At 37.9% G+C, this 121896-nt stretch overlaps 1 protein-coding gene and 1 long non-coding RNA gene across 4 annotated transcripts; one reads left to right on the forward strand and one right to left on the reverse strand.

Moving 5' to 3' along the window:
- Positions 1-11029: 11029 nt before the first annotated feature.
- Positions 11030-121440, forward strand: ADGRG6 (adhesion G protein-coupled receptor G6). Of its 3 annotated transcripts, XM_014263578.2 has the most exons (26): positions 11030-11181; positions 16771-16871; positions 53161-53502; positions 59161-59781; positions 64460-64528; positions 67628-67711; positions 74855-74940; positions 76434-76486; positions 76567-76620; positions 85462-85604; positions 86284-86398; positions 89376-89437; positions 90210-90417; positions 90888-91053; positions 94250-94390; positions 97471-97587; positions 98690-98735; positions 100400-100506; positions 103278-103405; positions 104705-104973; positions 106576-106690; positions 107715-107998; positions 111939-112040; positions 114160-114312; positions 116485-116531; positions 118624-118759. In XM_014263578.2, coding segments are annotated over exons 1-25 (3582 nt in total). In that variant the 5' UTR covers positions 11030-11179; the 3' UTR covers positions 116499-116531; positions 118624-118759. The 3 variants fall into 3 exon arrangements, with proteins under 3 accessions (XP_014119053.1, XP_005518502.1, XP_014119054.1); XM_005518445.3 differs by lacking the exon at positions 116485-116531 and having other exon boundaries at positions 118624-121440; XM_014263579.2 differs by lacking the exons at positions 116485-116531; positions 118624-118759 and adding an exon at positions 114582-115130.
- LOC148184648 (uncharacterized) lies at positions 97841-104573 on the reverse strand. Its single transcript, XR_015772160.1, has 5 exons — positions 104513-104573; positions 104123-104239; positions 103344-103444; positions 100137-100328; positions 97841-98353 (listed from the first exon to the last, which is right to left on the reverse strand). It is a non-coding gene; the product is annotated as an uncharacterized LOC148184648 (long non-coding RNA).
- Positions 121441-121896: the final 456 nt, after the last annotated feature.

A 121896-nucleotide genomic window follows, 5' to 3' on the forward strand; every position in this document is an offset into this window, starting at 1 on the left:
AGTGGGCATTATCTCTACACTCACACATTCTCACATAATATGTATGATACCGAAGAACAGAGGTCTGAAGAGGGCATTTACAGTTAAATTGTTAAAATATTTCCAAAAATACTTGCTTGCAGTATATGAACTCCAGGATCAAGTTTTTGCAAATCCTTTTCACACCCATTTTATTTTGATCTCATAATTTTAATTTTAGTAAACTTAATGCTTATTTCATATTTTTCAAGTTTTTCTGATTTTCCAGTTTAATTTATTACTTTCCTTCTGTACCTCCTTCAATCATCTTCATTCTCTTCTCATTGCAATGTCCCTTGCCTTTTTTATGCTGTAGCTGTATTTCCATTTATTGTCTCTCCATGATGTGGCCCTGCCTGTGCTTCTTCTGTACCTATTTGGTTTATCCATCCAGTCTTCTTCCACCACTTCATTTTCTTCTACCATTTCCCCTGCATCTTCCTTCTGAAATTCCTACCTCCTGAGAATTTCTTTATCTTCCTAGTCACCCTTAGATGTTTGTCTTGTGCCACCTCATACACTCACCCTTTTTCCTCAGTCGTGGTTAGGGGTTTGCACTCCTTTGTTTACATCTGCCTTAATTGCTTAGATGCTGTGGGAAATTCCACTGCAGGGTGGAACCAGCTTCCCATTATTGAGCAAGGAGAAGGTGGAGGTGGAATGCTGCATGCTTAGGGGCTAGAAGGATGATTAGGAAGCCCCTGAGGGGTCTATGGAGACAGTGCCACTTCCTTTTTCATCCTCCAAAAAGGCATGAGGCAGGGCAGAGAGGGGACAGGGAGGAAGCATGTTTCAGAAGAAGAGAGGAAGGATGGCACCCAGAGGAACACCCACTCTCAATATCTAAATGTAGTCTTCTATGGTAGGATCATGTAGTGATACACAGAATAACTCTTCTAATGCATTAATATTTCTAACACACTACATTAAATCTTAAGTCCTAACGCAGTAATTTGAAAGTGGGATTGCAGCACTGTAGACCTTTTCAAAGAAAGGGTTTGGGGCAGACACTGGTGCCTTCCCAGGCCATAGAGCTGTCTTGTCCCTAAGGTGAGTGGTATGTGCTTCCCACAGAAAAGAGGTTGGCTTTCTGCAGTCCCCTTCACCTCTCTGCTGAGACTTTTAAATAGAGACCCCAAGGCAGATGTTTGGAGCTATGACGTGATGATGGTAAAACCAAGTCATTGAGAGCTGGACTCCAACAACTTAGGACATAAAAGAACCTGTATATGAGATCATTGCTTTAGGGACATATTTGAGCTGCTGAGTCATTAACTCAAACTGGTTCGCCAAATACCTCTAGTTTAATAAATTACTGTCTATACTAGTGTTGTGAAATTAATAAGCAGCACTAACATTCAACTGCCTGAATTTCCTTTTCAATTTGAAAAAATAAATAAGTATGTTCAGGATAGATTAGACAAAGGTTAGCTGCAGGAAGACATTTCAACATCATAATGAAAATGGTGAACTTCAAAAGAATTACTGTATGTTTTTTAATTTATCTTTGTGACTTATCCAAAAAAGGTTATTAAACTAAGTTCAGATAGTTTCATACAAGGCACTTCTTTTGAATTTGTTCTTTAACCCTCTGCATTCTCATGATTGCCTACTTCTAATGAAAATAATTTAAAATAGCAAAATAAGAAAGTCAAATGGGAATGATGTTCAAGCATCTTAATCTTTGTGAATCTTGAATATTTATACTTGTACCTAAATTTACATTATTTGTAGTGGTTTCTCTCTGTCACTGTTACTTGTAACAGATTTCAGAGATTAAGAGTGTATATAAGTAGTCAGTAATTAATATTATTAAGAGAGATTTTGCTCATTTCTTTTTATCTTAGAAGTACAGTAACCCTAACAAGTGCTATAATGTAAGATTTAGAGCCTGTAACAAATAGCGGCTCTCATGATTAGCTGGACCTTACATCTGAAATACAGAGCAAGCCACAGGAGTACTGAAGCATCCCCAGTTCCTGTGCTGTGGGATCTGTCCTGTCCTCCGGTGTCCTGGTCTGTGGGCAGCGCTTGCTCCTCACTTCAGTAAGTGATGATTTCTTGCCACAGGCTGGAATTTGCTTGGGGTGAAGCCACCATCTCCTGCTGCAGTTGTTTCACTGGTGAGGGCTGTCCCCCGCCTTTTTAACCTCAGTGCTGATGAGAGGGAAGTGGTGTGGGGAGGATTACTCTGCCAGATACACCTGCACTTAAGCTCCTACTGGAAGTCAGGGATACAGCCAGCTGGATTATTTTGTATCTCCATATGATCCCTAATACTGCTGTATATCCCAAATGTTTGGGGAAGTGAACAGTCCCCAGGTGCCAGGAGAAGAGTACAGGAGACATGTCTGCTGAGGCTAAGACTGGTCTATATTTCCCAAACAAAGGAAAAACAGCATTTTAAAAATCAGAAAAAGTTAGAGGTAAGGGGTTTTTTTCTTCTTTATTTTTATTTTTTTTTCACACAGAGGCTTTGACTGACTGTTCTGGAATACAGTTTGTTCTTTCTATGATGTTTGTAAAGTTTCAGTACAATTCAGGGAAATGACTGAATATGCCTAGGTAATACAAGCTTGGAGTTCGTGTTTTCAAGTTTTTTTTTTCCTCAAACTTATATTAATCTTACGATTTTTCAAAACACATGCAAAACACAGATTTTTGATACTTTAAAAGTTATGTCATATTTTTTATTTAAGTAGGTCTTAATATAAAGTGAAGTCAAATGACTTTTATTTTGGGATCTCTAATTAAAGACGAACTATTTGTAGAGGGAAGGTGCAGGGAGAAAGGGCAGGGAAATGGGGGGAAACAGGGTGGAAAATAAAGAAGGGGGAAAGAGGATTTGAAAAAAATGTATAACTGTAAGAATAAAACACCAAAATTTCACACAGGATTAAGTGGAAAATATGTTCTTTTCTCTCTGCATATTTTCCTGTGACTTGTCAAGCTCTAATTCTGAGTTAGGGAAGTAGACATTATTTCTTTCCCCTTCCCCAGGAAAGAAATTTTCCAGGATTTACCTATTCCTCATGAAAAAATACATCCTCAACTCTTTTTCTCATGCACTCTCTCTTAAATTAGGGAAAAAAGTATTGATAGAACCGTCCAACACATGCCCCATAAAAACAACACTATAATATTATATTAATTCAGGTCCTGAGACTATACTATATGATGTTTTACAATGTCTTACTATACAGTAAAAATAGAAGAAAATGCATAAAATTTCACACAGGATTTAAAATATCTCAAAAAGAAAATTAAACGTGACTTGGGTCATGACAGGTAAAAATACCAGCCTACAAACATAGTCTTAATTACCCCTCCCTAAAAAACGGAAAATTCAGGGGACTGAACATTGGCATTGCAGTGCAAATAGATGAAGTCTTGTTTCTGAGATGAGAAAGCAGTGTTTCAAAATAAATAAATCAAAACCATGCATCTAGCTCAGCTTTCACAATGAACTGAACATCTTCAAATGCTGGACTGGGTCTTCCATGACAATTCTGAATTAAAGCTGTCCATAAAGCTTTTGTGTCTGTTTTTCCACTGCTGACTTCCTTTCTCTGTTTTGCAGCTGGTCTGTGGAAGCTCTCATCCCCCAAAATCACAAACACATACTCCTGTTACAGTAGCACTCTCTTAATGAGGTTGTGCCTTTACTTTTCAGGGCTTTTTCACTGACTTTTACCTTTGTTTCCAATTATATTCTGCCTGTGAAAGGAGAAGAGAAGACACAAACAAGAAATACCCAGGAAGTCAACAGAGGTGTGGATTCCTACATCACCATATGGAAAAGTTCAGGTTTGGGTGAGACAAATACACATTAGCCTAGTGATTCTGAGCTCATTTTGGCTCATCTCAGTGACATTCCTTTGAGTAAATAAATTATAACCTGTTTCAGATTAGCTGCTTTCCCTCACAGCTTTTTCTTCTTTAGTTGCAGGATGTTGTATTTGTGTCAGGTCAACTTGGAGTAAGACATGGTGCCTTAACTGGAGGTTCTGGAGGTGTGTGATCCAGTTTCAAGTGGAGCTCAGTGAGCTGCACGTGGTTAAGCTGCCATATAACAATACATGTGTGATATAACTTTTCAGTTCTCACCACACCCTCCTCCAGGTTCCAGCTGTGTTCACTGATAGGAGTCTGTACATGCACCTGCAAGAATCACAATTATTTTTAGGATTTGAGATGCCTCTTCATTGTGTGCAATACCTGCAACCAGTGACAAAAGGAGACTAACACATGGGAAAGGAGCTGAAGGCAGGCAAAAACCATTTTAAGGAAGATATGAAGAACTTGTTCCTACTGCTGCCGTGGCATTTTAGATTGAAAAAAAAATCATTACATATGCACTTCCACTTCCCTATTAATTTCTACTATGAGGAAAGGTTGAGCTCTACAGGACTGCATTTTCAAAAACCCAGAAATGTTATAAATATAGCACAAAATTCACAAGGGAAAATAATACCCTAAGTCTTTTAGTCTGGACACTTATTATGGGGGTACTTTTCTGTAATTTTGCCCTTAATCTCTCTGTCAGGTCCCTTTTTGGAACATTACAGTAGATCCATTCCCTCAAGGGTACTGTGTAATCAACCATTCACATAAAATGGTGAGAGTAATTCAAAATGTACATTGAAAAGTTCAGGGTTTGGACTGTTTTTCTCAGATAATTCTTTTAATAGAAAGCACTTTTTAATTTCAATTAACTGTTCTCATACTGACTGGGGCCTGTGAGTCCAAAGCATGGATTTAATTGCTACTCTGAATTCACACTGGAGTCTGTCCTACTTGATTCAACTTTAAAAGAATTCCTAATCATTCAGCTTGAGGAGCTGAAGTCTGTCAGACAAAGTGTTACCTGCATCACTCCATCATGTTCTTCAGGCTCAAGAAACTGTCTCATTTCTTCCTCATCTTGTGGAACAGATAGTATATGCTTCTGTTATTTATCATACTGCATATGCACAGGAAATGGAATTTAAATTCTGAAGGCAGGTCAGATTTTAACATGCTTCTGAAAAAACATTGGGTAGTTTTGCTTGGTTGGATTTTCTGTATAATTTATTGAAAACTGGAATTGCAAGGACTTTTACTCATATCTCAAAAAAAATTACTTTGCAGTAATGTTTTAAAACACTGGTGTGAAATTCCTGTGGTTTCAGCCTGAACACAGTGAAAAGTTTCAAAAGAGCTGTGGATAGCTTGTTAATCACAAACAGTACTAGCTCGTTTTTTCTTTCATTTTCTTAAAAGTTATAAAGGGTTTATATATTTGTATGTTTACCGCTTTCACCCTACAACTCAGCTCTTTGAACCTTCTTTTAATTTAGTGTTGTGCTTCTGTTTAGCATCTAATTTCCATTCTCCATGGAATTACACTATTTTTTATGACATGGGAAATAATTGCTTGTGATTAACATGCAATTGTTTCAATTTCTATGTGATCTTATGGTTTTTTACCACTTGTCCTATTATTATAAAGAGTGATGAATGAACTTTTTGCAGTTCCCTCTGGCTTCAGTTCCGGTAAGCATCCAAATATTTTGATAGTTACTCAAAACTTATCCAAAATGTCTTAAGCTCTTGAGTCTGCAAAACGAGCCTGAACACTTAAAGAAGGGCTTTCCTCATGAGGCTTCCAGTTGTTCCACTAGTGGAACCTGATGGAAATACCATGAGGTCAACTTTTCTTCCAGTTGTTCCAAATATTTAACATCTGGACAGAAAACGGAAGTGAGAAATCCTGCCCAGGAGTCATATTAAAGGAAAAGTTGGGTTCTTAAAATAGGTGAAGAATGACTGTTTTTTAAACTCCTCCAAACTGGCCAATACATGACTGAAAAAAAGATCAAGACTCCAGAATTAGAGATGAATCAAGTTAACTGGTACCATAAAAATATACCCTGCTCAGCTGAAGCCTGTTTCTCCTTAGAATCTGGTTTTTTGTGAGGTAACATACATGGAGAAAAATTAAAATTGGTGCCATTTTAGAATTCTTCAGGGATGAGTATTTTTTCCAGTCAAGTATTTGTTCATTCATGAGTAGGTTGTGTACAGATCTGGGTGGGAAAATGGTCTTCTACAAAATTATCAGTTTTTTTCCAGTACTGACATTGTGGGAGAGACCCTAGTTATCAGTGTTACCTTCTCTAAATAGCTCTAATTTCAGGGTTAATCTACGGAGGATATGGGGCAGTTTAGGTGGTGATGAACTCAGCATTGAAATTACTTGTTGCCACAGAGGCACATTTTTAGACAAAAGAATTGGATAGATAAATTATTTTAGCCTGTTGGTATCTATTAAGTTCAAAGTGTACTTGGCAGAGATTAATTATCTCTTGTTGAAGCCCCTCTTTTCACTACTGGGCCTCTATCCCCTGTGCTTTGTATCACACCACAAATGACTGATCCTCTCTGCATATCCTCTGATTTTACAAGCTCTTTCTTACCACATTTGTCTTCCTGTTTGAACACCAGACACCAACTCAGATCCAGGCTGCAGATTCCTCTTTACTGGTAACATCCTCCTACAGTGCTCTTTAGAGTTAGAGTGCATCACCATGCAAAGTGAGCACCACTCCCAAGTTCATTCATCTGAAGCTAGAAAAAAATTATGAGGTTCCTCTTCCCCTTTATAGAAATGAAAGTTCAGGAAGCAGGGACCTCCAGCATCCTCCCACCCCCACAGATCAGAAATGTGTGGAAAAACACCAGTGGCAGCATGCCCCAGCAGGCTGAGGTTCAGGACCCCTGGAGTGCTCAATCAACAGTAAGGAGTTGAAATGGGCTCAGAAAACAAGACACTGATCAAAGACATGAAATGGTTCATAAAAACTATCCAAATTAATTTTCTGCCTGATCCGTCTCTTGCTTTGTTTGAGGTCACAGACTTTACAGAATTTTATGGAAGGCAGCATGTGCAGACACTGTATATGCCATGGTGTCAGCACTTCATCAAAGACATGTTATCTGGCACAAAGCACAGCGTTCTAGCTGGTGGTAACCTCCCTGACAGGAAATATTTCATAGCCCAAGTTTAATGCACATGAAAGCACATACAGGAAGTACTATGTGAGATAAACATATGAGTGTATGTTAGCCCCTGAATTCCTGCATGTGCATTGTAGAAATACATTACATTTACAATTCACTTTATGCTTGTTTTCAGGAGACAAAAACTTAAATTCAAGAACACATGGGTCAGTGCAATAATTTATAGGCAGTTTCACCACTTACAAACATTAATTGATAAGGTCCTCAAAATTCCCTTGCCTCCCAAGCTCTTGGAAAACCGTGCTAGCTTGGTACTTGGTTAAGCATAGAAACTGTGTTCCATTTCCCCCTATCTACTGGGTTAGCAGCCTCTAAAACATGCACCCAGCCATCCCTGCCCAGCACTTAGGTGACACCACTGCATTAAGGCCCACAGTGAAAACTGACTGACTTGACACCTCTTCAGCATCTTACTAATGGGAACGATGCCCTGTCTGGATGGCACTTGAAATCTGAAGGGAAAACATATGTCCAGAAAAAAAAGGAGAAAAAATAACTAAATAAAGAAAAAGACACTTCTGATCCTGTTTGTGCTGCATTTACACATGAAACAGAAAGGTAAGACCCTTACTCTCTCAGATACTCAGCTCTCAAATGTGATTTGCTTAGAGACGTTCTGAAAGTAGAAAAGCCAGGAGCTTTGATCATATTGTCTTCTGGGCTGTGAAAAATGGTTTCAGCTGTGACCCAGGGAGGGACAAATAAGGCTGATTGGTGCTGGGAAATCTGGGAGCTAGTTAAGCTGTCTTTAGATGGACAAAAGATTCTCAAAAAGAAAAAGCTACAAGAGAGATTACTTTAGGTAATTTATTATATCAGTTTATGTAAAAGCATCATGAAACAGAGCTATGTATCAAAAGTCTGAAGCAATTCTTGAGTTGATTGAATCCTCTAATTCACATCACTTCTGCTACTTCACCTTTTAGACTGATGCCCAAACCTCTATCCTCAAAACCAGCATTTGGGAGCTCACCTTTGAACTTTCAGACTCAGCTGTGCGTATGTAACATGTTTGCTTCAAGATATGAGAATGACCAGACAGAAAGCCAGGAATAGTTCTAGAATACAAAGCAAATTATTTTTTTCTTTTGGAATTTTTGAGAATGCATAAGATCTTGAATTTTCTTGGTGAGCTTATAGCAATTAATGCACTAATATTTTCAGCTTCCTTTTTATTGTTTCTCTTTAATTGTTTTCTCTTTTACACTGTTGTGAGTAATAAAGTTTCAGTATTTGCACTTCTCTAGAAAACTAACACAGATTTTCCTAGACTCAATTGATATAATATAGAAGGGACTTTCAAAACAAAAGTTCATTGAGAAATCGTGTGTCTTAAATATTAAAATGAAGTACCCAGACATGAAATATGGTATTTCATACTATTATTTCTTGAAGCATTCTTGAACATTCTTATAAGACATTTAAAGGAGTCGAAGCAAACTTGCACAAAATATAAGGAAATCACCCTAGCCATAAGTTTACAGAAATATGTGAACAAAGCCATAAAAATCGGGGCCTATAAACTAATGCAAAATATTTCACCAATCATCTCAGAATATTCATGAAACACTCTGCAATATTTGAAGCATATGCTACCCCTGTACCTAAGAATATTCAGACTGCTTGAGGTGTAATAAAAATAAATGTAAGGCAACATTGTGACAACAGATGTGGTAAGAAAAGACTAAAAAGAGCTGCTTGACTTTCTGTGGGTGTCGCTCACTAGATGTCAATATAAGGAATCTTTCTGGTTATAGCACTGCTTCTCAGACTTCTGTAATTTTTTTCCTCTTAATCACATTATGCAAAAGACAGCCTGCAATGTTAACCTGAGTTGGGTGTTGTAATGTAGCCTGCGGTTTCTCATGCTGAGACAGAGATCTTAAAATCACTGTGATCTACACAGAAACTCTCACTCTTGCTAAGCAGCAGCCAGAAACGCAGCCCTCTCCAACTACCCACACCATGCCAAGTTGTTTCACTATTGACTAAAGGCAGATGTGGCACAGTGAGCTCCTGCCAGATAATGATCGGCATTTTCTCATTAGTGATTGGGTTCCCTTCCCCTGCTGCTCTGCAGCTCTGAGATTGTCTTCAGAAACACTCTTCTTCATTGTCCAGAAAATCTGCACTGCACGTGATCCCCACTGGACAGCACAGACGTTTCTTGCTGGGTAGTGCTCAGTTTTGGATCCAGAAGCAGCAGTGCTCCTGCTGTGGAGGGGAAGCAGATTGATGTTTGCAGAAGTGCATGTCAGCAAAGTCAGAACAGGAGAATTAACCAAGAAATAGCTGAACAAAAACATGACAGGGGGAAAATCCCATTATTTCCTATTTTTCTTCTGGGTTTTTTGGGTTTTTTTTTTTAGCTTGACCACCAGGTTCTGGAATTGCAGTCACTTCTAATGTCTTCCAAGTAGGGAAGATGTAAGTTTCCAACGCAGCCACCAGATAAACACTACACGTGTACCACTAATCTGGGCATGAATGGCAGATTGATTTCTTCCAGATGCTCTTGATTTACTGTGTACATCTCATACCAGGTGGGTTCAATACGCCCAAGAGATACTGAGCTCATGTACAGTGAGTCCAGTGCTTTCTAGAAGCACAGACTTGGCTGTGCATGTGAGGAAAATGCAATAATCTGCAGGTGTACAATAAACCCAGTGGCAGGAACTTGTAGGCTGGTGTTGTCCCAGCCTGCACCATTGTCCATGTGGATTTGGCTAACCAGAAGTTCTTGCGCCCATGTTTAGTGCCAGCAATTTACAATGAAAGCAAGCCTATAGATTTATTGGTTTTAAGGACAGAGAATAAAAATTGACCAGAATAAGTGAATATTAATGTTTAGTATAAAGTTCATGAAAAATGTATTGATTTTTTTTTTTTTTTTTTTTTTAATGGGAACAGTTTGCTTTTAACCGCCATTTTATGCTGATAACTTCATTGAATGATTCACTGTGCCAGGTCTTATATTTCCCCATCCTTCCTAATCCTGCCTGTTCAGATCCATGGAGTGCTCTGAGAATTCTGGATTTCTCTGATGATCTTTTGTTTTTCCCTTTCTACCATTTCAATGCTTTCCTACCTACCTGTAGTGCAGTCCCATGTCCTACAGATTTTAACTGAGCAAAGCAGCTCAGGATCATTAGCAAATGGTGCAAACTACCATTCTCCAAGAAGGCTACCCAGGAGTGAGGTGTGGGCCAGCATTCTGTGGGAGCAGCACACCGCCTTGCACGCTTAAAAGCGGGTCAGAGCCGCGTCACCTCCACCCACCTGTCTCGTGTCCCCAGTGTGTTCTGTGCTTCAAAGGCACCTGGCACACGTAAAGTGCCTTGGAGTCTGTGCCAGCAGCTCTGGGACTCGGTGGGACAGTTTGTTTTCTTGAGGCGAGCGGGTGGGTTTATGTGCGCTCCCCTTTGCATTCTGCAGGCTGTGCTTGTCCCCTGCTGCCACTGCGATGCTGCGAGGTGCTACACGCTCAGGGGACCGCCAAGGGCAGTGTCCCCACCACGGAATCGTCTCAGAGGCGGCCCGTGTCCTTGCGGGTGGCTTTGGGCCTGCGGCTGTCATCTCCTGAGGGGTACTTGGGGACTGCACACCCCTGGCCCAGCCCCTAACCAGCGAGCCGGGTCGCTGCACCGCCGTGGCAGCCTGGAAGGTGCCGCCCGGGGAGCGCCTTTCCGGGGATGGGCACCCCTCCTCCCGGAGCGTCGGTGCCGTGGAGCAGCTCCTGGGAGCGGTGCTTGGGGCTCCGTCCTGTCCCCCGAGCGCTGGGCCGGGCCGGGGCCGCCACCTGACTGCGGGGAGCGGGGAGAGGGGAGCGGGGAGAGGGGAGCGGGGAGAGGGCGGGGCGGCTCCCCTGCACTGCCGAGTTTCCCCGAGTTGAGCAAAGAGAGAGGCAGGTCCCGGCGCGGGGTGGGAGAAGCGGATCGCGGCGGAGGAGGAGCGGATCGGCGCGGGCGTGGAAGAGAGGTGGGCAAGGAGCGATGACCTTAGCGGGGAGCCGGCGAGGGAGCGGGCCAGAGGCAGAGCGAGCGGCAGCGCGGGAGGATGGTTGCTGAGAGCCGGAGGAGAGCCGCCCCGTAATGTCACCATGTAAGTGTCCCTTCCCCGGGCTCTGGGGCTCGGGCTGCGGCTGCCGCCCGGGGCGCTGGGGGACAGCCCCGATGAGAGGCACCCCGGGCGGATCGGCAGGGCTTCCCCACCACCCACGGCGGGTGGTGAGTAATGTCAGGGCAGAGCCGTGCAGGTAGGTAGGGCTGAAGGAATGGGGAAACCGGGAAGTTTCAGGCCGGGAGCTCGGAGGGCAGGGCTGGCAGGGCTCTGCCCCGTCCGGGCTCCGTGTCCGTCGGCGGCTGCCCTGCCGGCTCCCTGCCTTTCCAGGGCACCCTAACCCCGTCCTTAGGGCCGCTCTGGTGGATTTCCCCGTGCTTGCGGACAAGCAGCGAAGCGCTTGGCCCCGCTGGCCGCCTGCCCTGAGCGGCGGTGCCCCCTCATCCGCCCGGCCCCGGCCTCTCGGCCGCTCCCGTCGAGGAGCCCTGGCACCGCAGGCAGCCTTCCAGGTGAGGTGCCAGCACCAGCAGGGAAGAAGTAGGGGAAGGGAAAGGCAAAGGGAGGGCAGAGCGGGCTTCACAAGGCGTTGGCAGCCCCGCCGCGGCTCTCGGCAGCGCCCGGAGCGGGGGCAGCGCGGGGCTCCGGCACCCGAGGGGCGGCCCGGGGGCTCTCCCTCCTGCCCGACCCCAGCAGCCCCGGGCCGGACACTGCCCCGGCCGCCTTCCCGGGGTATTTCTCCTTTACCGACTGTCCCTCGCCGGAGGTAGGGCGAGCTACTGAGGGTTAGGCGTTCCGCCGGTGCGCTCACAGCCAGGAGCGAGAAGCTGGGGATGCGCCCGAGGAAATCGGCACAAGTGCAAAGGGCAGGGGGTTCTCCCACCGCGCCGGCAAGCTACGGCAGAAAGCAGGAGTTTCTAAAGATTTAGTGTTGCGGTGCTGCCGGGCTGGAAAGAGCCAGCAGAGTTGTTGCCTGCAACTGGGACTAGTTCCCTTTGAAAGGAAAGCCAAGGGACTTAGATGGATCTGATAGGGATGATACTGTTTAAATTAAAAGGCAGTGTCCTTTTTTTTTTTTTTTTTTTTTTTAAATCCCTTGATGAGTATGAGGGTGTTTTCAAAGGTGGCTGTAAGAATAATTAGGAACAAGCAGTGCTTAACAAAATGAAAGTTTTAAGGGGTATTGTGTAATTAATCTTTCAAGACATTCATGTACTACAGTTTAAAGCAACTATTTCAAAGTTAAAATCAACTTCTCTATTAATCTTGGGGAGCTGAACTATGAGTTGCAATCATCTTTCACTTGCAGCTCCACTTGGGAGTGATTAAGCTTAAAATATTTTTGTTTACAATCTATGTGAGGGAAAAAATAGTGAAATTGATGTTATCTTTCTTTTAGTTTTAAAGTGTTAGCATTATATTTTCTTAATAGCTTTAGACATGTCAAAGACCAAAGAAAGTCAAGTCAGTGCGCCTGAGGCAGAATTCACATCCTCCAGGGAACTTTTGACAAAGTTTTGAACACAGAAGATGGTGTGTTCAAATTTGTATTGCATGTTTTGGGATGGTACAGTCTACAAATGAAATGCTCCAGTATTATTCACATTTTGTGTATGTTGTCCTGCAGGGCTGTATATTCCCTAAAAGGTGATGCTGGTTTGTCTGCTAGCTGGCTGCTGGCAGAGCAAAAGATTTAGTGGTTGGATGTAGCAAAACTCAAAACTCACAGTAATACCATCTTGAACTGGGTCAAGTTACTATCCATTTATGGTTTAGATAATTTACATGTCTATTTTGCTCTTCTGGAATGAATTGTGAATAAGTTCATTGTCTTCCTATGTTATAGGAAATGAAAGTAGCTGTGGACTAGGCTGGACTGAATTGGTAGCTAGAGTGCATAGCTGGTCATGTCACACAGTGTCTACATTGGGAAATGCAAGTCCATAGAAAAATTAGCACTTCAGACAAATCAGACTCCACAGAAGGCCAAAACCTTCCAAAAACCCCAAAAAACTTAAGAGGGACTGCTGTTTTCAGACTATATCCATCTGTAGTAGATGTATTCCTACCATAGGGATCCTAATAATTCCCAAAAATATTGGGTAAAAGGTTTTGGTTCTGTGACAGTCTAGAGTGTTTTGTTCAGAGCTGCTTGTGTGTTACCAGTTGGGGATAGAGCAGGGCTTTTTCATTTAATCTGATACAAAATAGAGAAGAAAACTCACTATGAACAGTGTTCAACAATTTTTGAGTAACCAAAGACTGGAATAATTTGTATAACTTCTGAGATCTTTGTTACAGATCCATCCCTTTGTTACAGGGTCCATCCCTTTGCTTACTTAAACTCATGATGTTTTAAATTTTTTTAGCAGATTGCTGTTCTGATATCCATTCCCTGTGCTGTTAATTAATATTAAATGACAGAACACATCTTTTTAAAGCTATTTAAAATAGAAACATGAGACCAAAGGAGTCTCTTGGGCCATCAAATCAGTGCTGTCAGGGGACCATATAATTCCTTGATAAGCTATAAACAAGCCCAGAATTGTTTGCTGATTTTTCTATTGAATTATTCATGTGCTGTCTGTATTCACTTCTAGATGTTAACACGAGTAACCAAGAAAAAGATCCTTAAAATAAATATGGTGGCTACTAAGAGGTGAATAATATCTGCAACTGAGTTGTGTCTTTTTAAAGCCTGGGAAGTATTTATCAGTTATTGTGACACCTTATCATAATTGCCTGAAATGTCAAATAATAAAAATATCAGGGATAGATTTTGTTGCAGAAGAAGCCTTTTTGTGGCAATGTGTTTTCTGACTTCCATCTCTGACAACTTCTTGTGTGGACAGGAGTGTTACACATCTCAGTGAGATGTCAGCTTTCTGAATTTTGACTTTTTGTACCTGAAAGATCCTAGGAACATATAAATAACTGATTTCCTCATTAATTTATAGCATTCAGCTAGTATTTATGCTCTGTAAAACAGTTCTTCAACAATCCTCTCCAAAAGAAACAGATCTGACTCATGGTGCCCACATTAGTGGAGTGTTTTTGTAGCATGCGCTTCTGTGTTCATTCTTGTCAGAGTTTGATAAACCTTTTTTTTGTAAACTGAGACAATGTGGTGTAAAGAGAATTGTTTTGTCCTTCAACAGTGGAGAAATTAAATGGAGAAGACAGTTTGCTATTTTTTATATATTTGTTTTGTTTATTTATTTTGGTGGAGAGTTGTGTATTTTTTAATAGCAATTATGTAATTATCTAGCCTTTTACTCTAGGGAAAAGTCTTTATAGCTACTCTTTTCTGCCTTATTGTTTGCACTTATTTATTCTCTGCTCTGTTGTTGCTTATCCATGTTCTTGAAATCTTTCTTGCCTAGCACTTTTTACATGGGAGAGAATGAGGAAACAGACTATAAACTATCACCCTGGAGTACTGGCTTGTAAGCACTACCACAATGCAAGTAAACAGTAGCAAATTGAAATTGGCTAAATTAAATACCTCTTTCAGAGGCAGAATTTCATGTTCTTTCAAAAAGGCACTAGAGGAAATGTGACTGGATACATTTTTACCAGACCAAAGCAGCAGAAGCTTGTCATGTTATTTTTCCTTCATTTTATTTATCTCAAATGTGGTGTCTTGGATTCTCCAGTTATTAAATGAGCAAAAACTTTGTCTGAGCTCACAGAGATATCAAAAGTGACAATACAATTTACCAGTTTGATGAAAATCAACACAGATCTATTCTGAATTAATAAACAATTGATTGTTTCCTAGTCTGGTAACTGTTAACTGTGCTTGTTCAAAACAAACCAGCAGCAAAAATCAGTAATACAACTGCTTCTACAGGTTTGCATAGGAAGATTAAGCAGCAGGATGCCATGTACCTGCAAACTCTTCTGTAGGAACAGGAAAATTCTTTTGTATCTCTGGTATGCCATGCTGTTAGCCCAAACATTTCCATTTCCCCACTATGTCAGTATATATGCATGCCATATGTGCTTGCTGTTACTGTTTCCATGCCTTCAAAGGACTTCTGTTCAAATTCAGCTTTCTAAATTAATATTAAAGGTATTGTGGTTTTATGAATTATATACATTGGAAAGTAACCGTTTCAAAGGCTCAGCTTTCTGTTGTCTGAGATTTTAATAGGGATTTTTGGATCACTAAGTTGAAGGACAATAGTTCTATTGTTTGATAATCCAGTTATACTGTATGTCTGGCTTCATCAAAGAGATTCTTGTCTTTCAGAGCCCCATGTTTTCTGAGCTTGTCTTCAACACTTGTTAAGTTTGACTTTACAATATCTCAGAAAAACAAATCTGCTTCAGATTCCTAATTTGATAGAAGTACCCACAAAGAACTGAACTTCTTTTGTAATCAGATACCTGTGCTGTGTAGCTCTGCACTCAAGGGAAGCCTAACTGGTCGCAGCAGTCTGCTGAGGTGCCACTTACCTGGGCCCATTGGCAGCTAGCCCACAGGAGTGCTTTGATGAATTGCTATTTTTGAAGCTGAAATATTACTTGTTACTTTACAATGGTTTGTCTTGCTGCATTGGTTTCCACTTTGGGCATAAACAGAAGCTTACGCTTTGTGTAAAAAAAGGTTTTATAAAAAGGTTTTATATTTGCCCCCAGCTTTTTCTGGTGGGTTCACAGCAATATCTGTGGAGCAGAAGGAAGACTTTTGTCCTTATCTACCTCAGTTTAGGTAGTATTTGTTCTTCCTGAACAAAAGCCAGTTATCATCACCAAAAAGGAGAGAAAGGAGTTGGTCAAAATGATGCATGTTGTATTTCGTTATTTGTTATTTCCTTTTGCTTGCTGCTGACTTGTTGAATAAGATGAGATGTGAATGTAGTGGAGCACCATTCATTTTTTATGAATGGTTAAAGGTCTGAATAAATTTATTAAGAGTTTTGCTTCCTGTTCTGCCCACAATGGAGGAAACATTTTGGTTTAGCCGTTAAATATCCCCTAGGCTTTAAGGGAAAGGAAACTTTAACTTCAAGCTATAACTGATAGAGATTTTCTATAACTGCATTTATTTTCTTAAATAATCAGGATGTCCCTGACTTCTCTGGCAGCACAGATGAGCTCCTAGTTCTTGGCAAGGAAACTTTCAGAATTTTCATAAAAGTTGTCAGCAGAAAATATCATAGTTGTCAAAACATTAGAACTGAAAAATGGGAAGCCTTGTTAAGGGCAGGGGCAAATTATCATCTACCATCTTTATTTAGTTAATAACAAATATGTGTATATTATATATAATTAAATAGAATAAATGCTTTGATATATGTAAAATTTCATATTAAAAAAAAAAAAACCTACAACTTATCTCTTTCACACTGTGCTTCTTGTTTCTTTTACTAAAATGCCACCCATATCTATCTGCTTAGAAGGCCAGTGCTGACCAGTCTTCTATTTTGCCGTCTGCTAAGAACCAGACAATATAATTTCTGACCCTTTTTAGGAGACTTTTGTCTCCATTTAAACAATACCAGGGCCATCCATAATTTTCATTACTTTATTTACTTCAAGTTACTAGTTTGACTAACAGAGTCTTCCTCATGTTCTTGTCTTGTAAAACTCACTGAGTTCTTGGTTGCTTTTCTTTTTTCCCCACAGGATGTCTCATGTGGGTGAAATGTGGTGCTATCACTGGAAATGGAAGCTGCAGCACTGCCTCTGCATGTTAACCACATATATTATATGCATGCAGCAAGCAGGTAAGTCAGCACTTTATCTTCTTGTATAAATAAATTATCTAGGAGCCAAAGTTTTAATGACCAAGGACTATGCTTATGTATGGCTGAATTCTGAACAATATAACACTTTGATGAAAGTGATGCATCATGATCACTATTTGTGATTTTATAGCTTGGGTCCTCTGCTACTGCTGAATTTTCTTTTTTGCCATTTTTTTAAGTTTTGCTGTTATTAATTGTTACTATTTTTTTCCTTTGAATTTCTTCTCTGGATTCTTTAATTTTGTTCTTTCTTTGTGTTTATCTTGTTAATGCCTGCCTCTTTTGAACTTCTTTTTGTTGTTGAAATTCTCTGGATAATGATGTAGTTCTTCCATTTTCTAAAGTACTGTTTGTGCCTGCAGATTGTGTATTTAATAACCCTTCACTGTATTTCAAAGTTGTAAAATACCTGGAGTGTGCTCATAATTTTTAAAAGCTTTTATGACTCAAATAATAGGAACATTCCTCAGCAAAGTTATATGTAAGATATCTTACATATAACACTGTCCACTGTAAAGAACCATCAGTTTAAGCATGACATCATCTTGATCTGTGGTGACACTTCAGCAAAGCATAATGTAACATTCTGGCTGTTTTCTTTAAATATATGAATGAGAGATTTCGTTTAGTAAATGTCTTGTCCTAACCACTAGAGTGCAAAGTATTTTAGGAGATCCAGCTGCTTTGCTGGAAAAAAGATGTCTGGAGTTTATTCTGGAGCATATGAAAATTTTGGAGCAGCTTGTGGTGCCCAGCTAATTCTGTATCAGATGGGTAGTTTTGCTTTGACAGGCTTGCTATTGGAAAAAAGGATTGTTTATATATAGAAAGGGCTTCTAACTTCTTTGGTAATGTTTTTCCTTTTCTTAAAAATGCTTTTTTTAATTTTTAAAACCTACACTGTTTTGGTTTTTTTAGAGACAAAACAATGTTGTCTCTGTGCAATAGCACTTTCCATATTTATGTCACTTTAATAGGTGTTTTCCATTTCCATTAAACTGTAGCCAGAAATGCATTTAGGATCTGTCCTCACCTCTGGCTCCATTGGATGGTGGATTTTGTGTCCCCGTGTTCCTGGTCCATACTTGATCTTGGGCTATGCAGCTGCCATTCTTAGCACAAAGTAAATCAGCAAAACCTCCTCTAATTTACATCTACTATTGTAGATGACTAGAACATGTAGGTGACTAGAACATTTGGCCACCACAATTATTATCCTTTGCTAATTCCTCTGCATAACAGAGAACTGGTAAGTGAAAGTGCAGGTCCCAGCCAGTGTGCTGTGAGGGCAGAGAAAGCCAACCACAAACTCACCTGTGCATTCAGCTAATTGCAGCACACCATGGCTAGCTGAGCTGGTGCTGAACAGGTAACGTCAAAAGCCCTGTGCTAAACCCCAAGATACACTTCCATAAAATCACATATGCCCCTGGCTAACCTCGTCAGCAGTAAAATGATTGGTGCCATTGGATTGGTAAAAGCAGACAAAGTGTTCCAGTCTCAAGTGCATCCCTCTGGGGACTTTTCTTTTCTTGCCTCCAAGAATAGATTTGAAATCTTCAAAACTTTCAATAAATGGAAAAGATATTTCCCTGTCTGCCTGAATTAGTAGATAAATCAGGTACACTGGAAATGCCCAGGTTCAACAGACGGATGTTTGCTGTTCAGCAGTGGAGGAGATGATAGGTAGTCTGCTGTTAATACTTGACTGAAATGAAAATGAGACATTTACCTTTACAGGAACCTGTCATTTGGCAGTACTTGCCTGTAGACCCTCAGGGTTCATATTTCTTTTTATGTTGATGTAAAAGCATAGGTTATGCTGCAAAATGGAGCATTTTCATCTGCCTTTTCTAATAGAGCAAGACAGACAAAGCGAGAAACACTGCTGCTCCTGCATTTTTTATTCCATGTTCTTAAAAGGTATTGGTCACTTTGGCTATGGATTCATAATCTCTCTGGCAGCTTAAGCTTGACTGAATTTACAGTAGAAATCTCATAAAAACCTGACATTCATCCAGATTCTCTAGTGAGCTGTAAGCTTAGAAAGCTATTGGTGCTTATTAAGCTTTGCCCAGAGGAGGTTACATACAAGCAAGGGATTATGATCATCAGGTCCAGGTTTTATGGATTATTTAAGGGGCTATTCATAAGCATAAAGATATCAGTCATACTGTGACATGGAAAAATGCAAAAGTAATAATTTTATAGTTTAGGTTGAGGAAAACTACAGTACTGGGCCTGCTTTCAGAAACAAAGTTTAGGAGAGGGATTACACAGCAGAAAACTTCGAGCGGGAGGAAGATGGTTTGTGGAAAGAATGTTCAGCCACAAATTGGTGAGGTACTGAAAGCAGGTGCACAAGTGGAGTGCAATCCAGAAGATACCTCAAAGGCATCAATGGATGCATTGTGACACTTGAAACGAACTATGAACAGGAGAAAATTGATAAAAATATAACATGTACTTTAGTTAAAATCTCAGCAACCTTGAGGATTTGGACACACTGGCTTCAGGTCATGTGTTGTGGGTCAGGGTGAAGTTACTGCATAGCTCAGTTAGTAACAGGGTTCCATTGCTGTCTGGGGTAGATGTCCCTGGTGGTCTTATATGGGTCATTTAGCTGTGCCTCAGTTTCCCTGTGATGAGTGTACATCTTGCCTCCCTTGTAAACAGCTTGCCTATCTTCCAGGCTACATAGGAGTTGAGATATTAGAATAGGGGTGTCCCAAACAGAATTAGTTACCTCTGCTTTTACAGGAGACTCAGATACTCCTAACTTCTCATTTGTATGTACATGTCATTGGTTTCAGAAAGCCCAGAAGAGAACAACTGGAGTGAACAGAGTTCTAGAAAACATAACTAATCAAGGCAGACAGAAAGAACTCAGTTCTCTTCTACCTATAATAGGTAGAAGAGGGATTGCATGAGAACTGAGAATATTTTAGGAGGTAGGTGCAGTGGGAAGGGATAGACTGATCTTTTCAGGCAGTTGAAAGGAAAAAAAAAAAGAAAAGGGTGGGGGCTTAAATTACAGCAAGATAAATGAGGGGAAGACACCTCATCAAGAGGTTTAGATAGCAGTGAAACAGATGTCAAGAAAAAAACTGGGATATCCCAGTCCCTGGGAATGTATAGTTATATCTACCAGGAATGGTTTAAATCTACGGTTCTCTTTCCCTGGGGATGAGAAGTGTATTATATAATTTCCACATTTCTCTAATATCTATAGCTCTTTCTTAATCATTGTCCTGTAGAATCTCTTCTGGTTAAAAATCTGGGAAATGAGAAGACCCTTTGGAAATTGCACTTCTTGGAATATGACAGTGCTTTTGCTGTGCCTAAAAAATTGTCTTGGTGTTTGTTCTGTCACAATGGCTTCAATTTATCTGACACAGAGAAGCAACAGTTCAGTATGGAAAGAAAAAATCAATTGCTTCAGGTGCGTGCAACCTCACAAAAACGTTCCCTCCCATTTTAGTCCCCTCCATGGTTTTTTACTTTTCTGTTGTCATAATCAAATGTCTGTTGTTTCTGTATTGTGCTGTCTTTTGAGTTGTCTGCACTCTCTGTGGTAACTCAGGAGCAGAACAGGAGTTTCCTCAGAGACCTTAAATGCAGATTGCAGTTTACATAATTATTTTCTAGTCTAGTTTTTGAGTATCTTGTCAACACTGGACTTTCAGAGTTTTGAACTTTTGAGGAGATGGCAACATCCTCATAAGAGTTTTCACCTTCTTATGTCCTTAGTAGACTTATAACGACATAAGAGTCAATAAATATTTTAAGTTTCTACTGCTGTGCAACCATATTTAGTTTTATGCAGAATGTGGAAAATATTTATTTTAATGAAGCCATGAGGACATCTGTAATTCTTACTGCACTATTTCTGGATTATGCCCCATGCTGATGTTATCACAAAATCACTGTGACTATAGCAATGTTGAAATGAACATTTGTCCTTTTGGTCATCCATCAGTAAAGTGCACTGCTGTCTGTAGTCACTTTTCCATGTCCTCAGAGCAGTTTAATCAATTCTCAGGAGCTCCCAAAAGTGTAAATTTAAATTCTGTTACAGCCCCTGGAATCTTAATTTTAAGTGATGATTCAAAGCAAAATTTCTTGCTGTATTTAATTCATCAAGAAAAATAAAAAAATCTGAAGGCAGGTCCTTCACCCTCGTGTCTGGTGATGATCCACAATATAAGATCATCTTTGTCTGTTATGCTCCATAATTGCATCTGTGTCGATAAAGGAGGGGATGAAGTCCTCCCTTGTTTACGGGAGCATTTCAGAGTTAATCTGCGGGTTCAGAAGCGCCTCATAAGAGATGGGAAGTCAGTATGGTGGGAAGTATTTCTCATGCCACCAGCACTAGCAGCGAGAGTTAGAGACACAGTGAAAATGGACTGGGCTTTATCTGGCACAGCCAAGTCAGGAAGTGTGGCTTTTTCACCACACGTCTCAAGCCGCCTACCCCAGACGGGGCCAAAGATCCTATCACCGGGCAAATGCTGAAACGGTTGTCAGCACATTCCCTTATCTTCCTCTTTCTTACCATGTGCAGAGCAAGAACTGAAGTGCCAAGGCATTAGCCCAGCCAGTCAGTCAGCACAATCCTCACACAGAGCAGGGGGTGGTTTTATAGCCTTGTTACTGGTGCTTTGTCCAGCTCCTCTCATGGCATCCCAGGGGTGGGAGCGGGTGTGCATTTATTGCTGAGCAGGGTAAATGTGACTGATAGCTCTGTCCCTGACTCAGGCATGGAAATTCTTATTTCTGAAAGTTATGGAAAAAGTCAGGAAATTTAAAAAGTGTGGAAAAAATATTCAGTCTGGCAGTCTCTTTCCTTACAGAGGCATACATAAATCATGAGTAACTGAGAGATTAGTCAGAAGGAATCTATGTATTTAACTAATAGCTCCAAGGTTTCTTTATTCTTTCTTCTTTCTCTGTCAATTTGGGTTTGTTTTTTTTTTAATATTTTAATTTCACTTAAACAAAACATATCATAAGCTATCCCTTTTATGTTCTGTTTAATATCTAAATTTTTGCTGGCTTGAGACGTGTTTAGAATTTCTGTTCATACAAATATTGCGGAGAAAAAGTTGCTAGTTGGCTTTCTTGTATTTCCCCTAGTTGACAGATTGTTAATATAAAAGTAAATTACTGTTGAAATGAATTTCACAGGAACCTGCCTTTCATTGCCTCTGTTTACTTTTTTTAGCTATAATCTTTTGATGGTGTTGATAATTCTTTTTCCTTAAGTGTTTCAACCTCATTGCATTAACCATGCCAGTGCTGCCTTAAAAGCACAGTGATTTTTCCCCCTCCTCTGATATGCCCTCACAGCCAAACCAATATGGAATGTGCTCAGGCATTTCTAAGCTGACTACAACCTCATTGTACAGGGTCTCGGCACTCCTTTATTAGAGCAAAGGCTAAATAATGTTCCTCTCTGTGAAGAATTTACCTTCAAAGACAGAATACAGAAGGTCTAATCTTTACAACCTTCACTATTTTAGAATCTGTTTATAAATTATTTTTGCCTCATTTTCTTTGTTCACTGTTAGAAATTAAAAAACATAGCCAACAAAAGCTTGAATGTTTGTCAATACTATTGACCACAACACATAATAGAAATAGCTACCTTAGCAGTATATCCAAAAACAGGCCCAAGATGCCTTGTGGCCATCTGGGCTGTGCTTTACAAAAGGCTGCCCTGACAGAAGTTATTATGTGAAAAAAATAATTTTTTGTGATACTTGTCAGTCGCTCTCAATAAAGTGAATGAAAATTTTAGAACAAAATGTGTTTCTGTCTTATTAAAAAGCTGAAGTCTTTGCGAACGCCGCTTTATTTCTCCTGTGGATTGCTAATGTGAGAAGCATTGCATCCTGAAGTGAAGGTGTTAACTAGAAACAGAAGTTTTCCAGGTAAAAGTTCCTAACATGCTAGTAGTGTGATGTGCATTTCAATATGTATCACAATTAATACTGAGTAATTAAAATGGTTGATTTAATATCCCAATGGACCTTTTAGAAGTGAGTCATTACCACTGCAAAGTCAGCATTTCTCAATTAATCAGAAGGGCTGATCTTGCAGATTTTAGATGCCTATTTTAATGTCCATGGTTATTTTTGCTAGAACATAGTATTTGTTTACTTAGTGGGATTGCTTAAGCGTTTTGCACAAGGTGTAACATGTAATGATTGCTAGATCAAGGCCTCAGTTATCACTTGCTGATAAAGAAATGTTAAAATTTGCATTTTTACACCACCACAACACAGAGATGCCTGAGATAGCTATACAATACTAAAGTGGAGAAAACATACGTGATGTTTATTTTTCAAGAATCTGAAAAGAAGAAGTGAGGGAATTGTGGCTACAATCTAGTAAGGTACCACGATGTAAGGAAACTCACCTGGAAAGTTACATTCCTTGTTAAGACTATGTCCAAAAAACATCTGATTGAATTATTCTGAATTCCTTTCTCTCATCATGGAAGAGAAAAATACCTCTTCTGTGGCAGGAAAATAAAGTATTTTAGCTATAGACTGTCAACATTTTCTACAGAGTTAACAAAAATATTAAAGTAATAATAGTAAGTTACAATGGAGAAGTACATCCCTTGCTGCGATATGTTGAACCAAAACTACTTTTCCTGCCCTAGATATTGTAATACAAGCACAAATATCAAGGGAAGGAAGGGTTTCCAGAAACCCCTCTTGTTTTGTCTGGGTTCAGTGCCTGTTGGTCTGCTCAGTTCCTGACAGTAAATGACAGACCAAGCTCCAACTCTTGCTGCAGTACAGGAAAATTTAGTGTACAATTCAGAGTTAGAAGTGTGCCTATGTAGTCTGGCCTCCAGATATCTTTCACACAACTCCATTCTAATCGCCATCTCTGGAAAGATTAGCTACTTTCCACTCTAAACTCAACTCCAGTCCTATATTTTTGGTACCACTGTGTTCTTCTTTATGATCTTCCATGTTGTAGGTTTTGTGGAGTTTTTTGGTTTATTTTTTTCCCCTATTGTCTGGGGCTACAGCTGCTTGAATACTATGTTGACTGTTTTCAATTTGTTAGTTGGAAACAATTTTTTCTAATTGCTCTCAAGATTTCAGCTCCCAAAGATGTTTACCAGTTCCCATTCTGTGAATTTACTTTTCAGTAACTTTTGAACATCTTTTCAGTTATTTATTGGTTTGTCCAAATTCCAGTGTAGCAAATAGTCAAATTTGACAATAGAGGCTACCACAGTGGTAACTGAGATTGCATAATCCTCTAAAACTACTGCTATATTAATTAATATAGTTAATATAATATATTAATATAATATAATTAATACAGTTAATATTGCATGGAAGTGTCAGCATGGCATATTTTCGAAGAAATTAATGTTTGAAAGTTCTTGTAGACTTAAAAAGTGTGTATTGGAAAATAATTTACTCAAAAAGTGACAAAAAGTTAGTTCCTGTTTTTGAAACCATTTTTCTTCTGGATATCCCCAGAGCAGTCCAACTATCTCCCAGTACACTCTCTCCCAGTACAACTGCTTTTTCTTTTTCCAGAGCTAAATATGTGCAAGAGCTTGTAGGGTAGATCCATGAACACAGGGTAGATCCATGAAAAGATTGTCACACAGCTAATGCAATTTTTGAAAGGATACAATGCAATCAAATTTTTTTTCTAGTTCCAGCATTTTTCTGTCATGAATATGTTTCTTAATGGGTGTCAGCCAGAAAGCTGCAACTCCCTGTCTTGAACAGAGATTTTTTTGTTCAGATGCATGCTCTGGCTTCTCAGAGCTCTTTTAATTAAGAACTGTGCAGTGACAAATCCATACTATGAAACTCAAGGCATTTTTTAATCGTAACTTGCTTTCTAGGTGGAGAGAAAGACTCATGGTTGAAGTTATCACAGAGTCATTTGTACAAGTGACCCAGTCCTCTGTGACTTTTTTTAAGTGTGCAGACAACTGTTTTTTCTTGCTGTCTTGAATTTACAGGAAAACTCTATAAATGGGTTTAAAATTTGAACTTTTATTTCTTCTTCTGATTCTGTCTAACTATCTTCCATATCCAGGGTATGATAGTCACATATTATACTGCACTCAATGGAAATAGAAAGCGTACAGAGAATCCTGAAATCACTTGTCTAATGAGTCATTAAAAGTACAGAAAGGAACAGTAGTATGTCTTTTGCAATGAAATCTAAAATAACTGAAAGATTTCATTCTGGTTATGGGTTCCCACGTCTCCAGCATTTTAAATATCAAATAACCCAAATGATGTTAATTTATCTTGGGCTTTAACTTTGTTCCAAGGAGTCATTATATTTCATGTATATATGTCATTTACACACAAAAATAGAAGAACAAAATGCTGGAGTTGAAAAATTACATAATTTGTACAATAGGTTAGAAGTTGTGGGGTTTTAGAAAAATTGTTAGGCTGGTAAAGATACTTAAAGGAAGTGTAACAATAACAAAAATGGGCCTCCTCCCTCACAGGGGTACATCAGATGTGCACTAGCTGCTCTGCTTGCAGTTTATTATATAACTGGTTTATAACTGGTATTTTTTTTTTATTTGACCAGTCAGATTTTGGCAGTATACTATTTCCATGATGTCTAATATTTTGATCTTATTTTGGATTGGCTGTGCTTCTGCTAAAATCTTGCCATTGGAACTGGCGAAAGCATTGTCTATCAGAAGTGCCACCAGTCAGGCCTTCCCTCTGTCTGTCTCTGCATGTGAGGAATTGCTCTTCTGTTGGGAGATTATTTCACTAATTTACAAGTGAATTGCGTTTCTGGAAAGGTCTCTGTGGAACTCAAAAAGGCAGAAGCAGCATTGGTAGAATAACAAATTTCTCTTTCTGGTGGCACATGGCAATCAAAAGATACTACCAAGGATTAAAAAGGCAAACATCTCTATGTATACCCTGCCTCCCTCTCTTTAATGAAATATACACATATTTTTCATGTGGGTAATACCAAACAATAAATTTCTAAGTCTCTGACCAAAATCTAATAACTTAGAAGTTACCTGCAAATAATTGCTGGCATAGTTGTCCTAAGTTTTGTGTGGGTTTCTTTCCCAAATATAATTTGTAATGTTGATGTATGTGATACAAGTATTCTATTTTACACAGCTCCTGTGCTTTCTGAATCCTTTAGCTATTACCATCAACAAAAATATCTGAAGTTGTTCTTTTTTTTAGAGCTTAACAAAATTGAATTACTGGCAATTTAATTATAAAATCAATAGCTGAGCTCAAGATCTTAGGGAAAAATGCTTGGCTGCATAAATCTTTTCTGAATAGCACATCATAGCAATGGAATGTAGCAGATGCCAGAAATGTAGCTGAGAAGAGTCCAGTTTTTAAAGCTATTGTTTTCAAAACATTCATCTTGCCTTATTGTCCTAATCATTTTTCTGGTGTAATAAGTATTCTGAATCTGAAGGAGAAAATTATAACACTGATTTTAAAATTCTGCCATGTTCTCTTAAAAGCATTAATTTTCTTAAATAAACATGCTGTTCAATAAAGTAAAAGAAAATAACTTACTGATAACATGATTGAGAAAATAATGAAATAATTTCATAGAAGGTGTGTGCTTTGCTTTTTTATGCTAAGGAATGGTGAAATTGAGACAAAACTGCTTTAATCTTCAAATAGTTTTGCAAAATTTCTGGACTAAAATACAAGGAAATTCTTAAGTGGATGTTCAGCTGTGTATGTTCTGTTGGTTCCTCCATGGATTGCATAACATTCATTTTTCTGGGTCCCACCAAAGTCAGTGCAGGTTTTACTATCCTTGAGTGAGAGCAGAGTTACATCACTGTGGATATCTTTGGAAAATCCCTCCCCAAATGTCCAAATAGAAACAATTTGGAAGCTTGTGCCTTGGCCAAGCAGTGCTCCTATGTCAGAGGAAGCCAAAGTTCTGCCCCATGGCTTTAAAATATTTAACTTGCATGGTGCTGCACATATTCAGTGTCAGAAAGGAAAAAGGCTTAAAGAATGAAAGAAGAGTTGCTGTGTACACTTGGCAATGATTATATGTTGTAACTTGTGGGTTTTGTCTGCAGATTACTGTGATCTCACCCAGTGAAATGGAAGAGGTTTCTGTATTCTGTTCTTTGTCTGTGTAATCCCCATGTCATGTGAATCCTTTCTTGGTACTTAAGAATTGACTTGAGCTCCAGTGAAAAATTCAGATGCACAAACTCTTCTGGAAGGGCTGATGCTGAAAGACTTTTTGTTCCAGCACTGTTCCTGCTTTTTCTGGGACATGGTACCATTTGTGGGAGTCAGAGCACCTCAGATTCCCAAAGATTCGTTGTTAAATGAATATTCTCAGCTCTCTCAAAAACTGAGCCAGCATTTTTGCTCCATCACTCTCTTTTTCAGCTAGGTTTACTACATCTGTTTGGGGATTGTTCAGTAACTGTCAGAGTCAGTTAAAGTATCATAAGAATCCAGATATCCACTCCGGTTTTAAATCCTAATGCACAGAGCAAAGCTTTGTTTTTCCTTTTGAAGTTAACTGCTTTTGATTATAGTGGCATGATTTTTTGAGCTTTCCTCTTATTTTACTTTAGTGTGTGTGCTTCTAATGAGAATACAGCTCAGCCTGGCCCAAGTTTTAATCTTTAGGGTGAGGTCTACAATGCTTCTTATCTTAATCAGCTACTGTGTTTATTGACTTGAAATATGTAGAAATCTGAAGAAGCATCTTTTATTAGCAGGGATCAAGCCAAACTTAGAAAAATAAAAGAAAATCAGGTCTTTTAGAAATTTGTGGCGTTTCACATTAGATTTCGATTAGTTTTCCTTTGCAGAATTCAATATAAGAAATTATACAAGGACAACAGAATGGAAAAGTAGTGTTGCATACTGTAATAACAAAAAAAAAAGGTCTTAAACTAGAATCTGGTCATCAAAACGTGATGATTGTGAGTCACAAACATAAATTACTTAATAGCAGTTGATGAAACTTCTTTTTTATTTTCTTGCCAGGAAGCTCTTCTGTGGTACTTGCGATTTGTTCTTTATACTTTGTCATCATTTAATTCTCTTCATGTTTGTGGTTCAGTTTTTTATACTGGCCCTCACAAGAGTTCTCATCTACTATCTAATATCACTCCTCACAGTAATTATGGTGTCGGTGTCGGTGTGTAAACCTAGAAGTGTGTCTACAAACACTGACGGTAATAAATACGATAGTCAAACACTGTGCAAGTAGATTTTATATGGCTGAGGTGCTACATACATTCAAAAACCAGTTACTTGGCAAGAAGGGAGATATTCTGCACTACTGTCTACCACTGTTGGGCTATGTTTAACAATTTGTCAACAGTTGTGAAAAACACTGAAGACCAATATGCCCAGTCTAAACACTGATCTGGGAAACATGTTTGTTCCCTTATGCACGTTTCTTGGGGTTATGGTATGCATTATACATGTGAAGCTTTCAGTAAGATTCACCATTTGTGTGTTATGTTTTTAAAGCTATAATGCAACTCGAAGAGGATTGTCCACCTAAAGGCATAAGATAAACAATAATAACAATAATAATAATAAAAATAGTATTTTATTATTTTTCTCCATGTAACATGAGCTTTCTTAAGTAAATGAGTACTAGTAAGCATTATCACTACTGGAGATATATAGTCTGGAGGTAGGATCAACCATTACCCTGTGCTTGTGTACTGCCATAAATAAAGCTACTTGACTTGTTCTTTGATGTTACTTTAAAAAATACAATTACTATAAATTATAAATTATAGAAATTACTGATAAAAATGATCCTGAAACATTTTATGTTTATGATACAACTTAAACTTTAACAGAAGCAAATGTTGAACTAACATTTTGTGTCAGTTTAAGGACAAATATCCATACGGAAACACGGTATTGTGTTTATTTGGATTGAGCAGGTGGATCTCCTGTGTGCACTGACAGATTTATAAATCCAGCCACAGAGCACAGAGCCTTTGTCCATGCTTTAAGTAAATTATGTTCTTGAGTATAGGCTGCTTCGGTCATGGAAAAATAGATCTGAATGTGACTTGAATGAATAATGGCTTTCATTGTGAGCACCTCTTTATCAGCAGCAATAAGAGAGGTTTGAGTGAGTATCCAGGCTCCCAATTATATGTGGGTAATGCCATATCCTTGTAATCTATTTTTACTAATTATGGCACAGTATGTTTATTTCTGAAATGCCACATGCTGTTAAATGGCTATTACATGTCTGTTACTGCTTTAAAGTAACACAACCTTTTAATCACACCAATTCTGACAAAGAGTAAGACATCCAGGTATTTTTAATTTGCAGTAATTTCCTGTCTTGTGCAGAAGTGAGGAAAAGCTTGGGATTTAGCTAGTGAAATAGAAAATTATAGTCTAGAATCAGCAGTTGCTAGTTTAGTTGATACATCAGAAACCTGTGTGGTGGACCAGAGGGGAAGGTTTCCTTTGATTGTCACATAAGGGTAATTTTCAAATTTTACTTATTTTAAATAATAGAAGAAAATTTTAATAAGAAAATGTATAAAAGAAAGTGCTAAGGCTAGAAAGCTGGCAACCCAATAATTACTAAATAGCAGGTTTGAAGAATTCAGCTTGCCTGTGATTTTTCCATTTTCACATCCATGGTGATCATGCAGGGTGTATTACAAAGCCACCTGCTTTTTGTTGTTGGCCTTCAGTTTTGTACAAAGTAGACATGCCAGGAGGCTGAAAACAAACATAATTTTTAAGGTCTTTGCTTAAAGTGTGGCCAGAGGTAAAATATGTACACTGAATGAGAAGATGGATTGCAAACAGATTTCATGGCGAGGGTGGCTGAAGGCTGTGCTAGAAAACTGAATTCTGTCTCTATTTTCTGTTATGTGTGGCTCAGCAAATGAATTTCATGCCTGTTTTTCGTTTGTCTCAGTTTCTGTCACTAATTGAAACCTATAGAATGATTTGCATCTCTGATTGCAGCTGAGGTGAATAGGAACTGTCTTTGACTATATTAACCTCTATACCATGCTGCAAATCACAAGTCAGGTCTTGCATGTCTGAGACACCTAACATCAGAAGATTTTTCTGATCTTGATACTCCCCAGATCTACTTCTGTAAAATGAGTTTAAGAATACTTCTTCTGTCCCAGCTGTATTGTAGGTTTTTAAATAAAATAACTGTTGGAGAAACGTTCAGATGTTATACTAATGAACACCACAGAACAGCTCATGAGGAAGTCAGTGATAATGCCTCAGGAGAGAACTGGAATCGCTTCAAGGCTGAGGGTAACACATCGAAGAACAGAAGTAAAGCAGGATACTGCAAAGTTGCTTATTTCATGGGGTTTGTCCTTCCTGTGCACTGAATGAGATCCTGCAAAAACAGTAGTATGTGATTATGTAATTGAAGATTTTTTTTCAAGTGTCTGTGCACAAGGGCCAGAGGAAGGTTAACTTTGGCATTTCCTAACTTCAGTTGTCCTTGATTGTGCAACCCTAATGGTGTCTGACTGTTTCTGGGAGGGGTTTATATTGTTGAGATGTCTGTGTATATGTAGATAAAGCTATAATTACTCTTAAAGCTGTGTAGTTAGAATTCTAATGCATCCCATATGCAGAGCAGAAAGTCCTCTTAAAATGCAATTTACTTATTTTTCTTGTTTCATGCATTCCTGCTTAATCAAGATGTTCTCCACTGTATTTTTGAGACATTTTAAGGAAGCTAAAATTGACAGTGATTGGAGTAATCAAACTACTTCCCTGTGAAGCAATTTGCTTAAGACTAGAACTTCCTTTTTCATTTAATTATTTATTGCAGCCCTTGAATGATCCAGCAGTTAGAACAACTGCAACCTGGTTCTGTACAACCTATGTAACACCAGAACACAGTATTTTGTAATATAAAGGGAAAAAAGGAACAGAGAGATATTCTGTTGTTGTACTTCCAGCACGCTCCTAACACTTGAAAGATTTTTTTTTTTTCACTTCATTTTTCTATTCTATGTATAACTTCAGGGGAATTTCTGGTTACACATTTGAAAAATATTGTTTCTTCATCTTTGCTGGTATTTTCTCCAGGGTGATGCTTGGGTGTGGTTTGGTTTTGGTTTTGGCTTGCTTGTTTGCTTTTTTGTGTTTGTTTGTTTTTAAGGCAATGTAATTTTAGTTTATTGATGATTGATTTGTGTTGTCCTGTTGGAAATAGAAAACAAAACACTTGGCATTAGGAATAAAGGATTCAGTGTCACTCTTAGCAAAAGAGTGGCAATATCTATCCAGGGAGATGTCAAGACACTTACTTCTGGAGTGTTAGTTTCTGAAGGAGCACCTGGGGAGTGTTTTAGTCTGGATGAGCAGGTCCTGCGTGGATGGAAGTTTGAGGGAAGGTGGCATTTTTCTGGGAAGTGGGGTTCTCTGAAATGCACACAATCTGTGTGTCTGAGGTAATGGCAGGGTGCCCAGAGCTTTGTGGAGAGATTCCTACTTCTTCAGCAATAAATAAAGTAAATAAATTAATACACTTAGTAAAGGGTAGGATATCTTTGATGTCAAGATAGTCTGTTAGATGAAAGACTGGAATTGGCAGGCAGTGCCAAGCACCCCCTGCTTCCTTAGTGCCTTTGGTGCCAACATCCTCAAAAAGAACAAGGATCGTAATCCTTAAGACACCAGATTTGAAAAAGGATTTCCTTTAGAGCTGAGGTTGTTTTTCTTACTCTCCAGATTTGTAGCAAGTGGTAAGACAAATCAGTCTTCTAGAAATTATGAAATGTTTAATAACTGCTTAATTTTTCAGATTACAGGTTATATTAAATAATTTTTTTCCTGTAACTGTGGACAAAATGTTGATGCCCATCTGTCCTTGGAACAGAAGTAGGTCTGTTTCTTCTTTAAGATGGGGTCAAAACAGCCCAGTGTTCATATTTGTGCATCTGGAATAGAAGCATTAAAGCAAGGCCTGTGTACTGACACTTTACCTCAAAACTCCTAAGTCTTCAACCCTTTCCATTTTGGGCATGCAAATCTAACTGAGGCTGGTGTGGCTTGCCTGTTTAGTCTGCAATGGATTTCTGCCAGCTCGCTGCCCACTCCCTCTGAACTCACACATCCACAGTTGTCCTCATGCAGGGAGTGCCCTGTGTCCATTTCCTGCTGTATGGGGGACCACCTTGTTCTCCTTACTTTGAACCTGGCTTCTGTAGCAAAGGGTCACTAAGTGATGAAAGTGAGCAGGTACTCCTTATCTCTCTTTTCCCTGTCACCTACAGACCTTTTATAGACCTTTGTCTGTGCTCCATTACGTTGTCTCTTTCCCAGCTTGAAAGCACCTGGCTACACCCTCTTGCCCTGGCCATCCCCACATGGGACCCACACCCATGCATCCTCTTCCTGTGGCCCAACAGCTTCATTAAACCCAGGCTGGGACATCCGCAATGCCCTGGGCTGTCACCTGGCCGGGAACAGCAGGATCTGGAAGCCAGGCTGACCCCAGCACAGACAGGGTCCTGACTGGATACAGTCTCACCATGTCTGGGCTGGGTTAATAGAAAGGGTGATGTGAAGAAGCAGGTCCAGGGTGCATCCAGAAAGTCTTGTTAGGAGCAGCCAGAGACAAAGGCCAGAGACAGATACACCTACAGCATATGTCCAGCAAGAACTGAAAGCCAATTAAGGGCTTTTAGTGCACTCACGGTACTGTCATGCTTATCTATGTTGAGTTTTATTTGTTATTTTATTGCCTAGTCACTCTGTCTTAGAACAGACTCATTTTTCTGTTCTTTACAGTTTGCCTTCAAGGTATCTACTGTCTGGAGCAGCTTTCCGTCAGCAGCAAACTTAGTCTATACTCCTCTACTGCTTTCCCAGATACTTTATGGATACACTAATTTGTGTGGAACCCAGCAAAGACCCCTGTGGGACTCTGCTGGTGACTTTTTTGTGTTTTTACACCATCACATTTGCTCGAATGCCCTACTTTTTAAGCATTTACTTATCCGTGCCAAAACTTTGCTTTTTTGGCTTCTTAGTGGCCTTTAAAGCTTATGGTGAAAGTCTTTGCCAGAAACTTTCTGGGTATCCAAGTGAAATATGTCAGCTGGGTCATATTAACCCACACAGCACAACTAAAGCCTGCAGAGAACTCCAAGAAGTTTGTAAGACAACATGTCACTTAACAGAAGTCATGTTGACTCCCCAAATAGATTTTATTTATTCAGGTGTCCACTAATTCTAGCATTTCTTGTACTACAGATCCTTTGTGGTAGCCAAGGCACTGGTCTGGTCAGAGGGAAAAATTGTGGTAAACTAATTTTACTTGCTTGCCTGTTACCAGCAAACTGTACAGGTGTTAACATTATTAACAAAACTTTAGGATGTATGACTTGTAATTACACTCCTGTTCCAGTGCTCTAGACTAAGACTGCATCTGGTAAAATGGGTCTGAAAACAATAATGTGTGTTTGATCATGTTGACAAGCAGTGGAAAGGATTGAGTGGTACTTCAGGTCCTTTATTAAAATGTAATGAAAGCTTCGAGCAGCTCTCTTGAGTGGTAATTCCTCACAACTGTGAACATTAGCAGAACAACCTTTCCAGTTGGAGCAAATAGCTAGACCACCCTCTCACACCTTGGTGAAAGTGGATTAATTTCTTCTTTCTTCTGAAATGCAGAAGAGACAGAAAGAAACTGCAGTGCAGAAGGGACCTAGATAGTCTGCAGTGCACTATATATGCTATAAGTTCCTTCTCACAAATGAGGGAACAAACCTGTTATTCTGCACAGTGCAGATCTGGTAGCCATAGGACTAATGGTCCTACCTCTTCCTGGAAGGACAGAAAACTTCCCCATATCCACATATCAACTCAAATATGGTCACATAAATAGGTTATTTCTTATTGGTGGGCAGTTCAGCGATCAGCTGCTTCAGACCTCAGAGGTTTTTACACCTTTCTATTTGAAAGACCATGCAGGTGTCAGCTCTAAGCAGTAGATAACACTGTTGTGCCAGTTCTGGTTTTTTAGTAAGCCAAATGCCAAGAAACTTCTGATACTATTACTTCCTGTAAAGTAATTGCTTTCTTAGAACAGGGCAGCTTGTTGATTGTAAATGAGGTAGCAAGGTTTTCATGTGCAAGGAAAAACAAAATTGGCTTAAAGGAGACTTAACTATGAGACAAAATAATGTTAAATATTTGTACACGGTACACTGGAACTGGGATTCTTTTATTTTCATCTTTTTTCATGAAATAATAACGTTTCACATTTCATCTGTGCTAATACAGACAGATTACAACCAAAATAAGGTGATTTCCCATCAGCAGCTGCTGCTTTGGCTTTTGAAATGAAACTGGACCTTTGATTAGTATTGGGGATACAGTTCTGGGAGAAGGACTAGCTTCAGGCAGAGCAGAGAGTTGATTTTAGCAGAAGTCTGCTGTAGGTAGCAGGCCTGCTGTAGTCCTGCTGCATACTATAGGGTGGCCTTGCTGCCACTAGGGAAGGGATGTGAACGTGTGGTTCACACAATTTTATCACCTCGTAGTGATAAAAGCAGTAGGTGTTGCAAGGTTGGCTTTCCAGACCTCTCGTGATAACTCTGCATCATGCCTGTATCACTGAGCCCACCCTGTCCCCTGACACTTTGCTGAAGTGTCTTCCTCACAACCCTTTCTCTACAGACAGGCAGTGCAAGACCATTCTTACCCTGTCAATCAGGTTTGAATGTAAACATGGTGGTATTTATTTTTGTTGATTTATCCCACTTGGAAGGTTTATATGATCAGCTCTTTTAGGCTGAATTATTTATATTTTTGTCTCTGTTATTACTTTGCATTTGTTTCATCAGTTGCCTCAACGCAGCACTTGCAAAGAGTCAGGAAGCTTGAAAGAAAAGGTGCAATTCTGTCTACTTAAAAATGAACTCACTTCTGGCAAATGTTTGCAAGTCATAGTTGGTGGAGAATCTAGGAGTTGCCTGATTACTTACAAACAGCCCACTGCTATTTCCATAACTAAAAACTGCTTAAAATTGCTGCTGGCACTACACTGTAGGTCTGTTTAGAGTTCAGGCTGAGGCAGACTCACCAGACGATCTGAAAAGAGTTGTGAGCCTGTCAGCATTACTGCTCCGTAGTGCAGCGCAATGTCTTCGGTAGTGGATCAGGCGACCACGGTTTCAGAGGCATTTATATCAGGCTGGCATGGCCTTTCTGTCCCCAGGGCATGGCACACATGCAAGTGGTACCAGAGTGGTTCTGTCAGAAGGAACGCGTTCCAGCCGACCAGTGGGCACTGCTCTGCAGCTTTCATAACTGATCCAGACTGAGGAAAATATGCAAGCAGTTACCATCAGAGCTATTACAAGAAGTTTTCCTTCATGTAGCTGTTGCAGCCTGATCATAATGACTCAATTACCACATGCTACAAAATGTTGTAATTGCTGTTAGTCCTGCATACTGTCAGAGCCTGTTTTGGCTGTTCTGGCTGAATAGTTTTGAGTCTGACTACAGGAGGTGACCCGAACTGCTTGGATGGAGAAAAGCCAGCAGTCATGAGAGTCACAGGAGAGCTGTCTAGCACACCCAAAAGCTTTTCATACTACAAATGGATCTCCAGCACTCTGTCTCACCACAGAATGTGCTGCATAATAACACTTAAGAAAGCTACAAAGAGCAAGAAAATATTTTCTTCCAGAGTTACTGGAAAGCTATTTGGATGAGGAATTGAGTTGCTGTTATTAAATAAAATTGATTTTTCTCCCAAAAAATATATTTATTTTGTTGAAACTTAAAGGCGTATTAATTTTAAGGAAAAGTGACAGGATAAAAGTTCTAGCTTAAGTGTTTTAATGAGGGAGAAAAAAATTGCTCTGAAAATCAAAGCAAAATTTTAAGTAATTGTTTTGAATTTTTTTCAGTATTTAAAAAAGATTTTCTAAAAGTTTTAAAGGCAATAACAACCAAATGTTTTGACACTTACCAGAAATTACTTTGCAGATTATTTTTTGAAAGAGATTTCTTTTTCCCTTTTCTTTTTGGAAAAAAGACTTCCCATCTAATTATTCTTATACTACTTATTTTCAGAAGGCTGATTACACCTATCATTTTTAATTTTTCAGCTAATCTTTGCTGCACCAAATTAATGTCTGGATCAGCTGACCAGGTATAACGTTCATACTAGGTTTAACACTTGCAGGTATTAAAACATTTCTCTGCTTTTCCATGCAGACTGTGGGAAAACTGTACTGAAGCTATCCTGAACCATACTGAAGAGTTCCCTGTTGGTTTGCACGTACTGCTCAGCAGCTTTTGCTGAAAAACTTGCAATGATTGATGTTTGTGCCAGCCACACAGCTACTAAAATAGATTTAATAGATTTCATAAGAACTAGGAGATCTGGAATAGCCTGTCTCTTAAGGAAGTAGGTACAATAATTTTTTAACTCTAGGCCAGCAGCCGTTTTGCAGACCTTGGCACTAGGGTCAACTGGAATGATTAGAGTAAGAAGGAATACTTTCCCTAAGGATCTCTTTGTATTGACTGTAGCTTAATTGAGCTAATAGCTGAGAGTCCTTAATAGAAAAACCCTGAAGAGAACGATCACTAAGTTTTATTGACTGAACTCCTGACCAAAGTCAGATGACCTGCCTAAAAATTCTGCCATTCTTATCCATGAGAGTCTACCATAGTTCTGGGCTTAGTCACTGGCTTTTGTGGAAGAAATAATGCTATTATAGGACAATAGCAAGGTGGATTTAGATGAATGTGACTGTAGAGTAAAATGGCTATTTGGTTATGCACAAGGTAGCGTGAAAGGAATTTTTCAGTTTTTGTTATCCATAGCAATTAGACACCATGGTCAGGGTGAAATGCAAGACTTCATTTCCTGTTTATACAGGCTCTATCCTTTTTACTCTGTGCTTCTTGCTCATAGCTTTGGACTTTTTCTCCTTGTTCCTCTGTGCTTTGACAGCCTGTCCAGCTTAGTTCTTCTACAGCCATGGTGTTCGACTAATTTCTGCAGAGTTGTTATGAAATCACTCATGACTCATTCTTCTCTTGCTTCCATGAGTAAAATATGCCCTCTAAACAAATCTTATGGTATGGCAAGGAACACCTACCAACTTGTTAAGCATGCTGAGCTGTGTTTATGCAGGTCTATAAAGTGGGTTCCAGCCTACACAGTGCAGCATTAATATGCCTCTTCCTAATTCCTGTCAGGATATAATATATCACATTCAGAAGGAGACACTATTAGGAGACGGGAGTCAGATGCAGCCCTCACTTTTTTTCCTCTCTAAGCTTGTCTGGTTTTTTTATGATTTATTCTTCTGTGAATACAATGATATGATGACTTACGAAGTAAAATGGTGTTTTTCTGTGCCTTACCTTATTTTCAGTGTCTAGTTTTTCTTTTGGGACTCTGTGTTAGAGCCAAAACTCACCAAACAACAGTTACATGTTTTCAGAACACACCTTTTCTGACACTACCTCTATAGCGGTAACACATTGCCCAAAAGAGACCTTGTACTTATATTTTTCCTTCCCTCCATAAAAATACTGTGATCAGTTTCATTATCTTACAGTTTTTATTACTTCCTGCATTCAAATATATACTAGAGGGACACAGGGCAGTGTTGTTGGAAAATTTTTTCAGATTACTTCTTGTTTCTGCAGGTTTTGTCTTCATTGTGTACGCCTGGTGGGGACCACCTTGAATAATGATTCAAAACAAAACAGTGTAGATTTATCAACAAAAAAGAACTACAAAGAGCTTTCTCTGCTCTGTTGCCTGCTGTTTTCTGGTTGGATATTGTAGTCACTCGTAGGTAGTATGATTTCCATCTAAAAACTTGCCATGCTTTAGGTGTTTACCTTAAACAACTTTTATATTTCTGTTGAACTATGTGTGTGAGGATAGTGAGGTAGGTAATTTGTTTCTATAGCAGAAACTGTGCATGACCAGAACTCAGGTCACTTGATGAGGTTTTGTTATTGTCAATTATAGTTTTTTTTATGTTTGAATCTAAAGGCTGTGGTCCAAATCCTGCTGTGAGAACATTTCTATTGAGTTTTGGATGAAGCCTAAAACTAGATGGTCTGGCCAAGGATGATGAAAGGAGAAAAACATTTAGTAAGCATTAAATGGAGAACTAAAATAAAGTGAATTAGATGTATTTTATGTGTTATTTGTTTAATATGTTTAAACATACCTGCTTCTTCTAAACTTTTAAACTTACTACCCTGAATTTCTGTCTTTAAGCATTACTCTGCACTTCTGATAAAATCTCTAAAATATCTGGGTGAACAGCAGTGAATGGAGTTTGTGGTAACTTTCTGCCTGACAGTCTGATGGGATGCAGATGTGGGAGATAGCCACTGTTCCCACCAGTCTCCTCAGACTGCTTTTGAACACTTCACTGATATGCTCCAATAGCCCCTGAAGTAAATCTTCAGTGCAGGGAAATGATCACTGAGATAAACACTAAAGGAGCGGAGATAGAAGTAATTTATGGGTTCATTTATGAACTCAAGTTTACAGTTTGCAATTCAATAGTTCACACAGCAAGTGTGTACAAATTAGGCAAAAAAAAAATAAAAAATAAAAAATAAAAAAGAGAACCCCAAGAATACTGCTTTATTCTAATTTTGTAAAAGATGAGTTTAAACACTTTGCTGCTCTGCTTGGTGCATTTTGAAGAGTCATACTGGTAACAACATGGCATGTACCATAGCAGTGGGCATATGCTTTATATTTTGCTGCATTTTTATTAATTATCACACATGGCAAATTGCTTTTCTGTTAATCACTTTGTTCTGTAACACTGAGATATTTCTCTCTGATTCTCCCTCCAAACCTTGCAGTTAACTCTTCATAAACTTGGAGTCATGGGTAAAAATGTACTTACTGTTAACTATTGGCTTCTTACTTTTGTTACTGACTATTATTGCCAAGTAAATATACATTCAGGAGGCAAAATCCCCTCCCTCTTTATGGCTTATACCCTCCATGCTGTTATGTTTCTGTCTTTGGGCTTGCACCATTGTTTATTCAAATTAGCTCGAAAATTACAGTATTGCAAATGTTAAAATTTTCAGTATCTGCAGAATCAGAGTAATTGTGCTTAAAAGCTATAGTAACAGGTAAGTAATGTGAAAGCAGTGGGAATTGTAAGCTGTCTTGGAACTTGAGAGTCAGATTTTCAATATTAGAATTTGATTACTGTCTCTTCCATATTTACTCCTTTTATTAGGTCCAGTTTAGCCTCTGCCAGGCTTCATCCCTGGAAGACCCATGACTTACTACCTTGAAGGAGTCAATCTTTGTGGGTTTGAGAATTTCAGCAATAGAAAACTTGCAGTCAAAGTGGGCGTCAATTCTCAGAGGTGTCCAGATAATCTGTCTAGATACTCAAATTATTTTCATATTATTAGTTCATATCTTGGGTGCAGGGACAGAGAAAAGTGATAAAGGGACTCCAGCTCTAAGTAAGAAGGTATCTTTTTCATTGTGGCTTTGAAACAGACGTTCCTTGAGATCAGTTGCCATGTAATATTAAGTGATGTTGGAAATGGTGTTAAGACGGAGAGTGCCACGGGTCACTGGTGTATGCTGAGGTAGGTTTTGCTAAAAAGGTTAGCTGAAAAGTTGCACAGTGAGGATGTTAAGTTTTGAGATGATGGCACATGTTGGCTTGCTTGAATTTCAGAGCTTTGTTGAATACAAAACAATGGCAGAGTTTAATATTTTGGAAAAATATTTTAAAAAATAACCTCATACAGAAGGTTGTTCATACAGTACTTGGCTTTCTTTAACTGAATAGTTAAGGCAATTAATGCAGTACAGTGTGTTAAAGGTCAAGTAAAGGGACAATACTTGGTTGTAAATGTGAGTGTATAGTCGTTTTTAAGAGAGAACAGTTTGTTCACTTAGTTTTATAGAAGGATGATGCCATAAAATTTTCTCATACTCACTTCCCGTCTCATTTTAAGGAACACTGTGCACCTGTCATTATACTTCCTAATCTTTTAAAACCTCCTTAAACAGTGTCTCCAGAGCTAACAAAATACCTTTTTCCTGTCTGCTTTATATGTAAATAACAGATCCATGAAAGAGGTTTCCTTTGCTTGATTGGCTTGGTTTGGTTTCAGAAACTGCAGAGCAAGTCAATTGTAAAACTGCAGTTCCCATTAAATGGCAAGTTCTTTAGATGTTGTTTCGAAATAATGCTGATGACTGCAGAACCATCTCAGAAAATAAATTCCTTCACATGAAGTAAGTTCTTAAAAGACTAAGAAAGCACTCTTGGTCTTCTATTAAGCTGAATAACTTGCTGATTTTGATTTGGAGAAACAAGTTTCCCCAAACAAACAAGAAGTCTATTTTCAGAATTCCTCTTTCAGTTAAGAATTGTCTTCTCATGGTATTTGAGATTGAAGTTGTCTAGTATTGTGTAACTAACCGCTGTACATGTTTTTAACAGAGACCACTTTAATATTTTTGTAGACACGTTTAAAAACATCACACCAATATCTGCAAACCTGTTCTTTAAGATGTAGACAAATACTAAAATCAAGACAAAGCATTTTAAAATCTAGCAGGGAGGTTTTAAAGCCAAGCTTAGTTAAGCTTATTGTAGTTTTTCTTGCTTAAGGAGGGAATATTTTCAGGTTTTATGTGGTAAGTACTCATAGTTGAAAAAAAAGACACTGTTTATCAGTTATTTACTTCTGATCTGATCACTGTAAATTTGGGGGGGTTTCAGTAAAGAAGCAAGATGTAAAAAGGGAAATGGGGCACATAGTATCCATGCTCAAGGAATTAAATGCATTTAGTTTGATCAGAATCAAATTCCTAATTTGGAAGTCCATTCATCCATGGAATATTTTTCTTTAGGGAACTGGTAGAAAAGGGCTTTAGTGTTGGAAAAAGCACTGGAATGTGTGAGGAGAATTTTTGATTGATTGCAGTGGGGTTCAGCATCTAGAGCTGTTGCAGTACTGGTTGGAGGTTAGAAAAATAAATCACATAGCCCAGACTGATGAAAAATAAAAGGTTCAGGTATAGTTACACAAAGATCAGTCACTGTAAGCTTAATGGAAGCAATAAGGAGACACTTGGCTGTTCAGTATAAGACTTTGCAGTCTGTGTTCACAAAGTTTTCTTTTCAGCTGTTATGTGAGGAGAAATACACCAACATACCAGGGGTAGAAATTAATAATACATCAGTGAAGGAATTACTGTTTTGACTCAGGTATGCCAATCCCTTCCATCTTTACATCTGATAAAAACAATGTGATAAGAAAGCAGTTGTAGATGCTGTATAACTGACATTATTCAAAATTATAATGAATGGCTTGTTTGAGAATATAAAGCAACAAGCAGCATTAACATAAAATGTCCAAAATGCACACACTTCCCTACCACAATAGATATTAGTCTGCCATATTTTACACAGCATTATTCAGTTCTCATCAATGAAAAATACTGAGAAGTCATTTCTAATCTCACTTTTACTTGTGTAGCTGGACTACTTCCAGAAAGTCCCTAAATGAAGTAGGAAAGTTGAAATTTTGGCTTAGCAAAGAAGCTCTAACCCTTTCCAGTCTCCTCACCCCTCCATTGAAAGTGTACAAAAAAATACTTATTTATTGATATTCTTATTCTTTTCAGTTTGGTCTGGGCAGAACTAATTGAATTATATGTGTTAATACTTAATGTGTTTTTGTCTGCGGAAGGTGAAAGAATGGCTGATTTTCTATGATGGGGCCAAACAGAATATTTCTGTGTGAATAGAAAAACTCTTTACTAATTTGTAATGTAAAAATATCCCAAAGTTTTTGACTTAGATTGCTACATCTTGCAGAGCACAAGACATATGTATTACCAACAGCATATATTTTTAATAACTTGATAAAAGGACCCAGAAAACACTAAAGTGTTAGCATATAAGTAGCCCAAATAATACTGAAATACATACTTTGAAAATTCATAGAGAGGACAATTAATAAAATACTTAAAGTGTTTCATAGGCTCTGTATGAAATCAGTTTTGAGTTGGTGTTTCCCAGCATGTCTAGAATGCCTTGGTATTTTATTATAATAGTGAATTCCAGTGTAAAGTAATTTTTCATAGTTTCTGTAATTTGTTAACCACAAAACGTAGTTTCAACATCTACTGCAAGAGGTCCGTGTAATTAACAGCAGATTTTCTGGAATAGCTAAAAATTCTAAAAAAAAAAAAATCCAGACAAAAAATTTAGCCTGTAAATGGACAAAGTTTGAAGCATATAAATGATAAACCATACAGTAACTCCACTACCTTGTGTTTTCTAGAGGTCTTCATAGGACTCAAAAATTATGTGTATTCAGAATACTGATAGTAGCAGCCAGAAAAGACATTCCAGCATTGAAGCCTCAGAAAGAAAACTCTGCAATTGACCTATCCTCTTATAAACAATAAAAGATTTTGAATGCATCATGGATCAAATGGAAAATGCTTTGGGTGTGTGTTAAATTTGCTGGGTAAAGCTCCTGATGAAAATGCAATATTTTCTAATTTCACTGCACAGAATATTCTGTTACCCAAGAATTTAATCCTAACAACTTGTTTAGTCTATTTCCAATGTATATGTAGAAGAAATGCATACATCTGTAAGACTGAGGTTTACCAAGATCACCTGTGCCTAGCTGTAACATTATTTTAACCCATATCTGCACAGTTTGGAGGCAGCTCAAGTTCCTACAAACCACTCTTCCTCACTAAAGAATTGTCAGCTGTTTTCACACTCATCTTTTGAACTACTTCCCAGAGAAGATTGACATGTGTTTGCACAAGTGATAACCTGAGAACGTGTACAGCCATACAGCTCTTCAGTTTGTGCAGCCTGGTATTGAATCCAACTGCAGCCATCGATTTTCTCCAGCTGAGGATGTGTTCCTCAATGTAACAATGCAGCAGCAGAGCAGCTAGGGGCCAGCAGCCAGATCTTCTTGCTGGAGCAGAAAAAAGTACAACATTCTTGATGACCATTCCTGTTGTAAATCTTAGCACGATTCGTGATGGAGTGTGATATGTAGATCCCAGATTGAAAAACATTATGTTACATGCAGCAACCTCACAAAAAAACCCTCACCTGTTCTCACTCTATCCATTTCCTGACTTAATTTTCTTTTTACTTACATGTATGCTAGCTTACGTGCTTATTGTACTCACCTATATACTTACTAGTTAATGCCTTTTTAACCAGCATATCTAAACTGAACTGTCAATACCTTTCTTTGTCCCAAACTTCTGCTACTTTGTGGAAAAAAAAATCCAACTCAGGCCAAAACTAGCAAGTCAATTCTGTTATTTTTATAAGATTATCAGAGGAATGCCAATGAAAATATTCTTAAGTTACAATGGGTGTAACACAGGATTTTCACATTACCCCCTCCCTCTGGGGGAAATCCATAACTTTGTCTACAGTGTGAACTCCACTCATATGGGTCAGGGCTGATTTACCCAGTCAGTGTGTTTGTTTCCACTTCCATTTTCATTGGCACAAAACCAAACAACTAAGGGGAAACAGGCAGTGCAGGGCCCCCACCCTGGCTCTGAACGTATTTTCTTCTATTGTAGCTGGTTCCCTCAATTTCCCAGATCAATCAAAACCTGCTGGAGTCACTGCTGTGATAAAGTCAGCTGCTGTCAGGGAGTAGGATATCTGTGCTAGAGTGATCAAGAGGGGTCAGAGCTTTTTTGTGGCAGTGATAACCCTACAGAAATAAATACCTACTGAATTCCAGCATAAAATGGGGCCTGGGGGCAATACAGAATATCTTGAAACACACTGACTCTCTAATTGTCTCTTTTTTGTCTAATTGTGTTGTGCTGGCATCCCACTCAAGAGCATCAGCTCTTACCTTTCCAGGACTATCATAAAATTTTGGAGATCCAGCACGTAACAAATACTGATAATGTCAGTACTTGGATGACTCCTTTCAGGACTGGATAGAATGCTAGTCTTGAGAAGTCAAGGTGTCAGTTCCATGAAATATCCTGTCCAAAATGTCAACAGCCTGCATATGAATGGTAAACCTTAAACCTGTGTAAAGTTCCAGTCCATCTATGTGCCTAATAAAAAGGCTAGGAATCAAGCTGTGGTTTATATATTTATTTGTGAAAAAGTAAATAAAATAATCTTTCTTGGTGTAGGACCAAGCTACACAGTTGTGTCAAGAGGAAGTGCAAATTAGCTTCTGCTGTCCTGGTTTTAGTGAAAAACCTGCTCCTGGATTTAGTAGTAGCTGGTTACTGCCTATGTTCATGGTAAATGCTTCCTGAGTCAGTAATTTACTATTCTCATGTCTGCTTTTCTAATCTTAAACCTGATTTGAAAATTAAGCTTCGCTCTTCCTGATTTTTCTTTGTACATTATTACTGTTACCGACCTCAAGTGTATCCTGAAAGATAATTTTGATTATCATGTTAGAAACAGGATGTAATACCACCTGTTTCTCCCCGATTTCTGTGTAGTGTTTGAACACCAAAACTAATGAGAGTTGCTCAGTTGGCTCCTATGAAAGATACAGGAGACAGAGCCTCGTGTTCAGCTTCACATGGCTTCGTCTGCTTTCCCACACGTGCAGTGGCCGCTTCCACCCCGGTCAGTGGGATACAGCCAGGGCTGCTCTCTGCCTCAGAGGCTGTGAGTTCCAAGTGCACACAGCTACAAAAAAATCTAGGCTAGCTGTATCGGGGTTGTGTGCTGGGAATGGCCTCTGACCTGTGCTGGCTGTACCCAGGAAGGCTTTGGAGAAGACCTGTCTGGGGTGGCCTTGAGCTGCAGCCATATGGGCAGGAGACTGGGACTGTGTCCACGACTGAGATGGAGCTATTCATACTGTTCTGGACAGCTGGTTAAGATTAATTTTAAATGTAAGTCATGAGGTTTACAATTTCTTACCGTTATCTCTCATCAATTATTTTATGTCTGGAGGGGTTCAGAGATCCTATTAGATACTTGGGAAAACGTCTGTGCACTTTCTGAGTTTTATGTTCCCTGCTTTGATAGTTTTCAGGTCAGACTTCCACGGGCTGACATTGTTATGTAAGAGAAAATATTGTCTTTTATCAGTTTTCAATTTGCCACATATAATTTTATTAAGTGCTTTGTTCTTGTCTTACAAAAGAGAGAAGATAATCAGTTCTAATTCCATGTGATGACAAATTTAATTTGTTAATAAACTGATAAGCAATAAGGGCTAGAACAGCAGGAAGCAGGAATAATAAGTGAATTCATAGGCAACAATTACACTTTCATATAAGTCTCTATACTAGCCTGTAAGGAGATTTTTTTTCCCAAACATTTTATTATTCCTAGGTGTGCCAACTGGTTCATCTGTTTAAAGCATATGTTGCAGCACATAATGCATCAGCAAACGATGATGCAAGGCAAGCTGATAGGACTGGCCAGGGCATAGTGTGCTCTTTGTCTCCTGGCTTCAGTGGCCAAAACCCAATTGTTGAATTATTTTGTGAGAGCACAATCTTGTCTTTCATTGAATTATAAAAGACTCTGCCAGGGTTATGTGCTATTTCCAGTCAGGAATATGGAGGCTTTAAATTCTTGCTGGGTACAAGGAGTACTGTGAAGATGAGGCAATGGGAATGATGCAGAATGAGAATCTGGACTGAGTTTTTAATAGTGCTTAAAATAGTAATTCCTTACAAATCGACCAAAAGAGTCACATTTGCAAATGAATAATAACACAGACACAAAAGATGCTTGCTAACTACAGCTTTATTGTACTTGTGCTCTGGAAAACACATCTGACTATGTGTTGCAGAAGAATAATGTAAAGTTTCATTCATATAAAGCTTATAAAAATTTATTACATAAAATTTGCTGGTAATGTTACTGATGAGTCTATGCAGGTGATTTCACAGAAAAACTTGTAATATTTATCCTGTTCAGAATTCTCTGTATACTGCAGCTATTAATAATAAAAAATACTTGGAATGTTTTAGAAAATTATTTAAATTTTACTGAGTTACATTTTTTCATGATGCACTCTATACGGCCTGGGATTTTCACAGTTCAGCATTTGGAGAAATTCAGAAAACCCCAAGGGTGAATTGAAATTTATTTCTCCACACCCAAACTGTCCAGCATCAAAGCTTGCTATTGATGCCTTTGCAGAGCTGAAAGTCAGTATAACATCCTACTAATGCTAATTACTAATTACATTACTAATGTAATGGTGGTGTGATGGGTTTGAGCCCTACCCAGAGGAATAATTCTTATATTTTTAAGTGGGGAGGCCAGGGAATAAAAGGACATTTTTTGAAAGTTTAGGGCTGACTTAGAATTAAACCTAGCTTTTCCTGGTCTTTAGGCATAAAGTTATTTGGTAAAGAAATTCAAAGTCCAGAAGGAACTATTTCATTGCAGACTGGTGTAAAACACCAACCTCCCCACAAATTCAATCAATATTACTTAATTACATGGTAACCACATTTCCATATGCATCCTCTGTGTTTTGAGAGTGGATCTCTTTCCCTGAATGGGTGTTTGCCAATGTTGGTCCAGTTACTACTCCTTTCATTGGCAGGAAAAGAAAGTGGTCAGAAGTAGAGAGGATGGCAGAGCCTTCCTCACTGCTCGGGTCTGGGCAGTGCCTGCCCTGTGGTTTTCAGGCAGCAGCAGCAGCAGCTATGGAGTCATGCTCTCCCCTTCAGCCCTGAGGGGGCTGCAAGGCTGAAGAGAAGGACCGCAAAGCTTCACATACACGGCTCAAAGACACCATTGTGCAGGAAAGGACTTGAAACAGTTGCTGAATTTTAAGTCCATGCTTAAATTCAAAGCATATCTATGAGGTTATAGGATTTCCTCAAGACTTTTGTCTTGAAATTTAGAGCTGTGCACATTGTAGAAATGTTAAAGTAGATATTGTTCCATGTGATGATTGCAAATCCAGGGCTATCTGTATTTTTACACAATCAGCAGTCATAGTGGCAAGCAGTACACCTCAACCCAGTAACATTATTTGTAAAGGGACAAACTTCTGTACTCATCAGAATGAGTCTTGCTTCCTTTCTATTTATTGCAGAGATAATCCTTTATTTTTAAATCTGAATGTTTAAATAGAATTAGGATTGCCTGTTTAATTTGATAATTACACTACCTGCAAACATTAAATTAGATGTGGCGTATAGTAATTTTTATCAGCATAGTGTAGCAGAATAAAGATCTCTTTGAGAGATCATACAGCTTCTACAATTTGGAAAGTAAATAAGGAAGCAAAAATAAACCTGCCACATCTCCTCATTTGAACTTTCCCAGACTGAGCTCAATCAAAGTGTGGGTTGCACAGAGAGCAGAGTACGTGGTTGGGTCTGCAGGGGCTCCAGAAGAGTGCTGGGCTTCCTGTTTTGCATAAACAAATTGAAGAGGTTTTATCTCATTACTAGCTTAAATGTGAGTATGCGGAGCAGAGTATTACTTTATGCTCAGAGTGAATGTTGGGACATTTCTTTGCAATTAATATGCTCACACTTTGCAAATGGACCTTTTTCTAGATCCACAGATTGCCTTTGCGTTCAAAATGATTTTTAAGGTGAAGATAAGCTGTCCAAGCCTATCCCATAGGATAGCTGTTTTTGGTTTGGTGTTTGTGTCTTGCTGGAATAACACGGGTTTGTTTGTTCTGTAGCCATTCCAGCCCACCCACATCTTGGTGGTTTGGCCCTTCCTTGTGCTTGTCTGCAGGTGTGCCCATTGCTGACCTCATTCACCCATCTATTTGCAGTCATAAATACATCTAACCTAATGTTTGGTCATATTTGTGTTGTGATGTTCTTGAAATAGATAAAAACCTGAAAAATTAATTGCTTCTTACAAAGCAAAACTTTTTGCCACCTAATGTTCATCAAACTAGGTGTTTTTTCGTGCTGTGACACAAAATGATTGTAAAGTCTCTTTTATTTTGGGCATCACCACACACTTGCAAGTGCCTATGCTGTGTTACCTGCCTGTGCTTAGTTCAAATGACCATCCTTGTTAGTAGTGCCTTTTAAAATACATGTAAAGTGCTTAGAAGATCTCAGATGTCAACATGAAAGCAAATTATAATTAATTCTGTACTGCTTTTTTATGTCTAAAGTGCTAGGCACTCTAGTTAAGATTTTCTATGGTTTAGAATTGGCCTAATTCTGTCAGGCAGGAGAAATTTTTGTTATTCACTTGAATATGACTAGAGGTAACATAAAATATTTGGGTTTTTTTTCTGAAAATTCAATTCCAGAGCTGCTTAGATTTATTTCAGGATATTTTCGTATAAAAATTGTATCATCAACAGAGAGAAGTAAATTTATTTTTTTTTGCCAAAATGAAATCCAACAGCATTCTTGTTTGTGAGGGAACATTTTAATGTATTTTAAAAAATACTGGTACTGTTCATACAACCCACCCCAGCTGTCACTGGTATTCTGTGCTACTGCCTAAGCATGTGGAGTAATTTATGTTACTGTCAGGTGGGAAATGCTACATGCTTCAGCAGTGAAAAGAAAGTTCCAGTGCAAAGCGTAACTTATGTGGATACAAAACTGGATAATGCACAAATGGCAAGTACAGGCTTTTTCCCCACAGTGACCTTGGTTTTGTTTTATTGTAACCTTCACAAAATTTGGGTCTTTAAGGCTGAAATAGACAGTGTTCCAAACTGGATTGCTTTTGTGCTCTTATAAAAATTCTTGGCCAAACAAAATTTGTTGTCCAGCACTTCACCAGGGTTGGATAAGTGGAAATCAGGTGGAGAGGTGGAAGTCAAAATTCATGCCTGAGTAAGAAGTGCTGAGTATAATAGGACAAAAGACAGGTTTGTGTGGTAAACAATGACAATGGAGAGAAGTAGAGAAGTGTGAGAAACTAGAGGAAAATATTAATATTAGCGCAGATTTTGGAGGCAAATGTTGGAATGTGTTAGTCATTCAGGTAAAAAAAAATTTAAAAAGAGAAGTATGAATGTATGGGATAAGATTATATAAAGAATGTTTCCTTCCCAAATCTGCTGTTAGGCATTGTATCTCTGTGTCTGGCTGTGGCTTTAGCTTCCCACAAATGACTCATGAAAGTCACTTTTGAAATTGTGTATTTCAGTATTTACAGTTGTCGTGATGAGTTCATATGGTGGAATTCAGTGCTGGGACTCTAAAGGAGGCAAAATCAGTGGACAGGACAAGCTGGACAATTAATTTTGTTTAGGATATGAGGATATGTACGCATGGTACGCATGACTGTATGGTGCAATCACTAGTGAGCCAGACATGTTTTCCTTAGCCTCTTAGTTTTAGGGCAGTCTTCAGATGATTCAGCATGGTGTAGGAAAGATTAGGATAGGGTGTTTTCTGCCTCACACAAGTTAAAAGGTATATATGTAAAACAGGAAACTCCTAGAAGAGAGTGAATGGTTTCATGGTTAGGAAAACTGGCAACTGTGAGAATGGTATTCTATCCCTGCTTTTACTGATAAGTTCTCATTAAAAGTGGTCAAATTGCTTTGCCCAAAATTTTCTGTTGGGCACTAAATACTCATTTTTTGGATTTTCTACAGTGGGCCAGATTGTCAAAGTGCTCTCCCAGCTGCAGTTTAAAGTCATTGGTAGTGTGCTTTGCACATATAAAACCCTGTAAAATATGAAGTAGTTAAGGAAAATCAGTATTTCATTTCATTGATGAGAAACCCAAAATCTGTGGAAAGTTTTTCTGTTTTTGCCCATTATCTCCACTCCATGATTGGAAAAAGCCATTTCCCCTACAGTCTATTCTGCTTCTGAAGTCAATTAACGATTTTGAATCACATAGATAATTTTGGTGAAAGCTCTAACTAGCTCCAGAGGAATTTATTAATTTCCCTTTTCAGTTTAGTGTTGAAGTATCACACTAGATACTTAAATATTCTTTACTGTAGGAATTCTGAGCATGATGCAGAAAAAAAATTGATTATGAAATGAAAACCATACTACAGTGTATTCTCATGATGGAAACAAATTAATTGCCCAGTGAAGCTTTCCATTTAGGAAATGTTGAAATTAAGTCCTTGATTTCACTATCTGAAGAGGGTGTTCATTTTGGTTTGGAAAAGAATAGAGGGGGGAAAAAAGAAAGGTCTTTATTGTATAAAATATATTTAGACATTTCCTTTGGTCTATGGTGGCAAAAATTACTTAACAGGCAGATTCTGAATATGTGGGGCTCCTAACCAGGAATATCATAGCTAAATTTATTCCCATTAAAATCAATAAAATATCTTTGATTGCTTCTAGAAATGTTTGTGGTATGTATTTCAACAAGTATTCATTCTGCACAGCTCAGAACTGCTCTGGGCCAATGGGATTGCAAAATATCTGTCAGCTTTGGCTGACAGCCTAATGTTGCCACAGCAATTTTTCTCTTTAATGAGTAAAATAGGTGATGTTTATAGAAAAATAACTGCCTCATGAGAAGCTGTGCAAAACGTTCCATTTAAAACCATTCTGTTTATATATAGTTTTGTTGTTTGTTTTCTTTTCTTTTTACTTACTACTGTGGACATTTGCATGAAAACAGGATATTTCTCCTTCAAATTGCAGTCATGGACAGAATAGCTACTATACCAAAATGGAGCCAACCCACTTAAAAAGAAAACCCAACTATTTTGCTTACCGAATCTGTTTCTTCTGTGTATGCAAAGTTTTGAGCACTTATTTTCCTATCTAAATTTAGGGGCTGTTTTTTAACATTAGTTCTGTAAAATGAACAAAACAATATGAATGTAATAAAATGAGAGTACATTTCTGCAAAGATTAAATTTTTTAAAAATCATAAATAACATTTATGTTTAATATCTACAGTGACATCAAGGATAAAAGTATTTTTGTTATATATGCTGACTTTTTACACAGCCTAGAAACAATGATAAATACTCAGGAGGGAGAGATAAATAGAAAAGCTGCATCCTGTTTTTGGTTGCTGATGATCAATAGAATTAATAAACATGAAGAACATCAGAGTTCTCTCTGATGGACAAATTTGACTTTTCCAGTCTCAGGTTGTGTGTAATGTTCTACCAATTATGGACATACACTTTACTGACAAGTAGCATATTTTCTCTGGTTTGGCTATGGCATATAATGCCCTTAAGATTACTTTAGGTGCCCCAGGATGAATCAATGTACATTCACACCCATGTTCCTGTATGTATTTACATCACTTAACACCTTAGTCCCTGGCTTCAGGTCCATCTGCGTGCCCAAGGAAAGTTCTCAACTGCCCAGAGAGCTCTGTGTCATTTGTTTCTCTGGCAGGAATGAGGAGAGTGAGCGAGATCCTCTGCCAAATCCTCAGCCCCTGTAAGCCCTCATCCTAGCAATCAGGATCCTGGATCACAGAGCCTTCCAGCTGGAGACAGCTCCTGCCAGAGCCATCCTACAGCTGCTCTGCCCTGCAGAGGCTCACTTGCCCAGGACTAGGAGTCTGCCTGCAGTGGCTTGTGGCAGAGAGCATGCTTTTCCTGTTTCTCCTCCTTTCAGTGTAAGGTGGTTCTCTGGAAACTGATACCTATCTGTATAAAACCCACTGGATGAAGCCATCATCTGTTTGTACAACTGCAGGATTTATATTCACCATACTAATAAATAAATATTCCCTCTCTGGTTGATAAATGGAACACCAGGGTTGCAGTGCAGGTGAGAATAGTCCTCAACTGTAAAGACTTGGAGGAATATTAAAAATGGGAAGGCTTTTGTTTCTACTACACAGATCAAGTTTTCAGGAGCACCACTTCTTCCCAAAGCTACCTGAAAATCTTTCAGACAATTTTTTTTCCCCACTTGAACAAATAAGCATCCCACTGAACTTTCTTCGTGTAACCAGCCTGCATTTGGCTCTGAGAGCTCAAATAGTCTCTTTGCCTCATTGGGGCCATATCAATTCGTGCTTTGGAAATAAAAATTATAAAAAACTACAAAAAATATAACTCTCAATTCTAACTGCAGATGTAAATTAAACTCAACTGCATTTTTGGCATGCAACTTCACAGGGTCAGGGTCCATTTGCTAATGCCAAACACCATTTAAATGTGACTGAAAAATATCAAGACCCTGACTGGAAAGAAACATCAAGGGCTCCTTGGAGAAATTAGTTGCATTTATTCTTATTCTAAAACTTTTCTGTGTGTAATTTACACTCAAAATCTTTTTAAGTTGTTTTTAGTTTGGGCAACTAATAATGCATATTTTTTCATCCTTGTAGGACTTGGCACAGGATTGTGGCTTGATGAAATGTTTGCAGAGTAATTCAGCATAAGTGGTCCAGTTAGTTTCTTTGGTTATCTCTTGGTGATATTCAGTTCCCACCTATTTTGTTCACTGCTGCTTTGGCAAACTGTAACAGATTTTAGCAGCAGGCAGTTCACGGTAATTATATCTTATAATACACTAAGTAAATATATGATAAATGAGCAAATGTTAACCAAACAAGAAATGCAGCCCTGGGGACTAACTGGGCTTGAAATTCTCATGGGTAAACACAGCAGGTGAGCAAAGGAGTATGACAAATAGGGTAAGAATTTCTTAAAGCCTGACTGCCACAAATATGTCAATGGAGCTGAGTCAGCATGGGAAGAACACAGTAATTTACTGTTGATTCAAAAGCCAGTAGCTCAGTGCTACCCTTCTGGGCGATGTGGAATGCATCAGCTGGAAATGCAGATGACTAACCTTCGAGGACTGCTGCTTCTGCTGCTCTTCAGCCCAGTTCTTGTGCTGCTCCTTTCCGGGGACACTTCTCTGGAAACAATAGCATGTCATAGAGCTTCGGGGATAACCTCCAGTCAGCATCAGACCAGGAGCTAAAAAATGTGAATGATACCAGTCATCATTTTAGAAGTTGCAGTTTTAGAATTTGCCTTTCTGAATTGAAGAGCATTGCTTTCGCTTTGCCTTTATCAGGCCAATATACTTGGTAAATATATGTATCATGTGCACAAATTATTGCTTAGCAAGATAATTTATATTTCTTTGCTATAGGATTTCTTAGATAAAATATGCTTTCTCTCTACTATTCCTCCAACATGTTCCCTACTAGAAACAAGGCCTTTTTCTGCCTTTCTTCCTCCCATCTCTATTTTTCTGCATAAAAATACATTTAGTTATTGCATTGATGTTTTCTCTAGGTTACATCTCTGCCTGACCTCCAGCTTTTCTCTGTTTTTATTGTCAGCTCATGGATGCTATGACTGTAGGACCGTGCTCACTGACCCCTCTGGAGTTTTCACTTCCCCATGCTTCCCCAGTGACTATCCCAACAGCCAAGCGTGCAAGTGGATCATCCGAGCACCTCATGGATTTATCATACAGCTAACATTTATTGATTTCGACATTGAAGAAGCTCCGGGCTGCATTTATGATTCACTGACATTAGACAATGGAGAAAGCCCAATGAACCTTTGTGGCATCACTGCCAAAGGATTATCCTATAATTCTACCGGAAATGAAATGATTGTGTCATTTAAAAGTGACTTCAGTATCCAGAAGAAAGGTTTTAATGCCAGCTATGTTCGAAGTAAGTCCAAAGCATTTCATCCCATTATAGATGTTGTAAAGAAATGTGCTAGAGGGATTAGAATGACACTTCCCAAAGGAATGAAGTCCTCCATGAGAAGAGAATGAATGGGTGAGGCTGCACTTTATAGGGTTATCTTGTATCTTTTATAAGCTAATTTATTTTTCTTCGGCTCAAAATTACTTTATTTCAGGACATGACAAGAAATGTGTTAGAAAAACTTTTCATGTGCAAATATTTTAGGCCTAACAGTTCTCTCCCTGCCAAATTATGCTGGAGGATTTGGAAGCAGGATACGCATCCTTCAGGCCAGCACACGTGCAGAGGGATGTAGAAACTTAAAGGAGAGCATGAGAGGGAAACAAGCTGAGCCAGAGAGATCAGCCTGGACCTCTGGCCCAGTGTAACTCCCAGCAGTGGGGAGAAGTTTGTGCAGAAAGCAGAACTTCTCATAGTTCATCCAGCCTCTGGAACAAACTCCCAGGGATGAACTGACATTGCAAAATGGCTACCTGTCATTCCAGTTCCTTGACCTTTCTTTCCCTTCCCTAAATATGTAACAATGTTTTAAAAAGACACTCATGCTGTTTTCCCTAGAAGATAAGCAAGCACACAAATGATTTCTGATTGGTGTTTGGCTTCTTGTTAAGCACATTAATTAGGATTAATTAGACAGTAAATTAGACAGTAAAGGGCAGTTAGGTAACAAAGGGCATTAGGACAGTCACAGAGAGACCCCATGTGTGGCTGACCATTCCACCTCAGTGTTATAGTTTCCAGTTGCATGCTCTCAGTATTCTCAGCATTCTTCTTCAGTATGCTCTCAGTATGCTCTTTCTTTTTGTAGTGGTTGCACACCTTAAACTGAACACTGGTATTGCATTTAGCCTTTATATTATTGTAGCACAGCTATGTTCTGCAGGCTGGCTGGCTGTGAAACAGAGCAGGGAAGTTTGGCAGTTCTCTCTTCAGTCACAAGCACATCTTCCACATGATTATTTAAAAATATTTATTACACATTTCATATATTTTAAAATAATTAAGATAGTAAATCTCAGGAATCATAAGACAAAAGTAGAAGTGATTGTGTCATCAAAATCTGTGTGCAGTACTGAAAAAAAAAAGGTAACGTCACAGAGGAGCTAAAAATACTTGTCTCTACTGAGGTCCTTTCATACTGACAAAATAATGTAGTGATAATTGTAGGAGCACATGTTTTCTTATGAAAGTCAAAGCAAATTTTCTGAAAGACTTCTCTATTTGAAATTAACAAAACTCTTGCTGTTTGTAAGAAGTTGTAAAATCAAGTGATTCATAAAAACTCATGTTCAGTCAGATTATGCAAAATTATTTATTTCTTTATTCTCCTTCAATATTTTAATGTTTAAGTCTGACTTAAGAGATGAGTTACAATCAGAATTAAAAGATGCAATGCTGACCTCAGCTGTGTTTAATAAGGAGAGGAAAGGTCCACAAACATAGGCAGAGAACCCTTTGTGTCTATGAACCTACAGTCATGTATTGTTATGGAAGCAAGAGTGTTACCTCCATGACAAATAGAATAGTACCTTTTGCTCATGAACAGCAACATAAAAATTAAATAGTCTTGGAAGACAGCCTTTCCTTTTGAAAAAGAAGGCTGTTCTCCAGTGTGAGTGAAACTTCACCAGTGACTCATATTTTAATGTTTCACATATATATTAGTTCAGAAGCTCTGTGTTAAGGCTTGCTGCTAAGCAGCTAGGTTGAGGCTGGCTTCATTTGGTTTCATTACTCCAAATGTGTAACTCTCACCTGACATCTTGATTTTGACTGTGGATGCTGGGAGAGCTGTCTGCATTCCTCTAGGGCAGATTATAACTATATTCTACTTATTGCTCACAGCTGTGTAATTGTGTTACTTTCAGAACATAGTTGGAGACAAAGATCATAGTAAAGCTTAACCTGGAAATGGATACAGAACAGGGTCTTGGAAAAGGGATCATAACGTACTGCTTTCCTTTCAAGTTATAAATGCATGTGGGAAATAGGACATCAGTGTGCACACACACTGAAATGACAACACATCCACATGGCAGATGTCAGCACTGCGCTCTGCTATGCTTGCAGACTTCCCAAAGCCATCCAAAAGATTGCACACCCCTTCACTTCAGGTCATGTGTAAAATTGCACACCCACTCACTTCACTTGAAGTTTCAAAGCTTGTACTTCAAGCTGACACCATCTTTAGCTACTAAAAATGTGATACGGGAGCAAGAGCATAAATTTCTCCCAGAACTAAGGGAATGCTGTTACATTTTTTTTCCATTTCTCAGAAATTATAATTTTTATATAATGATAAAATTAATTTATTTGTTCCGCTTCGAATTTCACAAAGTAATACAAAGTTGGGAAGTCAAAGGCCATTCAAAGACACACAATTGGCTATACAGAAATGTAGTTTAAAAAGACATTAGTGGTGCATACATCCTAATATGCAGTATGTACACAGGACAGCATGAATGTAGGAAAAGTCAGACATAAGAGAGTGAGTTGTGGGAGGGTATTTGGGAATAGAACAGCTTTTGTGTGACTGCTCAGTTTTATGTAAGTTTCAAACTGAGTTTTGCAGTGTCCTGTTGTCTATATCAAATTGGCCACCCACACAAATGTTTGTTTCCTGCTTGCCACCTCCTGCAACACACCAGTAGCAGATGGATGGGCCATATCCTCAGCTGCAGCAAACCAATCCAGCTTTGGACTCTTAGAGGAATTATGTCAATTTACACCAGCTGAAGAGCTTTCATGGTAAATAATTTCCTAGTAACCCTCAACTGTGTGAGCAATAACTCCACCAGTAAGTAGAAGTCAGTTATCAAAAGGGGAGGAAGGAGAGCAACAGACCTACGTTAGTACAGAAATGCTTGAGGCAATTTAGCATACAGTTAAGAAGGACAGCAGTAGTCCAGATTAAAAGTACAATTCACTGAGGTAACAACAAAACACTCCCAAACATACTTGGTATGTGGACACTTGCAGGCCTCATTTAAGGTTGACACATTTCTTCCAGCATCAGTGACAGGGTAGATGAAAGCAGGGGAGCTAGAAACAGCAGAAGGCATCTCTTAAACACCAGACTATACTGAGAAGCCCATCAGCTGGCAGGAGACCAGTGTTCCCTGCAAGGGGTTGTAAAATAGAGCCTAAGGACTCCTGGCTTGCTTGTGTGTGAAGGGGTGTATGAGATGTGAGACAGTGAGATGCAAGTAAGGTAGGTGTTTGTACGTTCTTCATAAGAAAATGTGTCAAAAGACCCCATGCCCATTGTAATCCAGTTATCACAGAACAGTCTGAGTTGGAAGGGGCCCAGCTAAATTATCTAGCCCAGCTCTGGAGTGAGTGGCCTACACAGGGATCAAACCCACAACCCCGGCATTATTAGCACCATCCTCTAACCAATTGAGCTCATCTGAGGATCTTCCTAAGAGAAAAAATTTAACATTATTCTGAAAGCATTCTCAAACACTTGGATGAGTATTCCAAGAGTATATTCCTCAGAGAATAACCAGATAATAAATAATATAAATAAATAAATAATCAGAGAATATTCTCTGATACTAACATTTAAATTCATCAGTATGATGACTGACTATGCAACAGCAACAAGGAAAGAGATCTGCACTTAATACTGATGGCAGGATTCAGTTTTTTCCATGCGGACAAAATTCTTGTCAGTTTTTTCAGTATACGAGGAAGCTGCAAGTGGTTAAATCTGTACGAAAAATACAGCAAAACTACGTAGACTTCTTCAGTATGGGAGCAAAGTCCTTCCCATTTATTTCTCTTTCTGTACTGCTTAAATGTGACCAGGTGGTCTGTAACTTTTCTGTACACCTGGTCTGGATATTGCTCATATAAATAAGCTTTCTTCTTTTTCGAGTCTTGAATCCTTATGCTTCTTTGGAACACTTTCCATGTTACGTAAAGGAGTTTACAGTATAATTAACCTGCTAAAAAATGCCCCTGTTTTCAATGGAGAGTTGAACGCATTTTCTATCTATAAAGCTGTTACAGCATGCTTTTTCCCTTGGGAAGAAAAATAAATCTATGAAGCAAATCCAGTAACTATAAAAGCCCAGTATTTTTCTCTGTTCCCTCCCATTATGCAGTTACTGGGTTGGCAGATAATGTGAAATGCTTTATGTTACTTCACTATGTAATATATTGGTCAAATTATGTTCCTGTGTATATCCAAATATGGTAGTTTGGAGCTCACAGTCTTCGCAAGCCGCTGGCAAAGGGAACTTGCAGTACCACAGACAAAACAGAATCCTTATCCACCATATATCTGTCTTTTCTCTAGCATGACAGTCATCCGTCCCTCATGTCTCACACTCTCGAATCTGAAAGGGTTTTATTTCATTCTGAGAAGAGAATAGGTGTAGTAATTAGTGTAAGTAATGGGACATCACTAAAAAATCCCAGAGGAGACTGGGAATTAATTACTGTGGCGCTTATTCTTCAGGTTCTGCTGGAAACAGTTTCACTTCCAGCATACACACTGTGAAAATGTCTAAGAGGTAGCAGACATTTGCAGGAGATAGGGGAGCCGGAGGTAAAACCAAGAGATGTTGCAATCAGTACCAGACACCTTTGCATCCTCTGCTACCTCTGGTAGCTGGAAATTTTTTGGTGGAGAAATTGGCTGGAAGAACTGTGCTGCCATAAATGAGCCAATAGAACTGAGCATATTAATTTATTTTATTTTTTTAAAAAAAATAACGTTCTCTGATATACAGTGAACAGAATTGTCAGTCGTGTACTCATGGAGAAAAAGTTTGTGTCATGTGATGCTTTCTCATTTGGTGGCTGCCATTTTGCCCATGCAAATGAGAATACTTAACAACAATTAGAGCAATTCTGCCTAAATACCCTTCCAGTAATACGTAAATTGCTGTGGGACTAGCAATTTCTAGATACTTGTGCAAAGTCCAAAACTATTGACCCAACTGTTAGGAAATGGGAACAGCTTGGATAGAAATATTTATGAGCACACAATTGCAGTATTCGACCAGAAAACTGCTGGGGACAAAATGAGAAGATGCCTAATGCTGTGCAGAAATGCCCATTAGCTAAATTCAGCAACAAAAGGCTTCAATTTGCCAAGGAATGTAATGGGGGCTTTCTTCTATTGCAATATTTAAAAGAAGGAAGGTCTGAACTTCACTGGTGTAATGCCGTCATGCAGACAAGAAATTAAAATAATGTATCTTAAAAGCAAGTCATACTGGGTTTTTCAAATAACTGGTTTATTCCATTGCTTAATGCATCCTTACTAGATGAAAGAGAATTAATTTTTATTAAGTGAGCTGAAGCAGAGTTGGAGGTCAGTAGGTAATATATCCTAATATTGCTCTTAACCAACTTATGGGGTTGTTAACTGGGTGTCACACAGCATTCTCTGTGCCACTGAAAGGATCTCTGCGTATTTACAGCTGAGTGCACTCCCAAGTCAAATTCCCCTTGCTGCGTGCTGTTGGTATATTGCAGTGATAAAAACGACCTGATGAATGTTTGATTTAATGGATGTTACTTTAACCCCTGCTGCCAGTCTGCCTTTATTACTATGTGATGAATTTTTTTGTTGTTGTTAATTTACTTATCTGCTCTTGGTTCTAGTTGCTGTGTCTCTGAGGAATCAGAAAGTCATCATTCCCCAGGTTCCTGACATCGATGCTGTGTCCGTGGCAGAGACTGTCTCAGTGCCAGAGCTCAGACAGTTTACGCTGTGCTTTGAAGCAACCAAGGGCAACAGCGATGACAACGACGACTGGAAGGTTTTCTCCTACACTGATGCATTGTTGAGAGAGCTCTTCAGCTTCGGGAAGACCACAAAAGGCCATTTTCTGTCCATCTCAGGCACACAGTGCATCCTAAAGAATGCATTGCCCCGAAATGCAGAGTTTTTCACTGGAACCTTTCAGCAGCTGTGTGTTGTATGGGACAGCTTCTTGGGCACTGTAGGTATATATGCCAAAAGCACCTATCATGTAGTGGACTGTCCAGAGATCTTTGACAAGGTTATCCCTGGAAATGGGAGGCTGGTGCTGGGCTCTAACAGCAATGAAGTGAGCTCTCTAAATGGGGACATTTACAACTTCCGCCTCTGGAATTTCACCATGAATGCACAAACACTGGCCAACCTCAGCTGCGATGTGAAAGGAAACATTGTAGACTGGGAAAATGAATTCTGGAGTATTCCAACTTCAGCACTGAAAGCAGAAAACAATTTGAGTTGTGGTGGGTATGCCTTGCCAAAACTTTTTTTGCTTATTTCCCCCCCACACTCCCGTATTGTGCTGAACATATCACATACCAAGATGGAGAAAAAATGAGAGCATTCCCGTGAAAGAAAAATAGCAAGGTCTTACCTTTATTAGAGTTTAGCTCAGCTCTTGCCATTCACAGAGGCTTTGAAAGGGTATGGAGTTGATTCTTTAAAGGAAAAGAACAAGTCCCCTAGGTGAATTGAGTTGCTGCTGGAAATGATCTTCAGATCTAAGATTTCCTAAACACTCCTTATTGGCTCATGCAAAAGGGGGGTAACAGCAGGTACCTCAAATAAGATTCCTGTGGTCTCAGGAGAAAATAAATGTACCTTAGCTGCTTAATTACTAAATGTTTTTGTACCTGCCCTTTGGCCCTTTGGTTAGCCAGAGGAGCTCATGGTGTATATGCAGAACCAGCAAAAAGCAGTGACAAAAGCAGGGCATAGGAGACAGGAACCTAGAAGAAACTATTAAATTAGAAGAGGTGGACAGGAAGGAAGGTCTTGAGATCAAAATCAGGAGAATTTTTTCTTCACGATGACATATCATCAGTCCTTTTTTTAACTGGTACTTACTGAAGTTTGTTTGGTTTTTTTTCTGTAGATTACTCCAGAAGATAAATTTCAATACATTTACCAGCTTATTCTCATTTTATGGCTCAGACACTTGATTCACATAAATGTCCTGGAGTGTTTTTTGTGTATGTGACAGAGCATCTGTCAGCATTCTGAGAATTCTTAGTTTGGAAGAGAAGCTGCCATTACTAAGGCATGCTAGTTTATGTATCTAATAGTTCATGAGGGATTAAGGTGGCTAAAAAGGTGCTTTGCTTGCTTTACTGTACTCATATCAAAGTGTGGGATATTCATTCACAGCTAGAACTACTGAGAAAGATCTCAAAATGCCTCTGCTAAAAATACTTCAGCAACACATGTATAAAACCACAAGCAACTAGGTGCCTTTGCCTTTCTACCAGAACTAAGAAAAGGCTGATCTGACCATGACTGATGAAGGTGTTCTGGACAAAAAAAGTTCTATTTCATCGGTACAAACTGATCTGATAGAGAATAACTTCCCAGAAAATCATATTCTTCTTACACTGTTACTCCATGATGTCACCATAACACTTTTACCAAACAACGTATCTCTGTAAAAGCTGATCTCGTTTAATTTTGACTGGAGTAGGAGTCTTGTTTTTTTTTTCTGTTAAAGACTGTACAATCCTAAGACACAAATATAATATCACAGCTGTGGTCATAGAAACAATAGAATTATTTTAACTCCACAGCTTTATTCTGTGAGATGTGAGTGATCAATAGTTTTCCTGCAGCAGAACATTGTTTTAGAAAAAAATATATTAATGTTTCTGCTTTAGGCCCAGTATCTATACAAGTAATTTAAAATGTATCTACATATAAACATTGTTTTTGCCTCTAAATAAGCCTGTGAGGAAACTGACTCACTAGCCAGTCTTTTTCATTCCTTGATGTGAAATCAACCTCTGTGATACAGGCTTTCCTGAGCCAGAGAAAAAGAAAATTCTGGGTTCAGTGCCATTTCAAAGATGGTTACTAAACCCAAAGATTAAATTGTTAGAATTGTCTTCCCTTCCTTCTCTCAAGTAAAAGCCTTCTTTGTAAAATCAGCCTTCAACAGGAGAGTTGATGAGTCAGGCTATCAACCATGAATAAACCACTGACATTGGGGAGCTGACTCTGATTAGGCTTCATTTAACAGCAGTGAAAGGATTTATGCAGAAAAGAGTTTTTCACACAGCTCCAATAATGCTTCACCAGGAAGTGGCTTGTAACTTAAAAAAAAAAAGTAAACCAAGCATTTAGAAGCAATCTCAACATATCTTTGCCTGAACAGTGCTTACATTTTCAAGGGGTATTATTTTCAGGGTTTTTCAGGCAAAGCTTTTACAAGTAGATTTATGGAGCGTAAAACACTGGCAAATTGTTTCAGGTAATCTTTTCATAGTTTTACCTTTTATTAGTTTATTCCTTAGACTAATGTTTTCACAGCTGTGCAGTTGTGGTGGGGTGTTTGCATAGGACTTGATAGAATTCTGTTTTTATTGCCATACCTTTGTGTAAATTGCATTTAAAGGTATGCATACACAGCTTAGGTATCTGGATTTATTTTAAAACAAGTAACCTAGGTAGTGATAGATATATGGCTATTGACCACCAGTTCAGAGCTCAGTGCAGGCAAACTGAGGAGTGTTTAATCAACTTCTGGTTCTGATTCTGAAGCCTGCACTGGCTACAGCTATAGCAGGATATGATCTACTCATTTTAAGGGTAACTTGGTCACGTATCTGTCCATGCCTGCAATTGTTTTTTTTTTCATGTGCATTTCATGAGTCGTTCATTCCCAAAGGCCAAAGGAATCCTTAATTTCACTCTCAGATTTAACTCAGTGTGGGATGTGTCTGCCTTAGGCAGCTGGGCAGTATTTCAGGCTAAGATAATTGCCCTCAGTGCTGTTTATGAGCAGTGGAATCAAAAAGGCTATTCCACAGGTCAGTGCATCTCATGCTGGAAATGATGTCTCAGTGAAGTCAAAGTTCTTTTGCTGTAGGAGTGCCTGTTCCTCTCCACTGGCTATAAAGTCTAGCATGACAAGCAGATATGGATGTCTGAGTTTTAGACATTTGAAGTGATGTATTACAATGTGTCTGTAATACAGTTTCATGGGGTCATGAGTCCTGTCAGCAAACCTGCTCTAGAATAGGCTCCTGTCTTCATGGGTCCACAGGTCCTGCCAGGAATCTTCTCCAGTGCCAGCTTTCCACAGGGTAACAGCCTCCTTCAGGCATCCACCTGCTCTAGCATGGGGTGTTCCACAGGCTGCGGGTGACTCTCTGCTCCACCATGGACATCCAAGGGCTGCAGGTGGATCTCTGTGCCCCCATGGACCTCCATGGGCTGCAGAGGCACAGCTGCTTCCCCATGGGCTGCAGGGGAATCTGAGCTCAGACACCTGAAGCACCTCCTGCCCCTCCTTCCTCACCGGCCTTGGTGTCTGTGGGAATTTGCTCTCACACATTCTCACTCCGCTCTTGGCTGCAATTGCTGTTGTGAGTTTTCCCCCTTTTAAAATCCATTATCCCAGAGACACTGCCATTGCTGCTTACAGGCTCAGCCTTGGCCAACACATCCATCTTGGAGCTGGCTGGCACTGTCTCCACTGGACATAGGGAAAGCTTCTGTGAGAGGCTTCTCACAGAACTGTCCCTGAAACCCCCTTGCTGCCAAACACTTGCCATGCAAACTCACTGCAGTAGTCTTCTGACTTAAATGTTCTGTAAATTTGGATTTGATTTTTTTTTTAGTTTCACTAAATAAAATCACAATCTTATTTTAAATACTCAGTGAAGAAAATATGAACACCCACAGTATTTCCAGCCAACCCTCAAGTCATCTTTCCACATTACACAACATGGGTGAAACTTAGAGTGGGTTTTGATATTGACTGTTTAATATTAGCAAACTTATTTTGGGAGAAAAAGCCCACCTCATTCAAAGGATAGAACATCCCCTCACTTAGAACATCCTTCCTGGGGTTCATAAGAAGTGTACCAAAAAAGTGAATTTACCTCTATCTCTTAATCCATTAAAAAAATGGTGAAATTTAGTATTTGTTAAGGATTGCTTGTTTTAAACCACCCTGTATTTGTTGGCAATACATGTGGTGGTATCTGTGGCATGATACAATTTCTGTGTCAGTGCTCCATGCTTCATTTGTTCTTGCATCACAGGAAATATTTTCTTAGCTATCTTTACAAGCTGATGGGTGGTGACTATTTAATTTTATGGAAGGATAGTGTGTTTCATGAGAGAACCTCATTGAGTCAATATGATTCTGAAGTGGTAAAGCAAAAGCCAAAAGGGCAAAAACTCCTAGAGGGTTCACATTTTGCCAGAGCTCTATGGTCCCATTATGTTCAACACAGTGTGCAAAGGCAGCTGCATCTGCAGCTGAACCTCTGGGATACATGAAGTGTAATTAATGCAGTTGCACCAATTCTTTTTCTGTAGCCATTCTTGTATGCCTTGGTTTTGTCTCCAGATCATCAAAGTGCAATGCTTGTTGTTATGAATAATTCTGTAGAGATACAGACTTATAACATTATCTGTTTATAAATCATGCATACCAGAATGCTAATCACACCCTCGCCCTGGGCAGAGGAACAAGTTTAATCACCTTTTATCTGGTTGGTGTCTGTCACAGGCAGATTACTCAGAAGTGTGTTCTGTGTAGCCTGTGCTGCAGTAACAGAGCGTAGTCGCTCTTCCAAAGCATGCCTTGTTATGAAAATCACATAAATCCCGTGGCCATACTGACCCCTTTGCTTAAACCCATTTCACAGAGTACACACAACCTGCATTCCTTTAATGTGAGGTTATTTAGTGAAAGCTAAGAAAACCATGGGAGGCTACGTAAGTGACTCTTAACTTGCAAGTCAGCAGGGATCCCTGAGCCGCAACAGAAACTGAAAACTTGTAAGACTTATAGGCAAATGGCAGTGTCAGTTTTGCCACTGAGAGAAATTAGAAAGAGGAATGTGTCACTGCACAATATAATGTGTTTCGGGCCCAGTAACTAACCCTTTCTAAATTATTTGATTTCTTCTTTTAAAGGCTCATACCTAATTCCCTCTTCTTCGATTGAACCAACCAGTTGTGCAAACCTAGGAAGCCTTTGCCAAGGTAAGAAACCCAGATCCTTTTCACAGTTTCATCTTTGGGAAATCTTTGTTTGCCTTGGGGTTTTATTCCATTTCTTTTTTATTATCATTTATAAAAGGGTGAGTGGCAATAAAAAATAGCAAGGAAAGGAATTCTTTAGTCTCATCAAGTATGTGGGTGTCCTCTACGTACAGTATGTGGAAAAAATGTGATCAGTCCCTTGATAATACATTTTCCAAATAGCCTTCATTATATCAAAACTGAATTAACTGACTGCTTTCATTTCTTTCTCCACCTCTTTCCCTCCTGCACATTTTCAGAGTAAAATATTAACCAGTATAAGTAGTAGGTAAATCTGTAAAAAAAAATGAGCAGATGTAAATAAAAGAACTAGCTTTTATTAATTTTTTTTCTTCAATAAAGTATTTTGAGGCTAGATACTTTGAGATTATCAGGTAAAATAATTACCACCGAACTGCAAAATGAATCAGCTTTTAGAGAAAGAAACACATGCTAGGGCACTTAGTGATGGATTAATAATGTAAAAATCACCACATGTAAAAATTCATTAGGTGTTTTTAAAGGTCAGCTCAGTTGAATGCAAGGAATGGGTGGAACCCTACAGATTTCCATGTCACATGAATCAGTGGGCATGCAAGGATGGTTAATTCTTACTGTTCTGCTCAGATGCTGAAGTTCCATAAAAAGTGTTTGACAAGAGCAACATCAACACACTTACACAATGTCTTCATGAACACAGGCCTTACAATGTGTTGGCATGATATACTAAACTTTAATTACAGCAGCAACTGCACTAAAAATATCCAGTTTTGTAACCCCTTTCCAGCTGAATGGTGGAAGAAAGAGACAGGAGAGAAAAAATATAAAATGAGAACAAGAAGTCTCAGAAACCTTTCAAAACCAGTATTTATAAGTAAATTTGATTTAGTTTAAAAATAAAAGGGAAAATGCACTCTACTTGGAAACCCAGTAAGAGACCTATGACAGCTTTCAGTGTACTTTTCTCAGATTTTCCTGAGATAAATTTGGTTCAGGTTCTTGGAGCTTATTGTACTGGTCTCCATAGGGAAAGAGAAATGCTATTAATGACCATACTCAGATTTCAAACAGTAATTTTAAGGCATCATATTCACAAAGTACAGTATGATCTAAATATTACTACTCAAATAGTTTGGGTAAATGAGGCATCCACAATTATTCAATATTGGTCTTTTTGTATGTAAAGGGTACAACTGTATAAATAACTTAGTCCATTCTTTCAGAAGATCTCTGAGTATTTTCCTTCATTAAAATGGCTTAGTATGAAAGGGAGAGAATATCTTTCATAACATAAACTAATATGGCTGCAGAAATGAACACACTTTCAGCTAAACAAGCCTGCTTTTCTCAAAGCCTCATCCTTTGTCCCAGCTTAATTGACTTGTCTAGTAATAGATAGCGCCTCTCATAAAAGATGCTGCCTTTCAAACTTGCCTTCTTAATTTCTTAGACCGTCTGTAAAGACTTCAGTATAGACTAGGAGTATTTTCACAAAGGTAATACTCTTTCCTTCTCTAAAAAGTGTTTGGTAAAGTGTCCCTTGTGTTCAGTTTGTCACTTTGGAATAAGATGCCAATCAGGTTTATCCCTGATAAACCTTAGCACCATCTTAATTACAGTCATAATAATGAAAATCATAAAAATATGTCTGTCTGTCCATTTCTGTCAATACCACAGACTTTGTCTAAACTGAGAGGCCAGTTTGGATTCCTTTGTTTGTTGAGTGTTGTGCAATAACAACAGTAAAATAGTTTGTGGATGCCAGCTTATGTCAGCTATGTCTGATGAAAGAACTGATTTCTCCGTTATGCTCATTATGCAATATGCAGTATATACTTTATGCAATATTTTTGTTCATTAGATGCCTCCTTCAGCAGCATTGGCTGGAGGACACAATCTCTAAGAAGCCTTTTAAATTATTCCTCAGACAATATAGCTCTAAAGTTTCATGGAAGAGCTTTTTTTTATATTTCGAGGTGTCACCTTATATGCTCCCTTTCCCAGTTAAAATCTGTTTGTGTACAGCTTTTCCTTCTCTTTCCCTAATTTTCTTGTCTCACTGAAACCTGAACATGAATGTGTTCCTGAAGCTGTGACAGGTTTGTGACTTGTGGATTCAAAAGGTTAGATAAATCAACCTAGCAAAACATAAAAAATGCTATTTCTTGTCCAAAATGTAACTTCTTAACCTTTCTAAGTTGATTCATGGTCAAAATCTTCCAAAGCCATGTAACACTGGGAGATTTTACCATACCAACCTTCAGATTTTAAATATGGGTTTTCAGGGAAAAATCTATCAGTGAATGAATTTGCATTCCCTGGGAGTTACTGAACAAAACTAAATTATTTTCCAAACCATTATTTGAAAATTTAGTGGCATGATCTTTGAATTCTTCTAGCACATAAACCCTCCCAGCCCATTGTGGGGGAAATTTGGAGTTTTGGCTCCTCCTTCAAATTTTGAAAAGTGTTCAGCCAGCTCTTTAGGATTTTGTGGAGTGACTCCTATTGGTGTCAGTGGGAACAGTACAGCTGAGCTTCTACATAAAGCTTTCAAAATAGATATTTTACTTCACCTGTTCCAAGTCTGATTTCGATTCTCTTCATTGTTTTGAGTTCAGTGGAGTTAATTGAATCCTTACATGAGTGTTTTAGTTTCTCATTCGTTTGTCATATTCAGTCTTTGAGGAGGGACAAAGATTCTATTCACAAGCAGCATTCTAAGTGCACGCATCTTAGAACTTCTTTTTCTGGTCTTCACACAACCACGGCTCTCATGAGAGGATTTTGAGTTTATGAAAGGAGTGCAGGACTGATCCTGCAAAATTTACACTGGCAAAATTCCCACTGAAGTCAGTGCAAGTGAGGATTGCAGGACTGGGGCCTCAGTTCATATGTATGCATCGCTTTGTACAGAAAAAGTAATGTGTTTTTTTAACATTTACGGCATTGTGTGTAGATGGTTTCATTTTACATTGTCATGCATTGTTCCCATTTTGTCTTACCTTATTAACATTCATATTTCATTCAAGTTCACCTCTTTCTCATCTTTATTACCAGCTACTGTAAATGCTACTACTCCTACACCACCCACTGTCACCACTAACATGCCCGATACTAATAGAAACGATAAGCCAAACAATGGTAAGAAATCCTGTGTTACATTTTTCCTTGTACTGTGTCTAAAGCAAATTTGTTGTATTTTAAGGTGTGTTTTTCCTACCATCATAATGTCAAGGGTCATGTCTCAGTTCTGATCTCATTTACACTGAATGAATCAGGACTAAATCTCTGGACTATGTCAGAACGGTGCAAATGAGAACAGACCCAAACTCAGTGTTTATTTGCTTCGTGTTTACCTGGCTGTTCTGTGAAAGGGACTAACTTTGTGTCATCCACTGCATTTAACAATGCAAAGAACAATGGGAGGGGAGAGGGATTTTTGGCAAGGGTCTGAAAAGAACCATGCTGTTGAGGTATTTCAAGGCTGGAGATTTTCAGATGTTGTGTAGCTCCCACTTGTGCAGCCAGGGTGGTAGTATGCTTGGATTGCTCCTCACTAGGTCCTCGCCGCTCCTCAGGCGCAGGAGCCAAGTGGAACCGTTCCTGTGGAGCAAAGCCACTTCCACTGAGTCAACAGAAAATCTTTCCACTGACTTAAAGAAGAGCTGGATCGAACTTTACTAGGGAAAATGTTGACAGTATCAGATATCGTTTACTTTTCATTTAGAAAGATTAAGGGAAAAAATAAGGTAGTAAATGAGCCTATTATTAGCACAGGAATAAAGCCAGGATTTCTTTTGAGGCTTTCTCAAATCCTGTGATATCACTGTCTCCTAAAGACTGAGCATCATTTTGTGAAGTGCTGCTAAAATATTTATTAGTTTGTTAAAGTTGGTTGTTAAAGACAGATTTTGCCAATTTCATCACATGCTCAAATGTATATTTTTTTTAAGATTTATTTTTTCAGTGTACTCCACAGAAATAAATTAGAATCTGGGTGGGGGTTAGTGGCTTGGTTTTTGGTTGGGTGTTTTTTTCCCCCAGTCCATCAGTTGTTACTGTAGGATTTAAAACTCCTGGAGTATTTTTTACTTTTGGCAGATCATTTATTGTACACTGGCAATCAGGCAGTACAGTACATAATGTGAAAGAATTTGTCTGAATCCAGACGGTTTGGTTTTAATAAGCAGTAGAAGTAAAAAGAAAATATTGAAAATTTCTTCCAAGTAGCGTTTGCTTCCTTTTTGTGGAGCCACTCACAAATGTTCATCATGAGCAGTTAACTCTGATTTTTTTTAATGACAGAATGAAATAAATCTTATTAATATTAATATGAATTTAAAAATGGACAATTAAGTCTTTCTCTAGCTTTGAAAGTCCCAAGACAAAGTAGAAAGATTATGAAAATAAGCCAGGTTCACTTATGGTAGAAGAAAATTTAACTTTCTCTCAGCTAAGGGGTATCATTTTCCATGCTTGTTAAGTTGATTTTTAGACAAGAACAGACAGCCAAGAACAGAGAGTTAGGTTACATATATTTTCTTTGATCCATTAACTATGTGGCTTGCTACACACAGACCTGCAGGAATTCAGACTTCCTGCTACAGTTATCTTCAGAATGAAGAGAAATTCACCTGAATTTTCCCATTCACGACCACAGTGGCAGCAAGAATCTAAGATAGAAGGGATCAAAACAATAGGAATTATCTCAACCCCAATTATTTGGCCAGTGAAGCAAAGGCCTCTGCGTTTCAGTAAAAATTCAGCAGATGATAACCCAGAGAGAAAAAACCCACACAGCTTGTTCTTTCCAACTTTGTCCGCACCAACTTCTTCTGAGGAGACCACCAACAAAACATTGTCTGCTTTTACAGAAAACATCAACCTAGATAATCAGTTGAATCAGTTGCCAAATGAAAATATTTTGAATTATTCTAGAAGTCCATCCCATGGTAGTTCTGGTGCAGCAGATGCAGTTACAGAGCCGCCTGTGAATGCAGCGGTTCCTTTTCTTCACAGCAGAAATGCTAATGCAGAGCTAGCAAGGACTTTGGCAAGCAGGCTTCGTCACTCTTACTCTGAGCCAGCGTTCCGCTCTCCCGCTAGCAGCAGCAGCAGCACTGCTTACGAACACACAAAAGAAACTCCATGGATTTCCTCCTCCAACAGCGACACAAACAATTTCATGCGTACAAGCAATGTCTTGGAGCCTGTGAACTGGTGGAATGAGCCCGTACTTCATCATCACATCAACTCTGACATTCAGGAAGACAGACATAATTTTTGTTCTAGCTTTTCTGTATCACCTACAGATGAGAAACCACCATTCCAAAAAAGTAGGTTAGATTTGCTAGATTTGGCACCTGAAAATTTTTACCTGGAAATGATGGAAGGCACTGCTGACAGGAAAAGGTTTTCTACACCAGCAGCAAACAGCACATTTCAGTTTAGAAAATCTGTGCACATTAAGGAACATCACGCAGGAGGCATTATAAATTTAGCCTCCGTGGAGATTCTACATGCAAAACCAACAAGTGTTTTTCAGAACATGAAAAAAACATACACAAAACTTACGCCTGAAAGCCAACTGACGAATTCAGTCCAAGAACACAGTAGAGAACTATTAATATTTTCAGCATTTCTGGTAGAACCAGGCTGGACAAGCTCAGCATTGAAGTATGTTGTAACAACCCTGCCTGTTTATCAACAGCTGTTGACTGACACATATTTGAAAAGTGACAGCATATTTATATCTAGTAGTAATTACTGGTCTCATTATTTACAGCATTCATTATACTTTCAAAATCCAAGTGAGACCCTCAGAAATGGAGCACTGGAGAACAATTTAGATGCATTTCATGGTAGTAATGAAAATGGAGAGTCAGCTTTTTCCATATTAGAGCCAGAGAACATGAATCCAGTTGCTGACTCCTGGGACTCAGATTACTTGGACTTTCCAACGAAATATGTAGATATTTCCCCTTCTTTAAGAGCAAATTTCTGGACTGCTTCCCATCATTTGAAAGAAGCACCTCAAGTGTTTTCTGGGGAACCATCAGAAAACTTCTGGCTTTCATTTAATAAATTGCTTTCTTCCCCAACTAATAGATTGCTGTCCATTAGTTTATATGCTGAGTCTGACAGTATCTCTGAACAAACATCTACCATTAGATTTTTAGGTCACAGAGCTGAAGAAATTAATTTTTCTAGTCACGTATCAACTTTGGAAACACGAATCTTTAGTTCATTTACTCCAGGCATTTCAAAGAGAATTTCAGAAAGTAATGGCAGGTCAATATCACAATTGCAGTCAACAATGAACTTCACAAGCCTAACTGTGACTTACAACAGTGAATTTTATTTTGATTTTCCTTTCCCTTCCCTGGAAGCACCTTACATTCAATCCTCTTTGTGGGCACAGGTAAGTCCTTTTGATCAGACACTTGAGAACTCAGCAGATAGTGCGCACATGCAAATTCAAATTGACATAGGAAGTGATCAAGCTGACATGACCTTCCTCAGCAATAGGCACCAGCCTGTTTCTGTCTTTCCAACACATTCAGGAACCCAGACTTCTTGTTCAAGGGATAGCCAAGCTCCTTTTTTGATCAATACACCTGGGACTGAGGTTACTTGGATAGTTAAGAGTTTGATAAGCAGTACAAGAGCACATGGAACACCACATTCTCAAAGTCTTCTGGAGAATGATGCTATAACAAATACCATAGATAAACCAAGAAGTAAAGTTCAAAAAGATGCAGGTATTTTTTTTAAAAACATTGCTTCAATGAGTTCTGACTTTCTCCCGGTGTCTTTGGAATTAAGGCAACTTCTTCATTCAGACTCCAAATTCAGAGACAGCATTCCTCCTAACAGCTATTCCACACCTCCACTCCCACAAAGTTTTCAGAATCATCTTGATACAATTTCTCCAAGCCTACTGCCTCAGTGGGATGTAGAAGAGTTAGACTTGCCAACAACAGAAACACCAAGAAATATTCTAACTGTTTTAGGACAAAACTCCATGGAAAATCAAGTGGACAGTCCAAGATACTCTCTCTGGGCAGTAGAACAAGAAATCATGGACAATAATAAAGACATAAGGGATTTTGCTGTTCTGACATCAACAAACATACCGAGGCTTTCGGAGTGGAATTCAGAAGGGGAGGTGTACGGATCATTTAGCAGGAACAGAGAAGCAATGTCTATCATTAGTGCTAATGCCTTGGATTTTGAAAATGCTGATTATGGACATTTTTCAAATCCCTCTTCTGTCCTGGAGTCATCAAGAACTGCAGTAATGGATGATGTGGTACCTTTGCCATCTTCATATAGCAGAGATTTTATTCAGCACAAAGAGACCAGTTTGACAGGCACTCTGACAACAGCTGCAGCAGCCATCCATCACTCTCTCATGCAGATCCAAACATCACTTTCTTCTGTGACATACCATGAGTCATCAGTTTCAGCCCACGTTTATTCCTCAGACAATTTACCATCTGGGACAAGCCAAAACAGCACCTCTTACCCACCACTGAAACAACTTATTAGCTCTGCTGCAGTCCTTTTGCCTTGTTTGTGTGAGTCCTTCACTGAGCTGGGCTGCCTGTGTCAACCTGAGTTCCACTACAGTATGTCAGACCATTAAGTTAGACGTAGAAAAAAACCCAGATCATCTTATCTATTAGATATTCAGCTTGTAGACTGAATGTAGAAGTAGCTGTCTTTCTTCCCTTAAATATAGAACCATTTAGCATACAAAGATATTTTTGAATAATAATATAATTACAGTAGAATCGGGAATCTGTGACATCTTAGTTATAGTAAATGTCATTAACGTGTGATTTCTAATATTTGTGTACTTCTCTAAGCTCTCATGAGACTGAGGATAATATACTGGTTTCCGTGTATTCTATATAATTTAATGCCAATTTATTGTTTGGGAGAGTTTGAATTATTTTTACTGACATATTTTTAAGGATTTCACTTTCAAAAATACAAGATTTTTCAGAGCTAAATGTTTGGATAATTTTCCTAACAGAATTTTTAAAAACACTCACATTCAATTGATCTCTATATTAGTAGTTGGTGGCGGGGGTAGGGAGCATTGTTTTGCAGGCTATGTTTTCCTCTTTTTTTTTTTTTTTAATTTTCTTTGGCTATTTTTCCACCAGTTTTATACTCTTTTTTTTTTTTTTTTTCCCCGACATTTTGGGGTGGGATTTCAGCTGTTTAATTTGAAGAAGGATAAATAAGTTTTAGTTTTTCCTATCTGCCATTGCAGTCTCCTGAGAGTATTTAAAAATGCAAATTAGTTCTTGCCTTTTTTTTTTTTTTGCTTCATTGAAACATGCTTTGGGTCACCATCTGGTGAAGATCTTGAAGCTATTGCTTAATTTTTAGTTACTGTGTATGATTTTTAAAATACTTTGCATATTCCTATATTAAGGTGATTTTGTTACTATACATAATTATCTATGAAAGGTTATAATTAGATATATAATTATATATGAGTTTGTGAGAATATATGTAATGCACACTTTGTGTGTATCTGATTGCCACATATAAAAGGTACATTATGGATTTAAAATGGAATATGTGTTTATACAGAGATATATACATATAAAGGACATACAGATCTTGCAAGTGTTTTCAATTTGCCCGAAGTCCAAATTTCTACTTCCAAAGACTTAACTTTTTTAATCTTCTTTTTTTTTTAATTGAAGCTATCACAGTAATAATAAACTAAAGTACATTTTCAGACTGAACTATGTACCAAATTTGTGTGCCTCTTCAGGAGAGTTAAAAAAGACAGTAACTCAAAAGTTAATTCTGCTCATGTCAAAAATTTAATCATAGCTTACCAAAGAAGGTATCTAGCGAACCATCTTCTTTAGTGTTTTATTATAAATTAATTTTTGTTCCAATCTCAATATTCATATCACTAATTCCATATTGTAAAGAACAATACTCCAACCATTTACTGAGTAGTAACCAATGTGTGCACACCTAAAGTGGAAAATACTGACTTCAATTTTTTCCCAGATGCCTTTATTTCAAGCTCTTGTAAAATAATTATATATGAAGTTGTAAAATTATGACATATTCTCCACTTAGAATAAAAGGTCTTCTATTTAGATTCTGAAAGATAGAGCAGTTCCTTTCCAATCAGAGACAGAAAGGGATTTCTGTATAATTATTGTCATGTCCTGCTCTGTCCTGTGCAGTGTCTCTGTAAGATTTACATAAGATTATATAAATGCATGTATCTGTGGTCAAGACCCACGGCCTTGGTAACAGCCCAAATCCGAGCAATGCCACAAATGCACATACATGCAAGTGAATTGATCCAGAAGTTCTTAAACCTCCCCCACATCCTGGGAAATTTTACCCAACTAGAGCTTACAGAATGATTATTAGCTTAATGAAAAAAAATAAGACTTCTGAAAAGTACAGACTTTTAACACAGAGCATAACTATGAAATGAATTGATGTTATTTATTAGATGTGAAATCTTGTAATGCTGCCTACCCACTCATGAGCTTAAAGAGAACTTATATTTACCCAGTGCCATTTCAAAACAGTTTTCTGAATATAAAATTGCTCTAAGCCAAGTGTTACACATTTTGTGACTGAAAGATGGTTTGTTCAGCTGCCAATTTTCTAAAGCTAATATGGGTTCCTCTACTGTCTGGCCATTGCCAGGCCTGAGAGCAAGACTGTACTTTGGAAACAAGAGCTCTATATCCCTTCTCACACCTAATTCTGTCCTCAGTTACCTTGCTACTTTTAATTGATGAGTTTTATCTGCTCTCACAATATTTAAACTCTAATCTGCAGTGATTCAATTCTGGAACATATAACAATATTATAACAATATGCCTAGAAGCAGAATTTATCTGCATTTACAGACTTCATTAATTATAATAATTTTTAAATTATTAAGATGACACTGTCATGATCTTGATTTTACACACCATATTAGAGGTGTATGCAAAATACTATTTAGATGAATGTTATCTGTGAGTTTCCATGTCACCTTTCAAGTGCCTCTGAAAATATGGAGGGGTAGGGAATTCTTGTCAAAATCAACACGACTAGCGAGAATGGGCCCAAACCTGCAGGGCTTACTCATTTCAGACTTTAAATACCAGCAAGAGTGTGAGGTGACCTTATATCTGGGGTTCAGCACAATTTTTGTATTAATCATTAAGCTAAAGTCTCTTTATTAAAAAGCTACATTTTCTCAGTTTCTAACAATATAATGCTGTTTTTAATGGACAGGTGGGCTATTCTACAGGATATCTATAGTTGTCTCAAGTTCCAACCCCAACTCGGTGTCGAAAGTCCATGACGTCGTTGCAGAATGGGTAAGGTTAAGTTTTCTTTCCTGTGTGATTACATATATAAATCTGGCCCATCACTGTTATCAGTTGGAAAAATAAAAAAAAATAAGAGAGACTACCAAAAACAACTCTTCAATGTGTTCGCCAAATATCTTTCGTTTATTGATTTGTGCAGTAATAAATTCAGGTCTAGCTGGGGCTCTTCAGCACTATGGATAAATGTTCTATAATGAAACTATACCAGTTAGCTTCTTAAGAAATGTAGATAGTAGGTGAGATTTTGGAAAGTAGGGAGAAATCAGAATTGTCCTCCAAAAGAGGTACATGTCTGAGTTCCAACATCACTATACAGGACAAAAACTTTCCCCCATATGGTTTTGAAGCTATATTGTGGCAGAAATCATAGAAATACCAGGTAATATTTGTGTGAGGTGATAAACTTTTCCAGTTTATCCCAATGTTTGCTACTTCAAAAGGTTTCTGCCATAGGCCAGTTGCTGAGGTTTCCAGTACACCCTGGATTTTCAGACCATTTTAGCATACATAAGCTCCTCTGTGGGTGAGGGATTCTTGAAGTTCTTGCCTCAAAAAGTTCGTCTTATCTGAATAAAGATATTCTCTGTCCTTTTTGACAGCTCACATAGTCCCACTCACACAATTTGTAAAACCTTTATATCAACTCCTTACGCAAAAATATTATATCATGGCATACGGCAACTATTCTTTGGCTTTCATTTAATGAAGCTGGAGATTTCAGCTATCAGATGCTAAGGAATCCATAAACCAGATAATATAATATATATAACATATAACATAACATAACATAACATAACATAACATAACATAACATAACATAACATAACATAACATAACATATAATATAATATAATATAATATAATATAATATAATATAATATAATATAATATAATATATAATAATCTACAAAACAAAATTGCAGTCATCCACACCTGCCAAGGTTGTTCCCTTAGCAGCAGTACCCAGGTGAAGTACAAAGGTGCTGTAGCCAAAGAAGCTAGAAAGGTGTCACTTGGCCCTACAGAGTATGCTAAGGAGTCTCTTGGGGGAAAACTGAGCAGCTGTTGAACACTCAGAATAAAGAGTACAAAGGTCTGAAAAGAAGATCATTGTAAGTTTGAAGACTTTCAGGTGAAAATATAGCCGGTAGGTTTTTCAGGGAATCTGTTCTATTCAAAGTGTATCTGAGAATTTAAGATGAGGAAGAGAGGGAGAAAAGGAAAAGGTCAGGATCCTGTGCGCTCACCTCTTCACTCTGTCATGACCTTATACAGGTTTCCCTCTGTCCACAAAAAACCACATCAGTCACTACCAGCTGTATAACAATCACCTCACTGAAAAGTGAGTGTTCTCCTTGCTTTGCAAATCTGAAGGGGATTTCTCAAGGGGCAGAAGGGTGAAATTCTAACACTGCTTTAAGCAACAAAGAGCCCCATTAACATCTCGCCATTCATGTGATCAATGTCTTCCTGTTTTTCAGCTGAACCGTACTTTCCAGAACTGGAATTACACTGTGTATGTGGTCAATATCAGGTAAATTAAGGAGGAAGATATTTATGCTGTGTTCCTTTGGAGAATTAATCCACCCTAATTAATGTCTGTTTCTCTTGTAGCATCCACCCTGCCTCCATAAGAGAGGGAGCAAGACAAAAAAGGAGTATTAAAAGGTAATATTTTGAAAGACATTTTCTCAATAGAGGCAACAGCTGCTATTGCAAGTGGCTTTACAACAGGCTTTATTGTTTATTATTGGATTCATTGCCTATTATTTGGCATACACTGCAAGTCTGTAAATACATGGCTGCTGGCAATCTCAGTGTTCTGAATGTTCTTAGAAACCTAATCCTGGTTATCATGTTTGTTTTGGTTTAAACCTGATGAGCTTTAAACCCTAGCAGATCATTTTTTTCAGAGCTCAGGTTTCATCTGTCACAAAACTGGATAGATACAGGGTATTTAAGTTGTACGACACACCCTGCTTTCTTTAGCACACTGGTATCTGTCCACTGTCTCCGCATTCGTTCTCTTGAACCAGACACTCTTGAGTTAATAGACATCTTACTAGATGGAAAACACTCAAAAATCATGCTAGAATTGAAAGCTAAACAAGTGTGAGTTAAACTATTTACCATATGCTCTCATTTCCTGACTTCTGCTGGGCTTGGAGGCGCTGGAGTTGGAACGACCTCAAAGGCAGCCAGAGAAAGTTAGATGGGTCACCTCCCCTGAAAATCTGGCCTCTGTGGGCTTCTTTGAAAGCAGCAGGCTGATTTCTGAGGGATGTTGAGGGAGAGGGAGGGGGAGGGAGGTAATCTTAGGGCCAAATTAAGGAGAGGAAAGCAAAACATAATTAGTCTTGTGAGAATGGGGCAATAAATAGACCTGGGATATATCTCTTCACAGTGTAGTCAAAAGTCCTGTTAAGAAAAGACTTTTAATTGCTGACTGTTGAGAACTGCCATGATAATGGCAGTAGAAGTTGGGCTTTTTAATACCAGAGATAGACCAATATTCCTAATTTACCATCAGGAAGTAGTTAGTGGTGCTTCCAGTTTTCAAAAGTTTGCCTAGACATGGAAAGATCTGTAGAAAGATAGTATCTCCTTTCCACATTGCCACAGCAGAAAGACAGCTTTTATTGGCAAAACCTCTTAACTGCTACACTGTAAGTGTAAGCCCAGTCTCTGAATGGGCTATTTTGCTGCTTGACCTACATTTACAGTAAGGTGTAGTGATGTGGGTAGGATTTTTTTTCACACTTCTAAATGATATGGTTATGCCAGCAAGGCCTTTCAAGTGGAGACCACACCTCAGGTCTTACCAACAATCCAAGACTGCTGAGGAATGTAAAGCTTTCCCCATCCTTATTCCTGTATCTTTTTATGAGTCTAGCAGCTGAGCTGTACACCTGCTTTATTCTTGTCTCACCTTCCCACCATCCTGCCCTCTGGATTTTTTTCCTTCTCCCTAGTCTACTCAAAAAAAAAAGTTGAAGAGGCAGAAGCTATTTTAGTAATTTCCCTTTCCATTCCCTTTCCTTTCTCTCCCGTTTTGACATACAGTGAATATGCCACTAAATCACTTCTCATAATGTATTACTCTTACAGGGGAGTAACCCCATCTTTATTTCTTTTGTTCATTATATGTAATTTCAGAGGCAATGGAATTACATGTTCATAATATGTCATTTTTCAAGGGAGGCCTGGTCTCATGAGAAGCTGAGAAGCTGAAGTAGGGGGCTCTGCTGCACTTTGTGTCAAAGTCAAATGGCATTTTTTCATCATTCTGAGTAATTTAGTGTAAATGCTGGTCATGTCACACCAAATTTTAATGTTCTCCAAATCAGGAGTGCCATGCTGTGAATGTTTCCTTAGAAAACAAAACAAAATAAAAATACAAGTCAAGACCCTGCTCAACCTAGAAATCCAGATGGGATAATGCAAGGATAACTAAAAATGCGAGTTATGTGATATATGATTAACAAAAATTACACTTTTTACCCACTGTATATGTGTATACACATATATAGAAATATATGTACACTTGATTTTCTGCCTTTTTTCATCTAGCTTCCATGTCTTGAGTACATTTTCATGCATCATTTACCTCTCACAGAAGAAACATTTCAGAAAAATTGGTTGAAGCATCTTTAGGTTTTCTGTGTATGTATCTATGTTTGTACCTGCCTTCTTTCTGAAACCAAAAAGGGATCAGCTTCCATGTAGTCTTCGGTGCTCCTGGGTTTAGTCATCAGTTCCTTACTTTTTTGAGGCTCACACGTCTGTTTTTGAATTTTGTGGGGAATAAATCTGTTGAATTTCTGAAGATCCCTAAAGCAAACCTTTTTTCTTCCTGCTTCCATGCTTCCACATAATTACTGTTAAGATTCTTTGTTAGACTTTCCCTGGATTTTTCCTGGATGGGATTCTTAGGAAATCCTAGAAGAGGCTAGGGTAACACCTGAGAGTATAAAAAATTAGCAGTTTATGATTTAGAAATTCTAAATACCTGATGTAAGTAATGGTAATTCCTGACTGGCTAGGTGCTTCACTGAAATTTTTTGGCTGAATTCTTGTATGTAATTTGCTCACAGTTTGATTTCATGCAGTTACTATTAATTTATTGTTCTTATAAATTATTTCTGTGAAAAGTTGCCCAAATATTTTCTTATTTCTTCATTTTGGACAGTCCAGGATAAGTCTGTTGCAACCTTAGATATTCTACTATTTCCATTAATTTTTAAGTACTTCTTATTCTATTTACCTTCATCTAAACAGAAATTCACTCCACAGTTAAAATTTAGGACCTAACACAGAATTATCATGGCCTTAACTTTGTCTTTTACAGAAGTGAACATATTAGTCTTAACTCACTAAGTCTTATCTCTCTTTTCTGAATTTTCTACAAGATCATAGCCTTCTTTTTTCCAAAGCAGTATAATAATTCTTTAAATAGTTCTTTGAGAAGATTTTTCCTCTCTTTAGATGAATTCATATTCTTGTAATTTGAATCGCACATTTTTTGCATTCCTTTTGGATTCGTATTTTATACAGCAGTTTAAAAAACCCCAAAAACCAACAAAACAACATCCCCAAGCTTGTTGTCTATGCATTTTGCTTTGTTCCACCCTTATTTACCACACTGCTTCCTCATCAAGGAAATTCAGCTGTCACTCTCCCCACCTAGTCTTCTTGCATGTGAAAGAGGAAGATTCGTTAGAGAGAATGATTCAGAGAAGAAATAGTAGCTGGAAGTGGGAAGTAGGAAGCTGGCATTTTTTTTGTCACATTAAAAATAGGTGTTTTCCAAAAAAATATTTAAAACTACTGCATTCTGGAGAAGAGCGAAACAAAATTATTGAAGTGGATTGTTGCTCTTTCATTGCTGTGTTGTCTGAGCTGCAGAAATCCAAAGTACACCGTGCTTTATGTAGCAGTGATGAGAGACAGAATGCCGAGTCCAAAAGTGCATATTATTATCTGCACCTTTAATACTGGGACATCTCTGGATGACGGCAGTATATTTATTAAGCTAATACTTTGGTAGATTATTAACTACTTCAATAGACAGAATTTTATCAAAGCTATATTTGACATTATGTCAGTGTTCAATTTTTCCTCTGGTTGTACCGTTTATGTCATCTTAATGAAAGGGCAGCTATTCAAAATCGACAGGAGTTCAGCATGGCCTATTTCTTTGTCCCTGTTATTTTTGTACAAATCTTTGAAAGTGAAACCAGTTTGTGGATTTTATCCAAGTGAACCAATTTTGTGGATAAACTGTACATGTGTTTGTTTCTTTCGTTAATTCAGAGTCTATATGACTCTGCAGCTTTGTCAAAATTTTCTTTGACTGCTGCTTTTCTCAGAAAAGTCCTACTGATCCTAGGTTTTGTCAGATGACTACATAAGGCTGCCTCACAGTAGGGGTATTGGTCTTTAATGAAGAGTTTAGTTCCCTTGATTCTCCTTTCTTCTCTTATTTTGCAAGCAATTTTGAGAACTCGGGCCCCAATTAATTTATGAATTTTGCTCCACTTAACATACAATAATTTTAGGCTTGTTACAGCTTCCACTGCTTGACTGTCATAATTTTGCCTATTTCCAGTGTTGGGTTTCTCCTTCTATGGTAAACTAAATATTAATGTTAGTACTGTTAAACATCTCATCCACATTAAAAACCACAGTGGTAGCCATCTGCATAAAAACTACTAAATCTAAACAGAAATCCCTTGTCTTGGGAATGAAAATAGAGAGGAAGGCAGGAAATCAGAACTACCCATGCCTAGTCCTGCTCTTTTGAAGTCTGTGGGAGTTTTGCCACCAATGTCAGTGAGGCATATTCAGGCTCCTGCATGCTGTGTTCTTGGGTGTTGCTTTGCTTAATGGAAAGTCTAATACACTTGGATAAAATGTTAATTAAATTGTGTAATAGTTTCAAACAAGAGTTAGCAACATTAGAACAGCATAATTTTGCTTTCCTAGTCCTTAGTAAAGTATTAGGCTTTTTATATTCTTTGTAGATCACTTCCATTTTTTATTTTTTATGAAGTAACTTTGCTATTCTTGTTATAAATTAACATATCTGTGATGTCTGTTCCTATTTCAAAAGTTTTCTGGGCTTCTACTGGTGAGGTTTTAGGAAGGACTTGTACCTGGCCGACCTCTACCCCCCACAACTTCAATATAACTGAAGGTACAAAGGGACAGCCTTTACCAGGGCTGAGAAATATTTTAAAATGCCACATAACATGCACATTATATGTAATATTTCTGTTTGAAAAAAAAACCAACAAAAAAGCACCAAGTGAAAATCCTCAGGTTTCTCCACAGTGCCCTGCTGGCATCTTGTGTCCATGACCTGTGAAGAAAGCCTCCATCACAGATGTAAGGATTTGGGATTTCCTTTTGAGTGACTGAAGGATGATCCTTAGTCTCCTGCTGAAGCTTCCTGCCCTTTTCCAGCTTCCAGTGACTTCCTTTGTCTTTCCACTGACTTTAACTAGATTTAGTGTAGATCTGACATTGTTAGATGCCACTTTTGGAAAAGCAGTGTATTGGGGATTAGGGCATGGGGGTTTTCTTCATTGTTCCAGAACACTGTGCAAATGTAACCAAAAACTCATTTCAGAAAGACCAGCTGTTCCATGTGAGGGATTCCAGTCCTTACTGGTTTGACTCTGCAACATTCTCTAGTAGTGAACAGCCTTCATACCAAATTAGCACATATTATAAGTGCTTTCTGTTGAAAAGCCATAGCTGTTTGTATTCCCACACCAGATCTGCAAGGAGGAGCAAGACCCAGAGACACAAGCCAAGGCACGAGGTGTGACCATGGTGCTTGCAAAATTGCTCTGCTACAATGGTCACTAACTTAAAAAGAAGTCTTAGGATGGTTTTATTTTTAGTAGTCCCAAAAGCAGCTGCAATTTTTAGTTTTGTGTCACAAAGTCTCAGATTTTATATTCTAACTTTAACATCACCTTCTCCAGGGAAAGGAAACTCTTCATCCTTGACATTTCTTTGAATGTTATGTCACACCATATATTTTCACTCTGTTTTGAACATTTTAATGTATTGCAGTCAAAATCATCTCAAGTAAGATTATTCACAACTCAGATGCTTCTGTGGAATGCTTTTAGTTTCTGTCTGCTTTAATACTTATTTCTGTCTTATTCTGTGTGTTTTCTAACATTTTTGTCTGCTCTTTGTATCGCATCTTCACTGAGTGACTTATGGAACAGTCAGCTCTTTTTTTGTCTGTCCAGTTAATGTGAAACAGTTAAAAATTCACAGGTGATTCTGTAGGACTACCTGTGCTGCCAGTCTTCAGCTATAGCTACCCATCACCACTTATCTTCAGAGACAACATAACCATGAGATTAGTAAAAAATTTAATGTTGACATTTGAAAACTATTTAAAATATGCCAGGGTAGTCAGCTCTGAAATTCCCAGTGAAATTTAGATTCTCTAAATATTTAGGTTCTTCAAAAATAGTTCTTTATATTCTTTAAATCAAGTTATACTAACTCTGAAAGAAACTAACAGTGATTTGTGAAACAGTTTGACAACAACAGTAATTCAGTATTAGTTCAGCCTGTCTAGTACAACAGAAAGGAGAAATGTGCATTGCTAATTATCAACCACATCCCTCCAGGTGCAAGTCAGTCTGTGCTGCAGGGTTTGCGTGGTTTGTTAATCCTTCCTTCGGGCTCCTCGCAGGGCGCAGCAGCAAGACCAAAGCCCGTGTGTAGGCACACTGTCCTGGAATAGCTCTGAGTCACGCTGCCGGAGAAGAAAGCTGGCTTTGTGGTCTGGGCCATGGCAGCACAGGCTCCACCACCGCCTCCTGTGCCTCTGATGGGGACGCAGCTTTGTGAATTCCTCTCTCTGAGCCAGCTTAGCTCAACAGACCAGGACAAAGTGGGATAGACACTGGTCTCCCCAAGCTTTCCTGCTTGCTACAGCTGTCACCATTTCAGTCAAAGAAAAGAGAAACATGCTAATCCCTCTTGTGTTTACCTACACCACTGTCCATTTGTTTTATTGCATCGATGGCAGTAATGTTGGCAGTACAGGTTACTGTAGATGATGTGTAAATTGTAATTGATTACTGCTGTGAGAATCTATCTGCCTTTATATATCACACAATAAAAGATTTAAAGTTGGGTGTAGCAAATCCAGTGACACCAGCAGAGCATGGCAGCATTGCCATTTATTTCAGTGCATGCCGACTGTTTCCCAAGCTGAGAATTTGCTCTTTACCATGATAATACTTTCTTTCTGGGATCTGAGTGTGACAAAAGTGGAAGGAAGCACTCAACTTCATATTGCGTCAGCTGTCAAGTTAAAAGGTATTTATTTACCCTGGGAAGCTAGCATGAGTCATTCTGAAAAGTTTGTGGAAATTGTTTTCATCATATTATGGAGTAAGCTCTTATTATACAATATACATGACTCGTGCTCTGAGAGTTTCTCAGAAAACATCAGATTGGTTTAAGGGATTATTTTTTATCCATGCTTCATAATCATTACTTTTCTCTGTAATTTTTCAATATAACTGCAACCAGTTCTACCTCGTCTATCATTATCCCTTCTATTTTTTTGGCATTACCCTTCCTCACAGGTATGGATACTAAATATCATTTTGGTTAGCTGGGAATCCTGAAACAGGCAGCTAAGCAAGTAGTGGTGACTGTTCAGAGTGTCTGTTCTGCAGCCAGAGTGCTGAGGTAGGGAGTGGCATCAGTATGTTAAGTTTTCCTTTTCTGAAGTAAAGGGAATAGACAAATGAAGCCAGAATCTTTTAGGAAAGATGGTTAAGTGCCAGGAGACTCTGGGGATGAAGTACTGGAGGGCTGAAGGAATTGGCAATCCTGTAGGCAATTTCCATACTTCTGCTAAAAATAAATGCTGTAATAAATCTGTGCTTGTAACATATCTGAGGTATACAGCAAAAGCCTGCTAATGCATATCCACCCTACTGAGGCTATTTGCCATCTACATATTAAACACTCCACAGAGACCAAAGGAATGTTAGGAGGAACTCAGTATCTCTGGGAGCAGGGAAGGAGCGACCTGGCCAGAGATAGCTGGAATTTCTCTGCTAAAATACATCCACTGGGAAAAGAGAAAGCCAAGCCTGCAGGTGGTCACATTTTTATCTTTCTTCTCCAGCAACATGTTACCAGCAAAACGGTGAATATGTCAAGAAAATTAGGCACATCTGGAAATTGCAGTTCTGAGCTGTCATCATGGGGATGTCTTTCTGAAGGATTTTTTTAATTGAAGTCCTGGTCTGTCTAGGAAGGAGTACCTGAGAACCCTACTCGCCCTCTTCAGCACCCCTACAGATTTTTTTCTGCTACTCTTCTTCCTGTAGACCCTTTAGCTCACTGTTGCTTTCTTGCACAGGGGACCACAGGTGAAAGCACCCCTGGTGGCTGTGTGCCCTGCTCACTGTATGTGTGCTGGCAGTGCCACCAGTCCCCAGGCTGCCAGGAACAGCTCACACTCTCTAAAGGTCTGTCTTTATTCAGGCTAATGGGTATCCAAGGGCAAGGCTAAGATGAAGACAGCCCAAAGCATGTTTGCTTTTTCCCTTTTTCCACATTTTGGTTCCCATGGACATCCAATGTTCCATGCTTTAGTGGCTTACCTCCTACCAGCCAGAGCCAAGCAATGCTCTTGGGTACCAACATCTCATCTTCATCCAACATCTCCTTTTGTCCCAGGAGGAAATTTCTGTGCCTTCCACTCTGGACTTATTTCCTGTGTCCTGCTAGAACTGGTTTGCTGTTCATGATTACCCTTCCAGAAAAGCTATGTTTTTGGACGAGGGTGGGGACTGTTTCATTTTGTTCAAAGGAAAGAGGCATGGGCACTTTGAACTACTTTTTATGCCCAAGAAAGTAGCAGTGGGCTACTGTACAGAACAGCTATTAGAGCTCAAAACTCAGTCATCTGAGGAACTCGACTTTCCTAATAATGACTAAAAGCTTCAGAAGTATGTCAGGGTGTTTTTCACTCCATAAAAAACTTCAGAGATTTAAATGTTAGGCATCTGTTCTTTGTTAATCTCCTAGCCTTTCTCTGTAGTCAGTTCCAGAGGTGGATCCTCTGGAGGATGACTCGTCCCACCCTGACAAGTTTTGTGAGGTGGGATGAATCAGCTCTTAAGTTCCTAAGCCGTCAGCAAACAGATTTTAAAAATTAATTAGGGCCCATTTAGATCTCACAAGTCTACAGTTTCATCAACTCTTCTGAAAACAATTTTTAGCCCTTTTGACGAGATGCTTCTTTAAAGGTAACTAGAAGATGAAATTTCCCAACCACATTTTCTTGTCGTGGCCCTCTATATATAAAAATATTAATTTACAGATAATGAGCAACACTGTTTTGGTGACACTGTTCCATACTCAGAAAACAAGAGTTTGTCAGATATTTTTATTTCCACACATTTGGCCTCTGATGCTCTGACTGAAACACTTGGAAAATTTTCTTTGCAGTTTCAGTGCTTTGGCTCTTCTGGTTTATAATTCTACCAACAACATCAATTTAGAAGAGGAAGACATCCGACAGAAGCTCATAAGTAATAATCGAACCATGGAAGAAGGATACCAACTTCATACTGTGGATGTTGATCCAGTGGGTAAGTTGTGATCAGCTTTGTTACACAACAAATCATTTTTTTTGCTTGTTCATAAATCAGCATCTTCTGTGTTAAAATAATCACACATTACCAAACAGTATGACTGTTTCAGATTTTAAATTGTCCCTATAAGCCCAGTTGTTCCACTCATCTCAGAAAGCCATGCTCAAAATACCATTTTAACACAAACAAAGTTGTCCAGATTGCTTTAGTCAATGTCTTGCTGTCTGGTTCAAAGAGGCTGGGAGAGTTCCTGATAGTTCCTCTGGTGGTTTGAGGATAACAAAATATGCTTTACAGCCAGAGCTAAAATGAGACATTTTGGACCTCCAAGGCCCCTCATCCCCACTTCTCAATGTTGTTTGTGTTTATGACAGCTGTTGCCCTTAATCAGTCTTCTTTTAGCTCTCATCTCTTCCAATTAATTTGGGAGGGAGGGGGTGGAAGCTGCTGGAGTACAGATGGATGCAGTCCAAGTCTTTCCTTTGAGGAGCAGCAGCATGTGTGATCGATCCCCTGTTGTGCACCCCTCTATTGCCACTCTATTGCAAACAACCAAACATTTCATCTGAAGACAATTTTGTACTGAAGACTGGGTGATGAGCTGAGGACAAGAAATGGAAGATGGTGAATTAGGTGAAGAAATTTACTATTAATACTGATATATTCATTTTTACAGAAAAATGTTTAGCTGAAGAAAACCCTCCAAATTATTTTTGGCCGGATACCAGGCCTACTGTGACCAACTTCACATTTTGCCATGGGAGCTCAGTTCAGACTGCATCAAGAACCTGGTATGTGTTCAAATATCTGAGAAGCTGAGTTGTTTCACATGCGACTTTCTGGTTATATATAGTTATTATTTAGTTATTATAATGGTTGCCAATGGCTGGTATTGTATTTCAGGAAGATTTTTTCTATACTGTGAGAGATTAGGTGGGTACAGTAATTGTATGTCTTTCATTGTTAAGAAAAAAAGACTCATCTACCACTTCTGTAGGGCATATTGGGGCCCACAATTAATGTTCAACATGACTATAAAAATAACACCTTTTTACAGAATGAAACTGTTTTATTCAAGTCATAGAATCATGGAATGGTTTGGGTTGGAAGGGACCCTGATGATTGTCTCATTCCAAACCCCCCTGTCATGGGCAGGGACGCTTCCAACTGGACCAAGTTGGGCAGAGCCCCATCCATCCTGGCCTGAACACTTTCAAGGATGGGGCATCCACAGCCTCTCCCGACAACCTGTGCCAGTGCCTCACTACCCTCAAAGTAAAAAGATGTCTTCCTAATATCTAACCTAATCTCTTTCAGTGTAAAACCATTTGCCATTGTCCTGTCACTACATGTCCCTGCAAAAAATCCCTGTCCAGATCTCTTGTAGCCTCTTTAGGTGCTCCCCAGAGCCTTCTCCGGGATGAACAACTCTCAGTTTCTTTACAGGAGAGGTGCTCCAGCACTCCTATTATTTTTGTGGGCCCCCTTTGGACTTGCTCCAACAAGTCCAGATTTTTCTTATCCTGCAGGCCCCAGAGCTGGATGCAGCTAGATGCAACCAGGATATGGCTGGCTTTCAGGGCTGCATCTTCCACCAATATCTCTGAGTTCTTCTCTTCAGGGCTGCTTTCAATCCATTCTCCTCCCAAGCCTCTATTTGTGCTTGAGATTGCCCTGAGCCACATGCAGGACCTTGCACTTGGCAGTCACCTTTATGTTACCATACCCAAAGCTTCACATTTGCTACCACTCCACCACTGCTATCTGACTTGTGCAAGAGTTAGAATAAAATTCTATGAAGATGAGATGTGTATTTGGTTTAATCCAAAACACCTCATCTCATTAAGAGAAAAGTAAAAGAAATGGTGAAAGAAATATTTTGCCAGTTGTTTAGTCATAATTGAAGGTGGGGTTAATCTTACGCTCAAAGTTTTGGACTAGAGACTTTAAGGTTTACGAAATCTTCCCTAATGTAGGATTTTTTTGCAAACATCTACAAAAGACTTTGACCCTGTATGTCCATTTCCCATTTGTAAAATGGGGATATTATTACTTCTGTTTATGTATTACCAAAACATTGTGGCTTTGATCTCCTTTGAGTGCCTTAAACATGGTTATGATGATGCAATATTAATTAATTTCTTCAGTATTTAGGATGATTATTATTAAATGCAATATATTAGTCTTATCCACCCACATTGCTTCTGGAACATGTTCTGAGAAGACCAGATCTTTTACTTTTTCCAAACAGTATGGCAACATGGATATGAATCAGCTTTGAGGTTCAGTGCCAAACAGGAAAGCAACCCGCATTATATTTAAATAACTCACTTCCTCAACCCCCTAATCTTGTACAAGAGTGCAGAAATCAAATTGTTTTTATGTCAGAGCCTCAGAATCATTAAAAATTAAGGTTTCTGGCCTTTGCTGTCCCAGTATTGCCTATCTTTATTATTCATCTGTGGTCTAGACTATACCACTGATTGTGTAGAGCACATTAAAAAAAAAAATAAAAAATTACTGTGTTCTGTCTTGTGCTGTGCCTTCCTTGCCTCTGCCTCCACTACCTTTGGCCAATATGGAGCACTGTTTGGTAGGATTTGCTTGGAGAGAAGGGGAAGCTCTTCTAACAGCCTCCTCTAGTCATCTTCATTCCACAGTAGGGGATTACCTGTGATGTTACAATAAATGTGATCAGCTGAGGAATAATATTGTTTTATCGTGTGGTGAGTAAAGGATATTTTTTTCCCATTTACCATCCTGCCTTTTTCTGTGACAACAATTGTCTTTAAAGAAAAACTGAGGAAAAAAGTGTGGTTTATTTTGGAGCCATTTTTACAGGGTGACAAATATGATTAAGAGATTGGAGCATCTCTCTTACAAGGAAAGGCTCGGGGAGCTGAGCCTGTTCTGCCTTGAGAAGAGATGACTGAGGAGGGACCTCATCAGTGTCTATCAATGAGGGGAGGGGGTCAAGAGGATGGAGCCAGGCTCCTCTAAGTACTGCCCAGCAATGGGACAAGGGGCAGTGAGCAGAAATGGATGCACAGAAGTTCCACCTGAATGAGAGGGAGAATTTCTGTACTGTGGGGGTTACCAAGCACCGGAACAGATTGCCCAGGGAGGTTGTGGAGTCTCCCTCACTGGAACATCTGGACTCAGTCTTGTGCCATGTGCCCTGGGATGACCCTGCTTGAGTTGGGAGGTTGGACCAGATGACCACTGTGGTCCCTTCTAACATGACCCATTCAGTGATTCTGTATTTTGCCATGTTAGGGCTCAAAAAAAAAAAAGGAATCTTTATATCTGCCCCTCACTTTGGACCTGGATCTGATAGTGACCTACCCTAGTTTTCTTTGCTGGAATAAATTTATAGCTTCATACGGATCTTGTGCTTGCTCTTATGAGAGGTATTATGTCTTGCTGTTGTCTAGATCAAAGCCATTTATATCAAGGAGAAATTATAGAAAAGTATCTGACTAGGCCATAATAGGGGTGTAATAGTTTGTGTCAATATTTGGGTCTTTTCTGAAATACAAGGCCAGAATTTTCACTGAAGAGCTGGGGTTTCTCTGAGCACTATCATTTTATCAGTCATATACTTTCACTGTCATGTATACATACTGTGTTTCACTAGGGGCCATGTTGCTGGGAATATTGAGAATTGAGAAAAGTGGACCACTGTGACATCTACATAAGAATTATGAAATATTTATATATATATATTTTACTATATTTAATGTGAATTTTGTCATTTTTCCTCTTTAGCTATTTGGGTCTGCAGAATTATACATCATACTGGGGTCAGCCTGATCTTAGAAATTGCACAGGTGGGTATATTAGTGTTGCTCTTTGCAAGGATATATTTTCTCTTTATGATAAGTTGTTTAAAATTCTCTCTAAAAAAATTACGTGCAAAGTAAATAAACTCTGAATAAGTGCACCCAAGTTCAATTCACCTCACCCATTAAAAACTCTGGATGCCAGTTACTAAATTAAATCAAACTCCTCAGGCAATTTACTCAAGAGTACAGGAAAGTGGTACTTTACCTCTATTTGATATTCAAGTTAGGACAAATTTTTAAATATTTTGAATGCTTGCCAGGGGAAAGACTCCTGCGCTCTTCACTGGACTTACAATCAGACATTTTCAGATTTATTCCCTGCTTTTTAAATACCCCCTGATGTCATTCCGGCTGTGAAAGAGTAATAAAATAACAGGACTACAATGTTAGGGTCCCCTTTTTTTCCCCTGTGAAAAAAAAATAGCATAAGGAGAAGAAGGAGAGATAATATGCATTTTATTCCTCTCTGTTTCATTCAACCAGCCCTTTCTGTAATAACTCTGATTTACAAACTCAAAAAAACACAAAAAGAAAATAATATAAAGAGCAAATGAGGACAGTATATAATCAGAAGGGCCTATATACTTTTTTTAAAAAAAAATTTAAATTTGACAAAGTGATGAAACCCTCTGTTCACTACAAGTACCATAAAACATACTCCAGCTTTCAACAGCAGCTACAAAAATTCGTATTTCTGGATTACTTCAGGACTGTAATGCATTATTTTCTCTTTTTGCTTGATTCTGTATGCTCACAGAAAATGCAGCAGATATCGCCAATCAGCTTCTAAATCTCACTGGTGAGGGGCAGCAGCTGACCTCAGACAAAGTAAATGACGTTGTGCAGAAGCTCAAAAAAATTGTGAACGATGAAGAAATCGATGAATCTCTGGGTTCTACCGTGGTGACAATTTTTTCCAATATTCTGACCAGTTCAGACAGCGTATTGGCAGCCTCATCTTCAGAGTAAGTATTTCTGCATTTGAGAAAAGCTTTTGAGAGCAACCTGCAAGGCTGTCAGGATCCATCCTTCCATGTATAGACAAACCAGAAAATCAAAGTTTTCAGATTCCCATCAAAAAGAATTTTCCAAAATAGATACACAAATATTTCTCTTAGTGTGCATGACAAAGAGAAAGTATTTGGATGGAAAAGAAGTCTTTTGATATATGACAAAACATAGATATAAGTATTGTTGGAAAATTATTGCAGGACCAGTGATATGTAATCACACAGTTTCTGTCAGTCAAAAGCTTTTGTTTTCAAGAGAGATACATGAATTTACAGTCTAACAGTCTCCTTGTGAATACACAGATGGGTGATAGAGACATAGTCAGTAACAAGAGGATCATCTTGTGATGTGAGGCATGTGCAGAGCATAGGTGGGAGTTTTTTCTGTATTCAGTTTTCAGAGTAAATTTTATTTCTGTTTTTAGAGCTCTAAAAACTATTGATGCCTTGGCTTTAAAGATCCATTTTGCTGGACCATCCATGAGTATTTCAACACGAAATCTCGCACTTGGAGTGTCTTCTATAAATTCAACTTCATTCAAAGGTGGTTCTTTCAGCGTCAGTCCACAGAATAATGCATCTGATTTCCAGGTACAGAACAAGCTGTTGTATTTGAACACGAGGTGTGTCTTTTGTTCCAAGTCTGTTTACTGTGGTTCCTATAAATCCACTTACAACTCCCAGTTCTCCCCCTACTTTCTGTTTCCTTTTTCCTACAATCATCCAAACAGATAACAGATTAATGTAGTATTTCCTTGAGTGACAGGAAACACAGATAAACTCACATTCCATGCAGATAAAAAGTAATTCGGCTTATAAATCCAGAACACACTTGACTTTTTTTTAGTTTTGTGAGGTTTTTTTATTATTAGAAAAAGGAAGATAACCTTTAACAATCTGCAGTACTGACCATTGTACAATATCTAACAACTCTTTTAATCTCTTTCAGCTTTAAAATAAGATACCTAGATATAGGTATTTACATATAGATTTCTGCAGATACAATAGTTCTTCGACCTTCCAGTACAGTTTAAACATTTAGTGCTAAAAGAAACCTAAGTCTAATCCAGTTCTCCACACATAGGTTGGTTGGCTTCTACCATTTAGGGTATCTGAGGCAGTTCAAGTCATTCATGTGTAGCTTGACCAGCCTAGATATTAAAAATAAAACAGAGATCACACAAAATTTAGGAAGGTCTCCAGTGCTACAGTATCTAGACAGGATACCATAGTTAAGATATTTATCATCACATCAAAAATACTTTTTCTTTGCTTTTTTCCCCCAAATAAAAAAAATCAGACATGTAAAAGTTTGAAATACTATTTGAGATGCACATGGGCACCTGTAGGATTTTCCAAAGGTTCTTTTGAAATCAGTAGTGATGAGGTGCCAAAAACTTTTAAGTTTCACTACATGCTTGTCTCTACCTTAAGGCACCTAAATGCTTTTAAAGATGCAGTGCAATTTAATTTTTTTTATTTTTCAGTTAAATAGGAAGTCTGTGACAGAGGTAATGTAATCTCAGTTTCCTGGGTGTTTAACCATGCAAGTACTGAGAGCCTTACTTGGAGAAACACAGAAAATGTTACACAGAAAAAGAAAAAATCTGCTGTCATTTGGGCCAGAGGAACTAAAACTGAATTCAAGAAAATATGGTGTTATAAAAACAGTTAAAGACTAATCACTAGAGTATAAGTACAAATTAATTCCTGCTGCAAACTGGCAACACAACATAATAAATGTCTGATCATTTTATAAGATACTATATACTGTAAAAGTCAAAACAAGAATTAAGACAGAAAAAAATCTACTTTCTAGAAAAAGTAGTAGTAATATAGTAGGCTTTAGGACTTGTGCATGTATATAGACTTTGGATCAAAACTCCAATGCTTGTTTAAATGGATAAAAATAGATTTAATGTACTTGAGTTTGAATCATTTTATCAGAAATTTTTGGTGATTGTAAATCTACTTTTGTTTAGCTCTCCATATTAATGAAGCTCAATAGCTGTTTATGAAGCTGAATAGTTCTTTGTTATCAAAGGAATGTTTCTCCTGCAGATTTCATCCTTTATTTATGGAAAGAGGAAAGGAAAATTCCAAAGTCAGGGTTTGGATGATCGCACATATAACAGGAATTACCATCTGTAGCTTGAGGACATCCAGGAATTTTCTGGTCCTGGAATCATTTATTACAGCACTGTCTAAATAATCATAAAATCCAAACTCCGTCAAATTATTTATAATGTTCCTATTGGAACACAAGTTTCTTCTCAGATATTCATATTTCCAACAGCTGACTGAGAATTCTTAGCATCCTTCCTACCAGAAATTTGCAGCAGCTGTGAGCGCCGTTTATATTTTCCATGCCTGTCAGAAAGATACTTATTATCCCTGCTGAAGGGAGATTCCCTTGTGAAAGCCCAGGTTTTTCACCAGTGATGTGATCCTCTATCATAGGTTCATCAGGGAACATTAAACTCAGAATGTCAGAATGTTTCCAGATTTTTTTTTTGTATTTTTCTCTTAAAGTAGATACTAAGTAAATTTATCCATGGCAATTTGGAAAGATTCTATTTCAGTCCCCTGTGTCTTTATGTTTCTTGCCAAACCTTTGACTAAGTTAGGTTTTGGTGATTCATATTATTAAATTGTTCCTGTAATATATCCATGCTTCTTCGGAGAAGCCTCTTCTACTCTATTTGCAGACAATGCCTAATGGAACACCTTTATCACATACACACTTTCTGTTTACTGTGGCAGAATCAACCTCTGAAAACCTGGATTAGAACTGCATTTATCCCTGTCAGGATGAGGGTCTATGAGCTCCCTCTTACTGATTTTCAAGGGTGAATAATCTGTCAATAGGCCTATGACTTTTAATTTTCTATTAGCTAATGGTGCTTTTAGAATTACACAGTTGTCCCTGAGAGGCATAAATACATGACCAGGATGCTCCTGGGGAAGTCAGCAGTGGGAGTTCCTGTATCTCACAGTGAAATTCTTAAGTGCTTTTACTACAGAGGCACTGTGAGCTAGCTTATTCCCCTTCCTTCAATGGTATGGTGGCACACCTTGGGTAGGCCTTGGGGAAGTGATCAGTCATAAAATAGCGAATAAAATGCAGGATTGCATCCTCTTTTATTTCCTACTCACTTGTTACATTCCTGGGCCACAGAGGACTTTTAGATTTCTGATACAGTGCCAGTAAAGATTAAATTTATATGATGTCAGAAAGTGTCTTTTTTGTGCTATGTAGCACAATAAATATGGAGAAGTGACACTAATCATTTTTAAATCTCCTTTTCATTACACAGAAACTATAAAAGCTCATAAGAGAATTATTTCAGATGTGCAGATTAAGCCAACTAATACAATTTAACAAAGGAAGATTCAGAGCATATTTTTTAGTTTTCAACATTGTTTGCTATGTTTGCTATTGTTTGCATCTTGAATGTTATTGAAAATGGTTATGACTGTCATAATTACCATCTCATTATTTCCAAATCATCATTATAGCAGTGGAGGAGTTTGTCTCTTTGTTGATTTTATCTAATAGCTTTTTGTAGCAGAAGGCAGATCTCATGCTGGAAAAGTGGGAAACCTCCCAAGTCTTAAAAAAAATGTATTTATTGCATCAACTCTTACATATTCACAAGTCATTTTAGTGTTGATTGGTTCTGGTCGCATATCTATATATTTCTGTGTAAGAGTGTGAACCCAGTTGTGGACAACAGATGGTTTCTTTATTGTTTGAACACGTTCTCCTGTTGTTTTTATTTAACAGATAGATTTTGACAAGGATCAGTCAAGTGCCATCGCCTCGGTTGTTCTGCCACCAAGTTTACTGAAGAATTTAAGTCAAGACGAGTTTGAAGTTATATCCAGGGCTCAGTTTACTTTCTTCAATAAAAATGGTCTTTTTCAGGTAAGCATTAATGTGCTTAAAGTCATTTCAGATAGGGTAAATCAAAGCCAGCTGCTAAAAGTTTCCTGTTATGTAATCATTTCACGGTATTTCATGAGTTACAGGAATTAAAAGATGACAGCAGATGAAGGCAGTCTTACATTCAGAGCAGCAAAACAGTTGAAGTGCCCAAGCTGAGTTGAAGTCAGTGGTTTTAATTGAAAATTACTCTCACTTGTGAAATAAATCTTTTCTCAGGTTAATCTATGGAAAACTGTATCCCAACTGCTTAAAATCAGAGGAAAGCAGCAAAGGCCTTTATAAAACTTTTAACTTTTGTTAAAATGCATTAATATAAGTCCTTGATGTTCAGTGGAGCCAGGTTATTTTCTATCAGGAAGGACAGAAGGAAGGAGTTTGGCATGTAACACTTCCAAGTACTCTCCTTTCCTTTTAAGAGCTGGTTAGCAGTCATATTCAGCTCTGCTTTATATTCAGCTGGAAACCCTGGGCTGATGGTAGGCAGCCGGAGAACTTTTGTTCATACATACACACAATTCTTTCCACACCTGTGTTCTCATCAGTATACCATATTTTAATAGGAATAAGGATAACAATACTTCTACCTGAAACCCAAACATGCACAGGTAGATTTGATGTTTTATTTTTTGAGTCTTGTCAAATAGTTATTGTAAATAGTGCCTGTATGGTAGGTGCCAAAATATTAGGAAGAGTTTGCAGCTTGGAAAAATAAAACCAAAACCACACTTACTAGGGAAAAAAAAGAAAAGAAAAAAAAAGTTAATTAAGAAGGAAACATTGTTTCATGTTGAACTGTAGAATGTATCTCAGAAGACTTGAGTTTGTTTTCCCATCAGTATTTCAAGTGACCTTTGGCTCCTGTGCATCCGCAGAACTCCGTAGTATTGTATTGTCTCTATATTATCGTTTTTATTGGCAGTGTATCCAGATTCTTCAGATAATCTAGGCAAGAAAATACCCATGACCCACAGTTGCCTTCTGAAATACACCCCAAAGTACTTTTATTTTAAATTGTGTTCATTTTAAGCCTGCTTTTGAGAAAAACAGGATGGATATCTTGAATAAAAAAAAAAAACCCAGAAGAATACAGATGGAGGCCAGTCATAATGGCAGAAAATCATATGAAGTCAGAATGTGTCCCTTAATGGTGCTAGAATGCGTTTCTAAGTGGCACTTAATAAGCCACTGAAAAACAAAGACCATAAAAATTGCACCTTAATTTGCAACTAATATGCCTTTCATTTTTTGTGTGCTTTTCAAACTCTTCATGGGTGATGTGTTTAACACAATGAATTAAAAATATGCGATCCTCACATTTTTAGGAAGTCTAAAAATAAAGGAAGTTAAAGAAAAACAGGATTAAAGTAAGGCCTAAAAATAAGCTGATGCACATGCCATCTCAAACAAAATAACATTATCCATTAATATGAGTATTTAATTTTTATTGCATTTCAGATTTCTTCCACATGAAATTACAAATATCTGAATGCTATTCACTGTATTCCTTAAAAGTATTCAACATAACAGTGAAACACACTTTGCAGCATTGGAGGTAGTGGGTTATTTGATTGCAACTGAGAGAATTCCAATAAGTTTTGTCTTGCAATTCATTAAAGATGGTTCCATTACTTAGAGAACTTTATAAAAGCTGTTCAGGGTGGGATTCACCTCACCAGAGGCAGCTGTGTTCAGTGTAAACATCTATGTCTGAACTGTTGGACTTCACCTGAACACAGCCTCATGGCTAAACAAGTAGTAATCTGTATTTTACTTTAATGCACATATAAGAATATATTAAATTGCCTTCCTTAAGGAGACCAACTCTGTCTTGTTTTTCCTATCTGCTACAGATAGAATCCACTGAAACCAGTGGAAATATGCCCAAGAACTTCCATAAACTTTGTCAGATGTTCAAATTTAGGTGTTAGCCAAGAAATCTTTCTTGTCTGAATACTCAAGAGCTGCCTAGAAATTTGCATTTTATTTCCACTTCAATTTTTAAGGTTTTAGGAAATTTTGCCACAAAGCTCCAGTATAGTCTGAAATACTACGTCTGAAAATTCTTGGATATGGTTCTTAAGAAGTAAAATATTCTTCTCAGGATAACGTGCACTTAATAACTGAAGCTATTGTGTCTCTCATGAGTGGTGGGATCTCACAAGCCCAGTGCTGAGATGAAACCTGATGTCTTGTTATGTTAATAAAACTCCTAACGAGAAGGAATCAAGGATTCAGGAGTTTGGGAGACCAGATTTTGGGAGAGAGAGTGAGTGGCAATATAAGACCTCATTTGACCTGAGATCTGCCACAGGCAATGACCAAGCTTCCCAACCAGGCATCGAAATATGCAGGTTTCAATAGAAGCCTATCAAAAGAAAATAGCATTGCCAATGAAATTCCATTTCATTAAATAATTGGTTTCCAAGGAAACCTCTTCTGGAAAATTGCCAGCTGCAGGTTAAAAATCCTACTGGCCAGTGACAATGTCAGTATTCTATTTAAATTCCGATCAAATAAGACCTTACAGAAAATGCTATCTCCTTCAGTATGTAACATTGCTTTTTGTTTTTTTAATACTTAATAGTCATTCATTTTAAGACAGAGGTCGATTTAACAACTATATGCAGAAAACAGTTTATTCTCTAAAAACTTTGCATTTACTAAAGGGGACAGTGTCAACAATAAGATAAGTGAGCTCATTCATGCTTGTTTAGGGAAATGAGCTAATCATATCATGGGTTGTTATCTGCCACATAGTTTGAGTTATAATTTTGTTTGCCTTCTAGCCTCTCTCTATAATTGTGCCTATGCATGTTTATGGCTACAAGGAAAATAGGGAAACTTCCATAATACTAACCCATAATTTGATTTTATAATAATTTTATAATTTTAATTATAACCCATAATTTGATTGTAATGTTCTTACATTGTGTGATCAGAAGTACAGAAATGCTGACAATTTACTTATTCTGGCACGCTGCAAAAATGAAACTGTGTACTCTGGCTTTTATGTCATGTGCCATGTAAGCACTTATTATATTTTTCTTAATATTCTGAAGGATGCAGAAAATCCTGCCAATTTGACCAGTTTTGTGGTGGCATGCAGTATTGGAAACTTAACCATTCAGGATCTTCAGGATTACGTGAAGGTTACAATCAAGCATACCAAAATTCAGGTAAAACAAGACGGATTATTCAGAAGAACGGGAATGCAGATTATAAAGGCTAACATTATAGCCTGATTTATATGGATGAATTTTGAGTTAGATCAAACTCAAATTGAAATTAAGAAGTCTAGAACAAAAGCAATTAAGCAAAAAGTAGAAACAATCTCTCCCATCCCCATGCATTCATACTCTGTTCATGACCCAACACTTATCTGCAAGATCATTGATTCTGCTCCTCAGAAATAATTTCTGTGCCAATAACTGTAGGTGAAACCTTTTTTAATGACCGTATTCATGACCAGAGACCGGGGACATGATTTATTACACTGGAACTTCATAATTACTTAAATTCTTTGACCAAACATTATTCACTTTGTTAATAGTTCCCAGAATTATTTTGTTGTTATGTGATTTTCATCAGAGGAATGGAAAATCATTAATAAAAGATGACTACAGTAAATTTAGGGAAATACAGACCAAATGCAACCTTTTGTCACATACTGTTCCAGTTAGAAAATGTCTGAGTTTGACTCCGTTCTCAGTATCTAATCCAAAAGAGGCAATAGCACAAGAAACGTTAAAGACAATTGTTAAAGTGATTTTAAATTTACCTAAGTTGTTTACGTAATGAGAACCTGGTTGGTAATTTTCACAGCTCCGTTATTTTGCATTGCATTACAATTACTATTTTAATGTGAGGCAAAACAACCTACACTTGGGTTCAGCAGGCATTTGCACATTTTCAAGCTTTACATAGAGGATTCATGGAGAAGCCCTAAGGAAGTAAATAGTACAAACTATTTAAATTCTATAAAGACATCATATTCATGGATAACTTCAGTTAACACAAGAAAACTTCATTATTCTGAGGACATGCAAAAGGAGACATTGAATTGTACAAAGTAGTGCTCTAGATTTTTCAGTTTGGACAAATCTGTCTCTCTAGCAGAAAAAAACCTCTTACACCAGGCAAGTAAGTTTCCAACAATCTGATGATATGGATTCTTCTGCTTATTAAATAAAAATATATGCATTGCAACATCTGTTGTAAATGTTGATGAGATTTATGTCTGAAGAGATATACAAAGTATACTTTTACATCTGTTCTTAGGAAGATCCTAAACCTACCTGTGTCTTCTGGGACATGAACAAAAATGGTAAGTTTAAAAATACTTTCATTTCTTTCATGAGGGGAATAAATGTGTCTGAGTTTTAAAATTAGTCACAGTATTGCTATTTTGCTTCCAAATCAATCCTTACAGGATTCAATAAAGTCTACTCAGTAAAGTGTATAATTTCTTCTGGTTAGTGTAGTTACATGTAACAGCAAATGTTAAATTTCTTTTTAAAAGTCTGTTTTTAGTGTAAATGTTTTTAACATTTTAGATTTTTCAATTGAGTTTTCCCACTTTTTCCCTATATCTGCAGTTTTTCACTGATCTGTCCATATGAGCAAATTCAATTATAATGCTACTCAGACACATGAGTGGTTCTTAACCATACTTTTAACTGTTAATTTTTTTTAAAACTGAGTTATATAGGTGTAAGTTTGTGACTGATCTTAAGCTTTTCTTCATCAAAGAATGGTCATTACTGCCAAACCTGTGTGTGATGTTTTACTCAGGCTGTTAATCCTTTGCACCAAGTTGTTCTCTGGGATGACTTTCCAGATCTCTCTGTTTTAGAAATCACTGCTGAGATGTTTCTTTTCTTTACAATGAAACAGATAGAGCTTTAGGATTTTGGATGGAGAGGTTCTCTACACAGTTTTGCAAGAAATAAAATTTACCATCCGAATTTGTATTTAAAATCTGGAAATACAGACAGAGCAACAGAGGAGAATGTGGGAGGATAAAAATGAGCAAAAAATCATAGAAACTAGTTAGGAAACTGAACTTAAGAATCACATTAAAGGAGAAACACACAGGAGGAAACTATTCCCAGTGGCTGCTTGAGTGGAGAACAGTTTTAAGTGGTTTTGGAACATCTTCACTGATGAGACATTCACACATTTTTGAGAGAATGTCTTGAATTTGAGTGTTTGATTGTCTTGAAGTTACAGAGCAAATTATGCTGGATCTTGTCAAGAGTTGTGAATAAAATGTCTTTAAGAGTCAGAAAATATGAATGACTTCACAAAACTAGCTCATATTTTGGCAGGGAAAAAAAAATGAAAAAAGAAACAAATTTTACTTTTTAAGATTTAATTTTTAAAACTAAAATTTTTATATTTGTTTTTCAGAATGGCCTTTTCAAGTGGGGCAGGTTGGGAACAGTTCACTTCATGTTTTTTTGTAAGGTCACTGGAGATCATTGGGATTACCCACTCTGACCTGCATTACATGCTGCAGAGAGGAAGGGTGGCACTCTCTGCTCTTGGGCCATAAAAGCTTTCATGTGCCTGAGGATAAATGAGTGGGAGGCAGGCAGGTGTAGACATCATTTATCAGTGGGGTAAAAGGAGTTCTATAATCATCTTATTATTGGAGTAAACTAAGGCATGTCTTAATACATGATCCATGTAGTTAGTTTTACTCAACAACCAAAAAGCTCCCTACCTTTATTCTACATCTCCATCTATTGCCTCTGCTCAGTAGTCCATTTCTGAGACATGCATCTGGGGTGATTCCTTGCTGAAACTAGGAAATCTGACACTTGCTTCTCTCCTGGTTGTTTTTAATGCTGGCTCGTTCAGTTTGAGAAAGCGCTTCTGCATTTGCACAAGATGAAGTGAGAAATCCCTGCAGGTGCTGTGAGAGAGAAGGAAGAGAGGTTGACATATGTTTGTTGGGCAGCAGTTTCTCATGTTTCATTTCCACAGGTGGCAATGGTGGCTGGAACCCTGCGGGCTGCCAGGTGGATGCGGAGTCCAATGAAAATGAAACTGTGTGCTTATGCAACCACCTCACACATTTTGGGGTCCTAATGGTAGGCAAACTCACTGCTCACCAAGTTACCGTTCCCATGAACAGCAACACAGCTTTTGTCTGGTGTCAAGACAACTCTCATTCTTGTTACTTGGGTTCTTTCTTTTGCATATAATTTTTAACAATAATAGTACGTTATTTTCCCCCTTATTATCATAAAGTTATCTTTTCATAACAAAGTAGCTAGTGATAAGGATTCAAGAATGAGATAATGAATAAAGTTAGCAATGGAAGAATATTATTGTTGTTGTTATTATAATCATTATTGAATTCTTTACAAGTGGCTAAATATTGTTTTCTTTAATAATTAAAATGTACCAATGAGATTTTTCTGTTTTGAAAATACTGTGCCACAAAAGACCTGAGATTGAGACTTCTGAGTGATACCAAAATACAAATGGCATATCATAACAGCCAACTTAATACAGCCAAGGCCCAGCACCAACATTTCCACTAGAGTTACAGGAAAAAAAGTGATCTTAATGAGTCCTAATTTGCAGAGGATCTCTGACATATCCATTAACAGTATAATCTGACAAAAGTGACCTGCAGCTGAGGCAGGAGGTGTGTAACAAGAGGGAAGTGAATAAGAAAGAAGTCTAAGTGTATTTGAAATTTCCAGATTGAGAAAGTGAGAAGTTGCTTGCAGGAAAAAAAAAAAAAAAAAAAAAAAAGACAAATAGTTAGAAATGCTGTTTTCAGAACAAAAAGAGAGACTCATTATAGGGAAAAACAGGGAAAGAAAAACATCCTCCAGACAGTAGAAATAGTAATGAGGATGAAAAATCAAGGGAGCACAATAATTCTCTTTCATCCTTAGATCGAAAGGCTGACTTGTCCCTTGAAAATCTAGTTCACAAATTTGACAAGATTTATCTAATGTCATAAACTATGAAGTGGCACCTTTTGCACAATGTGTAAACCCATATTGGCTGTTTTCTTACTTGGCTTTAATCAGTTTTGGGGATGCCTTATATTGCTGGCCTTCTCTTGGAAAAAGACTGCTCATGGAGCACATGGTACAGAACACATAGCCCAAACTCTGTCAGAGCTGTAAGCAAAGTCTCCAGACAGGGTGGCTGGCAGAGCAATATGTATCCCGGAGGAGATGAAAGAGGGAACCATATGGGGCACATCAGCCCCAGCAGCATAGCCTCCAGCCTTCAGCTGCCTCCAGCAGTTTGTACTTGTGAAGTGTTTTTCAGAGAGAAAAAAGTCCCAACATGAAAAAACGGAATAGTGCTATCTTTTCTTAACTTTTGATGGTTGTTTATGCTTAATAATGGGCTGATACATTTTTTTTCCAGCTGAAATTAATATTCTTTGGCTTGTAAAACATAGCTGCAGAAAAGATGTTGGCTCCTGGTCACAGCAGGAATAATTCCTAAGTGGAAGTATTTGGAGTTTGAAGTAACTTGTGGCAGTGTCAAAAAGGACTTGAACCACACAAGGCAGCCACATACGCTGAATTTTTCAGCTTTGGCCTTCCAGACCCTTCTTAATAGGACTGCTCCCTTCACGTCATGCTGAGATGTAGATATGGAAAAGCTACAAACTTTGTGTCTTCTTGCAAGCTAAATTATGGTCTTGTTCCACTTTTCATGCCCGAAGGGATTAAGAAAAGGCTTTCTTTAGGATATATTCAATGAGCCCCTTCTCTTCCCTGAATACTTTAATGTCAATAGGAAATAAGGCAGAAGGTCTTTGAATTCAGGCTGCATTCCAGTAGATTTTTACACAGTTTTGACCATTTGAGTTGCTTTTTCCATTTTAATAATTTCTTCTGACTTTAATTTAGATACTAAATTATTTCCAAAGAACACTCTCCTTATGTGTAAATAAACTGCCATATAAGACTGGAATGGACAGTGAAAAAAAACCCTGCTCCTGCCTTTTCCTATAAAGTATGCAAAGTTTTGTAGCATTCCATGTTTCTTTTTGCTAGCTAGTTTTGCTAGGGACAACAGTGACAATGAGTGCAGAATTGACTTCATTATCTCTTAGTGGTTGCTCACATTTTCTCCACAGTGATACAAGTCTGAACATTCTTATATTTTCTTGTCCTTAAAAAACAGAAAATAACACTGGTATTTATTCTCAGATGGTACCATGTGGCAGTTAGAGTTAGACAGAAAAAAAAATAAAAACCTTAGAATGTTCCTGCTTAATTTCCAAATTTTTTCCTGCTGTCTTTGTCACTACTTTTCTGACCGATTCTATTTAAAAGTATAGTTCTTATGTCAAAACAGACCCTAAATCCAAAAAGCAGTAATCTTGCCCTTGGTTTTACCTGTGGATGATTAGTCACATTGACTCCTATGGATTTTTAATAACAAAAAGGCCAAAAATTCCCTACAATGTTGCATATTTCAGTATGAACACTTTTTAAGTTACATTGTTCTAAATCTTACATCTTCTGGAAAACATTTGTATATACGCAACAGAATTAAAACGTTTGGGCACTGGAGACTTTTCCAGGGTAGTACATTTGCATTCCTAGTACTGAATTATGAGGATCAGAATCAGGCTCTATCTGCTGTTCCCAGCAGTTATAATACTTAAAGCACAATGTTTTGAAGAGCTGTGGGAAGGAAGTGAGAGGTGTAACAACTGTAGACTGAGTACACTCAGCAAAAACGAATGCCAGTGTCAAGGTTAGAGTGGTCTTGCCAGAATGCTTTTCAGTTTTACTTGACTAATTACCAAGAAAGAGTGCTGTGCTCATAGCCAAGGTGCTGCCTACAAACGAGGTCTCTTCCTTCTCTCCCACAGGACCTGCAGAGAACCGTGACACAAATCGACCCACAGAACACCAAGGTCCTGACCTTTATCACTTACATAGGCTGTGGAATATCTGCTATATTTTCAGCTGCAACTCTTCTGACATACATTGCGTTTGAGTAAGTACTGATTCTGTGAAGAGCATCACAAAGAAGTACCTGTATGCACAGAATAAAATAAGTTAGTTAGGTGGTTAGTGTGGTTTATTTGCCTAGGAGGGGAAGTCCATGTTTGAAAAAAAATCAAACCTGCAAAATCAGTGTTGTAGAGTGGAAACTTTTTCAAGGGGACATAAGTTCAGAGTCTTTCTTCCAGTTTTTAATGTGTTGTGCTGCTCAGACTAGGGAATAAGGTGAGCGTGTAACAAAATTTTATTTTTGGCAAGAAAGAATCTTCTAGATTTTGAACAGCTAGATATTATTTAAAATTATCAAATGGACCTTTTATAAAAAAAACAAAACAAAACTTGCCTATGTAAGCATAACAGGTTCCAAATAAAAAAAAAAATCCAACTAGAGTAATTACATTCTCTAGCCCTTCAGAAAGAAGTGGGAGAGATAAAATGAAAATAAATTGTGAAGTCTTACAACAATTTCAACAGAAGTCCTGCTAAAATGTGAAAGTGACTCAAGAGAAAGCAAAAATTTTGAAGTGGTGCAGTTCTGTGAACAGTGAAAAGAGAAAATGAAGTCATGTCAACACAAAGAAAGCATTCTGTCAGTGACAGGACATAGTAGCTGCTAAAGAAAGATAATTTTCTGTGGATGGGGGGAGGGCTGGAGAAGGGGGTTTTCAAGTTTTAAATATCTTCAATGATTGCATTCCTATTACATTACCTATGCTATAATGTTCTGGTTCAAGTTGGTAGAAATTGGTTGCTGTCCCTTGTTATCCACATTTCAATGGGGAGCAGATAAAAAAAGAAATACTTGCTCTTCAGTCTTCCTAAGATCCTGTTTAAAAACAAACAGAAAACCACATTCAAGGGACCATATATCCCAAAAATCAAGCTCATATATAAGGCCACATATGAAATGATCACAGATGACCTTCTCATCAGCTATATTTTTTTTTTTGTCTTCATTTAAAATAAAAAGTACTGGTTTATATTTCATTTGAAAGACTTGTTTTCTTTGGATTTTTTAATAAAAAAAAAAAAAAATCAGTTGCTAAAATATTGCAGCAGTTAATTAGCGCATTATGGACCCAAAGAACTGGTAGCTTACCCCTACCACACACAGCTGAAGCCTTCAACAATCCCACACAAAAATACACACCTCTATATCTTACTGCATAAATTCAGCTGGAAGGAGTTCCTTGTGCTTTTATTGACTTTGTGAAGGAGTAAACCCAGCTGCAGTAGGTGGTTTGTGTGATTGCAGCAACTTAATCACGTGCACCTGTGTTTCTCTCATCAGGAAGTTACGGAGAGATTATCCATCCAAAATCCTGATGAATCTGAGCACAGCCCTGCTCTTCCTTAACCTGATTTTTTTGCTTGATGGCTGGATTGCATCCTTCGATATCGACGGCCTCTGCATAGCTGTAGCTGCACTTTTGCACTTTTTTCTTCTGGCCACCTTTACATGGATGGGACTGGAAGCTGTTCACATGTACATTGCTCTAGTGAAGGTGTTCAACACGTATATACGGCGATACATACTGAAGTTTTGCATCATTGGCTGGGGTGAGTTCATTAGGAGCAATATTTACATAGCGGGTATGCTGCTGTATAAAATGCTTTCTGTAAAAGAGAAACATATATGTGAAAGGTCTCTGTCAGAAATGCAGAGTAGAATGCATATCAGTGTGTCGTTTCCTTCCCCCAGCCTGCAGCAGTGCCGGCACACCGCCAGCCCTCCCTGTCACCGAGTTCCCCCGTGTGATTCTGTGTAAATGCACTCTCACTGGCACTCTCCACCCAGAGCAGCTCCCAGCCCCAGAATGAGCAGAGAGACCAGATAAACTAGTCTCGTTTTCCAAAGAGGCCAGAGTGGGAGAGGGGAAATGGGAGTGCCGTGTCAGAGACGGAGAACTGTGTCACACGATGAATGCAGAAACTTTTGCAGTTACTGCAAAGCCTATGGAGGTTTTGTACTGACTTTCAAAAACTCCTGAGTCCAGCCTACATTTTCTTGCCAACAAAGCCGATTGTGGAATCAGAAACAACCAAAACTTTCTGAGATTCAGCAGTGTTCAAACCACAAAGAGATCCTGGCTGCCCTAAGCAACGTACACAGCAGGACAGAAATGGAAAAAGTAATACTGAAAAATTGCTGCAAGGCTCAGGCAGCAAGACTTTTATTCTTCATTTTTGTCTGTATCAGGAATCTGTGTTTTCTCCCTGAATGTGCATATTGTGTTTGAAATAATACAAGACAATACAAAGCCATTAACCTTACGGCTAGAGCACTGACCTCAGTACAGCTGATGTACTAATTGATGTCTTTCCATTGGCAACTAGCATCCTCTTTGGCAACCTCGGCAGAGGACAAGGACTGAGTGGTCGGAAAAGCAAATTAACCTCTTCCCCTTTGAATCTGTTCTGTTATAGCAAGGATAAGACACGTAAATAAGGCACATCAGGAAATGTACATTTCTTTTGTGTGAGCTGTACCTTTCTGCAGAGTTCTCTTCTGCATACTTGTCTATTTTCCCCAAATACTCCCTCTGCTTTTTTATTAAGAAATGCATGGTTTGCTTTACAGAAGCAAGGGGACCACATATAAGTAAATTATATATAATATGTATGATCCTGTAGAAGATATGTAACATAATGTGGTTGAGAAAAGCAGTGGAGAAATTACAGGTTTTATTTAGTCCATGTTCCCCAGTTACACAACCTAATGAATTCACATTAGCATGAAAAAAGTCCCTCAAAAAATTCCTAATACCATGCCTCGACTAGATTTCATTTTTGCAATAATTTGTTAATCTTCTTACTATAATGAGAACCTGTGTGCAGTTGCAAATTTAACTTTGGGTAATTAAGGGATATCATTTTACTTTAGTTTATTATTTTACTTCAATTTCCTTATCATGTAGTAAATTTCTTCTACCATACAGAACATTACAAGGCTTATTAATTAATGCCTGTTAATTGCTTTGATAGTTCAATATATTTGTACTGTTTGAAAAATTATTTCCTTCTACCTTCTTAATGCAGTTTTCTCAGGATGCTCTGCACCAAAGAATTTTGGTAGGAATGGAGACATCAATAATTCAACTTAGCATGGTGAGTTTGAAAGTTTAGGAGATTCGAAAGCTCACAAATTTTCTTGTGTTACAGGTTTGCCAGCTCTGGTGATAGCAATCATTTTAGCAAGTGCTAATACAAATGCAAGTCACGTTTATGGCAAAGAGTTATATGGCAGAGATGCTAATGGGCAAGGAGGAGATGATTTGTGAGTATTCCTTTTGATCTCTTGAAATTTAGGCTTTATAGTTGCTTTGGAAAAGTCAATGGTGCATTAAACAAGCAGAAAGGGCAAAACTGTATTTTGAATGATTAGAATCTGTAATGTGAAGAAGGCTGTTAGAAAAATTTAAGGGAAATCTGCATTACCCAACACCAGGTACAAGCATGCCTGTAGCAAAAGAATAATTTACAGATTTTGTCATGAAAATAAAATAAAAATACTTGTTTTGGTTTGTCTTAAATGAAAAGTATATTTTCTAGGTAAGAGCAAGGGAAAAATTTGTATAAAAAGTTTCCTTTGTGAATCAAGCATCCTTTTGCCAATGTAGTTCAATAGTCCTCTATGTTCTTGATGTCCAGATAATAACTCCAAATGCCAAAACTTTTATGTGAGTGCTCTTTGCCTCGCTTGGCAAAGCTTCATCATGATAAATAAAACTTTAATTTTTTAATTTTACTTTAGTATCATGCTGAGCATTCAGGCCATTTGCTGCATGAGGAATTAGTTAGAGCTCTCATATGGCTGACTGTCAAATGGCTACCTCAAAAGTCCTGCTACTTCTCCAGTTCTTACATGTTCAAGTTCTCCTTTAGCTCCAGTGGCAGAAACTTGAGATTTTGACACCGAAGATCCAAGTTCACTCATTCTGTTACTAAAGCACTCAATGCTTCACACAGATGACAACAGTGAATTTTTTTTGTACTGACTCTAAACTTTTTTCATTATGAGATTGCAGTTCCCACTTTTTTAAATAATTTTGACTAAAATGTGGCACAGCCTTCAGATTTCTTGTATGGTAATATTATAGGCCATAGTCACTTAAGATGCCTCTGGGCTTCATCCTGTTTCCAAACTGAAAATGGACAAAGGATTCATTTTACACTCTAATTCTGCATCAGTGGTATCAGAAATCAACTCATTTTCCTTCAGTCATATGAATAATTGGAGGATAGTTTCCATTAGACAAAAATTATCCTTTTTTATTTTATTTTTTTAAATTTTTTTACAGCTGCTGGATCAAGAATGAAGTTGTCTTTTACGTGACTTGTGCTGGCTACTTTGGAATCATGTTTCTGATGAATGTTGCCATGTTTATTGTGGTGATGGTGCAAATCTGTGGGAGGAATGGGAAAAGAACCAACCGGAGCCTGAAGGAAGAGATCTTGAGGAACCTCCGTAGCGTGGTCAGCCTGACCTTCCTCCTGGGCATGACATGGGGCTTTGCCTTTTTTGCCTGGGGTCCCTTAACTCTTGCTTTCCTGTACCTCTTCTCAATTTTCAATTCATTGCAAGGTAAGTTGAGTTTTTGTTCTATGAACAAATAATATTTGATCTGTTACTGTTCTGGGGCATACTATGTCCAGTGATTGGACTAGGGAGCTGATATCTGAGCTCTCTAGGTTTTCCTTTGATATTAAACCATCATTAGTTTCCCCTTATGTGGAATAATGATACCAACTACGTGTTGGTTGAATATCTTACATAAATTAATTACAGTTTCAAGGTCTTTTTCCCTAAAATGAACTATATTATAAATAGAGATCTTCCTAGCTAACAGTCTGCAGTGTTCTCTTTTGAGACACATGCTGTATGACCTTCAGCATTTCCTTTCACTGATTATAACAAATATAGGAAGCCTTTTTCCTTAATTTATTCCTGTAGAGAATTTGTAAAACTCATAACTGTTCTATTAAGGCATGAGAAACTCATAAATTAAAATTCAGTCCTGTCTCAGTGTGGAGAGATAGCAGAGACATATGGGATAGTCTTCACCTAAGAAAAATCCACTGACTGTTACAGTCAGCTTATTTTTCTTTCCATTACTCAATTTTTCAGTATTTTACTTTTCCAGAACAATTTGTCTTTTTGAAAAATGCTGTAAATTGTAATAAAATGGCTATAAATTACAGAACTACATTTAAAAAAATTCAGCTCAGAGCTAAAATTTGCATATGTTTCAACTGTCATAAAATTCTCTACCAGTACTTGCTGTACCCACCTATGCAGAACAACTAAATGCATAAAGAAGAGAAAACCCTGAGGTCGTTGGAAGTGCATGTGTTATGCCACACACATATTGACATAAAAATTAAATCTGCCAGGAAAAAAACAAAAAAACAACAACAAAAAAACCCCAAACCAAAAAAAAATCCCAAACCAACCCCTAAACAAACAAACAAAAAAACTCTCAAGAATGTAATTGAAGGAGTATGTGTTATGCAACACAAATATTGAGATAAAAAATGAAATTTTCATAAGGTCAGCAGAACATCTTCTCTTTATGGAAAAAGTACTTAATATCACCCTGTGCGGATTTTATCTGATACTGTTGAGATGTATTTCCTGCGCTGAAAGATTTATTGAGATTTCATGGAAGGAGAATCATGTTGTGGGTTTTTGTTTGGGTCATTTTCAACATAAAATGCTAAGCAAAATGACAAAAAGTATTTGGATGTGGTGCTCTTACTAGAGACTGTTTTTTCCAAAGGACAGATTCTGATACTCCCCTAGCAGCATAATGAAGTATTTACTGCATTATATCTGTGTTAGAAACTCAGACAGGTCTAGAGAGATCAGAAGTATGGGAAGAACATGAAAAAAGACTTAAATTCTGAAAATCTTGCCAAGGGTCAAATTGAACAAGTTCTCTGGAACCAGAATTTCCAGTGCAATCAATTAAGCTTGTATGTGCAGAGTGCATATAAGGTTGGCCAGCACTGCCTAAGTGGGATAATAACACTATTTAATGGAAAATGAATATTTGGAAGGCAGTTAAGTCAGAACATGAAACTGAAAAAGACAAGAAGTAAATGTAACAAGAAGAGTGATGAGCTTTTCATGGATTGTGGTAGCAAAGATGATGCAGTCTAGGCTGAAGCATGTCATATCAAGCAATAGGAGATAAAAATCTTCTATCTGAAAGTACTAATTGGTATGTCAGAAAGAGCTTGGCAAGGCTAAAGAATAAGGGAAGAGGATGTTTAAAATCCTATATAGCTTGTGCAGTGTTCATCTAGCCGTAAGGGGATGGAATGGGGCAAATCTGTATCAGGAAGCCTTTTCTAGCTGCAAAAAGCATTTCAATATGGCAAGTCTTTCATCAGTATTAGCAGCTTAATTATAGAGATGTTGGTAAATAACCTGTTTTCTCTCAAGTTTTTGAAAGCTGCATGAGTATTTCAAGCCATACCAGCAGCCTCCAGCAGCAATTTTCTGTGCACTGGCAATGAAAAAGCAGATTGCAGCAACTGCTAGTGTTACTGTACTTTGCTGTTTCATCTACAAAGGAAATTATTTTTCTCTCCTTGACACTCACAGTGAAAAATATGGGAACATTTCTTTTTTGGCTGCTCATTTTATATATATGCCTGGGCAAGCCAAATACTTTCAAGTCAGAGCCAAGCTAGAACCAAGCCTAGGGTCTGATTTGTCTCTGGGAAACAAAACCAAAGCTGTACTACTAAAAGCACATTGTAAACTTAATGAATAATGAAATACAGAGAAAAAAATTCTGGAGACCAAGCCCAGACAGGGCAAAGACAAAGTACTTAATGCAGTACATTTGTTTTGCATTACTATGGAGTATGCATTTTCTTTTTAACCATTCAGAACATTCACTGCAATTTAATTAAGTATCAATTTACTAAGTCTGTAAGCTATGCAAAAGCCCTAAGAAGAACTTTGGGCCACAAATTACTTCATATTTCCAGCCCTGTAAGAGCTGCTAGTGGTTGCATTGGACTTGCTCTATGCTTTAAACAAATCACACAGTAAAAATACTTTACCAAATGCAAATACAATATCCATAATCCAAGAGAGTTGAGATGCATTAAGGTGATGCCTTTTCAAAAATGTGCTTTTCCATTTTCTCCCCATCAGCTCTTGGAAAATTTTGGAAAAATTGTGTTTCATGACCCAACCCCTACCTGAAGTTAGCTGATTCTAGAGGTCTCAACCTGTCCTGATAAGCAAATAAGTCCAGTTCAATGACATGCATTAGTTCAAAATTAGACCTCAGCAGTTTGGGAGAGAGAAGATAATTTGGTTCTCCGGACCATTAACATCTAAACTATACCCTGCCATTGTGTTCTGACAGCTGAAATACAGTATACATTAGTATACAGAACTATTCATGATGATCTTAAACGAATGGTTTTAGAGGAAGCCACTTGATGATGTTTGCCCACATTATGTAGCATTTATTCACATTTAAGATATAATCAGAAGGATCTGGCAGTAGCATTTTGCTGTCAGGTGTTCAGCCTCAGGTTGTCTCTCTCATAGACAATACAAGTAAAACAGGAAATAGGCTAAGCCACAGAACAACAAAAGATTACACAGCCAGTGCCTGTCTGAGAAGAGGCAGGAGCATATGAGACTTCCAACCTCTGTATTTAGCTCCAAAGTACATTTCTAGGTGATGAAATCTTACAGTACACCCTGTCAAGACCTACCTTATCGCATGGTAGGATGCTAATCTCCTGTCTTGAAAATAAAGACTTTATAATTGCATGAGAAAAATCAACTCTAGCAAAACATTCTTAAACACATACATTACAATTGCTTATGCAAATCAGTTAGTTGTCTTTGGAAGTAAGTAGCTGGACTCCTAATTAGCACTTGTGAACATATTCTTACCATTTTCATAATCGTTTCAAGTACGTGCATTTCATACACATAAATCCAAGTGGATTTTCAGGGCACCATTTCATTCATTTACAAGATGTCTGGTTTTAAAAGAATATAGCCCACTGTTCTGTACATGTGGAACCATATCCAGGAGATAAAGTATCTCCTTGCTAATATAATAATGTTGTAATATGTAATGTAATGTAATGTAATGTAATAATAATAATGTCTCTTGCAGTCCTGTTGGGTGCAGAATAGTCATTTGCTTCAAAGAAAACACCTTTTCATTTTCCTCTAAGCAAAGGGGGAAAAAAAAAAGAAAAAATAAAAATGAACACTGAGGTGAATCAACAATGCTAATAAAAGGCATCCCAATCTGTGTATTCTGATGTCCCAGACACGTGGCAAATGGAGGATGGGAAAACTTTAGTTCTTTTCCATACCTCTTAAATGATGCATAGATGATATAATTAATAAATTATATTAATATTAAGATGATATTAAGATGATTTTTTTTATTTGTACTTCATAGTCCTCTGATTACAAATTTCAGTTAATCTTTTTATAAAAACATGCTTCCTTTTTTTATTTGCTTTTCTCACAGGCTTGTTTATATTTGTATTCCATTGTGCTATGAAAGAAAATGTGCAGAAACAGTGGAGGAGACATCTCTGTTGTGGCAGATTCCGACTGGCAGACAATTCAGGTAAAGACAGTTCACAGTTCCCCTCTTTAGGTGCTGCAGTTATCTATAAAAGTCCAGGTAAACAGCTTGCTATGTTATTTTTAATATCATACTAGGTAAGCCAGAGGTGTGGAAAAATAGGTTAATCACAGGCTCATATCACTACTAATAATTGCTGGGAGTCTTTTCAGATATCACTTCATAAAAATTCTCAAGTCCTTCAGGGTTCCATTAAATGCAGCTGGTATATTTTGTAGTGATATGGGCATGGTTTTGGAAGGCCCATCATACCCTAAAAATAATAAAAAAAAAAAAAAGAAAAAAAAATAAGAATAAAGAGATTCAAACTTTGTCATTCCAAACCCAGTCTTACTCATTTTCTCCTATATTAAAGTATGTTGACTTTGAATTGTATGGACTGTTAAACTGATGTAGGAGCAATTCTTAAAAGTTGCATAGAAGTATTCTGACTTCTTTTGCTTTTATCTTCGCCTTTTTAAACTGCCCTGTCCTTTGCCATTGAATTCAGAGACTATTAAAGACACAGAAACATGGAAAATTCTTTTAAAGAAGCCTTATTAGGTCCTAGAACTGGAATTCACCTTCATCTGCAAGTCAGAGTGAAAGGAGAGATGTTGGTTTGGACACATGAAAAGTGCAGTGCTTGGGCCACTATACTTAAAGTTTCCTGCATCTTTGGCCATCATGGATGGAATGAGTCTGCTGTGTTCAGGCAACTGGCTCTTCCTTTGCTGTTTGATGTGGTGACTTGGACCATATCGTTCTTTCTCATATGGTTCTTGTTCAAGGACCAGGTTCAAATCTACAGTTGGTGTAAGGTGGCATAAGCTCATTGCTTTCTATGGTAAACTTTCATTCCTTTAATTTAATTTCATTTCTTTTTTTGCAAGCAGGAAAACTTCATTCCTTATTTCAAAGAGTTAATAAGGAAACTAGGAAAATCATATCCATTCTGATTGGACATCCAAATTGTTTCATATGTTCAGTTTCCATGTGATTTATCTTATAGCTCCTGAACTGAAAAACAAAGATGGATCAAATTCTTTCCTTTTTTTTTTTCTTATGCTGCTGTTGAGCAGGTTGTGGATATGAATATGGTAGAAATAAAAATATGAAGGATTTGAATATTTCAGTGGTATAGTTAATGTGATATCATTATGTTTGGCATTAACCAGTTTATCGCCACGGGCTGGTTTTAATCTCCACAAACTTGACACTGTTTTCAGGCAGAACAGTGAAATGTAAGTCAAATGTGAACTTGAATACCTAAACACTCTAGCAATAATTTAGTGTAAAGTATTTGTCTTGATTTAAATCAAGACTAAAGTGGCCCACATGTCTTTGACTTGGACTTCTCTTCCATTTTGTGAATTTCATTGAAGTGCAGTGAATAGCAGCAAGGTGACTAAACTGTGAAACTTCCTGCACTTCCCTGCAATTGTATGGTACAAAAGTAGTTAAATACTTTTATTCTAGTGGTATTGGGACACTTGTGAGGAGTTTTTAAGTGTTATTTTTCTTCAATCAGTCTATTGGTATTAGCTATTTAATTTAATTTTAGAAATTGTTCCAGCATAAGAGCCTATTGTCTTAATGGTTTGGACAAAATTCTTTAGATGTGAACTCCTGAATAATCTTTATTATATAAATTGTGAGTCTATATGCTAAACAAGTTAGTTGTTAGTATGTAGTATCTTCCTCAGCAGCAGATCAAACCCTCAGATGATAAGATCATTGTAAATGGTCCTATCTATCCCTTTCCTATCACCTTTGGATTTTGCCCTTCAGGTCAGGACAGTTTGGTGTCCCTACACTGTTACAGAGCTTCTCTGCTCTTCTGCATTCTGGAAAGCCAGGTCATACTTGCAGTTCTGCTGTCCAGACAAAACTGTTGTTAGAATGTTAGAGCCACCAATTTCAACTGCTACAGTAGGGTAAATCAAGTAGGAATTATCGTTCTTAAGAACCAAAGAGGATTACCTAACAGGAAAAGGATAGGATATTTGTTATAAACAATACTAAGAAATGCATCAGATATTTGAAAGTAATTGTAATTGAATAAATTAGGCATATATTACCTATGGTAGTTATTTATGTAAAACTTCTCAATCATTTTTAGATTGGAGCAAAACAGCAACCAATATTATAAAGAAGAGTTCTGATAATCTTGGGAAATCCTTATCCTCTAGTTCCATCGGCTCCAATTCAACCTACCTAACCTCCAAATCAAAATCTACAACAAACACATACTGCAAACGAAACAGCCATACAGGTGAGTTCTTGCACTGCAACCAATGCATCTGTGAATACATGGGTTTGTGTTAAAGGCATAGCAAGTGTTTCTACCCAAAGGTTAAAAAGGGAAAATGACATCAATTCGTACAGTGTCAGTATTTTTAAAATATATGTTACTGTTTAATAAGAACCATTACCTAACATGCAATACATCCAATATATAGATCTGATCTCCATATCTTCCCATACAAAATGAAATAGGCTTGATGAAAGCAAATTTTGCTTATTATCCTATTGTAAACACAGGGTAGCCAAAGCACAGAGAGATGACGTTCTTCACCCGAGGTAACATGAAAGCTGACAGTACAGCTGGAAATAGGAACCAAGTCTTCAGACTCCAAGTCCACAGCTGGTTGTCTTGGTTAATCTCCCTTCATCTAACTGTAACACATTTATGGGTAAAACGACAAATGGAGCCTACTCGGAAATGGATACGGTGTTCCCAGAGTGTGCATTGTCTTGCCCTTCTACAAATAACCATATTTACTGCTTATTTATTTAGATGTCAATAGTATATGTAATAAAAGGCATCATCTGTACTCCACTCATACCATGAAAATATGCTCATTTTAAGAAGCTTTTTAAGGGACCAAAGAGAGAGAGCAGCTGCAATGATTTACAAATTTGGTTGTGTCTGAGATAATATTTCAGAAATTCACTTATATAGTTCAGGCTTTTTTTTTTGTTACTCTGTTTTTGTGAGTGCATGTTTTTGTCCTTTGTAAAGTCACATAGCATTATTATACAATAGTCTTTTATAAATACAGTGGAAATAAAATCTGCGCACATATTTAACTCAAAGGTGTGTTTACTTGCTTTAAAATATTCATTAGAAAAAATATTTTGATGCAGATGTTTTGACTAGAAGGGAATTTATGTTGTTTCTTAAGTATTAATTATTTTCATTAAGCCCCCAATGTCTCATTTGTGATGGCACGCTCTCCTTTCTTGATGCATGGCATAGTTTCCAGGAAATACCTTCTATTTTTTTTATTGATGATCATTACCAGCTTCAGTTAGGCACAAACACTCCTTTTTTAAATTAATTACACTGTTGTTTTCTCACTAACCAAGATTCAGTGCATCCATTAGCATGAGGGATTGTGCATCAAGTATTTTAAGAGTTTAAAACTTCATTGAGAATATGCATGAGTTACATCTGCTTTGAATACAGTAAAAATGAGAAGCATTTTAGAAATTCCTGATAACTGATAGCACCTGAGCTTGCTCTCAGGTCTGCTATTCCCAACTGCACTGGGAGCACACGGCTGGTGCCTGCCTCCTAGGCTGCCTGTCCCTGCTGCTGGGTCAGGTTCGGTGTGCAGTACACCCAGCTGCCCTGATCAAGCTGTTCATTCATCTCTTCCCTGCAGGAACACTTCTGCCAGCAGTCTTCCACAAGCAGCATCTTTAATATCCACTGATCACAGTGCTACTGTTGATTTAATGGTAGAGGTGGACAGCATTGTGCCCTTTCTGCAGCAGACAGAGGATTCCCTTTTGTACTCATGGCAGATCAGTCTTTAGATCCTTGATCCTTGGGATTAATGATAAAAATATGCTTAAATGCTTTGTTGGACTCAGGGCTTTTTATCAGGATATCAATTAAGAAGACTTGGTGCTGGAGTTTTTGCAAGGTGCTCTTAAAGTAAAACAAAGAAACTGTTCTAGATAAGAAGGAGTAAAGTTAAAATAAACTTGCTCACATATATTCTTCAAAAATTATGAGCTTAATCCCATACATAAATTATACCTAAAAGGGACTGCAGTTCTTAATGCAATCAAAGTTTTTCATATGATGGTTTATTCAACATTAAGGAAATACAACAGTTTTCTTTTTATTTTATGGAATTTTAATACATTTTACTTTGTTCTCTAAAAATACACATCTTATTGTGATACTCCACAGGAATTTTTGATAGCACTAGGTTTTTAAATACTGACATATCTTCTCATGTGTAAAAATAATTAAAGTAATAAAAGATAATATTCAGATTCTGATTGTTAATACAGCTGAACTTCTCAGTTTGCCAGTTTAGCTAAATTACAGGCAAAGAATGTCATAGCTACATGCCTTGGCAAGTCTTGTTGATATGGTTATAATGTGCTCCCTGGAATTGACACAAGCATTCATGTGTTTGTGGTGTAGATAATGTCTTCTAAGGCCCTTTCCTCATCAGTGGTGGAGCATTACAGGTAAAGTGAGAATTGCTTTTGTTGAATGCATGGTTGGATCAGGGTGGAGGGATGCTTCTTGCATGGTGTCCTCATTGATGCAGAGGATTTTGCTAATCAGAAACGCTGCTTATTTCTGTTACATCTTGCACCACTGATGCTGAATCAAAGGACAAGCATGCTTCAAACTCTGGGTGTCTGCACTCTGCATGGGGCACAAAGCATCTAGAACATACCATTTTAGAAAGCTGACCATGTCCTCACATTAATGTCTGTGTACAGTAGTCTGGGGAAAGGAGATTATCGTGAAACACCCATACATGAAGCATATATTAAAAAGCAAAAACAATCTGATTGAGTTCCAGAAGATTGTTTAGTATTTATCAAAGTTATTACAGAAAATGTAATGTATTTATATATAGTCAATGGCTATTTCTGAATTAGTCTTCTAGACACTGAGATTTTTATATCCATTAACACCCAGACTTACTCTGAATGATGAAATATATATGCCTGAAAGTCATCCTGTGAACTGCTGCTTGAATATGGAATGTACCAACACAAACATTGGGTAGACCCGCATGGGTGAACGAAACAGGTCATCTGTGCATCCTGTGGCTCAGCTATGTACAAACCCAAACCAAACTACTTGTAGAAAGTACTTAAACAACCTCTGTAACTCTTCTGTGAATTAGAAGTTAAGACTGTCTCTGCAGAGAATTTGGTCATACAACTCCCATTTACTTCAGGGATACATGATTTTTACCCTGTACTTAGATGTGAAGCCATTGGTTAGTAAATGCATACATTTGAAAGGCTCTCGGTACTCAGAAATTTGTCGTTGGACATGGAGTTATTCACTGCAATCCATGAACATCCTTGTGTGCTTTGACAAATCATCCTGATAAGCCTCAACATGCCTGTTTCTGTTTTAATGAGTGGAACCGTTTTAATTTCTCTGTCTGCGATCCATTTCTCCTTTGCAACACTTTGTGCTCTTTTTGTGGCTTGATATCATGACTTTTCCAGGGATGGGTTGCTTTTCTGTTTATTTATAGTTGGTTTATTTCTAAGAAAAGTCTTTTATGAAATCATAGTTCAAGTAGTATGCTTAATTCTTAAATGATCCTTTAAGAAGGAATTTTTGCCGATGACTTCACCGAGGTCTTGTAAACAGACACCAAAAATGTCACTTGTAGAAAACATTGCTTCCCAGGGTACTCCACCTTACTGCTGGCTTGCAGTGGTAGAGATCTTGCCCAGGTTCAGGGAATTAATTCCAGCTTCACTACAGTGGAAGAGATAAGAAAGAGAGCCTCAGTTAGGACAGGATACTTGAGAAAATGAGAGACACGCTCTCTCCTCATTTCTCGCTATGTTAGCTCTCCCTACTGGCCATTCTCTGAACAGCACTAATGCGAGCCGCTGAAGCAGACTTTCCCAGTCTGGCTGGGAATTGCCTTGCTTCTTTACCTCTTCAGCTTCACGCTTGACCTCTAGCACATGGACTATGAAGGGAGGCCTGGTTGTTGCATCTTTTCCTTCCTACAGTTTTCAGCCTGCATCCTTCACATTACGGAAAAAAACGAGGTGAGGCTAGGCAAGCACAAAGTTTTGGCTGTGGTTATCTGCTTTAGGATGGAAGATATCCTCTGCTATATCCAGAACAGATTATATCATTTGTGTGCATAGCTCAAAACATCCGCTGTTGAAAGAACTAAATCTGTTCAGTCATTCTACAGTACTTTATTATGAGGACATGCTATTTATGGAGATCCAGTACTATCAAATGGTTTTTGGTTTGTAAGATTCAGAGCATAGGCAGTAAATTAATGTATTAAAAGTCCATAGGAGTCAGTAACGCTTCATTGAAAATAAGAAAGGGATAATTTCAAGAGATACCTGAAAGGTGTGCCCAAAAAACCAGACATCTCAAAAGAATTTAGAAGAATCAATCTTAGGCGAAAAAGTTCTTTGCTGACTTTTAGGGCAGTAATTTAGTTCAGCAGTAGTCGCAATTGAAGGCATATCAATGTGGGAGTGACACATCTTTTAAACTGTGATTTTGTTTAAGAGGCCCTAACTTCTTCTTGTTGCTTTTTCCTCCTCTTAGAGAATGTTTTTCTTGACAAGCCATCTTCAAAATTTGCCCAAGAGGATGGAGAACAGACATCAATCATCCCTGTCCACCAGGTTATTGACAAGGTCAAAGGATACTGCAATCCTCACTCCGACAACTTCTATAAAAATATCATCATGTCCGACACATTTAGTCGCAGCACAAAGTTCTAACTGGCCTTCTGATTTACTGTTTTTTTTTAAATCAAAGAAATACAAAAAGTCTATCTGAAATTGAGAATATTGGATGTCATAGAATGTGACCTGTTCAGTTATTTTTTCCCAGTTTATAGTGTTCTCCTGCAAACAGCTTCCACTTAAGGACTGGTTTTTTAAAATTTTTACTATTGTAGAAAACAGCAATTTTCTACCATGGTATTGAGCTGTTTTTAAATTTACAGCACATACTGTAAATGCCAGCTAGCCAACATGATGCCTGGACAGCTAATAGTAACCCTGTGTAAATATCTTTTAAGACTGAAGAGCCACAAGCCTAACTTTAAATTATGTAATCCAAACAGAAGCAAGTCTTGACTCCTGGAGAAAATAGCAGACATGTCATGCAGTACAGGCAAGCTTCTATTGTGCAGTTTGCTGATGGTCTTTTTCTTTTGAAAAATATGTATTTTCCCTATGACATCTGTTAGATTCTTGCTTCTTGAATGTCTAGTGCTGTTCTTTATTCATAAGTGAGTAAAACCCTAGTACCACTTAAAGGATTATTTTAAACCATTTTTGCCTAAAAAGACCTGATCGTGCAAACCTTACTCACCAAAACAGTATGTGCTGTAAATGCAGGCCAATTTGTACCCATATACATAGAAAAACAGTTTACACAAAGTTGTGTTTCAGCATTTATTGATTGGTATGTATGAAATGCAGTGTCTTCCATCTTGAGTCAACATTTAATGTTCTTTTTTCACAAAATAAACAACAAATAGAAATAACAAAAAGACATTCAACTATATATAGATATATAAATATATACCTAGAACTCTCTCTATACACATATTTTTATAATAACACACACAGTAAGTATGACAACGTATACCAGAGACAATCTAAAAACTATGGACGGTGCTAAAACTTAAGTTTAAATATTTAAATACAAGATGAATTCTTTGTAAAGCCATGAGTTTGTCAGTCTCTGTGCTTCACATATACTGTATGTATAGACACCTCCATCAGATGGCATTGCAGCATTAGGATAACCTGGAATATGTTTACTAAAAATAAATAAACAGCATCTTTCTGGGCACATAACTTTATCAGTATCAGTATCCCTCTGTTGCCCTGTTGCATGACGTGATTGAGGTTGTTGGATGCACAGAGTGTTCCGTGTGTTCAGGCAATATTAAGGAATTCCACATTGCTATACTGTGTCCATAATGACACTGAGGGCTGAGGGGTTGTGTGTGCAGAGAACAGACAAGAGCATAAAATGCTTACTTGTTTTACTCTCTATAAGTGTGTGACATATTAGCAAGTGAGCTTGAGTGCCAAAAGGGCATCTCTCCTCATGAACCATGTTTCACCCCATGACAAGCTTTATAACAACTGTACCTGCACATGTTTCTGAAGGCATGTGCTGAAACATAAAAGGTTTTTTCAAGTACTGCTTTCAGTGGACAATGTCTCCTAATCAAAATTTTAATTTTTAAAACTATCCCTTTTTTTAACCAAAATATTTTTAGCCACATATTTAATTATTTTAATTCAGAGAGCATAAATTTGTGCTGAGATTTTTCAGTTGCCAAGCAGGTGGATGCTCAGTGATTAGGGATGTGGATTTGTGCTTTCCCTGCTCTTTGCACTTGCTTTTGTGTGCAGAGATCATTTAATGCTGTGACCGCACAAATGGCACGTTTTCCCTGGCTGCAAACACCTGGTGGGAGGAGGATGTCCTGATGGTATTCCACCCAGGAACACTGCTGTCACTACATGGACCTGAATGAAACCTCAGTCTCATAACTGCAAATACATTTGTGGTGTATGAATGGAAGTCAGCCCCATTCACTGAAACTGTAATTAAAAAAAGGGATGAGTGTTGTCAGATATCTTTAATAATTGAAATAATTTACAGAGAAATTATGTACAAGCATTTACTGAACTTATATTTTATCATCCCACTTGCTTAACTACTGTAGGTAATAGTGTTCACATAGCAGCTTACTGTGAGGTTTCTACCTGATTCAGATGTTCAGAAGTGAAGAAAAGAAAAACCAAACATTCCTGAAAAAATGAGGAATCAATAAAACATAATAGATAATAAAATATAAAAAAGAAAACACAGTATCCTGAATGAAGCTGAGCTGTAACCTGACAGTTTAATGTACATCTACCTGTGTTTTTTGCTGAATTAAGATTTTTTTCTTTTTTTTACTACCATGTAGTAATCTTAAACTGTCTGTGTCACTTAGTTGCTCTTGAATGCTCTCAATTCTACAATGTATAGCTTCTGTACATGCTGTAACCTCCCTTGTACATATTTATTTATTTGTGAGGTTAAATATGTCAAATATACTTAGCACTATAATGACTGTTCTTGTTACTTTAATGTTAAGTTTCTGCTTCATCATAGAAGAAGAGGGAAAGAATAATTTCTTTTATGTTTTTTCTAAATAACTTGTAGAACAATTTACTGTAGCTCTGTCTTTTGCAACTTTCAGGAAACTTGTCAGTGTAATTTGTGATACTAGTCAGTGAAATATAATGTAACAGGTTTGAAGATGGACTAAAATGGAAAGAAACCTTTTCAAGTAAACATTTTTTATGCTAGTGTTCCAAATAATTAAAGTCTTTTAATAGTGAATGGTTGACTTTCATTTTCCCTTTTTAGTGTTTAATGGCAAAAATTACATGGTGGAATTCTGGAAAATAATCTTGTGGTTTTTAAGTACTTGAGACAGGTACACACCTAGCCAAAATGTCAGAAATAAATGTGCAGCACTAACTTCATCTTATCAGGGGAACACACTTTGCAGAATATGCCTTTCCTTTTTGTAATTTACTCAATGCCACATTCAGTGAATGATCTGGAAGTTATGCAATCTCATTTATCTACAGTGGCAGTCGTGACAGATATGAAAGAAAAATCAAGGCAACAGACCATATGGTGGGATGATATTTTAAAGTAATAGAAATTAATAATCTAAAACTCAGGAGTTATTCCTTTCTATATGTTTTTCTCCATCTGAATGTAGTGCCTCATTATCAATAATTTCTTTCAACTTGTAATCATATTTTGGTCACTGCTGAAAAATTTGAT

The sequence above is a fragment of the Pseudopodoces humilis genome, chromosome 3, assembly GCF_049639895.1.
Source record: "Pseudopodoces humilis isolate 2021_Gansu_Grassland_sample_001 chromosome 3, ASM4963989v1, whole genome shotgun sequence".
NCBI classification, from domain to species: Eukaryota; Metazoa; Chordata; class Aves; order Passeriformes; family Paridae; genus Pseudopodoces; species Pseudopodoces humilis.

Coding starts and splice junctions, on each gene's coding strand:
- ADGRG6 (XM_005518445.3), top strand. Junction 53,503..59,160: donor TAATGCCAGCTATGTTCGAA/GTAAGTCCAAAG, acceptor TCTTGGTTCTAG/TTGCTGTGTCTCTGAGGAAT. Junction 86,399..89,375: donor CAGACTGCATCAAGAACCTG/GTATGTGTTCAA, acceptor TTTCCTCTTTAG/CTATTTGGGTCTGCAGAATT.